The 144,179-nt window shown below is 35.9% G+C and overlaps 1 protein-coding gene and 1 long non-coding RNA gene across 11 annotated transcripts in view; both read right to left on the bottom strand.

Moving 5' to 3' along the window:
- The window catches only part of LOC145673401 (uncharacterized), a 288,550-nt gene extending 250,459 nt beyond the window's left edge, over positions 1-38,091 (bottom strand). For all 3 annotated transcript variants that reach the window (XM_081743064.1, XM_081743065.1, XM_081743066.1), the window contains exons 1-2: positions 37,934-38,091; positions 28,718-28,781 (exon numbers count right to left, since the gene is read on the bottom strand). In XM_081743064.1, the coding sequence (XP_081599190.1) occupies positions 28,718-28,775 (58 nt within the window). In that variant the 5' untranslated portion in view covers positions 28,776-28,781; positions 37,934-38,091. The remainder of the gene's footprint in view (positions 1-28,717; positions 28,782-37,933) is intronic.
- Positions 38,092-62,637: 24,546 nt separating this feature from the next.
- LOC145673399 (uncharacterized) lies at positions 62,638-142,800 on the bottom strand. Of its 8 annotated transcripts, none has more exons than XR_014128761.1 (8): positions 142,705-142,800; positions 133,181-133,487; positions 122,370-126,042; positions 112,602-112,910; positions 105,186-106,377; positions 101,145-101,360; positions 99,134-99,293; positions 62,638-62,943 (listed from the first exon to the last, which is right to left on the bottom strand). It is a non-coding gene; the product is annotated as an uncharacterized LOC145673399 (long non-coding RNA). The 8 variants fall into 8 exon arrangements; XR_014128754.1 differs by lacking the exon at positions 62,638-62,943 and adding an exon at positions 84,681-85,147; XR_014128757.1 differs by lacking the exon at positions 62,638-62,943 and adding an exon at positions 84,681-85,147 and having other exon boundaries at positions 142,610-142,732.
- Between the last annotated feature and the right edge of the window lie 1,379 nt (positions 142,801-144,179).

The following is a 144,179-nucleotide window of genomic DNA, read 5'->3' as shown; positions in this document are numbered from 1 at the left end:
ACTTTCGAGGTTGGACCACACTAACTGAAATTATCGTCTTGCTTTAGAGATGAGAATCGAGACGAGACGAAAAGTATCGTAAACATTTCTCGTCTTATCTTGATTGTCGAAGTAGTGTATGTCCATTCTTTAAATAACAACTGCTCTCTAGACTGAATCATAAACGCTATTTTGTTACTTTATATTTCTGAGCTTATCAAATTATGGTCTGTACGTATTTTTGTAGCAAATATTTTATATTTGAATCAATTATTGCAGAAACCACACATGCAACCTTTTTGTGCTTTTAAGAAAACGCAAAAAACTACTTTATTTCGATAATTGCTGTGACATATTCTGAGGAAAATGCATATTGTAGATTTATTGTTACTTCTTGTGACTGTTATGTCAGCGTTAGACGAAAACGCATTGTTGATTTTTTTTAATGTTAACAAATATGCACATGTGTTGTTTCTGCATGAAATGACTTGTCCTAACACTAATTTCCCTCTTTATACCTTTATTTGTACATCATAGATGCCTGAAGCGCGAACGTCAAAAACAGTAATATTGCTCTTGAAATCGGAGATAACTTGTAAAGTGTTCCACAACTGTTATGTCTGAAATAAACATTGCTTTTGCATATTGAAGAATATAATCTATTATCTTTGTACATGCATGAATACAAGAAAAAACCTACATGGCAACGCAAATAGTTGACAATCAGTACCTACAGAAAGATGAAACAAAATCCAACGTCTGTTGGTTAGTCTTCATCATCTTCAACATCGGAGGGGATGTGACCATCAAGCTGTTCACTGTCAGTTGGCCACCTTAATAATGGCTTGTAGAACCAACCGTAGTTATGGGTGTATAGTTCCAGTTTTCGCAAATCCTTAATCTTCTTCTTGTGAAGGGGATTTTACCTGCAGGGTAGGCTTTTCTGGTAGGAAGAGAAGGGGCTCTGGTGGTCTTAGCAAAACTCAAGGTATTCGCACCCAAACCATCGATGAATGTTTTTGCCAATTCCCTTACTCACGGATCATGTATGTAAACTCCTTTTATGAAAAGGTCCTGAAATGTTCTCTAGGGATTTCTCTTCCATAAGATTCATCTGAGAGTCAGTCTTTTTGTAAAATGCTTGCCACCAGTCTTTGAAACACAAAATATCGCTTATCACAACCTCTTGAACACTGAACCTGCCCGTAGCACTTGCTCGTTCGATGAGCTCACAATATTGCTCAGCAGTGTAAATCCTATCGACTCTTCGTAGAAGTCGTTTGATGTTACCAAAGTCACGGTCACACGGTAGGAAGGAATGTCCCCTACTAGGGAAATAGTGCGTAATTGATTCAAATCTACCGCTGTCAGATAAGGAAAGAAAAATCGTATCACTGTGTTATTTTTCTTTTGGCCTGCTGCACTGTCACTAAAAGGCAAAAACTTCTTCACAGTACGAGGTACGTCATTTTCAAAGTAGTTCAATAAAAACGTACAAACTTCATCTGCATATTTACGAGCCTGTCCTTCATGGCACACAAAAAATTCCCCGTTGGTAGTTTTCAAATTTTGAATACAGAAGATGTTTACCCATAGTTGCCGGAGGTAAAATACGTCCTGTACAGGAATCAGAGGCAAAGGTTGGTTCTGCATATAGTCAAATGCTACTGCCATAGTATCGTTATCTTCGTTGATAGTTGCTGCCTGCAAGGCACTATAGAACTTCTTGGCGCGCCTTAAATGTATCATTATTTCTGCAGTAGTATTCCGTTTTGCATTTTCACTTAGAGCAGGATCTAACAACTTTACTTTAAAATTTTCACATTTTCTACATACATCTACTTGAGGCCTGCCGAAATTATAATCAAAATTTTCTAGGAAGTATCGACGATAAAAACTGTATTTAACCTTATTGGCGAATTCCGAGTACTCTTTTAAAAATAGCTCATGCATAATCTTCATATTGAGCCTTGCATCTAGATAGAATTCCTGTCTCCCACCGTAGTGCGTCTCTTTAACTTCAAACTTGGCAAAATGATTATGTATCGCCATACAAATTGCACCGTTAAAAGCGTTACCACTTCGCTTTTTTCTTCTTTGATCTTTAGGAGCTTTCCCAGCCACAAGCAGATTACAAATCCTATGTATCCTATTAGCAGTTATTCCATGCAATTTCATGAACGTATTTTTGCAAACAGTTTGTAGCTTTCCATTTCTCTTTCTGTGGTACGTAAAGGAGTGATTCTTCACCACATGTTTAACGTCGGAGTTAGTTTCGCTAGGACCGGGTTCCGTTCCTGCCTTTGCTGTTTCTTCAGACTGTTGCAGCTTCAGTAACTTATGTCTTCGTTTGCAGTCTCTCGTTTCTATCAGACTTTGTATATGTGTATCTTGCACATTTTTACTTTCTATTGAATAAAAGTAAGCCCACAGTTCCCTTTTTCGTCTCCTTGGTCACATTCGAATAACATTTGTCACCACGTCTCTTGCACTTTTTCAGCGACATCTTTACCTTTGTACGACTTGTATGCACTGCCCTTTACTCGTGTATTGCGAATGATATTTCGCTTGTATTTGTCTTGATTCACTACTCCATTTCTTTTCTTTACTGAAACCTCGGAATCGGAGTCACTACTGTTAGACATTCTACTTTTACTCACAGACTTCCACACAACTACATTTCTCTCTGTATTTACAACAACACGAACAACGTCTGCTGCGATAGCCTTAATGCACTGTCAAATCAGACTACCAACTGTAACATGTGTTTGTCAGACTAAATGCAAAACCTATTGCACAAAATTAAGTACGAACAGTTCCAATGGTCTGTATGCGCTGACCTTAAGGTTATTGCCATCCTCACCGGTTTACAAGGAGGTTACAAAAAGCACTGCTGCTTCTCGTGTCATTGGGATAGTCGAGCCAAAGATCAGTACACCATCACAGAATGGCCGAGAAGGAAGCAACTGCTCCCAGGGGAGATGAACGTGGCTAATGAACGTCTTGTGGATCCGGAGAAAATATTCTTACCACCCCTTCATATCAAATTAGGGCTCATGAAGGTCTTCGTCAAGGCCCTGAACCGGGATGGTGAAGCATTCAATCATCTCAGAAAATAATTCCCAAAACTCAGCGAGGCCAAGGTGAAAGAAGGTGTTTTTACGGGACCTCAAATAAGAGACGTTTTTAAGGATACTACATTTTCTTCTAAGCTTAATGAAGTGGAAAGTGAGGCTTCGAGAAGTGTTCAGTAACTTTCTAGGGAATCATAAGTCACCTGATTACGAAGACATTGTAGGCAGGTTAATTATTTCATTTCGTAACATGGGATGTAATATGTCCATAAAGTTACACTTCCTGCATTGCCACCTGGACTTCTTCCCTGAAATGTACAGCTTGGGGGAGGTCTCTGCCGAACACGGGGAAAGGTTTCACCAGCAAATAGCTACCATGGAGAGGCGCTACAGTGGTAAATGGAGTGTGAATATGTTGGCAGACTTCTGTTGAAATGTGACACACAAGGCACCCTGTAGTAATTACAAGAGGAGTAGGAAAACCAAGTGACACGTAAGTGTTTAACTTTTTATGCAATTTTATCTACATAGTTTGTACTGATATTTAAATTATAACATGCAACTTATTATGGGTGGAGAATAGCATCTTTGGGAGGATATTGAAACACCACGTCCTCCTCCCTGAAAAGTGGTATGTCCTTGAGAAAAACGGGTTACGGATTCGAACTCAGGAGCTCGAAACCTATAGGATTCACCTATTTTATTCGTTGGAGCGAAGAAAAAGTTTCATTTTGCCGACCAGTGTCATTTTGTCCCAACGGATCGACCATTTCTTACACGTGTCTGAAGTGTTTAGTTGCACTGTCAATTGATGCTGACTGATTGCGGCTACATTAACATTTGTTCCTTATTTAGTTGGATTACTAAACTTCACTTTAATCCCAATAACTTCTCCTCATGTGTATTTCCACCTTTTTTATTTAGGCATAATTAACCATTCTCTAAATAGTGTCCAAGTTCGCCAGCGGACTCCAAGTGAGCATTTCTTACAAGAAGAAAGCAGAGTTTGGTAAATGAACTTCGGGTCCATCCTTGCGAGGTAGTAGTGCAAATTCAAAATGCTAATATTAACAGCACAATAGCCAGAAACAGTGGGGGGAAAGTCTTAAAATTTCCTACACGCGCATCATGATACGACGCGTAAAATTATCAAGTGACGGCCTCGCAGAGCATCTACGACCCCCGTAGAAAGGGTCCTGGCTTGAATTTCCGTACGAGTGAACTTTTTTGTTTTTTGCTTTAACCAACAAAGTAGCGATAAAATATTAATTCACCATATGCTTATAATGCATAAAACAATTTTAAAAAAGTTCAAATCAGTTGTCAAATCTTTTAATGCTCGATGTTAACTAGCAATAAAATGTAACCTATTCATCGTTGTATATTGATATCACTAGTTATATTATGGTTAGCACAGTCGTTGTATAAAAAATGTTCTAGACGGTTCGTGTCTATATCTGTAGACAGTGTGCAAATTACAATGGGGATGAGGAAGAAATTCCGTTTGGTGATACTGGAAGTATGCTATAGCCAGCTGCGTGATTTCAGACTTAGCTTAAGGGGGCAAGAGCCAAACCGACATAAGACTTTCACGTTTCGTACTAGTATATTAGTAGACATTCGTTTAAAGTATATTTATTCCTCAAACTCTTGAGGGGCAAATACCCCTCCTGCTCTCCCTAACTGGGGCTCCTAGCTACAAGTGTCATAATTTGCCATGCTATTGTCGTCTCAAGCACAATTCATCCCCCTTTGCAAAAGTCCGGTCAATTCGCACATTGTTCACAGATATACAGTAGACATGAAGCGTCAAGAATATTTTTACACAACGACTGTGTTAACCGAAATATAACGCGTGGCATCACTATACAACGCGGAATAGGTTGCATTTTATTTCTCGCTAACATGAAATATTCAAAGCTTTTACAACTGATTTGAACATTTTTATTGTTTTATGTATTATAAACATACGGTGTATGATGAATTAATATTTTACTTGTAGTTACAAATGGTTTACTTTGTTGGTTAAAGCAAAAAAATACTCGGGCAGGAATCGAACCCAGTACGCTTTGCACGGAAACTGAGGATCCTCCTAACTGCCACGCCGTCACTTCACAAATTTTGAGTCGTGTCATACATACTGCAAATTGGAACCTTTAAGACTCTCTTCCCCACTATTTCTGGCTATTGCGCTCCTAAAGTTTGTAATATTAACACTTTAAATGTACACTACTACTTCGCGGAGGAGGCCCTGAAGTTCATTTACCAAAGTTTGATTTCCTTTTGTTAGTTAACCCTGGCCTGGTTTCTCTAATGTTACTTCCATACAATACATGTTCTAAGCGAGGAAAGAAGTATTAAAAGTATACTCCAAAAAAGAGTTTCTGACGAAACTCTCATGATAGGAAGATGAAATTCGGCATTTACACTTCTCCTTACAAATCTGTAACGACATGGTCCTTGCTTTTCGGAAATTCCAGCTCTACCAAAGAAAACAAGGCAACCGCTACAATATTTTAATTTTCCATTTTCTGTTCATAAAGTGGCCAAAGCGAGTAAGTATTTTAGCTGTTTACAATAAATCTAGAATATAGTTAGCAGTTGGATTCACTTGGATCTTTTTCATTTCACTTGATTTGATATGCTATTCTCTTGGGGAAGAGGTTTGAAAATTTAGCAAATAATATTTCCATAAACTTATTCTTCTCGTTCGAAGAATGAGCATTTCAACTAGTTCGTGTCTGACCTTTAAAGAGTGATCCAGCCTACGTTTTTAAACGAACTGTGTATTCTATTTTTGATTTTCTGAATATATTTAGGGGTCTTCTGAACCCGCATTAGGAACCCAGAAGTACAATTTTAGGAAGCTAAAAATCAAGTATAATTATTCTATTGGTCAGAAGAGTTCAGCGAGCGATCAACTTTTAAACGCAGATTTGTGATTTTAATCTATTTTGAGTTACGTGGAACTTGCTCCATGCATGGCTTGTAGATTAATAGAAAGTTTTCAGAGTTCACAAACCAATAATCTTTCTCAAACTGATAGTTCTAACACTGATCAGTTGGTTCATTGGGAGTGTAACATCCCTTTCAGCACCGAGACTATATGAGACATGGTTCTACAACTTAACTTGGAACCCTGTCTTTCCACTCGCTATAAACACTAGTTTATTAATCATATTCTCATTAAATCGTAAACATGATTTCTTTTCTCGGCATACTGAAACATCTAATAATAAAAACAAAATATGCTAATATTGTTTTGTTCCTCTTCTCTTTATGTTTTCACACACACCAGTATTTCATTGATAACCTTGTGTTTTGAAGAAAAGGTGTATTCAGTTCACAGTTAAGGCAGAGACACGGCAGACACTTGAAAGCGCCTTAGGTTATATTTGCTTTCCTCTTCTGCACGCTGGTGACTCACCAACTTGCTACTTTCATTTCAATTACTTGTATATTTAGTTTCGGATGTAAGCTTATTTTTATAGTTTATTAATGGAAAGAAATCTAGAACAACCTTATTTTTGATCTACCTAGGTAGAATCATACTCGCAGCTTTATATTATTACCTTAGACAAGAATAAGAAAAAATATAACCAAATGAATTCATATATAAAACTCTAAGGCCGCGCCTCCATGCATCCGAATGCGACTGCGAATGCGAACTGCGAATTCATGTGCCTCTACTACATCCGAAGTTTTGTGAATGCGAATCAAGTTCCAATGTCTCTTTCAAACCTTCAATGTGAAATATTTTTGCTTGAAAATTCATATCTTAAAGTTTTCAGAGCAATAATAATAATATAATTTCCTTTGTGTGCAAAATAGCATAAATGTTTCTCCTATTATTATTATTATGCATCTGTGGCAACCGCTATTTTCACTTTAAAATAAATTAACTAAATAAAATTAGAGATTGCAAAATCAACCAAGTTTCTAAGAAAATTTTCTCCATGAGTAAAAAACCCATTTTTGCTATTTCAAACATATTAGTCAATAATTACAAGTATTCGTAAAATCATTATTTGAGGAACAAAGAGGAAATATAAATTGAATAAAAAGCTGCGGTTCGCGTATTAATTAAATCTCCATATTTTAAAGAAAAACAAAGAAAATTATACATATCTTCCACTCCAAGTTCTTTACTTACATCTGCCCATAATTTGTTCACGACGTGTCGTTTCTGGTAATCTGGATGAGCTTGGATCCACAATGGAACGTTATCAAATACACAATTTATTAAAGCATCAACATCTATTTCCGTTTTTATTTGTATTTTTATCTCCGCACCTCGCAATGTCGTCTGCTTTCAAGTAAAACAAACTTTCTTCTCTCACGTAGCGCTCAATTTCTTGCATACGACTCTCCATTCGCACGAATTCAGACGAACAATCCCAGCATGTTGGAATCGTTCGCATTCGCATCTTTTCGTCTGTTTTCGCGATTCGCAGGTCGGATCTAGTCGAGGCACTCCAATTTATTTACACGTGCTGGGAAATTCGCATTCGCAATCACAATCGCATTCGGAAGCCATGGAGGCGCGGCCTAATATTACAAGTAATAGCTGTTCCTTCGACGAAAAGAAAAAAACAGTGCACTTGATAAAGTTTCGAACATAGATCAGCTAATGGATAGGTTGGTACGTTAACCACTACGCCATATACTCAAGTGCTTGGTTTCTTGTCAACACTTGAAACATTCAGCTTGTGATTTTTGCTTCTCTCGTCTTACCATATAACAGTTTCTCTCCTTTAACTGCTTGTCACATTATTCGTGTTATTTTCATTTGTTAATATCTTTTGTTGTTTTACCAGGATCCACAGCTTTAAGTAATGTAATGAACATGTTTGATGCTTCATTTATAACTTCATGTTCATATCGTATATGGAGTAAAAAAGTTTGTCTTAAAATGGGCCCACAATAAACGGCGGGTAGCTTCTCTGGGATGAGCAGATGCCTGATGCCCAACACAAGTTATGGCCCTGGGTGTAACAACAAATTGGGAGGAAATAAAATGTGTCACCAAATTTAGTACCTTCAAATCTTTTTTCTATTCCCTCCTTCATAATAATAATAATACAGAAGTATATTTGATTTTGAGTTTAGCGCCCCTTTCAGCATAAGCTCCAACTGCTGCGCTGTAGAAATCTGGTCCCTTTATGGTTGCTGCAATGCAATATAAATTAGAGACTCTGTGACGAATTGTTTTTCGCTTTTTAAAATGGATTAACGGTGCGGACAGTTACGGAAGTGAAAAATATGTTATTTAAAGTATATATGGGAGTATTAGAAAGTAATCTTTTCTGTTCTTTACTACTACTACTACTACTACTACTATTACTACTACTAATTTTTCTTGAAATACTTTGGCTGTTGTGCAATGCTGCAACACTAACATTAGCCGCCACTGATCAAACAAAAATGCGAGTACAAGTAGACGTAAAAACTTAAAACATCCATGTCTAGAGCGAGATTTCAACGTACGACACTCACAGTGAGCGATCTACACACCAGAATACAGGGATTTAGTTGCCGGCTGAAGGAAAATTATGAACAAACGTTTGTTCGACGTAGTATTGAAGCATAAGGATCACGTGGTCAGCTCAAAATAGAGATAATTGAAGTGCTCAATTTATTTATAATTGCTTTCGAGATTCGAACCCAAGACACTTAATGACTATCTCACTGTTCAAGTACGTAATCCAATCATCCAATAATACACGGCAGAAATATCAGTAAAAAACGTAGTATCTCGGACTAGTTATAATACTTTTCTCTGTATTAACATTAACTTCTAATTTTGAAAATTTATTGTTTTTTTTTTTATTTTTTACAGCTTTTTGTCTGAACTAGAACATTAAAATAAATGTAAATAACTATTTTATTCATATTTACTACATGAATAGCTTTGTTAAACAATTAACTTACGAAGTGCCAGCGTATTGTATAGACTGATTGTTAATAACAGATTCCAGGAAGGGTTAAACAATGCAGACCCGCAACAAAAATCTTTTTGACAGATAGTAATGTATTATTTCACCACACATGACGCTTCTTTTAGATTTCACCGTAATTAATTAAATACTTACCAGGATACAAAGGTTTCTATGGTACAAAAGAAATATTTTGTCACACTTAATATTTCTTTAAAAGGCTTGTCCTAACCGAGACTTGACTACTTAATTCTTCATTTGGCAAACCGAAAGTTTCTGTTTATTTCTGTTATTTTTTGTAAATCAAAGTTTTGTTTCCGTTCTTTCTCCCTCCGACCATCATTTCATGACAGAACTCTCAATTTAGGAGACTTCGACAGTAGTGAAAGAAAAGTCGAAGTGTTATAGGTACTAGGTTAGAAATCCGGGGTTCATGGTTTCAAGTCTACTCAAAGTCACCTTAATACTTTTAAATTTAATTTGATCTTGCAGGGTGTATGATGACTTCTCTTTACTTAAAATTCTCCATCTAGAGATGATATGCAAGAATCATGCACATGTTAAGCGAGAGAAAGAGAGAGTGGAGATATCTTCAATTGAAATATTATCTTAAACATTCGTCGATATGCATATTTGATAATGTTTTAGTTCATTTTTATTCATTCTTTACGAAATTACAGTTCTCGATTACTTAGAATATAGCAAGAGATAGTGAATGATATATTACGGCGTATTACAAGAGAGAACTCGCATCCTTTGATATCGTATATGCTTCTAATAAAAATGCCTGTATTATTAATTGGGATTAAATTACACAAACTCATGTTATGTGTACATATAATATGACTATTTGTGATATTTTAGAAATATGACATGCTTTCTACTGGTGCAATGGTTTTCGCACATTGAACTGATACGTACTGCACATCTTGTTTTTACTTTCTTAAATTGTCTTTCTCTTTCTTTTTCTTTTTCCGTTGTATTTCGTTTTTGTTTTTTTCTATTTTTTTTTTCATTTTCCGAACACACTGAAAACCAGTAATATAACTCCAGAAAATATTCTTGTTAGGATTAATGTGTAAATGAATAATAATAATAATAATAATAATAATAATAATAATAATAATAATAATAATAATACATTTAAAAAATAAAAACTACGATAGTTTTGCTGATAAAAAAAATATTCTCGCGAAACAGAGTTGGAAGTGAAATCATCTCGATCTGATATTTTTTCATAAAGTTTTAGTAGAGATGTTAAAACTGATAACTAACAAAAATGAAGGTAACGTTGAAACGAATAATGTAAAATATTCAGATATTTTACAAAATACTGTAACCTGTGAAATTAAATTAATATTTGACCAATATTGATTTTTCCATGGTATATCTAATTTTAAATAAAATTTCTCTTTAATTCTCTCATGGTATCAATCGCTCTGTAGATAGTAAACGGTGCCTTCTGATTTTTTTTTGTTGCAAAGGCATGGAAATTTTTCTACTTTTTTGAAGTTTGCTACACTGACATTTTTCAAACAAACTAGTGCAGTTGTAGAAGGCCTTGTGTAGTTCTCAACCAACAAATCTTAGCAGTATTGTTCGTTGTCTAAGGTTGCAGGATATGACAAATGGAAGTGTGAATGCACTTTTGCTCGTGTACATACATAGTAACTTCTTCATTCGGACGTTATGTTGTACCAACGAAGCAATCAAATCAAGTTCGTGTCCATGCTAATGAATCAGTTCCGATCACAGCGATACATTTAATTGTTTCAATTTGCGTCCACAAGGCAGGTTACCAAACAAATTATATACCTTTTGAATCAATGTCGAATTTGCTTTTCGCTTTGGTAAGAACTGTTTTCTTGACATATGCAACGCAATTGCATATATAAAATGTTCATGGTGCAAGGAAGTCTCTTGCCAGCGTCATTTCTTCATAGAAGAGAAGAACTAGAGTAACCAGTTTTCATCTCTAACTTATCATTAATGTGAACAGTATAATGACTTTTTAACTAACAAATCCTTAGTTATTGCAAAACAGTTTTTTCTGTTACCTCCGATAGATCTCAAGTGGTATGTCAATATTCCTTGCTAATAAAGTACTTAACGCGTTTAAATGCGCCTATATTCAATATTTTAATATAAATTTCCAAGTTGAATCTCTCGAACAATTCTCAACCTTAAGGGAATTTTACTAGCTTGTTGTAGTTAGCATGAATTGGTCTTTGAAGTGGCATACTTAATTTTTTCTGCAGGCGAGTGCTTTCTCCCGAACTTCCCTTATAAACCCTCAACCTGTAAGCTGAACTGTAGATTTCTATTAAAAGTTCATATTTACTTTGCAGTTCATTTATGTATTTATTTATTTATACTATGAACTTTGAAATGTAGATTTGCTTAGACTACTATTGCACCCAGATTCACAATTAGTAGCTATTTGACACTATATTTAATGTTGGTTTATTTTATCCGTAATCGGATATTACTCTTTGCCTTTATATGCAACAATTAAGTATAGGTTTGAGTTATTTTTATATCTGCCACGATGCAATGAATTAACGCATTTTCCTACTACAACAGTCAAGTTTTATCAAACCTTTCCAGTGTCACTTTTTTATGCAAGATTGTGGATACAATGGTAGAGCGCTCTTTGTAATGTGATAGGTACTTCGTTTAATTTCAGCTCATATGAGTTTCCTGTGGTCAACATTGTACTTATGAATTTTCTCGGAGTTCTCCCAAATTCTTATTACACTAATTGTTCGTTGATCCCTCCGAAAGTTGATTAAGGAAGAAATACTTTAGATATAATTTCCTGAAATATTGTGCTTTGGTTTCCTAAAACAATCAGCATATTGATTTCCTAAAACAATCAGCATATTACTGTAACATCCCCAGAACTAAACGAGAAATGTTTTGAAATTGCCCCCAATTCAATCAAGATTAATGAGATCTTCATATTACAAACAGTTGTTATTGATATTTACCTACGTCTGAAAACTTATTGGTTGTAATATACTGTAGTTATTTTTATTTCCTGTAAACATTTCTTTTGTCATAGTTTTACGAAAAACTTCAACTTTATCTATGACCTCCTTGAAATCAGATGTGAAAGTTCGCAACCAGTGGTTTAAACTCTTCCCAAACAGCATATTTAATATAGTATGTCCTCTGTACAGTCTTGTTCAAGAAAACTTGGCACCCACTTCTCTTTTTAAAAGTATAGAAGACGATATGATATTGATGGGTAAGAAATCGAACCCAAAGAGATCGAGAGGATTATAGAACTATTAGTCTTATATCTCATGCAGCAAAAAAAAATGCTTCGAATTCTGAAGAGAAGGATGTATGGAAGAACAAATGAAAACGTTTCGGAGGATCAGTTCGGATTCAGGAGACATAAGGGCACAAGAGATCAAATTTTATTACTAAGGATGGTCGGTGGAAGGCTTATAGAAAAATAGAAAGATATATATGTGGTATTTATTGATCTAGAAAAGGCTTTGACCCCGTAAATTGGGAATTGTTGTTTTAAGTTCTAAAGAAAGTTGGGTTGGAATAGAAAGATCAAAGACTCATAAGAAACTTATATATGAGCCAACAAGCAAGTGTTAGAATAGGGGAGGAAATAAGACAAGAGAGTGCAAATTGGAAGGGGTATTCGACAGGGGTCTTGTCTCTTGTCAACAATATTTAATATATATCTACGTAGGAGAGATAGTGAAAACGAGCCTGCATAATGAAGATGGCATTTCAGTAGGAAGTAGAATGATTAGGTGTATACAATTTGGAGATAAATAGCAGTTGTTGCAGAATCTAAAGAAAATGATCAATAATATGTTACAAAACTTGAGGAAGAGATGTGAAGATTATTGGATGAAAATAAATCTTACCAAGCCAAAAGTCATTGTGACTGGAACGAAGTGGCCGGTCTCAAATATAGAAATACGAGGGGAAAAATAGAACAGATGACTACTATCCAATATCTGGGTAGTATAATTAGTGATGATATGAAGTAACAACGTGAAATAAAAAGAAGGATAGGAATGGTAAAAAACTTTAGGAAGAAGAAAATACTATTTTGTGGGAGTTGAGAAAAAGACTCATAAATTACTTCGTGTGTAGTATTGTACTCTATGTGTCAGAAATATAGGCAACTCGGAGAAATGAAGAAAAATGAATGGAAGATTACGAAATGTGAGTGTGGAGAAGAATAGTGTGCTGAATCAAGCGGAAAACAAATGAAAGATTGTTAGAAATGGTGAAGAAGAAAAGAATAACTTAAGATATCATCGAGAAGAGAAACTGGTCGAGATTTTGGCTAAGAGGGAAGTGCATCATGAGGGAGGAGCTAGAGTGTATGGTGGCAGGAAAGAGAGGCAGGGAGCGAATGAGTCTATAACTAATGGATGACATCAAAACAGAAAAATCGTGGGTCAAGACGAAAAGGTTAGCGGGAGACCATGGAGAAAGGAAGCTTCTCACTTGTGACAAGTGACCTGAGACTAATACCAGGATACCTATGATGATGATGATGATGATGATGATGATGTACTCTGACTCATGTTTGGAATTAAATCAAATAATTCTAGATCTTCTTCAGCTAATCGTTATTTAGAGTCAAATTACTAGTATTTCCTACGTACGGTTACCAGAACATAACACTCCAAAGCAAGATTAATGTCGAAGATTTCTTGAACAAAACTGTACATACTGTGACAGAAATACCATCATACTGTCATTTTCAGTTTTGTGTACTAGAACAATCCATTATTTACAAACCTGAAAAGACGCTTTGCTTTATAAAGGCGTCTTGACTCTAAACTATAAAGATAACTAAGAAAGTTCCGTCTCTTTTTGTGGAGCTCTGTGTTCAATTGACCCTCACACCATGAGTTGAATGCAAATGGAGAAAAGACGAAGGTCAGTTGTTGGTGTAGGTATATCCAACATACTACCTGGTTATGGCAATTCAGTTACACCGTGAACGTGCGTAAGAATAGAGTGAACATGGTACCTCCATAGAGCGTAATAAAGGCGTGTATGCTATACGAGTTCAAACCAGGGTCAAACGCCGCTGCAGCGGTGGTTTAACAAGTTTAAGGACGGAGATGAAACACTCGAAGATGCGCCACATGCCAGAAGACCAACACATGTACAAAATTAAGATCTTCAGGCAGCAATTGAGGGTAACAGTGGCCACACATCTGAGGAACTGGGTGAGGAACTACAATTAAGTGTGAGTGGAAAAACCATTCAGCAGCATTTCCGTCAACTTGAGAAACACTACAGGTTGGGTCATTGGGTCCCATATGATTTGATTCCAGACCTGAAGGCAAAGCGAGCACACACCTGTCTTTCTTTACTGTATCTGAGAAAGGAGACAAATCTCGACAGGATATTGACATGTGATGAGTTGTGGCTCATGTACAAAACTACGGCGCCGTCATCATTGGTTAGCATTTCAGGAACCGGTTCCAAAACATCCGAAACCAGTACTGCACCAGAAGCAGGTCCTCAGGTGTGTTTGGTGAACTGCTAGCGGCGTCGTGCATCGGGAACAGCTACCAGCTGGTCAGAGCATCAATACAATTGTATCCTGTAAGCAGTTGAGCCATATTCAAGAAAAAAGCAAAACTCTGGAGCCAGCACTTCTGAATCACAAGGAGGTTCTCTTGTTATAGGACAAGGCTAAGCTCCACGTGGCTAGGATGACCCGCGACACCATTCTACGTCTTGGATGGGAAAACTTTGCATCCATCATACTTCCCGGACATTGCACCGTCCGATTTTCTCCTGTTCCATTCTTTGGACAATCACTTTAGAGGATGCCAGTTCAAATCTCTAGTAGATGTGCTAAATGCACTTAATAATTTCTTCGTTTCACGGCCCACCATGTTCTACCGCGATGGAATCCATCGCCTTCGAGAACGTTGCCAGAAGGTCATCGATACTGATGGAGACTATTTTTGATCCTCCAGGCACGTCTTAGGTGACATACCAATGTTCGAAGATGTTGGGTGAAAAGTGGCAGAACTTTCTTGGTTACTTTTTTAAGAGAGTTGACTCTCCTTTTGAGAATAGAAACAGTCTCGTTGTACAAAAAGCAAAGAGAGAGAAAACTCAGTCTATTTAATGTCTTTTGTCAATGCTGTTACGCGTACATTACTTAAAATTTTATTTCTCTCCAGGCATTACCCAAAACCTTTTCTTTACAGAAGCTTCTAGCGCTCTCTATTCTTCCATTCCTAAATTATCTTACACTGAGAAAAAAAATCGTATGTGGCGTACGTAAAATCGTATGTTACATTGTAAATCCTGTAAGTTTTTGGAATTAACGTACAACAAACGTATAACTGAAAACACACGTTTTATAATACTTTCTGTATAAGTGTTTCGTTAATTTTTGAGTTTAATGGCCCGTTCAGCCGCGAGGCTATATGAGACGTGGACCTACTGATTAACGTGTCCGTATGAAACAATATACGTGGTCAGGATTTCACATACAAATGGACGTATATAACATATAGCTGACGAAGGTAATAAATATAAATATAAATATAATATATATATATATATATATATATATATATATATATATATATATATATATATATATATATATATATATATATATATATATATATATATATGTAATACAAGGTAGACTGTTAGATATAAGACATCCTGTAATAGCACGATGTAACATCTAAGGGCAGTGCCTATGTACCATACGGATAACGTATCCTCCGTACTGATTTCTGTACTAAGCAAGAGGATTTCGTATACTTGTACACTCTGCATCTAAAAATGCGACAGCTAACGCCGTGCAGATAGACCACCCAATATACACGTCCTTCTCCCATAATCGTGTCTAGTAAAGAGACCCCTCTCTCTCCTCCTTTCATGTCTCCCATGCTAAAATTAGCTAACAAACAGAACGCAAATCTAATTTCAAACTACACATGTATTTGTGTCGATAAAATGAAATAACAAAACCGAGACGAAACGAGATTCATAAGTTGATGTAGGTAGAAACTGAAACACACACAACGAAAAACTGAAAACAATGAATGTCTATTACACAGAGATTCAGAAATGAGGCAGAGAGAGAAAGAAGAGGAGAGAAGAAGGAAACGAAAAGCGAGAAGAGATAAAAATGAGGAATTCAAACGTAGTAAGAAAGGAACCTAACATTATAAAGTTCCGTTTCCAGAAATCCAACAGTAATATAGAAATAACGTTTGTTTTCACATACATTTTCAGAGCTATTCGAATATATATATATATATATATATATATATGTATAATGCTTTAAACCTTCATTAAGTCACTTTCATAAAGGATAGCATACTTAATTTCCAGTATAACTGTAGATCTCCGAGACAAATCTAGGAAAAAATGAAACGTTTAGCACATGCTTTGTTTCCGCGTGGTTCGGTTGCAAATTCGGTAGTGTTCATTGGACGTACTGATCCAAAATACATTCTAATAAACCCAGTAGGTAGCGTAGGTCATATCCTCCATTTCGGACTACTAATGCAAACTAAACAAAAAAAAACGAAAAGAAAAGAAAAAGAAAGAAAGAAAGAGAAAATGATGAGTGCTATTTTACTGCTAATTTTCTATCAGAAATACCCTCTATTAAAAGTCCAAACTGTATCGTAATCAAAACTTACAAATGTTCAAAAGGAAAATTGGATATTCCTTATAGATGTAGCATGTTTTAATTCTCAACGTGAAAAAAAAACACGTTGAATTATAGAATGGAAACAAACTTTGTGTCGAACTAATATAAATAAAATTTTGTTTTCAAATAACCAAAGAAGATACCATTTTCTAGTCTTTTCCAAAGATGTATATGTACCGAACATCCAGCCTCGATTTCATCTCTTGCGGATAAAACGTAATTCGCACAGATAGAATCAACACGCTAGAGCTCCAACGGGTCATCGTGTCAGTTGGATGGTGTTGGTCAGGTTATAGACCACCACTGGGTCGGGGACTCAAACCCGTAGTGACCCGGTAATTCGACTGATACTTGGTAACCCAGAGGATAAAAGGAAGATTTCACTTATTCCCTTGAGTTTAAATAGTATTTCTGTCAGAGATGATCAGGACTGGAGATGTTATCCCCAGAGCACGAAAACCAAGACGCCGAAGTTCTTAATTAATTAGATTTTCCAGAGCAGATATATCGGGCTCTTGCTCCGTTTTAACTTTGAAACATGCACACGAACATGAAGTACGTGTGTGTGAGAGAGAGAGAGGATGGGAGAAGTGAAAGATGCAGACAGGATAGGGAAACGTCAAGAAAAATAGAGGGGTGGACGAATATAAATATGAAACATACTTATCATTACAGTGTATGATGTAGAAAGCGCACACTGTTTACTCGAATTATCGACACTAATAACTTGTAAGTTCTCCAATAGAAGATGAATCTCTGTTTGCAGCCATTATTTTATGCGAAAAATCATACTACATGATGGGGAATCGAACCAAGTTTTTTCATTTGTAAGCCTAGCACTTTATCACTACACCACCGATTGCTTTACCCAAACTTTATTTAACACATGGTGTAGTGTTTCTTTCTGAGAACGATATCACGAAAAGTGTATACTGTAGATCAATGATGTGTTTGGAATGTCCTGCCAATTTCTTTAACCTTTCCCAACCACCATTCGTAAATCGTCTCTATCTGATACAGGTGTTTGCTTTCACATTCTTAACTATAGCTTGCCCAGTATGATAATCGATTCTTCACAATCACTTTCTAAAAATATCCACTTTGGAGTGAACAGGATTTGAACCTATGCTAGATAACTGTATTATTCATAAGGCCATTTCGTTACTCCTACGCTATCATGCCACCTGAAATTACAAGCTAAATATTACTTACTTTAGCCCTGATGTTTGGAACGAACCAGCTTCTTCCTGTAAGGTTATTTGCACCAAAGTGCACAACGAAATTTATTTGTTCGACGACCTACAGAGAAATTAGTGCCCATAATGAAGAAGAAACATGCAATCCAGGAAAAATTACAGAAAAAAACATATTTTGCAGTAATTTCACCGTTCAAGTTCTAAAGTACGTGAATAATAATAATAATAATAATAATAATAATAATAATAAATGTTTACATTCACAGTATAATTGTTTATTATTATTATTATTAATTCAATTACCCGCTTCGCTGGGTTAAATTCAGAAAAAGTAGTAATATGTTACATTACTCAGTCAGTTTTACTATTACTAAAGCAGTCTTTGATATCGGTCATTTTCAATTAGTTTTATATATCCCCTCCCCACCCTATGATGTGAGGCACGGCATCTGCAGTGTCATTGTTCATCTTAGCGAGCCGGAAAACTATGAATTCGACACTGATATTGGTGATGTATATCATTTTTATATCTCTCCCCCTCTTCGAAGTTGCGGGGTGAATTTGGATTTAAACAGCATCAAATGTGTCACTGTTAATCTCAACGACTCAAAAAATTAAAGATTCGCCACTAATACCAATTATTTTTCGTTCTCTTTTAAATGTCGCTCTCCTCCCCCTCCCTTAAGTTACACCGTCAAAGTGATATGACAGAAACTATCCCAGGTTCGAACTTCATCTAGGTTGAAAATTTAATCGAGATTGGTTTGGTGGTTCAAGAGTCATTAAGTTCTATTTATTTTTATATATTTCCCTCTCCCATTCCCCTTCCCAATTTCTCCCGTGAAACTGAAATAATAAAAATCATCTCAGGCCCGAACCCCATCTATGTTGAAAATTTGATCAAGATTGATAGTTTGGTTCAAAAGTTATCTAGTTTTATTTATTCTTACTCCCCCCGCCGTCTCCCTTAAGCTATATCGTCGAAGTAAATAGATAAATACCATCTTACGCCCAAACCGCATCTATGTTGTAAATTTGATCGCGATCGGGCGGGTGGTTCAAGAGATTAGGAGCCACAAACATACTTTCAATTTTATAATATAGGTTATTATTTTTATTATTATTATTTGCGAACTTTTGAACTTGCATACTGAAATTACTGCATAATATGTATTTATTTCTGTAATTTTTCCTGGATTGTATGTTACTTCCTTTATAAGTGAGCAATAATTTCTCTCTAGGTCGTCGAATAAATTAATTTCATTATACACTTTGCTGTAAATAATCTTACAAGAAGAAGTGGATTCGTTCCAAAGATCAGGGCTGGCTTGGAATATCTGCCTTGTAAGTGGGTTAGGTAATATCTGGGTTGGATTTACAGTAGGTATGGTAGTGTAGGTGTAACGTAATGAACTTATGAATAGTACAGCTATCTAACATAGGTTCAAATCCTGTTCACGCCAAAGTGGATATTTTTAGAAAGTGATTGTGAAGAATCGAATTATCATACTGGACAAGCTATAGTTAAGAATGTGAAAGCAAACACCTGTATCACATAGAGACGATTTACGAATGGTGATTGGGAAAGGTTAAAGGAATTGCCAGGACATTCCAAACACATCATTGATCTACAGTATACACTTTTCGTGATATCGTTCTCAGAAAGAAACACTACACCATGTGTTAAATAAAGTTTGGGTAAAGCAATCGGTGGTGTAGTGATAAAGTGCTAGACTTACAAATGAAAAACCTTGGTTCGATTCCCCATCAGGTAGTATGATTTTTCGCATAAAATAATGGCTACAAACAGAGATTCATCTTCTGTTGGAGAACTTACAAGGTATTAGTGTCGATAATTCGAGTAAACAGTGTGCGCTTTCTACATCATACACTGTAATGATAAGTATGTTTCATATTTATATTCGTCCACCCCTCTATTTTTCTTGACCTTTCCCTATCCTGTCTTTGCATCTTTCACTTCTCCATCTTCTCTCCCTCTCACACACACGCACTTCATGTGCGTGAGCGTGTTTCAAAGTTAAAACGGAGGAAGAGCCCGATATATCTGCTCTGGAAAATCTAATTAACTAGGAACTTCAGCGTCTTGTTTTTCGTGCTCTGGGGATAACATCTCCAGTCCTGATCATCTCTGACAGAAATACTATTTAAACTCAAGGGAATAAGTGAAATCTATCTTTTATCCTCTGGGTTACCAAGTATCAGTTGAATTACCGGGTCACTACGGGTTTGAATCCCCGACCCAGTGGTGGTCTATAACCTAACCAATATCATCTGAGTGACACGATGACCCGTTGGACCTCTAGCGTGTTCATTCTACCGGGTGTTCAGAAAGTAACCCTGCAGTGCCATGTTGTGTGCTAGGTGATGACTGATATGTTTGTCAATTAGTAATACAACATTTACCATTGTTTAACATATTTGAACCTTATTTGAACCACATTTGACCAGTTATTTGGATTTGTTGAAGACCAACGACTTGTGTGACATCATTGTGATCCAGGTCATCATGCTGACGATTGAACAAAGAGTATTTCTTGTGGAGCATGTGTTCCGCAATGGAGACAAGTTTACCTCAGCAGTAGCAGCTTCATTTGCAGCAAAGTTCCCAGGAGTTGAGATGCCTAACCACAATGCTGTACGGAACCTCATCACCAAGTTTCTAAAGACCGGAAGCGTTCATAATGGTCCAAAATCAGGTAAAACATCCACAACCGCATCCGCAGAGAAGGTGGCGGGGGTGCAAGACGTGATGCTGCACAGTCCAAAGAAACCGGTTAGACGACTAATCAGCGCTCCCACATGTCCGTGGGATCCGTTCACAAGATTCTCTGGAAGTCACTGTCCCTTAACTGTACAGAATGTTTCAGTAGTGCTTGAACTGAGAGACACCGATCACCCGGCGCGTGTGAACTTTTGCAACTTCACACGTGGTTCTTTTCCTTCTTGCAGGAAAATGGTGTGGGGATTCTTGACAAAACGTTTTTCATGGATGAGGCATGGATTCACCTCTCCGGTTACGTGAATAGCAGAATAGTCGTGTGTGGAGTACGGAGAATCCACATGAATTTCATGATCATAAGGTTTGTGTTCGGTGTGCCGTGACTCGTAAACGTATCGTTGGGCCCATCTTCTTTCAGGACACCACAAATGCATAACGGTACTGCACCAGCATTCTGGAGCCCTTTCTAGGTGAACTGAATGAGGATGAAATTGAGAATGCATGGTTCTAACAGGATAGGGCGACTGCACATACCGCCAACAAGGCGATGAGCTTTTTACAGCAGATCTACAGTTACCGCATAATATCTCGAGGACTCTGGCCTCTGCGTTCACCTGACTTAAATTCACTGGATTACTTTCTATGAGGTACGTTTCCGCACACCATACAAGAACTCCAAGCTTCACTGACACGTCACATTCGGAACATCACTCCCGATGTTCTGTACAACGTCTTCAAGAACATGCAGAAACGTTAGCAACTGTGTCTTCAATTATCTCTCATAACTTCCATGACATTAAAGTTTAGCTTCCAGTTAATTTCAGTTGTATAAAGTGGTTTATGGAAAATAAAATACGGCAAGTTATGAACTGCATAGTTACTTTCTGAACACGTTATATCCGCAAAAGATGAAATCGATGTTGCATATTCGGAACATATAAATCTGCGGAAAAGACTAGAAAATGGTAATCTCTTTGGTTATTTGAAAACAAAATTTTATTTATATTAGTTCGTCACAAAAGGTTTTCATCCTATTATTCAATGTGTTTTGTTCACGTTGAAATTTGAAACATACTACATCTATAAGAAATATTCAATTTTCCTTTTGAATATTTGTAAGTAGAAAATTAGGAGTAGAATAGCAATCATTCCATTTTCTCTTTTTTATTTTGTTTTTCTTTACGTTTTTTCTTTCAGTTTGAATTAGTAGTCTGAAATGGAGGATATGACCTACGCTACCTACTGGGATTATTAGAATGTACTTTGGATCAGTACGTCCAATGAACACTACCGAATTTGCAACCGAACCACGCGGAAACAAAGCATGTGCTAAACGTTTCATTTTTTCCTAGATTTGTCTCCGAGATCTACAGTTATACTGGAAATTGAGTATGCTATCCTTTATGAAAGTGACTTAATGAAGGTTTAAAGCATTATACATACATATATATATATATATATATATATATATATATATATATATATATATATATATATATATATATATATATATATATTCGAATAGCTCTGAAAATGTATGTAAAAACAAACGTTATTTCTATATTACTGTTGGATTTCTGAAAACGGAACTTTATATGTTAGGTTCTTTTCTTACTACGTTTGAATTCCTCATTTTTATCTGTTCTCCGTTTTTGTTTGCTTCTTCTCTTCTCTTCTCTCTCTCTCTCTCTCTCTCTCTCTCTGCCTCATTTCTGAATCTCTGTGTAATAGACATCCATTGGTTTCAATTTTTCATTGTGTGTATTTCAGTTTCTGCCTACATCAACTTATGAATTTCGTTTCGTCACGGTTTTGTTATTTCATTTTATCGATACAAATACATGTGTAGTTTGAAATTAGAGTTGCACTCTTGTTGTTAGTTAATTTTAGCATGGGAGAGATGAAAGGAGGAGAGAGAGAGAGGGTCGCTCTACCTGACAAGATTATGGGATAAGCAGGTGTATATTGGGTGGCCTAACAGCACGGCGTTAAGAGTCGCATTTCTTTGTTGCAGAGTGTACAATATACCGCTATCCGGAGAACTGATTTTTCTCAGTGTACGTATTATTTGTCTTTAAATTTCATGAAAAGGTAGAAGCTGAAACTACATACTTTGGTAAAGATTACATTGAGAAAAAAACATGTGTGGCATACGTAATATTGTAGGCTATATGCGTAAATCCTGTAGTTTTTGGACTTAACGTACGACTATAGATAATATCCTGCTGGAAATGTATAATTGAAAATGTATGTTTTATAAGACTTTCTGTAGAAGTGTTCCATCTATACATACTTTCCGTATGAAACAAAGAATTATATATATATAGGCGGTAAGGACCACGTATACAGACGGACGTATGTAACATGCGTATACGTATGTAATATACAGAAGAGTGTTAGATGCCAGAAATCCCGCAGTGACATGATGTAACAGCTAAGTGTGAAAAAGCAGTAAATATGTAGCATATGGATAACGTATGCTCTGTACATATTTCCGTAGTAAACATAGGGAATCCATATATTTGAACAATATACCACTATCTGGATAACGGATTGCCTGCCAATAAAGCTTAGTTAGCATTTTATTCACTCTTGTCTTTAATTTCCACACCCAATTCCCAATCTGATAGACTATACCTGTGTTCTTTGACTGGCAAATTGAACTTATTTAGGATTGGTTTGCAGATTCGTAGTTTAGCGTTAAATTTAGCACTAGGAAAATGAAATATTTAAGTTTAACGTCCCACGGTTATGCCGGTTAGGCTAAATGAGACAGTGATAATGAGAAATGAGTGAAATGGTGGAATGAAGAAAGGGGGAGGAAACGGGAGAACCCCGAGAATAGGGATGGTATCGAGACGAGACGAGACGAGACTTCATACAGTCTCGGTCTCGTCTCGGTTGATAAGTAGCGGTCTCGGTCTCGATCTCGTCTCGAGTCAAAAATCGCCGTCTCGGTCTCGGTCTCGTCTCGGTCAACAGATGCCTGTCTCGAAGGCCAAGTCTCGGTCTCGTCTCGGGTCTCGTCTCGAAAGTCTCGAAGGTACAGTCTGTCGTTTCCGCTTCTTATTTTTTGCCTTCATTCTTGACATAGAATTATGCTATGATGTACCTCTTCGTAGCTAATTTGTTAGCGCTAATGCTTTCCATGTGTGTATTCCAGGTTCAATCATCAGTGGGTATAACATACCCGGGATAAAACACTAATAGCAACTCATGTTTCAATTTCAGCAATAGACTTTGTCTCAAATAGCCTCAGTACTGGCTATACAAGTAAAATCCATTAAATTAACCCCAGTACTAAACAGTAGTATATTTCCTTCCTTTGAATCAAAATTGTTCAATACCTCTTAACGAATAACGCAACATATAGCAGCACGAATTAATCGTACCGAAATTGAAATTTTACAATTTCTCAGTTATTATCCAATACATTCTGCTTTGACTGTCATATTCATTACCTTAACAAATAAAGTAAATTATTACTACAATATATTTTGTTTCAAAATAATCAAATGATTTATTACCGTTTCACATCTCAGTGTTTAATTGACACTCTAAAACAGGAACTTCCTTAATCTTGTGGTGCGAGCTACGGCACTCATCTTTGCTATCTGAGGTCTCGGGTTGGATCATCAAACAAGTTAGATTCAAAGTCCGATGTTTCGTATAGTTCGCGTCTCACTTTAAGTACATTCTGTTTCTTAAACAAGTTCATACATAATGTATTACATAAGCATATATCCAGTGCCATAACATAGATTAAGCTTATTCCTGAGCTCTCAGCGGTGCATGTGATCTTTATTCGAGAAAACTAATTGTGTGTTCATTATGTTGAAATTTTATATTGGATGATAATTACTTGCAAAACATGGACATACATATTATATAAGTATATGGGTAATATCTATTTTCTCTGTCCCGGCAATATGAGTGATTTTTAACTTTCTAGTTTTCTTTTCTATTAATTTTCGTAGTTTTGCTGCAATATGAAGAGTCAAAAATATTTTTTGGTACGAATCTCGTTACATTTTGGGTCCGTTTTTACCCTACCTTACCCAGTAAAAGTTTTATATATATGAACTTTAGTAGTAGACTATGGTAAGTCACTTTTTGGTCGAAATTTATTTAACAATACAATATATAACTACTTAGTATAGTTTGAAAAACAGTACTATAGGTCTTACTTAAGGAACCGGTTTTTCGTTTCTCCTGTAAAATTACGAAATTCTAACTTGGTTTAGTTTATCTCTGAGGTCCAGATATAATACAATCATAACCATAATCATAATCAACCATTATCAACCCACTGCTGAATGAAGGTCTTTCCAAGTCTTCTCTACAACTAAGCTTGAGCAATTCTTTCTCAGGTTACTCCCCAGTTGTTCTTGATTTCGTCAAACCTTCTTGTACAAGAACGTTTTCTTGGCTGTTTTTATCTCGTAGTATCCTGTCTAGAATTGTTTTTGTTCATCGATCATAATTTCTTGCAATATGTCCAGCACATTTTCCAGTCCATATTAAAAATCATTTCATTAGTACCAGTCATTAGTTGCCAAATAATTCATTTCTACTGTATATATTTGTCCTACAAATTGTTCAAATCCGCTACTTTTGGAGCACAGATACGCTAGTTTTTGATCTTCGAATCTGACAACACTGACTCAATGATTTAAATCAACGCAATGTGAGGACTCCATTTGATCTAGTGGCTAGCACGCTTGACTTCGGTTCGAGTGGTCCCGAATTCGATTTCCGGTGGGAGTACAGTTGAACGACCGAAGTGGTTCGGATCCCATTATAATGATTAGCTCCACGTCTCCTTTAGACGCCCTAGTATAATCGTGGGACAACTAAAACAAACTAAACCAAAAATGAACACAATGTGAATTACTAACTGTAAGTCCTTGAATAACTGCATACAGCTATGGTATGGATCGAGTTTGAGGTGGTCGGTGGTCAAACTAAAACAAGTGAAATGTAACTAGGGTGTAATTAGAACTTTTAATTAACCATGGGTTTGTGTACATCACGATTAAGGCTTAAGGAAACAACTAGGGTTACTGAAAAGTTATCAGCTACATTTAATTTCAGTTACAATTTGCATTTACATGTATTGCTGGAACCAAAACTTTGACATTAACATTATAAAGACTACGAAAAACATCGTCTTTTAAAAACATTCTTGCACCATAAAACAAATTACAAATAATTTTAAAATATTTTGAGTTTAGGTACGTTATTTTCACTATATTTAGAATAAAATTTACCAATTTATTTAAGTTGGCAACACTACTTAAAATAATGGAACTGCGACTTGTAATTAAAACCACTAAAAACTATTGTTGTAATGTTATAGAAGCAAACTAAAGCAACAATCATTATAAAAAAATTAACACAAATACGTTAATTTAAGCAGTACAACAATCACTATCCATGTGTTTGGTATCACTGAAACGGTTTGAAATAAATTGTTTTAAGTGACATTATGATCACTTAAGTCTTTTGGAAGCATCTACATGATGAGACGTGATATGTCAGCACGTTTTTGAAGTGAATACTTTTAGAAAAAGTTAAATTTTTCATTTCTTGTAACTTTGATCCTTCATTCATTCGAAATACATTATACCATGATCATAGTATTTGACGCTAAGATACAAATGATGCGCATTGCACCGTATATGCCATTTGAGTTATTAGAGATCTCCAAAATGTTGATGTTGGTGATACTGTATTGTTCTTTGTTAGACAATAATGTATGTGGTATTGTGGTTTTATTTAATATCTAATATCTTATTTTGCGTTGGCAACACTGCTTGTTTATCTAGTGGTATTGCAGAGTATCTAGAAGAATTTTCCTTTCAATATTTCACACAATATGGTACAAATTTTCAGCATTATATATAGGCTATACAGAGAGAGAAAGAGAGGATTATATACAACAGCAGTGGATTTTGTTTCGGGAGAAGCTTGAGGAACGGGTAAGAAACATTTGTGTTGTACGTGCAGTGCGAAAAAATGATCATAAATTTATTTCGGGAGGGGCTTGAACCCGACACCTACCCCCTAAATACGCCACTGTACATCAGTCAACCGTTCCCATATTATCTCACACAGCAGTGAAACAAATTTTGAGTAAAGACAAAATAGCTGTCAATATTCGAGACGAGACCGAGACTTTCGAGACTGGCCAAGGTCTCGTCTCGGTCTCGTCTCGATTTATAGAGGTCTGTCTCGGTCTCGGTCTTGTCTCGGTATGTAAAAGTCCGTCTCGGTCTCGGTCTTGTCTCGGTATATAAAAGTCCGTCTCGGTCTCGGCACCATCCCTACCCGAGAAAACCCACGAGCACGGTGTTTGTCCACCACAAAGTCCACACGGCGCGAGCTGGGATCGAACCAGGGACCCCAAGCGCCGGAGGTGAACGCTCTACCACTGAGCCACCGCGCCCCCCCTTAGTTCAGCACTAGGGCTATGTGAGATGTACAGTCACGTCCAAAATTGTTGTCGCATATCTATAACTGTCTTCCTGTAAGAATATAATTTGATAATGATTTTGCAGGGTACTTTTAATACTGATACGATGTGTACAATTGGAAAATATATTTTTGTGGTAAATTTCATAGGAAAAGAATTATAAATACGAAAATTAGAATGAGTAAAACAAAATGTTGCTAAATGGACAAGAAAGCTTTATTTTCGTTTTATTGTTCTTACTTACTGCTCTTTTGACAGGAAATTTGTCACATACATATCTTTGTCGATTATACACATACCAACGTTATAAGAAATACCGGGCGAATTCGTTATCAAATTTTATTCCTACAACAACACATTTATAGACATGCGACAATAATTTTGGGCATGAGTGTACATCTACAGTTTAACGTGGAATCGTAATCATATGAGCACCCACCGGAAATCGAGCCCATGTCTTCCGCACTAAGACATGTTTACTAACCATATAGTCACGAGGGAGGAGAGTCTATTTAGGAGAATTGATACTTAGATCCATCGATCTTCCTCCATATTCACCATTTGTGTTACATCTGATATACCCTCCCGATCACTGTGATGATATGTGGATCTCCCGATTATAATATTCGTGCCGTATAACTCTAACGAATAACATGTGCAGTTGTAGTATGTCCATGATTTGGAAACGTAATTCACTTGATCCTATTTAATTCAAAGATCTTTGTTGGTTTCCTAAAGTTTATCGTTTCTTATTAGCATCGAGATAATATGAGGCATGGACCCACATTTTGAGGTGAAATTCGAACCACTGAAATGCGTTGAAATCTTAATGATTTTCCAAATAAATCGAACTTGAAACCTTGTGCAACAAATATACACACACTAATAATTAAACCAGCGTGAGGGTACTAAGATAGCAAGAAATAGTATTTACTTGGTATTTAAGTTTTTAAGCCGTAGTAAAAATATTAATGCTATGCACTGAGAAATAAAGCAGTAAGAATGCCAAAAAATAATACTTCATTCGACAAAGTCAAAATCTGTAACTAGAAGCAACTTGCTTCAAGGTTCGTCTCATTGATTTAGAGTTAATCGTCTGTTCTTTCTCTCTGTTTATGTCAACCGAGTTATGTAACAACATTTTCTACACTGAGAAAAATCAATTATTCGGACATCTGTATATTGTCCAAATTTACGGTATCCTTATATTTACTACAGGAATCTTTACGGGGCATACGTTATCCTAATCAGTACGGAGCATATCCTACATATGTACTGTACTTGGATGTTATATCATGCCATTGAGGATGTCCTTCGGATATTACATATGTATACGTATGTTACATACGTAAGCTATATGTTACGTATGTCAATCTGTGTGTGAGATCCTGACCGCCTACATACAGCTTTATCGTTCGTACAGAAAGTATGCTTATTCGGAACACTTATATGGAAAGTGCATATAAAATATGCTTTTTCAGTTATACGTTTGCTGTACATTAAGTCCAAAAACTACAGGATTTACACATATAATCTACGTTTTTCCCTACATCACATACAAGTTTTCTAGTGTATAACTTGATTGATTTTAAAGAGAAATATTAGTATAAGACTTTATACTTACCGCCATAAATTGCAGGCAATCCAGTGGTGACAAGAAACATCAGAATTATCTTCGTCATAGTGGGCTGCAAAAAAGTATTAAGTAATCAAAATCAAAACCCAAATATACAAAAAAATTCTCATTAGACCTGTAACTTATTCTTATACAGTAGTAGCAATAAGAATGAAATACGAAAAACAGAAAGATGTTGGGTACACAAGATATTAGTTCTATGGTGAAAAACACTGGCGAAAATCCCGGGGGATGAGATGGACATGTCCCCCTCAATCTTGAAATTGGGAGGACTGTTCCCTTCCCAATAATCCGATTTGATTTTTTGGGGAGGAAGAAATGTGATGATTTGTGGCCGACTGCCACTCCATCTACACCGCCTGATATACGAGAACAACAGGTTCACCTCAGAAATCAGATTCATCTACCGAATATGAGTCTAAAGTATCCCCCCCCAAAAAAATAAGCCTCAAATCTGCTGATCTTCAACAGCTTTGTTTTTAACTTCATAAATATTTTGAACGTCACTTAAATATATATATATCGGACGCAGGCAAGGTTGGACGACGACAAGCCTGGACACTTAATTTTGGTCGCTCGCGACAAGGTTGGACGAAGACAAGCTTGGACAACGACAAGCTTGGATACTTCTCAGTTTATCCTCTTGCGCCAGACTCGAACGAATTCCTGAGGTGTCCAAGCTTTGTCATGATCGATCCCGACAAGCCTGGACACACCTCATTTTGGGTCGCTGACGACAAGGTTGGTCGACGACAAGCCTGGACACATCTAATTTTGGGTCGCTGACGACAAGGTTGGCCAACGACAAGCCTGGAAACATTCGTGAGGTGTCCAGGCTTGTCGGGATCGATTTTGGATCGCTGACGACAAGGTTGGCCAACGACAAGCCTGGACACTTAATAAATAAATGGATATATAGTTGTTTTCCTCATATCCTTCAATATTGGACAACTAACCATCACTTGTGGTCAGTTGGTAGGTGAATACGAAAGGTCTCGAAGAACCTTGGAATTAATCCAGTAAGCAACCAGATGTTTGTTTTCTAAATTGAATGATCTGACAAATACAACTGTTTATTCACTTGTACGGGTGTACAAGGGCAGTTAGTGTTATCAATGTACAAGGGCAACTGTTCTCTCTGATTATCCTGCAGTGTTATTTTTATACCACCGTGATATTCATAAAAATCCTAAGAAGTACCACAGACATGATTATTCAATTACAATATCATATATCAATACTGAAAAATAAAAACCCGGTTTAAAATTTTAAAAAACGAGGTTTAAAACCCAAAAATGCCTAGGGTTCAAACCTATTCAAGCCATAGGGCATGTATGTATGAACTGGAAACGCCTTAACTGGTAGAGTTTGTTGGAACAGACCTTTCAAATTGGGTCGTTGACGACAAGCCTGGACACATTCCTCGGGTGTCCAAGCTTGTCGCGGTCGATCCCGTCAAGCCTGGACACATCTCATTTTGGGTCGTTGACGACAAGATTGGACGCGACAAGCCTGGACACATTCCTGGGGTGTCCAAGCTTGTCGTGGTCGATCCCGACAAGCCTAGACACATCTCATTTTGGGTCGCTGACGACAAGGTTGGCCAACGACAAGCCTGGACACATTCCTGAAGGTGTCCAGGCTTGTCGGGATCGACCCCGAGATGCTTTGACATATCTCATTTTGGGTCGCTGACGACAAGGTTGGCCAACGACAAGCTTGGACACAAAATGTGTCCAGGCTTGTCGTCGTCTAACCTTGGCGCGGTCCCATATATATATATATATAGCGATAAGCCATTACTCGTTATATCTTCCTGTTTTTATTCTACGGCGATAAAGGTTAAAACTAAACATAGTTTATTTCAACTACTTCCGGATTGAATAGAGGGTTAAAGGAGGAGATAGAATCTGTTCTTGGGACGCTGAATCGATTAGAAAAAAAAACACTACTCGGTATCTCTTGCAGGTTTTGCTCTGAAAATCTGAAACCTAAAGCGCTAGTAAATAAGCACTTCTTTTTTTTTCTGAAGAAATAAAAGAACACTATTATTTCGGCAGTGCAAAGAACACTTTCCTTTTGTCGTGCAAAGAAGAGTACGTTATTACAAATACCACCTGAGCGATCTTTCGTGTACACACACATATATAGATTCTTTTTTTATCTGGATAAAGAAGCCGAAAGCTAGATATCCCCTCGTCTGATCAAAAAAAAAGAAAATGAAATTATAAATTGACATAACTTTACTTGACGGAAAAAGAAATTTTATACCACAAACGTGTGCAGGTGGAAACAAAAAATATTTTGCAGATTCCACACCGTCATATAAATGTAAGTAACAGTACCTTTATCATCATTATGATTATACTCTAATTAAAATCCAATACAAAATTAGAGAAGACAGGACGTATGAAAATGGCTTTATAAAGAATGAAATTTTTGAGTTTTACGTCCCACGGTTTTGCCGGTTAGGCTAAAGGAGGCAGTGATGATGAGTAATGAATGAAATGAACAAAGTGGGAGGAAACGGGAGAACCCCGAGAAAATCCACGCACACGGTGTTTGTCCACCACAAAGTTCACTTGGCGGGGACTGGGATCGAACCCGGGACCCCAAGCACCAGAGGTGAACGCTCTACCACTGAGCCACCGCGGCCCGACAGGCTTTATAATGAGGAGAAGGTGGAATGGGTATGACTGGCGCCACCACATGACTAAAATGACTTATTAGTTTCATTCTCAACATTATAACAATTAGTGTTTGTCTGCATGTATTCAAGAAGAAACATAATTCTACTTTTATGAATCGATTGTTTTATATTCATTCGCGTTTTTGCCCTAAAATTATTACAAATGACTAGACAACTAAGAAATAAGGGTACTTGTTGTCCACCACAAACTTACTTCGCCGGGAATCGAACCAGGGACCACGCACCAGAGGTAACCACTCTACCACTAGGCCACTGTGTCTTTTTTACGTTCGAAAGACGATGGGAGAGAAGAAAATGTGGTGATCGTCAAAAAAAATGTCGAATTCGATATTTCAACGGATTTACACAATCATGGTTCCTACAAACCGAATAATTGATTTTTGGATATTCGTCCCCTCTATTCGACCGTCCGTACCCATGTAAATGTGTTCACTCGTCTAGACGTCATACTGTTCAACGTATCCTAACCAACTTTTAAACTTAATCGTATAACATTCTCCAACAGGGAATTTCGAATTTTCTTCCCACCCCCAAAATTAAGGGTAGTTTACTGAAGGATGAAACTTAAAAAATGTTATTTTCTCAAATACAACTATAACGACTTTGTTATATTTCATACATCAATATTTCGTTAGCAACCCAGTAGTGTGGTATAAGTGCTCTTTATGAGAAGTCTTCCGAACAGGTAGCTTACTTTTGAGAGAGAGCTTTCCTCGAATGATTTTCTCCAAAATGACAAGCAATTTTGTTCATATTCCAAAAATAAATGTTCTATCACTAAATTTACACTGTGAGATAAATCAATTGCTATTAACAAAATTACAAAAAGCATACTCTTGGGGTGAGTTTTTCCCTGGACAATTTCTCAGAAAAGACCGAAGCAATTTTCTTTGTATTTTATAGATAAATGCTCCATTAAAAAATATGCAATATGATATAAATAATTTTTCATTTAAAAAATCGCAATGAGTAGTTTACTTTTGGGAGGGTAAGTATTCTCCGGAAGATTTTCTCTAAAACCCCTAGTCAATTTTGTTCAAGTCCCATTATAAAACCTACAGTATGGTAAAAGTTTTTTATTCGGCTAGCCTAAAAAAAAATCATAATGTGCTTCCAATAACATGTTAAATAATAAAGAATATAATAATAAATAATAGCCCATAGCCCAACCACCCATACCTTTTCCCATAATGGTCCTCTCAACTCCCTTTCCTAAAAGAGGGTGTAGCCCTCTCAAAGGATGCTAGCCTTCGGCTAGCCTAAAAAAAAGTTTTTTATTTATTTATTTATTTATTTAAAAATATTCGCAAGGGGTCATGTCGCCACGTTTGGCCTAATCCTCGTTTCGCCTAACCAATTATCTGACACTTTTATGACAGATAAATGATAAGACTTGTGTCCGCCATTTTAGGCTAAAAAAGGATCCTCGTTTGGCCTAATCATCGTTACGCCTAAAATGGCGGACAATAAGAAAAAATTGTGGAAATTCAACTAGAGGGAAATTATATAAGAGAAAATTTCCTAGTATATAAAGAATTAAGAAATGCAAAATATATAGATTAATATTATATTAACTATTTTCGAGGAGTTAGGATTACCAAAACTCCTTTATGTATTTACTAGGACCATGGATATATACGAATATATATGAGTAGGTGAATAGCAAAACCCGTTAAATTCACATTTTAAAATTTGTGACAAATCGAGAAAAACTGTTTAAACACGTCATAATTGTAAAATAACATTAGAAACTAGAGATCATTAAAAAATTAAGAATAATGTGAGTGTTGATCTGTCGAAAGCTGTATAATCACACTAGTCTGTGAATTGCGTTATTCAAGAAAATAGTCTGGATTTAACAGGTTTTGCGTATGTAAATGGAAATAACAGCTTTTGCATCTGGACGAGCGGCCATTTTTGTTGAGGTTCAACATACAAACCCTATCAAAAAGAAAGGGAGTCAGAGTCAGAAATCAGTATTATACCTACTAAAATATTGGGGGGGGGGGATGTGTTAACTATACATTGCACAAGATTGGCACAAATGAATATGGATACATAAATGCTACATTAATTTTGTTCTAAATTGAAAACAATGGATCCAAATGTGCAAAAATTGAATTATGTAACCTCCTCTCCATCATCATCTACTAAATGGAAATCCATATCGTCGTCGTCCTCTGGTGCATCACCATTTTCTCGGTTTTCTATTCCACAAAAATCTCTTTGTAAAACGTGAGCTTTGAGCTGCTTTCAATCGTCAAACCCTTCGTAACTACAAGTGGAGTTAGTTATACCTATCCGTATACATTTCTAAACTGAATGACTATATTTTGGAAGAGTTTGTAACCTTTTATGGACTAACATAGGGTGAATATTAATTTGCCAATTATCCCAATATATGAATTTGAAATATAGCAAAACAAAATGTGCAAATGTTGAGTTTGAGCAAAACGGTGGCAGAAAGAGAATCAGAAATGGTAAATAAGTGGCAACATTTTTTAAAATGTTGTACCAGAAGCATGTTATAATTTTGAATGATAATTGACACGAGACATTTTAAGAAAGAGGTTCTGCTGAAGCTAAAGAGACCGTTTAGAGAAGAACCTAATCCAACAGTGTTCTGTTCAAAGTAAAGAGTTACCCTGAAATACAAAACAAACGACTTTTAAGCATAGGATAGTCCACTCACCTTGTCTTTTAGGCTACATTTCGTTTCCAGTTTTTCATGTGTCTTGTACGTTTTCTAGACAATGTTGGTGTTGTCTGATAAAATTATGATCATCGCTGCTTAGAGTATCGTTTTCTTTCGATTTTGTGTGCATTTGTCTAGTAATTATTAAAGATAAGCAAATAAGCACAGAAAAGTTTCACGAACAGTTAAGACGTATAGTGTCTCCATTTTCAGTCCAGGGTGCGCGGTGGCTCAGTAGTAGAGCGTTCATTTCCGGTGCTTGGGGTCCCTGGTTCGATCCCAGCTCGCGCCATGTGTACTTTGTGGTGGACAAACACCGTGCTCGTGGGTTTTCTCGGGGTTCTCCCGTTTCCTCCCACTTTCTTCATTCCACCATTTCATTCATTTTTCATCATCACCGTCTCCTTTAGCCTAACCGGCATAATCGTGGGACGTAAAACTAAAGATTTCATTTTCTTTTTTTTTCAATATTCAGTCCAAAAATTTAAAAAAATAATGAAAGCACACACTTCAAATTCTACCAAATAAAATTTCGAATGATTTACGAAGAGTTACAATAAATATTCAGATTACTAAACTAATCCTATACAGTACGAAACCTCAAATTGTTTGAAATATGGAATTAACCGGGTTTGATTCTGCTTTTCTCATTAGGTTATTTGCAGGTTTGGGATTTAACAGTTTATGAAACTGAATATGGAAGAGGGATTTAACTGGTTTTGCATCTGTATTCTCAGTTCTTCACATAGTAGGGAATATTTTTTTTCGAAAAATTTCCCTCCAGTTTCATCACCACGATTTTTTTATAGTCCACCATTTTAGGCAAAACGAGGATTAGGCCAAACGAGGATTAGGCCAAACGAGTATCCTTATTTCGCCTAAAATGGTGGACATAAAGCTTATCTTTTATCTGTCATAAAAGTGTCAGATAATTGGTTAGGCGAAACGAGGATTAGGCCAAACGATGCAAGATCACAAGGGGTAGTTTACTCTTGACTGGGTGTTTACACCTGGATGATTTTCTCAAGGCGACTCACAGAGTTTTGTTCATATTTAATAAATAATTGCTCTATTAAGAAGCCTACATTATGATATACATTATGATATGTAAATAATTTTCCATTAAGAAATTCACAAGGGGTAGTTCATTCTTGGAGATTAAGTTTCTCCGGACGATTTTCCTACGTTCTAGTGACCTCACCTTTTTCACATTACCGACCGAGTTGCTTACGTTGTAATGACCTCACCTTCTTTATATGCTTCCGACTGACTTATCTACGTTGTAGTGACCTCTCCTTCTTCTCATGCTTCCGACTGACTTATCTACGTTGTAGTGACCTCCCCTTCTTTACATGCTTCCGACTGACTTACCTACGTTGTAATGACCTTCCCTTCTTCACATGCTTCCGGGAAAAGATTAAATATTTCAGTTTAAGATTCCACGATTATGCCTTTTAGGCTAAGGGAGGCAATGATTAAAGCAAGTGAATGATGATGAGAGAATTGATGGAATCAGAAAATGGAAGGAACGGGAGTGCCCCGAGAAAACCCACGAGCACGATGTCATTCACCATAAACTTACTTGGTCGGGAATAGAACCAGGGATCCAACGCACCAGAGGTAAGCGCTTTACCACTGTGTCATAGTGACCCCAAATGCTCCCGAGCCCGATCCAACCATATTATAGTCCATTTGCAAGCCTAACGTGAAAATTTTGGGGAGGCTAGTAAAAATTTAGGAGGGGCCCGGCCCCCCGTGGATACGGGCCTGCTGGAAACCCTGACTTATTCTGAAGACAATTACATATGAATGATGAATCTAAGGTAATTTAAGTACAGCTTTGAGATTCATTTTTAGTTTCAAAAATTTCGCAATATGGTTTGAAGATATTTTTTTATGTCAATATCTTACTTATTAATCATACAATATAATATTTCAATAAAACTTACAAGGTTAGTAAATATATAGCCTAGAATACGTATTATTTTCTGAGATACATTATGTGCAGTACCTTGGCCATGGAGTTTTAATCGGGGTGCTCAAATATAACAAGAGTCCTTTTCGACAATATTCTCCGAGACATTTATACAAACTGATTCCACTTTATAGATCAGTGACACATACTTTCGAACTCACTGCAAGGAGTGTTTCATCTAAATGTAACGACATACAAACAGTGAAACTTGGGTACATAAGATGCGAGCGAAAGCTTCTTAATGTATTATTTTTTCTTTTTTCTTTTTTTCTTAGTGTCTGATTTGATCTGGTTTTCAGTTTAGCGTCCGTTTCAGTAGCGAGGCTGTATAAGACGTAGACATACAGCTTAATGTGGAATCAGAACCACAGAATCAGATCCCAGCCCCCGCCAAGTGAACTTTGTGATGGACAAACGACCGTGTGCGTGGGTTTTGTCAGGGTTCTCCCGTTTCCTCCCATTTTCTTCATTCCACCATTTCATTCATTACTCATCATCACCGTCTCCTTTAGCCTAACCGGCATAACCGTGGAACGTAAAATTCAAAGATTTCATTTCATTTCATTTAAGGTAATTGTACCGTGTGTGTGGGTTTTCTCAGTGTTTTCCTGTTTCCTCGCACTTTCTTCATTCTACCATTTCATTCATTTATCATCACCGTCTCCTTTAGCCTAGCCGACATAATCGTGGGACGTAAGACGCAAAGATTTCATTTTCATTTTTCAGTTTGATTATTCATGCTTCTCCTTTAGCCCAAAGGGACGTTAAATGCATGGGACGTTAAATTAAAAATTCAAATTTAATTACATTAGTACTATAGAAATGGCAGAATTTCATCTTAAGATCAACAGAATTCGGAAGGTGGATCAGGCCCGTAGGCAGCCTTTATTAGGGAAGGGGGGGGGGGGAAGAAATGAAGACTGAGGGGGCAATGACAAAGACATCAAAGAACACCATTGAATTATCGAAACTGTAAATTTTTGTTTCATTTTTGTGTGCTGAAGCTCTTTACGAGGTACTTTGTTTCATATTAATATTAAAATCTAAGTATATATATTTTTAAACATTAGAACAAAATTATATTACAGCAATTTTAGATTATATCAATACAAAATAGAAGTATATGTTTTATTCAACTTTTGCACTCAATTTTCTACCTTCCAAAATAAGCGAAACACTACAGTTTATTAATATTCACAACTAACGTTGTGGAATATGATACTGTTTTTTGGAAGTGCACTTTGTATCCTTGGACTTGCTATGGTTGCAGTAATAGAATACGGTTTGAAATTCCTGAAGTGAGAAAAGACAATGGAAGATGTTTGGTGCATCTAGTAAGAAACATATATTTTTACACAGAAATGAGTAGAATTCGTAAAGTTGAATTTAATTTGGTAAATATAATTGCAAGAATTTCATTGATTTTGGGTCAGTTTGAAAATTCTCTTCAGCGTTATTTTTTTTTTAGAACGGGCAAAAAATAATTTAGGGGGGCAGTGCACCCTCTAGTTTCTCCCTGGCTGCGGGTCTGAGGTGGATATTTCTAAAACGGAAAGAAGAAAAGAAGAAAAATTCTTAATATATAATCTAAGAAAATACAATACAACATAAAATGCCCTAACTTGAGAATTTCCACGGAGATTTCTAAGCCGAATGTCCTTTCGTCATGCATATTGTTAGTTAAGGTGCCTGGTTCTGGTTTGACTTGTTTTTCAATCATTGTTGATATCTGATGTAAGTCAATGCATAAATTAAAATCTTAAAAATTCACCTTACTTGTGAACATAAAATTTTAAAAATGTAATGAAATAATTAAATAAATACCTTTGGTTAATTTTCGGCACACTGCAATTATAGCTGTAATGTAAGTGGCTTCTTTTTTGATGAGACTCTTTCTGCAGTAACCTCTTAAACTATATTTAACCATTGAGACTAAACATCCCTTATCTTCACAACATTTAACTTCAATCCTTATCTGTGTTCTTCTGATCTTTCAACCTCTGGCGTATCATTGGTTGAAGGTCAGACGTGAAAGAGTGCACTGCATGCACAATTTCATTTAATCACAGAGCTCAGAAATCGGTACTTTCCCGTTAACTGGCAAGGACAGCACAAAGAACATACAGATATTGCAATGGTTCATATGAGGCTGTACTTCATCTTAACACGTGATGCCTTTTTTTAAAGACAAAGAAAGGAGAATCTGTTTTTCCTTACTTACTGTCTTAATTAAAACGCACAATGAAAATACTCATGTTATAACAATTACAGTAGCAGAACTGCACCATTTTTTTTTCATATGAGGGTTTTCATTAATTGTTAGACTACTGTTGTAAAAAAAAAAAAAAAAAAAAAAAAAAAAAAAAAAAGAGAGAGAGATGACTTACCGCTTGTCTCCTGTCGAATTACATATCAATAGTGAACATAATTAATAATGATTATTTTTATTTACGTGTATATAATTGTTATAGTTGCCTGAGAATTTAAACGTTTCCACTGACCCGTCTTCTGTTTAAGTAGCCATCTTGAAAAAATCGAGGATGAAGAGGCATCTTTCATCAGTTTTTGGCTATTTTTTTCACAAATAGTTAACTTTAGCAAGAAAATGAACCAGACCAATTTGAAAGAGTCGAAAATTTCATATGAAATAGAGTTTCTAGAATATTATTTTCAAATATCGACATTCTTCAGAAAGGATTGTCACTTTCCGGAAAGTTTTATTTTAAAAACGTACGCGAAAATTGTATTTTTATCGGAATGTTGAAATGGGTAAAGAATTAATTATGTTTCCAAATGATGTTTTTTATTATGAAAGGTGAATGTTAGGATATTTATTATTTCTTGACGATCGGGCAAAGTTCTCTCCTCGAACTACATCTAATGAAGCTACTTATATTTTCTGTTTTGCCATTTTCTAACCCAGGGCTGAGCATTCCCTGTTTTTTCACAGTCACAGTCACAAATAAAAAACAGTCACAAAGCTCGCAAATGTCACCAAGCTGATGTAGCATTTATGATCATTCTTGAACTACTATCCCAGCTATACATTTAGTATTTTCTATTTAAGTTAGTACATAAAATTTAGGAACCTATTCCCTTGAAGATATCAGACTCCGTCCTCAAAAATTTCTTCAGTAAGGCTATAGTTCATATGAAACAATTTCACTTCATGTTCCTTTGATGTATTAATCGTCGACCGCGAGAAAATTTGAGATTGGTTTGAGACAGTCTTGGGAAGTAAAGCAACGGAAGTAACGCGTTACTTGTAACGTGTTACTTTTTAAGTAACTTTTCAGTAACGCGTTACATTTTTCCAAAGTAACTGTAACAGTAACGCGTTACAAACTTTTAAGTAACGTACCTAATTTGCGTTGCTTTCTCTCTTTCTTTCTTTCTTTCTTTTTTTTTTTTTTTGCGTTACATTTCGGATGAGTAACTACTACAATATATACTAATTTTTTCACAAAACAAATGTTTCTTTTCTGTAGCTGTCAAGTAATAATTTGAGGCGCCTAGTATCAAAAACCGCCAAATCCATTTTTTTTTTTTTTTTTTTTTTTTTTTTTACCGAAATTGAGTTATATATCGCTTGTTATATTTGTTTGATCTAAAGGAATTCCATGGAAACAGAATTTTGTTTAAAAGCTTAATATTTCATACTTAAAAAAAAAAAAAAAAAAAAAAACTAGTTGTAATATGGGACTTTGTACGCGTATATATAGAGCTTTCCTGCACGTTTTGCGAGATTACTCGAAACTAAGCAAAATGAATGTGGTGGATTTTGATACTAGGCACCTCATTTGTTCTTGTATCTACATAAAACATTAGAACGTGCAGTATTGCGGCGTATTATAAAGTCAGCGAAGCACATGAAATTTCCAATAATGCAGCTGTCTGGATGAAAAGATACAGCAGCGCTACTGTTATCAACCTACAGTTCTAAATATTTACGATGATTGGAGAAAATCAGGAAGTGCAATAATAGTAATAATAATAATAATAATAATAATAATAATAATAATAATAATAATAATAATAATAATAATAATAATAATAATAATAATACGGAAAATTGGATTTTTTTTTTTTTTACATATTCAAAGTTTCGGACCTGAAAGTAACGTCGTACTCTCGAAGTAGGGTAACAGTTACCTTTCTGGGGCAAGTAACGTGTTACGTTTTAGGAAAGTAAAGTAACTTAACGCGTCACTATTTTTATAAGTAACTTACCCAAGATTAGTTTCAGGCAAGTTTGCAATGATATTAAGAAAGCGTTGTTGGGTCATTGACGTTTAAAAGGCACGTAATCACGCTCAATTACGCAGTATAGGGTTGATAAGCGCTTGGTATATGTCATTGCTTTTCTTATTGGCTGATAAGGATGAAACATTTTGGGATGCGGCCATTGGAACGTGGCAGCTTATGATTTAACCAGCTGTTATAACTAAAAGGGATAAGCGAATTAAAGATATATTCGGTATCTTTAAAATTCACGCTCATTATAACTACGTGACCATTTACTCTCCAATCTTTGCAGTATTTTGTAAATAATTTTATTATCTACGAAGCCCAGGAGTACGTTTGTTGTGAATCGAAAAGTCATCCTTTCTTCAAGCTGGATACTTTATCGAGTGGAAACGATGCATTGTTGTATTCATGTCATTCAGATGATGGTGTCTTCAGTTTTAGACATATTCTTGTCAAGCATGTTTTGTGTTATCATTCTTCTTTCAGTACTAAGCTCAAAATACCCGAAATACGATTTTTGATCTTCTTCAGTCTTCTTTCTTAGCAGCTCTCTATGGGACACATTCTTTGTACTTACTTTCAGGGGTGTACCCACGGGGGTGAACAGATTAACGGCGCCCAAAACAATTTCCTGGCCCTCCCAGAATTCAGTTTGACTGTTAGGTATTTATTTAAACATGCGTACTAAACCAAAATGATGAATGTTTATAATAGAACAAGCAAAAATACCCATTCTGCACACGGGAAATCATAAGGTTTAATGAATATAAAACCAGAAATTTGATTTTAAAAGCGGATTTGTCGCAAAAGCTGCAACACATGTTTACTCATTTTTCATTATGAGTTTATACATGGAATTTTCCGCCTCGAACTTAAGCGAATACTTATATTTAAAATTTTCTAAATAAAGAATCGAGAATTTTCTTACTGCAAATTGTCCCCTTTAGGAGCCGAAGTTTTAAAAAGGTTGAAACACGTTTTCAATTGATTTCAGATGGCTCGCGTTCAACCAGTGCCGGACTGGCCACGTTGGCTACTTTGCGATTGCCAAGGGCCCAAGGCTCGAGGGGCCCCGCACGGATCACAAGGCGTCGGACCTGTAGGCCTTGGTCGAATTTTCGCAATCGCAAATACTTTTTTGAGTCTCCCTACCAAAAAGGTTGTGGAAGCCTAAGTTCGTTTTTTCCGAAAGAAGTCTTCTCGGTCCCCCTTCTTTCGAAAAAGAAAAAGTAATTGATTTGATTGCTTCATCAAATGAAGAATTGCGTAAAAAAAAATGTCAAAGAACTAAAATAACTTCACGAGTACGTTTGATTGTCTCAGTATTATTGTGACATTTTTTGCGATCAGTTTTGTACTACATATTTATTCATTACAGAAAATATGATTTTGTCACTTATGTTTTGCAACTGACGTGTTAAGTTTATATATATGGATGGGGGGCCTTTAAGGGCCCTCAACTTGGCCAGTCCGGCACTGCGTTCAACTGAACGATGAGTGACCAGCACATCGGTTTCCAGGTGTCAGTTCTGGATTTGTGGTCGGAGTTTGGTGTCTTTTAATCGAAGTAGCTCCCCAATTACTTCATAATCCTGGGTCAATATCAAAACATTTTAGTGTTTCTACCGAGAATAGAACCACGGACCATGTACACCGAGGCCGCGTACCCTAACAATGAGGCTAAATCGGAGCTGTCTAAATAATGAAATTTAAACATCAATTTTCTTTTTTAATGCTGGGTGCACAGTGACTCAGTGGTAGAACACTTAACTCTGGTGTTTGGGGTCCTTAGTTCTATCCCCGCCCAAGTAAGTTTGTGGCAGACAACCTCGTGTCACTCCCGTTTCCTCCCACATTCTCATTCCACCAATTCTTCCATCATCATTCGTTTGCTTTAATCATCGTCTCCCATATTCTAAAGGGCATAACGTGGGACGTTAAACTAAAAGATTTCAATTTATTCTGTTTTAATGCTTTCTATTTGCATCCACAAATGGTAAATTTTGATGCCTATGGTAACAAAGAAGTTTGAAAGATTGCGAATACAGTATAGGCTATGAGTAATCTGCTGAAGTCTTGTGTAGGGTTAAGAATAGAGCTTATGGGAAATAAGTTTTTCTTTAAACGTCTGTATAAAGCTTCTTTTTCGTGACAAATTATCTATCTATTAAAATGTTACAATAGCAATAAAAACTATTTTAGTGCTAGCACATAGGCTAGCCCCCAGAGGGTTACGCCCTTTATATGGGAAGTGGTGTAACAGGAATAGGTGACAATGTGTATAGGCGGTTGGTCTATGAGTATCTATCTTTATTATTATCATTCATATTAAACAAATAAACAAAATATACATATATAATGGATAAAGAACACCATGGTTATATGTATATGGAGAACAGACATTATAGCATTGTGCTATATCATAAGGTTGGGTAGGTATAGTAAACGATATAAGGGGATACAAATTTATTTAAAGTAATTGATTATCGTGATTAACGAAGGACGTTATAGCATTTACCCTATAATTATAAATGAGGAGAAAAGGAAATGAAGGTGAGGTGCACTGGACATCACAACACTTAGGATATGTTAGAAGGACAAATGAGCTTATCTTCCCCTCCTGGGGGTAGCTCAGGACCATGATGTAGACAGTGGGTACCCTGTTAGAACACATGGACTACCGTGCAACATAAGATGGAAATATGAACGATGAAGAGAAGTCTGATTTGTAAGCAGCAACAGCATGAATGTCGGGATGATCCGGGGGTAAAGAGTAATGATATAAGGAAAATAGAAGAGAGAGTGGACTGTGATGAAGGGGAGAAGAAAGGGTATAGTTTCTGTCGAAGTTCATGGTATCTAAAAGAAGGGAGTGGCGTTCCTCGAACCGTTTACTGATATACTTGCTTCTGAGTGCTTCGAGGTGGTATAGGGTATCTGGAAAAGGCAGAAGGTCATAAAGTTCGTGCGTAGGACTGGGAAGTTTGATGCGAAATGCGATTCGTAATGCGTAGCGTTCAAGGATTTTTAGCTTTTCATAATAAAAGAGAGATGCATTAATTCAAGCCACAAACCTGTAAGTTAATACTGGCCGCAGAAAAACTTTATAGGTATTTAGGACGATCGATGATTTGAGTCCCCAAGTTCTGCCAGTTAGTCGCCGTAAAAGATTCAGGCTATTATAGGCTTTGGTAGCAACTGTTTTTAAATGAGGGCGCCAGGTGAGGTGTTTGTCTATGGTAAGGCCAAGATATTTTACAGAATTGGAAGGCTTTAGGCGTGTGTCATGAACTGTTAAGTTGAGGTGATCTGGATTTTTCTGAACTTTACTGCGTTTCTTGGGCGGAAGAATGAATAATGTTTGTGCTTTGTCGGGATTGATATTTAACCGCCATTTATTGCACCAGCTATCGAAGGAATTTATGGCAGATTGCAGAGGGCGATTAATTTGTTGGACTATTGTTGCCAATGCAAGGAAAGCCGTATCGTCGGCGTATTGAAAAAGGTGTACGCTATCTGGTAGTGGCGGTAAGTCTACGACATATAGTGGATAAAGCAGAGAGAGAGAGAGAGAGCTGAACCTTGGGGCACAGAATGTAGAAAGATAGGGTGGGAAAGCGAGTTATTGATAGAGATATAGGCCAATCTGCAGGAGAGGAAGTTAAAAATAAAGCGTACATAGGCAAGAGGAAGTTTGAAGTTTAACAGTTTTGCAATAAATCCTTGATGCTTACTTTATCGAACAGTACTAAACAGAATGGTTTGAAAGTAATGTAATGATCTGTTATGATAGTGAGCAATCTTAAGAGATGGTCATTAATACAATAGTTAGGGCGAAAACCTGCTTGATGATGCGGAAGAAGATCTTTAGCAGAGAGGTGGAGATGAAGTCTCTGGACAAGAACTCTTTCAAGAATTTTACTATAAATAGATGTAAATTGAATTGGTCGATAAGAAGTAGAACTATTGGCAGGTTTGTCTGGTTTAAGAAACATTAAGACTTTAGATGTTTTCGAGGATGATGGAATAAATCCTGTTCTGAGCACAGAGGTATATATGAGAGATAATAGGTAGAGAAGAATGTAGGTCCTTCTTTAATGTGACGATATGTAATTGCATCTATGCCTGGTGCAGTATTTCTTTTCCGGACTATGATTTTCATGATTTCTTCGGTGGTGATAGAAGATGAAAGTGGGTGATTGTCTGGAAGGGAATGAGAGGTATTTGGTTGAAGCTGACGGTATTGAAAATTAACTTTCTCTACTGGATGATCTTTGTGCGGTCTCAGTGCCGTTATAGGAGTAAAAATAGTTTGTAAATAGTCGGCAAAAGCGTCAGTCTTTTCTTTATCAGTGTGAAGAGCTTTGTCCTCATGGATTAATGGATATAGTGTATGCGACTATTTACCTATGAGGATATTAAAAAGTTTCCAAAATTTCGTGGAGAGAGTTGTGTCAGAAAGCGTATTGGAAGTGTCTACCCAGCGGCGTTGCTTATATGCTCGTATGTAGTTATGTACAGCCCGTTGAAATTGCCTGTGAAGCCACAGAGATTCAACATCCCCAGTGCGTTGGTAATCTCGATAAAATTCTCTGGAACGTTTAATAAGTGGAAGGTAATGTGGGGGAAGCTGAGGGTGTGATGGGTGAATAGTTGTCTTAGGGATATGGCGTTCAGCGGGTTCATGGATGAATGTGGTGATAACATCGAATGCATGATATAGATCGTCTTCGGAAGTGGGTGGTTCCAGGTTTTGAAGTTTCTGTGCGAGAGAAAAGCGATACGATTCCCAGTCTGCTTTGTCAAAACGTGACTTGATGTAATGCTATAGGATGAGGAGGGTTTAAGGTTCGGCTTGTGATAATGAACTTAATTGGGAAGTGAGCACTGCCCATAGGATCAAGAACGTGTACTCTGCATCGATTAAGGAGATTATGAGAGACTATGATGGTATCGGGAGTAGTATTTGAGAGATGGCGAGTTGGTTTGGGTAGTTGCAGAATAGTACCTGTAGTATGTGTGATAATGAAATCTTGGAAGTGGCGTTTTTGACGATCAAAGCGGATGTGAAAGTTGATGTCAGCCATGATAACAAACATACGAAAATTGTTGAAAATATATTGCATAAATCCATAAGGAAACTCATGACCTGGTCGTAAGTAGATTGTTGCAACAGTTAATAAAGATTAGCAAAACAGAGCGTAGTAATCAGGTTTTCAGACAGGTGTTGGAAAGGTGCGATAAGGTATGGTTCTTGGGAAACCAATAGCTACCCCACCGTTAGCTCTGTGAGCTGGTATGGAACTATCATGGCGAAGTGCATGATAGAAACTTTACTAGAGCGTTTAGCGGTAATTTGAGTTTCATTGAGTAAGAAAGCATGGATGATTTCCTAAAACAAAAACAAAAAGTTGTTCGAACAAAGTACGATGTTCTTGTAAGGAACTGATATTTAGAAACAATAGATTAATATAATCCAGTGTCTGAAAACTCAAGGTCTATTAGCGGTAAGATTAGTGTTAATGTTAGAAGAGTGATAGTACACATTTTGACCAGAATAAGTTGCTTGGAAGTTTATATTAAGAATTCGTTTGGTTGTCAGTTGAATCTGTTGGAATACGTGTGGCCTTTGAAAAGGAAGAATATTTTGGAGTGCTGTGGTGAGAAAAGAGAAACCGGTTAATTTGAATAGGCTGAAAAACGGAGGTTGGCGTATCCGTAGTATTCTCGGTATTTTCTGTAACCCGTAAGGGCACAACTAGCTCTGCTTTGTTGGGTTCAGGACGTGAAAGTGTTTTGCACTTGTAACTGAATGTGGGATGAGCATCCTCACAGGTGCTACACGCCGGTGGATTGTTGAGGTTTGGACAGGTTTTTGTAGTATGAAGTTGAGAACAGTATCCGCATTTCGCACGGCTACGACAATCTGCTGTTGTTATAGATCTGATACTTGTCACAACGCAATGGAAGTGGAGGTGAAGTATGTGATGGCTCCACTCGATGGCGTTTTTTGTCCTGTATGAAGTGTTTAGCTCCATTGCAGAGTAAATCATCGATGGTTTCCTGAGAGTTAGTCGAAACGCGGACCATGTAAATTGCCCTATGCGCGTTTTTGATGTGTAAGCACTTCAGAATAGAGTGTCCTCCAGCTTTAAGTTCCTCGGTGACTTCTTCATCAGTGATGCTTGGTTCGACTCGACGTATAACTACGAATGAAGCTGGTTGTTTTCCTGAAGGAGGTGGCTGTTTAATATGTTTGTTAGTTAGTTTTTACAGATTAGCGTTTTCGCCAAAGATTTCAAAAGAGTATTTATTGCGAACATTAGGGGCAGTGGGGCTTCAAAGTTGTGAGATGGCCAAAAATATTTCCTGGAGTCTCCTCTAATCAGAGTAATATTTTATATTCAAATTCAAAATCTAGCTAAACAAAATATTCAATTATCAAAAGTAACAAAACAATAACAGAAAATGTAGTAAAGATAGAGTAATAAAAAAAGTACGTACATACAACTAACTAAAGTTGTCTTTTTAAAAAAAAAAAAAAGAAAGAAAGAAAAACAGTACTTACGTGTTAGTTGAAAAGGTGAGATGCATGTGAACATTCTTTGACAGTTCTTGCTTTCCCGGTAGGATTGTCTGTAGCCAGTGGCGTATTTACGATTTTGTTTCGGGAGGGGCTTTGCTAACTTTCGGGGAGGGCTTTGCCTGGAAATGTCAAAATTCTGCAAGATATTTCATTTACTTTACTATAGTAAGGAAGATTTCGGGGGAGCTTAAGCCCGGAAGCCATCCTCCTAAATACGCCACTGTCTGTAGCACTGTGACGCTTCAATTTTATCCACATTGTTGCATAATTTTTGGCTTTAAAGAAACGCAAAGGTGGACCATTTATAGATACAAAAAGGAGCTTGCTAAGTGGTACAATCTGCATACGATTCCTCAGATCATTCGATGTTTGATTCATAGCACTAAACCCACGTTCACATTCTGCCGTTGATATCGGTATTACTTCCACAGCTTTCTTAAGTTCCTGAACAGCTGCAGGCACATAAGAAGGATTGTTCTTGTACAGTACAAACGAAATTCTTTCACTACGAAGGAAACATCATTCATTGACTCTTTCAACAATTTGGATAATCGAGGGATGGCATCGTCTCCGAAGAACACTAGTTCATTTTGATCAACAGGCCAAGAAGCAGGGTTTAATACTGAAGCATCAACGAAAAAGTTTTTATTTGGAAAACGGGAGTTTATGTTGTCTAAAAGAGATTGAAGAAATTTCAACCGGAAAGTGTCAAATTTTGTTTTATCACTAGCAGTAGGCTTAGTGATGAACACTCCTTTGAATGTGTTTCTTTGCTCTAATTCATTAAGAGCATTTCTTGATCTCGGGGGATCAACAGTCTTTAACGCGCAAATTGATTGATCTCTCGCGCACCGGATACTACATTTAGTCAAAAGACTTCACAATGCAACTTTCCCACAGTGACCGCACAGAATTGAATGAAGATGCAATCCAACGTACTCCAAACACACGACCCAATTTCAGAATATTTGGTGACAGTTCGTCTGATAATTGTTAAAGTAGCCTCTGGTTTCTTGGGCTGAGAAAACACTGAATATAAAGCATCCATAAATGCTTGCATATGATACACACCAGAGACAGATTTAATCATATCTTGAACTGTAACGACCTTTCAGATCGTTTGCGTATCCAGAGTTTGAAACAAATAGCTTTAAAAAGCATGTATAGATTTTAGAGTTGCCGGCAAGTTTTGATTCACCCCCCCCCCCCAGTTCATGTGTCCTCATTTTATTAGTTGCAATGTAATGCTTTTCTACAATCTGTACTAGCTGAAATACCCATCTTCGCATGGGTCAGATAAAATATCTATGTAAACAAACTGAACAATTAAAAACAAACGCGTCCCCCCAGCCGATGGGGATTGTATTTGAAAAAAAAACGCCTGTGGGAGTATCATCATTCATCTCAGCGACCGAGAAAACTATGGATTTGATACTAATACCGATCATTTTGAATTATTTTTATGTCTCGGTAACCTCCCCCCGCAGGAACCTCGGCCTACATACAATGGTAGCTGAATTTGAACGTCATCGCTAATAGAAGTGTCAACATTGATCCCAGCGACCGCGAAAACTAAGGATTTGACAATAATACCGATTATTTTGGAAATGAAATTAAATGAAAGCTTAAGTTTTACGCTTATGCCGGTTAGGCTAAAGGAGACGATGATGATGAGAGATGAATGAAATGGTGGCATGAAGAAAGTGGTAGGAAACGGGAGAACTCCGAGAAAACCCACGAGCACGGTATTTGTCGACCACAAAGTTCACACGGCGCGAGCTGGGATCGAACCAGGAACCGGAGATAAACGCTCTACCACTGAGCCACCGCACCCCCACCGATTATTTTGGATTATTTTTTGATGCTCGGTATTCCCCTCCCAGTGACCCCCGGCCCGCATCAGAATGGGGTGAATTTCGGAGTTAATGCAATTGGTGTTTCACTATTGAACTCAGCGACCGCGAAAACTATGTGTTTGACACTAATATCGGTCATTTTCTACTACTTTTACATGTCCCGGTAAACGCCCTCCCTGGTTCGAATTTTTTTTTTTAAAAAAAGCGCTTCGTCTTGGTCTGTGGCCTGGACCAAGGTACCCGTGACCAAAATTTGTTAACTCTCGGTTCACTCCTCTGGTTCCCAGCCCGCACACAGACACACAGATAGATAGACACACAAACAATTTTATTTAGATATATTAGATTTTTAATTTTACATAACAATATTGTTATTATTTTATAATTAGTTTAGCAGAATAATAATAAGTAACCATTTTTTCTAACGCATAGGTATGGCCACGAGTCAAGCTAAAACTTGATTCGATTCTAATTCAAGTCGAGTTTTGAGTAGAGTCGAGTTTGATAAATGGCTCGCTCGTTCAGCTCGTTTTGAAATCATGATCTGATTACACTGGAAAACGAAAGCCATGAGAAATGTAAGCAGTAATATAATACTTTTAATGTACTACTTTTAGTATTATACTAATACTTTTAGTATAATGTAATACTACACTACTCGTATCTCGTCTCGTCTCGATAACGAGACCAGAAGAGATTTTTACAATGAGCTTAGTTCGGCTCGGCTCAACTAAGCCGATGACTCGAGCCGACTCTTCCTTGGGATGAAACATGGGCTCGAGCCGATTGTGTTGAGATGGCCCATCTGCTCGATTCGGCTCAACTGAGCCGAGAGCTCTAGCCGGCCCGGTTGGGTGAGCTGTTGGCTCCGCTCACTTCTTGATTCGTCTCGATAGTGAATGAGATGTGAGCCGAGCTGCTCGAAATCTATCTTTCAAGTTTATACACAGTGTTGTTATAATTAATAGTAATAAGATGTACTAGTAGTAGTGTCATTGATAATAATTATATTGTCTATGTAGGATACTTGAAAAGTACTCGAAACTATACACAGGATTTGAGTCGATATGGATTGACTCGACTCCAAACTCTATCCGAATTCAGTCGAGTTGGAGAAAATTTTTCGAGCCGAGTTCTCGAATCGATCTCAAAGGTGTCTGTTTCTAGTCGAGTCGAGTTTCAAAGAAAACCCGCTCGAACTCGCTCGTGCCCATCCCTACGAGTAACGCAGTTTGGCATTTTAGTCAATGTTACATTATATGAAAATGTTCATGCTGTCATATAAGAAATTGTTCTTGCATCTACATAATGAGATTCAGAACATGCAATAATAATAATAATAATAATAATAATAATAATAATAATAATAATAATAATAATAATAATAATAATAATAATAATAATAATGTGGTAGTAGCAGTAGTATGGAAAATTGAAGTAATACGAATTTTTTCACATATTCAAAGTTTCGGACCTAAGAGTAACGCGTTAGTAATCTCGAAGTAGGGTAACAGTTACTTTTTGGGGGTAAGTAACGCGTTAATAACGCATTACATTTTAAGGGAAAGTAAAGTAACTTGTAACGCGTTACATTTTTACATGTAACTTACCCAACGCTGCCTAATATAGCTTCTGCCGTAGTATTGTCAAGTTCGACAATTTTTTAAAAAAATAGTTACACGCAACACTTTCAAAAAGTACACGAAAATAATCATACAAGATTTATTAGATGTTGTCGTGCTCTCATCAATTAAAATACTAAAATTTTCTCCTGACTCCACAATAAACTTAGAAAGACTTTTTTTCATCTCCTCGGCAATAAACGTTATCATGTTTTTGCACGCGTGATCGGAGTATAACATATTTCCCACGGAAACCCCATTTAATCTCTAAAGTTCAACCAAAAAAGAATGTGTCAAGAAAGATAGATTTTCTTTAGCAATCATATATGCAGTACGCATGAGTGCTGCTGTTGTTCTATTTTTTCTTCATGTTGGAGTTGCCATAGACTCGTAATTTTTTGTATGGATTCCTCAATGTGCTGTTTCTTCCGATTATTCCTTATTTTCATGCACTTGAGGTGGGACTTGCATCTTCCATGATCACCAATTTTGTCATTAAGTTTCTTGGTATTAGTTGCAGAAACGCCATCTATAAACACATTGTCGATACATACGCGTTCCATACTATCTACGTTAAGAGATCGAATTTCACTGCACACGGAACAAATAACTAATTTCATTTTGTTTATTGCCAACCACGGTCTGCTCTTCTTCCAGCTATTAACACGAGATAATTCAACACAACCACCGACATTTGCACTACTCTCGTTTCCCGACTCTGTGAAAATGATACTATTAGCATCACATTTAGCACGCTTTTCTGCTGGTGGGACTTCTATATCGGTATTCACTTCATCAGAAAGTTTTACCTTATCCGATGAAGTGTCTTCATTTGCTGTTGTGTTTGGCGGTCTCTGTTCCTGTTGTTTCTTACTGGGAGCATAAAATGACAATATAGCTCGTTGTTTCTCCATTATGACGGCTGTACGTAAATGGTACCACAGACACGCACTTTAATGTTTAAGATGAGTTACACAACACAAATGTTCAAAAATAATATACACGCATAGGTTTATGATTTCATTATATAAGTATATATATATATATATATATATATATATATATATATATATATATATATATATATATATATATATATATATATATATATATATAGGGGAGAGTTGCCTAGTTTGAACCAGTTACCACTAATTACCATATAATCTAGACAATACACAATTAAATAAGAGAATGATGTTTTAATTTCAAAATACATTGTATCTGCTTTAAAATGGTGTGTAACAAAAAAAACTCATTATTAACATATTTATTACCAAAAAATTAAATTATGGACATCGGTTCATTTAAGGAAACTAGTTTCCTACGTTGAACCATGCGTTTCTTAGAATAGACCTTGCAGAGACTTTAACGAATAAAATAAATTTACTCTCAAACAAGAAACAAAATACTTGACAATTGAAACGCAGAAGTACTTGTGCAATTAATATAAATGTTAGGATAAATTTATTACCTTTACAGAACCTTTAGGTAATGAAGAACTAAAAAAAATAATGAAATTAACATTCACTGCTCAATTACGAAACTGAAATAAGTCTTACCACAATTTGCTATTGTGTACAGAATGAAATGTTACATCTGCTTTGCATGTTTAAGAAGTGGGAGGAACGTTACATGTTGAACAATAGTATACTAGTATATAGCACCTTTTCACAACGAGTGTGGACCCAACGGCGGCATTTCAAGCACTGAATCGTACCTTCTTGCCTGTTTTTCTTACATAGGGAGCAAAACCAACTGGTTTGCTTCTCATTGATTCGAAGCAACTGCTTCTTCCTCTGGGTCATCTTATTTCTTCTCGCGGCTGAACGTACAAGCTCTAGTTTGTAAGCACTACTTGTGATTACAACAGCCTTCTGTGCTTTACTTTGACCTTGTAATGGTTGACCTACTGCTTTTGGTAAAGGGGATATCTGTAATAATGTGTTTTTGAAGTTCTTTAGTTTCTTGGCAGGTGGCACGTAATCCTTGTCCTGATCACTGTTGTCTTCTAATTCGAGCTCTGACTCTAGACTTCGCATGGCTGATAACTTGCTTTGTTGTTTTGTACTATCTTCTTTGGGAGACCCACACCCTGGTTGAGAACTTCAATCAGAATAAAAAGCATTAGATGGAGCAAAGAGATGGTCTGAAAAAACGTGACGATTAACCGGCCAAATCCCCACTGCACGAAATGCACTGTGGACATTACCGACTGTAGCTGTTCTGCCGTATGCTTCATTCAAAAGAGCTGGAATATTTGAATGTTTGATTTGATGTCTTTTGTAGGTGTTTAAGAACTTTTGTTTAGCTTGGACGAAATACGTCTGCAAAGGTCCAAAGAATGCAACATCAAGCGGTTGCAAACGGTGCGTAGTGTGACCAGGTAGATGCAGTAAAATAATGCCGTTTTCTCTTGCAAATTCCCAAGTCGCTAGGTTCTTGCTGTGTGTGGTATGTTCATCAAGCAAAAGAAGGACTTTATGGTATTGCAGTTTGTATTATTTCTAATATGTTCAAGCCATACCACAAACAAATCAGAGTTGATGTATCATGTATCCGAAATCTTGACAATGCTTCCTGCAGGTGCACCAATCTCAAAATCACTATTTCACTTTTGGGCTTTAATATTATCATGGGGGGTATGTAGACACCTGCACAAACCATTGTAGTATTCACTCCGCGCTCTCCACTTGTAACAGCACCTACTTAACGTTTTCCTTTTTGAGCAACTATTTTCGGTAGATGTTTCTGGACAGCAGTGAATCCTGATTCATCCACGTTGTAAATTCTCTCTGCTGTGATTTGGAATTGGTCCATATTGCGTTCGAAAAGATCAGAAAAATGTCCTACATTTTCTCTGTTAAATCCCTTTGCTCTTTGTAATGAGGTAGCTTCTGGTCGACTCACAGAAAGTTCAGGATTTCTTTTCATAAATGCGTAGAAATACTTTTTCCCAGCCAAAACTTTCTCCCGATTGAAAGTATGAGAAACACCACATTTTCCTGCTAAGTCAAACGCTAACTGCCGAACTTCTGTAATCGTCAGTCAAAAAAAAAAAAAAAAAAAAACTCTACTAATGCTACCATGTGCTCCTCAAGAATCCTCTCCGTGTCTGAATTGAAGGTAACCTGCCTTCCTAGTCCCTTGGTTCGATTAACGATACTATTTTTCTGAAGAGCATGCCGCCTAATCGTTACTTTAGGAACTCCATATACTCTGCTGCATTCATTTAAACCATAATCTTCATTTCGATAAGCAGCAATGGCCATTTGTGATTCCTCTTCCGTCCATTGGCCATATTGTCTTCTTTGGGCTATTCTTGAGCTGAAATAAGGAGAAACACGTAAATAATATATTTGCAGTTACCCAAGGTAATACAATTTATTTTAAATTATTCATAGACTTTACACGAAATTATTTTAAAATGGTAGCCTGCAATGGACCGGTCCAATCCAGGCAAAAAAGTGCTGGTTCAAACTGGGCAACTGCTACGTTGAAACAAAAAGACGCGTTCTCAAATTTTCTATTACATTGAAATATTAAAGCATATGCATCACGTTGTAGTTAAAACAACACATTTGACGCGTGTATAGTTTTAAATCTTGATAGTTACCTGTTAATGATGTAAGTTCACTTGCGGTTCCAGTACTAACAGATCTGCATAACATGCACGATCGCCGTTCTCAACTTCACTGCGTGCACGTGGTGCGAAACTGTAAACAAACAGTTCCTTCCCTTATCTGCAAACAGTGTAGCTAACTCTTATATTTCAAATATATCCACTTTTCAAAATATAAGGCGGTCCAATCTAGGAACCGGTCCAACTTCGGAAACTCTCCCCTATATATATATATAAGAAACTATCAGAATATTGATCGATATAAGTAAGTATTCGGTTTACACCGGTGTAAAATGCACTCCGTGCAAGAAAGAACGCTCAGCTAGCATCAACTCAACACCAGAAAACACTAGAGGGCTCATCCACATCTAACTTGCTGCGAACAACTCTAAAGTCCTGGCCCTGCCTATTTCTTTTCTTTTCCTTTAAAGCCAAATGGAACCTATATAACTCTTCGATTGTTTGAAAATCCAAATTAACTGAAGTGGTGTATTGTTGTCAATTTAACGCCGGCCCCTATGTGGCTACGGCCGATAGTCATAGATGTTTTCCTACGCCCAACGAGCAATAAAACTTAATGTCCCAAACGGATCTGTCACGGCAACAGCCGCAGACGAAAAACAAATATGGCATTGACCCCGCAAGCGCGAAGTAACTTGAATTTCCTCTATACTTGTAATTTTCCCAATTCCTTCATTCCTTCTCAACAACCATTCTATTCTAATGATAGTGTAGGTTTCCAGTGTTCTCCTGAGATCAAATTTTCCAATTCTATTCCTTTATTAGCTATTAAAAAAAGGCTACTGTAGATGACAACAGAGACTTGTATTCATTCTTGCCTTTGGTTGGAGAGGCTGTAGGATCCAAAACTTCAAATATATGTTGATCGCAAGAGCAACAAACATTTCTTCCTTCTCTAATGGGATGCACAGGGAAAGAGGGAAAACTCTGGTCCACTTGTGCTTTTGCTAATACCTCAATTGTTTCTTTTGTTGTCGGCGAAAGAAGAAACGCATTATTGGTATATTGATGTCGGGTGCTCCGAGTTTCAATGGTAAGCTTAAACATCAAATCTTCCTATTTATCTTTGCTGACAAAGAGGAAGGGGACCTTGCAAATATACTACAGACCTTGAAACAACACGCATTTTTGGTTTTGTTTTCTTGCAAGATTCGTTTAAAACTCCCCAAAACGGTATTTTTATGCGAGTAGCTAGCATAAACAAATACAGCCTCATGTACGGGAAAGAAGAAAAGGGAAGTGAGACAGAAGCGTCATCCAAACTTAGAAAACAGAATACTCTAAGTGTGATATTAAATACTTTCCATGATAAAGGAACTATGTACAGAGGGGAAAACCACTATCCCTGGTTGGGACGACATTAGGTAAATCAGAAGCCGGAATGATTTTTCCAGAGGGGGAAATCCCAGGAATCCCCCCCTACAAATCGAAGACTGGTCGTATTCATAGGTTTTGGGGTAGGGAAAGCGTTTCTAATAACTTTGGAAGGTAGTTTGTACCCACTTCAAGATGGGCGTTTAAATCATATCAATTTCTCACCGTGAGAAGAAATGACCATCTCAACTAGTATATATATATCAAGCCAACCTTCGCAATCGAGAAAAAATTGTGTAGGTGTATGTTTCGTCTTTTAAATGAAATAAGGCATGTTAAAATCAGAGATGGAGTGGGTCAGTGGATCGTGGGTCAACAGGACGTGACCCACTGCGACCCATCACCATGGCTGGAGTTATGGGGGCATTGCCCCCCTAACTTTTTGGCAAAAAATAAAAATGCTACCTATAAGATGGCCACCTACCAAGACCACCTTAATATTCATCCTAATTTGAACCATGACAAACACTTTACCATTGTATATCGTAAAGGTCAGATTCACTGATATGGTAACATAGCGGTGCTTGAGCGATTGACCGTAGAAATTCATCAAGCTCCGATGAGTGATAATTTCACAGCCATGTTTTATTACAAGTGTTGTAACCTCTTTACTCAGTAGAGAGGAGGGCGTGGATGCAGGGTCAGAGTTGATGATGGGTTTTGGTGGGTGGATAATTTTACCATACTTAACGATACTTACCAACTACGATACTTCTAACCACAAACTCATTATTGAAAGAATTCTTCACATGTTTTTTTTTTTTTTTTTTGTTTTTTTTTTTTTTTGTTTTGAAGGACACAATGTTAGAGCGCTTATTTCTTTTACGTGTAGTAGTACACGAATTTTGAAGATCGCGTCAAGTTAGTGACAGTCATTATCAATGAATTATTCCTTCGTTTTAATCTGCTAGAAATTGTGCTAGAGTACATATTATCCATGAATTTCCTCTGCAGTGCTTCCGTTTCCCTTGCAATTTCATCATTCTTTTTATTTCAAGCAAAGTTGTGGAACGATAAATCATCTAGAACAGACAAGTTCAGGATGGAACAGTGAATGGGTCCCAACCACAGGAGACTTACTGACGTCGAGATCTGTACGAGACAATTTACAACATTTTCACTAAAGTTGGATAACCATATTGAATTCATAAAATATTCATTTGTCGTACACTACTTATCACAAAAAGCAAACTCTGTTATAACGAAAACCAGAATATTTACTTACTAAAAAAATCTCAATTTTCTATTTTAATGGAACATTTGTCCAGTCTGTAAATGTTTTGTGGAACACCCTACACTGGATGTTCCAATGCAGAGGTCAGTTTTAAGGCGAACATCAGTCACCAAAGCTAAACTTTCAGCTTAGCTTTAAGAGATTACGTTAAGAAATTCACTTTCAATATCGAGTCAGGTGGGCCGCGGGTGACTCTAGGGCCGGCTGTTGCACATGGCTGATCTAAAACATAGTGTTATGTTCACAAGCACCTATCTTTATTCGATATTTCAACTAAAATGTGCATTTTCAGTACTAGTTCAGTGTAAAAAATACAATGAAACATTCAAGACACGATTTCTCATACAGGATTACGGAGGTTCGCATCAAATAGGCTTTCAGGTAGACAACGTTACACTCGTAATTTTTTTCTTGGACTTTCCCGATATTCTCATTCCATCAAATTTCTAAGGCGTTAAACTGAAAGATTTCATTTCATTGAATTATTAACTGTAAGACTATGTCTGTTACTATAACTTCACTTTAAGTATAAAACACAAATAAAAAAAATTACTTTGAGTGTTGAAAAACACACACACACAATAAAGTAACTTCAGGTATTGTATTTCAAACTTTTAGGTTTACCTATCATATAGCTTAGGTGATGGAAAGTTCAATTCTATTGTTTTTTTTAAAAAATGCAAGTTATGTCTTACATATCCTTGGTGCTGAAAGTCCTAATCCTCTTTCAGCCTTTAAAAATGTAAGTCTTATATAGTTCAATGTTAATATACCAGCACAAAAGCTGTAATTGGAAATTTCATAGTTTTACTATTCAAAATACAATGATAAATGTAAGAGATTTTCATTCATCGAAGGAATAATCAACAGTGAAAAAAAAAAGGTGAATATACACTGTTTGTTGAAAAACTCAGCAAGACACTGTTCACCTGAAAAAATTGTTTTAACTGCGGATTTTTTTTCAAGTCGTCAAAAGTATTCACTTTTCCTTTTTTAAACAACGCAATTCACATACTCTATATACATCTTCAGAAAAACAAGGAAACATTATAGAATAAAATACTGAATTTCTAAAACTGTCTCAATAAATAATCTAAATTATTTTTTCTTTTTCTATTATTATCTACATATTTTTTTTATTTACCAGGTAACCAAGAAAGTTCGTGCGGTTTCAGTACAAAAAAGAAAAGTTTCAAAAAATTCGTTTACCTTATGTTTATTCTGCAAAATAAACACCATCCGCTTCTACTATCTTCTCCCATCGTTTTAGGAGCCTGTAGATGCCATTTTTGAAGAAATCTTTGTGTTGGGACTCAAAAAACTGCGCCACCGCGTTTCAACCTCTTCTCGAGTTTTGAATTGTCGATTGCCCACATGCTTCTCCAGAGACAAAAAAAAGATGGTAGTCTGATGGAGCAATGTCTGGTGAATACGCTGGATGTGGCAGAAGTTCCCAGCCGAGAGAAGAAATCACCTCCAGGGTCATCTTTGCTGTATGAGATCTACGTTGTCTTGGTGGACAAGAACACCCTTCCCATTCACTAGTTTTTTTTTTTTTTTTTTTTTTTGCAAGCTGTTCATTCATTTTTGCCGGGGACAGTTTTCAACATTGCTGGAACTGACTCCGCAATTTCCGCCATTGGAAACAGAGGTTACCCACTCTAAATTGGATTTATTGACATCTTTACCTGGATAAGAGTTTTTATCCCAACCGTTGGTGAGCCCGCAACCTCCGCCACTGGAAACAGAAGTTTTCCCGTCACTTGATATATTGTGAGTGAATCATCAAATAGAAGGGCCAACAGTGAGTAATTCCCCGGTGCAGAATTGGGAGTTGGAAGAATTTTTGAATTTACCATCTGAATGTACAGTAGAACGGACATCATTGGATTGCATAAAAGACTGTATAATATACTGGAAACCAGACGATATATGTATTTGCTTCGTTTATGGTTTTGGAGACGACAGTCAATGGACACATGATTGCTTGGTGTTGGATACGTAATCTCTTGAACGGAAAGCTATAAATGCTGTAATAAACTATGAAATTCGCGAAGAATTATTATTAATTTACAGGAAAAATCATGGACATCTGTTTGTTACTATATGGAACTTCATTGAACGTTTTCGAGATCTTGTGTGTGACTTTGAATATAGACCGACACTAGTGAAAATATTGTTCGATAGACTTTGGAAAATATACTGATATGGGATGAAAGTATACAAGAATGTAGGAAAGTACGTTAAAAGTTAACCTTATTGTGAGTAAAAGATTTTTCATTTTGAAATAGAGTTTGTACATTGTGTGTAGAATATATTACCAATAACAATAATAGGACAAATATATATATATATATATATATATATATATATATATATATATATATATATATATATATACTATCATACATCTATGTATTTTATTGAAAGGTAATATAAGTTCATGGGTTATATTTGAAAATAATAGAACATATAGGGTGATATCATATTGGCGAATTGTTGCTTGGGAAAGATTTATTTTGTATCGCCTTGAAACAGTATTAAAAAGAAAATTCGAATAAAATATTATTTGATTGTACTATAAAACGGATAGCGCATAGAACACTTTATTTAATGTAAGGAAAAATGTTTCGACACATGGCAGATGCTTCTATTGTAGATATATAAATAGGTGTATCACACTTGAAAAATTATTATTTGATTTGTTTTTGTTGAAGAGCAGAAAAAAGACTAGCAGGGAGATTGCTTATGTTTCACCGAGTGAAAAAGAAATTCAATGTGAAAACGAAAAACCTATATTGTTAATTTACCCGCCTGACCCCGATTTGCCAGATGAATTACGTGATAGAGTGAGGGTAATATATCCTCCACAAGAAATAGAAGTGTATTATTTCAGACGCTATAATAGATATAATGATGAAATACTCTCGGAAGTGATGATGACAGTGTTTCAAATACTGTTTTGAAATGGAATCTAATGAGTGTGAGTGTACTACTGAAACTATTACTGATATATGTATTATGCAGTTACACACCAAATTCAGTATCATTATATAAAACGTGTTCTGAACATAATGAAAATGAAAAAGAACACAAGTTTTTGCTGCAGTATGATTATGATTTTTTACAAAAGTAGTGGAGGATTCTAATTAAACGTAAAATGAGAGAGAAAATTTATAAACTATTTAAAGAAGCATTTTAAAGGTAGTAACACTTATGCTCTGGAGAAAAAAAATAATCTGATACATGAGTGTTACAGTGTGGTTTTTACATCAAAGAATTAATAGAAATGTTTTTTGGAGAAAGATAAACAATTATTTAATCCTGTAAGTGAACACTGAGATACTGTAGCATATGCATTCGATTGTGTATGGATAGAACATATTTTGTCTTCGTGTATTATGGCTAAATAGTTCGATGTAAGTTGTGAAATTAGAAAGGGTTGCAGGCAATTGAACTGTCAACTGTAAAATTACTTTGTAAATGGATTAACGCGTAGTGTTAACATTAAGAATTCAATAGGTTACAAAAATTTGAACTAACACATGTAAGTAATATCGTACTTTATAACTACACGGAATTACTGTAGTTTACTGGCAACTGAATTGTCAGTGAGAGTAATGTATTCTTCTTTTATAAAAGAAATAAATTGATATTAGAAATATAATCTTAGTTGTTTTTCGTATGCTATATCAAGGAGAAATTTATTTTAAGAAGCAATGCATTAGAAGACAAAATACTTGTTTTAGAAGAATATGGTAGGAATCTGTGAAAATATTTAATACAATATTTTAGATTTTCTACAGACATTACCAACGTAAGTGAATGATGGACTGTTTGTCCATTGAACGGGAGCCATTGAGGTTGATACAATGTGTTTAGTTAATGATATGAAGACTTTAAAACTCTTGTTTACTCAATTACTTTAAATAAAAACCAACATATCATCTTCATATTATCTTATCTTCAAGGGCGCACCCAAGCGAGGGATCCATTGAACCCGGACCACATATAAAACTTTATAACCCAACAAACATTTCAACATTTTCTTAAGAAAATTATGGTTGCAGTAGGAGAGAAATGCGTGATATACTGTAGAAAAGTTGATGTTACACTGCCCTTGTACTCTTTCTTTTCTTATAAAAAGAAGTTAGTGTACTATTTTGCTGAGAATATAGCTGACAATACTTTGAAATTACGTATCGTTTTATTGAAAGTAGAATAATGCCACTTCAGTAATGCTTAAACACAGTGAATGTTAGTGCTGGATTCTCCTTTTAAAAAATTTCAGGGTGTGCAGGCCCTTACTTGGTATATACTTTAAAAAAGGGATAAATCTTAGAGCTCAATACTGTGAAGTAAAGGATAAAATGTTTATGAAATGCATAGAAGAAACACTTATTCGTATTAAGATGATAACGTGAAATACTTATTCCATTTTATATAGTAGAAGAACAAGTTTCTACAGTTGTGAACAATTACCCTGGTCTTGAAAATTAAACGCACCCCTTTGTTAGGCAACCAGTAGAAAAACCTACGTATAACGGAGTGACACACACAGACGTATAGTATGCTAGCAACTTGAAAACTTGTAATAATGTATAGTTACTTATAACAAATGGATGTAGAAAAGCGGTGGGGTTAGTGGGTTACTTCTGCTGCGTGTGATCCATGGTTCAATCCCCGGCCAAGTAAGTTTGTGGTGGTCGTGGGTTTACTCGGAATCTTCCGGATTCCTTCCCTATTCTCATTTTACTGATTCATGCATCATCATTCACCTGCCTTAATCGTGAGCTGAACGATTCTTATTTTATTCTGTAGTAAACACAGGTTAAGTTATGCACAAAAGAAAAGGAACTAGGGAACGCATCTTTACGGCAGGTTTCCCCTTACTGAACCACTTTCATTCTTTGTCTGTCTCTCCCTCTCTCACACACACAGACACACGTTAAGCTTCGTTCTGTGGTGTAAAACGAAAGTAAAAGGATTTTAAATTTCATTGATGTTTTTCACCAAGGGTTTAAAAGGCAGTTACAACAGGATGAATGGAAAACTGAAAAAAAATCCTCCACCTCCTAACGTTTCACAATGAATACTGTTACCTGCATTAAAAAACCTTGTTTTCGCCTAAAAACATTCTTGAAGCTCCCCTTGAGTTGTTAAATAACAAAACGGTCTTTCCTATTGATGTGAAGAAAGTAACTTTTCTTTTACATCATTGACCTCGAAAAAAAAGAAGAATGGAACTCGTCTTGTTTTTGTATTATGACGATTTCTTGAAGATGAAAAAAAAACAGTAGTAAAATAGTTGTACAATAATCATCTTCGTTTTCTGTGTTTAACCTTTAAAGTAAAAAAAATGATTATATTTTAAATGTGCTAGAAAAAATTGAATTTAGTGGTAAAGTGCTCACCTTTGCTGCGTGAAGTCCAGGCTTTAAATGCCATTGAGAAAGCGTTGAACGCTTTGTACAAAGATTTGGGATTTCATATTAAGCTATAATTACCAGCTCATATAACTTTGGTGCTGAGAAGGATGTTAAACTTGAATTTAACACTTTATTCCTTCCTTCATACGTCCCTAGGTCTTTAATATTAACATATCTTCGATACTGACTCGCTGAACAAAAAGCAGAATAAATAAATCACAATCACATACGTATCAAGTCTTATATTACACACAAAAGTAATAAACGTAATTTTAAATAGGTGCACTGTAGGTCAGTGATAGAGTGCTCACCTCATGCGAGAGGCCCTGGTTTGATCTCAGACCATGGGTGACATCAAGTTTTGCCTTTGTTTTCACAGAGAGAAAACGTGTTTTCATAATTAGTTGAAAAAATTAAACTGTTAAGAATTAAATAAGGGAATATGAACGAGTATTGAAAAAAAAATAGAAATGCCTAGAATATATGCAAGTATTTATTAAAAAGAAACTCAAAATTACATAATATTAAAAATAAAAAATATTTACAATACGAAAAGCGTTTATATCCCAAAAATACCTTCCTCAACATCATTTTCCTCACCTTGAGGATCCTCCTATTGTTCACGATCAGCTTCGTGTTCTTGTTCTTGTTCTTGATTTCTGAATTCGTCCTCCTGAAATTCTAGCCCAAGAATTATTTCTACCTCCTCTTTGATGTGTTCAGTATATGCTTGGTAAACACGTATAATTACATTTCGATTCATGTATCTGTATATTCTTCCTCTCGTTATTGTCCTTCCAATGATGTTTATTACTTGTGTACGTTTCAATGATACACCTTTCATCCTAAAAAAGGATATATAATTAGCATTCAAGCACATGACTAATAAAAATAAAAATTCACAGTATATATATATATATATATATATATATATATATATATATATATATATATATAAACTTCATTTTCATATTTCGTCATATTTAACTTCGGGTGAATTCGGGTATTTCCGTCAATATTATGAAGAAGAAATAAATAGTTTTAATAACAGTATAAAACATTGTATTTTAAATGCGAATACAATTACATTGTAAGACTAAAAAATTTTCAGGTGTGACCTTGTTACAGCTATGGTGTGTGTGGTGAGCAAAGATATGCAATCTTATGCAATAAGAGTTTCAAGAATAGGTATTAGAGCAAGCTAACACTGATTAATATGCGGTATGTATTATCAATTTGAGGTACAAATTAACTATTGTTTTTGTTTACCAATAGGATTTGCAAGTATTGCTACGTTTGTGTCGATACATACAATATCTTCATTAATAATAAAGACAAATTTTCCTTTACATCTAAAACACTGATATTAATAAGTTACAAATTTCGCACAACGATAGCGATCAAATATTTACCATTCGACAAATACTCGAAAAGAAGTGAGAATACAATACCCCGTTACATTAACTATTTATCGATTTTGAGAAGACTTACGAGTCGATAGGAGAAAAAAATGTAGAACATTCTTACAGAACTTAGAATACTGAAAAGCTAATTAGATTAAGATATGTTTAAATGAATTCCAAAGTAAAGTCCGGGTAGGAAAATTCTTGTTCACGAGCTTTCACGTCGAAAATGGTTTGAAATAATGAGATGCGTTGACATCAGTATTATTCACCTTTAACCTGGAGTACACTATAGGGAAAATTAAGGATAGCAATCAGGGTCTACAACTGAATGATATCACCTGGTTATGGCGTATGCTGATGGTGTAATTTAATAGATGATAGGAGAAAAAAAGAAAGAAATGCAGAGGTCTTATTAAAAGCTTGCAGGGACATGAGTTTACTAATACGTATATGAAAGTTCGTCAAATCGTAATGCTACAATTATAAATGCTTAAAAATGCCAAATAATACTTTCGAAATAGTGAATATTCTTAAATATCTAGGATTAGTATTAACAGACTAAAGCCATATTCACGAAAAAAAATTACATGTCGACTAGAAGCAGAGAATTCGTGTTAATCAGTTCAAAATCTTTTATAGTCGCGAATTGTCTAGGAATTTCAAGTTTAAAATATGTAAAACGATAATCATGCTTGTTGTGATGTATCATTTCGAAATATGGTCGCTTACTCTGAGGGAAGAACGCAAATTGAATACTTGAAAATAAAAATTCTGAGACAAATATTCTAACCTATGAGGAAAACAAATGCGTAATGTCGAAACTGCATAATATCGTTTACCAAAAATTGTCAGGGTCATCACATCTAGGAGGTTTAGATGATGCAGATCATATACACACAATAAAGAAGGTAGAAACGCTTTCAAATTTTAAACTAGAAATCCAATCAGAAAACGACCATTAGGAAGACCTAGGCGCAGATGGGCATACAATATTAGGATCGATCTCGCAGAAATAGGAATAAAAAATAGAAACTGGATCCAGTTGGCTAAGGATAGAAATCAATGGAGAGCTTTTGTGAACGCGGCATTGGACTTCCGGGTTCCATAGGCCATAGTTACTTAGTTGAAAATTACATTCATTTTTTTTTCTTTCTCAATATAACAGATACATTTACTTTTCCCGGTATGACACTTTTTCTTTTTTCTGGTGGGTCTTTGAACTTGAAAAAGTGAATTTTATGTAACTTGTAATTGCAATAAGATTAGTAAAACGATTTATATGTTGAACTTGAACAGGTATACTTTAATAGCAGGCGTAATCATTAATGTTTATACTTGCTGCTGCCTAAAGAAACGTTTATTTTTTAATCTTTGTGAACATGGCTTAGCTATCATGCTGAGGGTAACATGCAAGAGTTCCACCACAGGAAATGGGTTGCTCAGATTTCTCTTATTAAAAGATAATTTTCTAATCCAACATTTACAAAAATAAACAGTAAGTTTTCTTTACTTCAAAAAATGTGTAAAGCTCTAAGAATTCATTATGTTCCTGAAAAAATAACTCTTAGGGTTGTTCAACTTATAATTGTAAAGTCAGGTGTGATTCACTGTAATACCCATTGAACAAAGTCAACAGTACATGATTTTTTCATTGTACGGGTCTTCTAATTACAGATTCGAATCATAGATTAATTAAACTTTGGTATAACTACCAACTCGTAACGCTATTTAATACACAATCGCAAGTACTCTTAGAAAATGTTAATGGAAATCGATACAATGCTAATTAAACTCGTGAAATGCACAACGCATTTGTTCGCAAACAAAAACAATGTTCAACACTGATTTAACGTATTTGAGATTCAGCTATAGCGGCTTGGTTGGGAAAAAATTGTTGTAGAGTTAAGAACAGCGTAGTTAGCGACACATATTAGTTAAGCGGGTAATCGATACCAAATTAACGACACCTATACATTGATAAGGATTTGGTATTACCTTACATGTAAACTTAAAATCAAATAAATAATGTAATAGAAAATCTGTAAATCACATTAGGTTTTAATAATAGGAAACATGGAAGACATGTTTAATGTAATCATATCGCGAAGTAAGATGTGATGAAATAAAAACTAGAACGCTAAAAATAATAGACACTCATACTAAATCGGTATTTACAAATGAAATTTGATTTAAAAACTGTCGTTGTTAAGATATTTTAGTTTGTTGATAATATTTTAATATTAATGATATTTTCGTTATTGTGATGACAAGAATAATGTTTTATTCATTAGACATTTGAAAACATTAGGCACAGTATCTTCATTGTGCAAAGAAAATAACTTCCTCATTTATAGTGCAGCTCCATATGCATCCTGAATATACGTCTTATGGGTTGCATAACACGAAAGGGAAATACACACTTTTTTATGCATTAAAACTGAATCATTGAAAAACTCTTTTATTTCAATGTTGAACACAAAATAGTAAAACAGTATTGGAAATAAATAGTATATAACGAAACTTAAAATTTTACAATGCACAGGCTAGTGACGTAAGGTACATTAAAGATTTTTATAATTTAATAAAGGAAAAGTGAAAATACGTCTAGCAATAATAATAATAATAATAATAATAATAATAATAATTATTATTATTATTATTATTATTATTATTATTATTATAGTAAAACGATTCGTATATGATTCTGCAAAAACTAGATGCATCATATTTGATATGTAAAGTTTCACATTTGATTCAGAATGTAGTAATATTTCCTTTAAAGGGACCCTAAGAATAGAAATGTGTTAGAGTTACGGCACTTGCTGTATAATCTCTTTTTATTCAAAATAATGATACACATCATTTCATAGTTTCGCTTTAACGGTAGAAAAGATGGTGCTAATTTCCTATTTTTCTCAGTATATAAAATTGGCTTTGAGGTAATCAGTCTTATCAAGGCAAATCGGGGAAATAAAATTTAGAATACAGTTAGTATTTATACCGACATGAGTTCATTTAATCATTACAATGTGTGTTCTAAGGGAGAATGGAGTACTTACCATGCGAAGAACGGATGAAACAATCTTAAATATGGAATTCGAGGAAATACGGTAAATAAACGTGTTGATGTGATGCGCTGGCCAAACGTTAGTTATTTACAAATATCGCGTTCCATTTAAATTTTCTTACTCTGTAACAATCATAGTTAAGTATGTACGGATTATATACCATCATCTTACAATAATTTGAAAATAAAAAATTAAATAATCTTACCGATGTATAATTTATTTGCATTGCTTTTGAATGTGTAAAAATTCTTTTGATTTCGAGACATACAATTCTAAAGTATCACTCAAGACATGAAACAAGCCTACACTTAATACTTGTGAAGCCTCGTCGTAGTGTTCATTCTAACCTTTAATTTTTTCGGTTATCCCACAGGTTCATCAGATTATTGACGATCTGATCAATTTTTTGACGTTCCTTGTGTAACTAATTTACATGAGTAGACCTGTCGCTTAAAGTCGTAGACAATAGCGGTATTGTTTGGTTGATTTATTACTTGTTTACTTTCTTGTCTGTGGGGCCGCCCTGGCCCTGGGTAGGTCCCTGGGGGAGGTAGATTTATTACCCTGACCGTTAGGTGGTTAGACTGGTTCCTGGAAAAGGTTGTGTTAGGAGGGATGGAGTAGTTTCTAGAAAAAGCTTGAATGACCTGTATCACGTGATTTTTGATAGGGGTTGTTTCTATAGGAAACTCGGGATATGTGTTGAATCACATCTTTATTCTTTGGTTTCTGTAGGAAACTTAGAGGAATTATATTCCGAAAATTAAGAATGCATAGAACAGCGATGCTGTGATCATATTATTTTAATTGGTTCGTATTATTTAATTCGATCATTTGCATAACAATTTGTATTTTGATGGATTGTATGCTAAAGCATACTCTGTAGAACAGTTATGCTGTGATCATATTAAAGATTGTGAAGGGAATAAACTTTACTCATGCGGGACACATTGTTGATTCTCCGTCTGAAAGACGTCGTATACGGAGTACGTATACAGAGCGGTTCTCGTATGTCTTTCGTTGGTAAACTCAAGACATGAACTGAATTTTTCGCGCGCTTTTTGGAAACTGGTTGGGCGAGAGTGAAAGATGGCGTTGTCGGAAAATGACCTTGCAGGTGCATGTTAAAACATTGACAAATACAGAGGAAAACCGACGCCGTGTCGGGTAGACTTCACAGAGTACCGACAGAGTAATAAAAACAAGTTTGGCGCCGCGGTAGCTGAACACAAGACATTGTCGGTGGAGAATACAAAGAAGATTGAGGTCGTGGCAGGTCAACATGTTGAATGAAACATGCCCCTATGCTAATTGGTAATAGAAAAGAAGTTTGGCGCGGCAGTAGGTGAACATAAGACATTGTCGGCGGGTAATACAAAGAAGATTGAAGTCGTGGTAGGTGAACATGTTGAATGATGTCCCTATGCTAATTGGTAATAGAAAATAAGTTTGGCGCCACTATTGTTTAACACAAGACATTGTCGACGAAGAATACAAAGAAGATATAGGTCGCGGTAGATAAACATCACAGAACACCGACAGAGTAATAAAAATAAGTTTAATGGCATGGTAGATGAAAATAAAACATTGTCGGCGAAGAATACAAAAGAAGTTTGGCACCACGAATGGTGGAACATGACGCGACACTGAACGGGAATACAAAAGAACTGTAGGTCCTGTTGAAACATGAAGCTGTGCTAAATGCGAATACAATAGAAGATTGTCACATTGATGTGATACAGAATGCAAATACAAATGAGGTTTTGCAGTATGAACTGTGTTGACCCTTTTCTTTGTACGTAGATGACAACTGATTGATTAGTACAGGATATGAATAACATTATTGAGGGAATACCGTTGTAAGATGTGAATGATCGTGGCACAATGTAAATAACATTGATGGTGCTGTGTCAAAAGAATGATCAAATGAATATGAGAACATAAATGAAATGTAAGTACATGTCTTCTCCGTCCCTTATACCTATGAAACTTGTATAGCGAATTGGGAAAGTACATGTGGAAATATTTTAAATGATGTAGGGGGAGTTTTAAAGTACCACGTGATATGACGTCGACATAAGTTTTCCTTATATATGGGGTATGATGAGAAGACTGGCATAGTATCATGAAGTCGTTTGGCAGTTAGTATATTGAGAAATCGAGCTTTGCAACGAAGTAGATTGCGATTCTTCATTTGAGTATGTTGAATCTCCCAAGAAAAAGTTGAAATCGAATAAAGAATCTCCGTACTTGTTTATTGATGAAGAAACTACCTATTTTCCTCCGGCTTCCCCAGATGTATTATAGAGGAAGAAATTATTGATTTCAGAGAAGTCCCAATACTAATTCCAACTTCGCCTGTTGGATCAAGAACGCCTTCACCAGTACCAGTAGCAAGAACATCGGAACAAAAGTTTCAAGTTCCAACGATAAAGTGGACACTTGCTGAAGAAGAAAGACAAACCTCCTGATTTATTTAATGAGGAAGAGGAGGAAGAAATTTGTAAATTATTCAGTGAGATAGATGAGTGTAAACCCAGCACACTATCACCAAGTGTTTCACCGCTGGATTTTCCAACTTCACCGTCAAAGGCACCACTGGATTTGCGTGTGCAAACGAAACAGTGCCAATGACTTTGTGAGTGAAACATGTGTTAAAGACAGTATTTTAAAGTGGGAACCGAAGACAGTTTTACTTTGTGAGCGATGTACCCTAAATTATTTCAATCAGTTTGGCTATAGTTGTCTTCTTGTGAACATATTAACACTTGAAGCAGAAGCGTGGAAAATTATGGCCAGCAAAAATGTGAGAAACAAAGTGAATGAAAATTGTGAAATCACATATTAGTAGCAAAAGAAATGAACATTTGTTTAATGAAAGTATTTGGTCTAGGAATTAATTCGTGCGGGTGGACAAGAGATGGCGCAACGAACGGAGCGTCCCACAGTTCCGTGTATCCACACATGTGTTGCAAACCCCTGTCATCGCGTATCGTTCGTAGTATAGGGCAGTGGATTAAAGCGTCAACTACACCAGTTTGTAGTTCAGTGAACATGGCGCAATTTGTGCCTGATAGTGTTTTTGCGGGGTGTCCTGCTGCATTACTTTAACATGCAGAAAAGTGCGACTAAAAGTCATCGTATTTTGGTGGAAGTGTATGGTGACCATGCTCTAGCTGAGCGAACGTGTCAGAAGTGGTTTTGCACGGTTTAGAAGTGGTGATTTCGGCTTGGCAGACCAAGAGCGAGCTGGACAGCCCAAAAAATTTCAAGACGAAGAATTGACAGCATTGCTCGAGCAGGATTTGTGTCAAACGCAGGAACAACTTGCAGCAGCATTAGGCGTTGATCAAACAACAGTCTCCAAACGCTTGAAAGCCATGGGAATGATTCAAAAGATGTCACATTGGGTTCCACATGAATTGAAAGACAGAGACGTTGAAAGACGAAAAACCATTTGCGAATTGCTGCTTCAACGACAGAGCAGAAAGTTGTTTCTGCATCGAATTATTACGGGTGATGAGAAGTGGATCCATTACGAGAACCCTAAACGAAAAAAGGCCTGGGTGAAACCAGGTCCATCACAACCAAAACGAGATATTCACTGTGCAAAGGTTATGCTGTGCATATGGTGGGATATGAAAGGTGTGGTGTACTATGAGCTGCTGCAACCGGGTGAAACTATGAATGGAGAACGTTATCGACGACAATTAATGCGTTTGAAGCAAGCTCTGGCCAGAACACGACCAGAATGGGAGAACAGACATGATAAACTTATTGTTCAACATGATAACGCTCGCCCACATGTCGCAAAACCGGTCAAAACCTATTTAGAAAATGTCGGATGGGAAGTTTTACCCCACCCGCCGTATTCACCAGACGTTGCTCCTTCGAACTACTACTTGTTCGATTGCATGAACAACGATTTGATTGGACAGCGGTTTACTTCTTCAGAAGATATCGAAACATGGGTCTCTGACTGGATCGCTTCCAAGGATGAGGACTTCTTTCGCCACGGAATCCGTACATTGCCTGACAGATGGGCGAAAGTGGTGGCTAGCGATGGACAATATTTTTCTTAAGGTATTTATGTATTTTGTGTTTGTACTACAGCTTCAATGTGTGCGTACCAACCGCACGAATTAATTCCTAGACCAAATATAACTTATTAAAAAATCCAAATTATATTGAAGTACTAGTGGACATTTAACTAGAAAAAGACAGAAACGCTGCAAAGTGATTTCTTTTTGTATATATATATATTATCTGTATATATTATTTTCTATAGTTGTGCGTGTGTTATTGTTTGTACATATATCTATATATTATTTTCTATACTTATGTTTGTATGCTTGTATATATCTTTCTATTCAAATAAATATATATAAATATCATTTGTTGATTATTATTTAATAAAAAAACTGTCCTAAATAAAAAGTTTTAATTGGTATTTTACAAGGTGAAACTTATTTATGTATTCTACCGTTTAAAAATTGGTATTTGATGAGTGTTTTATATTTTTTCTTGAATTTTTTTACTATTTGAAGTATTTAAAAGTTCCATGGGTATTTTACATTGAATTATTTACAAGTTTGCAATTTTCGAAACAAAGTTCGTGTAACAAACGTACCATTGAATAAGAAGAGTTCATGTAACGAACGATTCATATAAATAAGAACGAATTTGTGCAACAACTATTTAATGGATCACACTCTATGAGTATTGTGTTAAGAAAAATAAGCAGAGTTTTTGCAAGAATGCTTAATATATTCACAATCGTAGATTGTTCTGAGCTTCTATAGGAACTTTTTTAATATATTCACAATCGAAGATTGTTCAGATCTTCCACAGGAACATTTTCATACGATCACACAATTTAATATTTTCGGAACTTTATACATGTAGTATGCCCTGTCATACGAACTACTACATAACCCGAGCTTCCTATGGAAGAGATTTATTTACAAGTTCGCAATTTTTAGTTTTTTCGGAACTTTTTACAAGGAGTATGCTCTGGCATATGAACTACTACATAAGCTGAGCTTCCTATGGAAGCGATCCATTAAAATTAGGAGTTTGTACGGCAAACGAAGGAATAAAATATTCACAATCAAAAATTTTAACACCGACTTAGCAATAGGAAACAATTTTCTAAGTTCACACTTAAGTGTTCTTAGCATTTTACATAGCAATTATTTAACACTACATAACTATGTTGCTGTAAGAGTATTACTGTAAGTAATACGAAATAATAAAATAAGAAGCAAACCAACAAAACTGAAACTGATCCAATAAATTTTTAAAAAACTAATATTATAGTGTGATTTTATATACTTACCCTACAAAATGCAACCAGTTTTCACATGCATGCAATATAAAATGCAGAAGTGTTTTTTTTTTCAGACGCGAATCATAACATCCAGAAAGTTTTTCACATGTATGCAATATAAATGCTGAAAGTTTTTTCATATAAAATGCAGAAACTCTTTTTACATACACGCATCATAACATGCAGAATGTTTTTCACATACATGTAAAATGAAATGCAAAAACTGTTTTACATACACGTATGATAACTTGCAGAAAGGTTTTTCACATACATGTAATATAAAATGCCGAAAAGTGTTTTAAAAACAAAATGTAGAAACGTATTCTTAAAAAATACGACTTGATGAAACGAGAATGCAGAAACGTAAACTAAAAATGCGAGTTGATAAAATGAAAATGTAATTTTCAAAATTAAAAATGCAACTTACGAAAACGAAGATGCAATTTTCAAAATTAAAAATGCAACTTGCGAAAATGGAGATGCAGAAACGTACCCTAAAAATGCGACTTGATAAAATGAGAATGTAATTTTCAAAATTAAAAATGCAACTTGTCAAGATGAAAATGTAATTTTCAAAATTAAAAATGCGTCTTATAACAAAATGCAGAAACGTAAACTAAAAATGCGAGTTGATAAAATGAAAATGTAATTTTCAAAATTAAAAAAATGTAACTTACGAAAATGAAAAAGCAATTTTCAAAACTAAAAATGCAACTTGTGAATGAAAATGCAGAAACGTAAACTAATAATGCGACTTGATATCATGAAAATGTAATTTTCAAAATTAAAAAATGCAACTTACGAAAATGAAAATGCAATTTTCAAAATTACAAAATACAAGTTTAAAAACAAAATGCAGACACAAACTAAAAATGCGAGTTGATAAAATGAAAATGTAATTTTCAAAATTAAAAATTCAACTTGCGAAAACAAAAATGCAATTTTCAAAAAACAAAATGCAGAAAATGTTTCTACATACAGGAATCATAACCTGCATATTTTTCACGTTATAAAAATGCGAAAAGTTTTTCACATGCATGCATTATAAAATGCAGATTTTATGTACGTTGATCATAACGCAGATTTTTCTGTTATAAAAATGCGAAAACTTTTTCATATGCACATGTTAAAGTTTTTAGTTGCAAGAAATAATTTTCACAGAATATTTTAAGTACGATAATGTAAAACGCATTTACACAAGTTTTTTTTAAAAAAACACACATCTAAGGAAATAATAAAAATGAAAAGCAAGTAATATACAGTGATAAAATCTTATTTACAAATTACAATAAGATATATATTTTACATAGATACATTTGTGATTTTAATAATGTTAACATTCTTTGAAATCTTGTTTAATACAATCAATATTTATATTGGTATATGTACAATTACATGTTGGCCAATTTATTGCGGAGTCTTTTATCAGTTGTTTTCGTTAATTTATACTTTGTTTTTATTATTTTGTAATTGATTAACACAAGTTTTTATTTTCCATTATTATTATTGTACAAGTTTAAAATTGCATACTGCAAATCTTTTTGTAATAACTCTGTAATTAACAGAATATTGAATTTGTTTAACAATGTTATATAATGCGTATGTAAATGTCCAATCATCAATTTCAATATCATAATGCACTCTTGCAAATTCTTCATATAAGTAATCAAAAACTTGCACATTAACCATAGCACGCCATGCATTATAGCATAACATATCATAGTCCTTAGTAATACACTCATGTTCATCTAAATTAGTGCGATTTATAAAACCGTAACACAAAAGTTTATGCTGTGGTTTCCATCGTGCAATACATAACACACAACGTTTAGGGAAAGACACTGGTAAAGTATGGATTGTTGATACACATTTTTATCCTGTTCAAGATATGCTTCTCTTAAATCAGAAATATAATATTAAATGTAATCTCCTGATATGTATAGTTAAATGTTTATAAGATGTGGAATAATGTTTGCGTCTACATATTTCACATGAATTTTTAGATATTGTTTTAATATTTCTTCACGTGTTGATTTCTTAGATAGGAAACTTCTCACAATAGTATTTAATTCTTCATCACTTTCACTTACACATTTATGCCCACTTTTTCTCAGTACGAATTGCACAACTTTCACAAAGTAATGGTTCAGAAACTTTATATTTTTCTAGTAATTGTTTTACACAATCTTCACTTACTTCATTAGGAGTACAAGCACACTTCACATCATTGAATATCAGAATGTCATTAGAAATTGTACCTTGACCTACTACTACTTCCTCTTCAAAGGGTATTTCATTTGGGTGTCTGAAATCTCATCTATACACAGCATCGCGTATGATAATTTCTTGTGTGGGAAAATAATCTTATATTCTTCAGCGTCTTCTTCAGGAATGTCAGGATCATTTGATGTACAAGAATAATTTTCTTTTGTTATTCAAGTTCAAAACGTTTTCCACGTGGTGAAATATATTTAGACTTTACATGTTTACTTTGCGATAAGGAAAGATTGGTTTTAATTTCACCTTTCCGTTTCTTATTATGAAAAGAATTTGTTTTTACTTGTTTAACATTATGCAAGTCTTTATTTTTCGCTTTGCAACCGCTGAAAGTGCTACCTTTTGACTGTACATCTTAAAACCGTATCACTCACTTTATTTGTGCTAGTACAAGTACACGCATGCGCCGGATTTATAGTGTAAGGGAAAGAGATGCGCGAAAAAAATGCGCAGAAAATAAGTATGAATATTTTAAAAGTTTTTCCGCATTGCAATACTTGTTTACGTATTGAATTAGATTCTATGTATTTTAAATATCAAAAAATATTTAATTCGATACGTCAGAATAACTTCACTTTTATTTTGATTGAATATAATAATTTAAGAATCTCATTAATTATATACATGATCTTATGAAAATATACTGTGAGAAAGCATGATTTTTTTATTCATACAGATTTAGTTGGGTGTAGAGATGTAAGGGCTCGGAAAAAACCGGCTTTTTTAAAAAAAACTCGGTTTTTTCTGCTTCGCTTTTTTGCTTGGGAAATTTTGGGCTTTTTTCAAAATGTTGCTTTAAATTGAAAAAGCAGGCTTTGTTTCCCTTCTCTACAGCACAAGAACTCATTTGATTAGTGGTTGATGTAGATAATAATATAGAACCTCTAAAATAAACCATGAATTTCGAAAAGATTTTTTTAATATTCTTAACGTATTTACATTATGAATTCCAAAGGATCAACCAATATATATATTTTTTAACTTCTTATACACAGAAATAAGTACCCTTTTAAAAAAAGATACACAAATAACCAGCAAAATTGTATGTAGTATTTTTACTTCAAAACATCACACACCCTATTTTTGAAACAGAAAATAAAACATTAGAGAAATATGAATTATATGATAATCTTATATGACAATCTTAAAAGCTGCACATCAAGAGCTTGGTTTCGGGTGGTTCTGTACATTCTTGAAGTTTTTAAGTTTTAACTTGCATATGCATTGTATGAATATCTCGAACAAATTTTTCATTCATTGATCACATACGTAATAATGTTACCACCTATCAGGTGCTTGGAATCTGCAAAATCGGTAAAATTCCGAATTCTATAATGCACTGACTGTTCCTTAACCATGTTCAGAATCGGGAAAGTACCAAATTTTCTGTTAATGGATCATATGCGTAATAGACTGTTCATCTGATCGTGCGGTTTCCTAGACTTATAACCACCATCACGGTTTACCCAGTCCTGAAGGTTTCTGAATTTTTAATGACAGGAATTCAACATATCATTACGAATCTGTTTTTAAAAAGAGAAAAACTATGGAATACATTTAAGAGGAGTGAAAAAAATTAATCACTGTTCCAATTCACAAGAAAGGCGATAAAACTGAATGTAATAATTATCGAATCATTTCTCTTAACATTCTATCAACAAGATTGATTCCATACGCAGATGAAATTATTGGAGATTATCAGTGCGGATTTAGGGAAATCGATCAACTATCGATCAGGTATTTACTATTCGATAAATACTCGAAAACAGATGGGAATATATTTCCCAGTACATCAGCTGTTTATTGGTTTTAAAAAGGCTTACGACTCGAATAGGAGGGAAACATTGTACAACATTCTTACAGAATTCGGAATACCGAAAAAGCTAGTTAGATTAATTAAAATGCGTTTAAATGAATCCCAAAGTAAAGTCCGAGTAGAAAAATTCTTGTCCATGAGCTTCCACGTCGAGAATGGCCTGAAACAAGGAGATGCGTTATCACCATTATTGTTCACTTTTGTTCCGGAGTACGCTATAAGGAAAATTAAAGTTACGAACCAGGCCCTAGAGCTGAATTGTATTCACCAGGTTACGGCGTATGCTGATGATAGGACAAATTTATTAGGGGATGATAGGACAACAAAAAAAGAACTGCAGAGTTCTTATTAAACGCATGCAGCGACATTGATTTAAAGTAAATGCAGAGAAAACTAAATACATGAAAGTTCACCGGGATCGTAATATGGTAAATTATGAATGCGTTAAAATATCAAAAATACTTTCGACAAAGTTGATACTTTCATATATCTGGGATCAATATCGCCAGACCAAAATCATATCCACAAAGAAATTAAATGTCGACTGAAACCGGGAAATTCGTGTTATTATTCAGTTCAAAGTATTTTGTCGTCGCGAATTCTGTCGAGGAATTTAAATTAAAGCTTAAAATATATAAAACGATAATCATGCCTGTTGTGTTTTATGGTTGTGAAACATGGTCGCTTGAGGGAAGAACGCAAACAAAGTATTTGAAAATAAAATCCTGAGACGAATATTCGGACCCAAGAGGAACGGGAATGGGGGAAACTTCATAACGAAGAACTGCATAATTTATACGGTTTACCAAACATCGTTACGGTCACCAAGTCTAGGAGGCTCCGGTGGGCAGGTCATGCAGCCAGAATGGAAGAAGGTAGGAACCCTTTCAAAGTTTTAACTGGAAATCCAATTGGAAAACGTCCATTAGGAAAACTTGGGCGCAGATGGGAGGACAATATTAAAATGGATCTCGCAGAAATAGGAATACAAAGTAAATGCTGTATCTAGTTGGCTAAGGATTGAAGTCAGTGGAGAGATTTTGTGAACGCGGCATTGAACCTTCAGATTCCATAGACCATAGAGAGAGAGAGAGAGAGAGAGAGAGAATATATTTAAGTTAAGCACAACTGCAAAACAACCATGAGTGAGTGGTTAGCTTTTGAGCTTCTATCGGGAAGTCCGGGATTCAACCCCGCATTCGACCATTTTGACAAAAGTTTTTCTTAATTGTATATGGGAATGTAGAGATATGCGTGTACTGTGAGTTCTGGCCGACTTCCTTTCTTGTCGTTTTTAAATCGTTGTTATTACTAATTACCAACAGTGACGGATTTGCGAAGGGGGTTTTGGTGGGGATGTTTTACGCGTGAAGCTTGTACCCCAAAATAACAGAATTTCTAAAACAAACGAAATATTTGTTATGCCTTTACTCATAAACTTCAAGCTCTTCTCAAATAAAAATTAGGAATTTTTAGAAAAACTAAACATTAATAAGAAAAACCCCTCCCAAAATACTTTTCTAAATCCGCCACTGATTATCAGTATAAAATGGCCTTCAAGGTTGTATCCGGAAGGTTATTGCTGAATATACAAAACAAAACGAAATATTAGTTATGCTTGTACTCAAACTCCCAAATGAAAATTAGGAAATTTTAGAAAAACCAAACATTAAGCACAGAAACACCTCCCAAAATACTTTTCTGAATCCGCTACTGATTTTATTTGTATAAAATGGTATTCAAGTTTGTATCCGAAAGATTATTGCTGAATCATTGCACAGCTATAGTATTACAAGAATGTGGAAGTACGCTTTGACAGATATACTGACAAACGTACGTTTTGATGGATATATTGAAAAACAAAAGTTTAACTTATGTGCTAGAAGCTAGAGTAGGCCTACTAATCTCTAGGAAATGAAACACGCATGAGTAAAAAGAAATTATGTAGAAAAGAAAAAATGTCGATAACTCAGAAGTTAAAATAAAGTTAAATATCTTCTACAGTTGCCCTCAAATACTACGTACTTTATGTTTACTTTAATTCATAAAACATGTGTTCCATCCATCATGATGGTGAATTCCAGAGCGAAATATAGCATTTAGGCCATGAAATCTTATTTAACTTTAGAGTATACTATAAGAAAGCTATTTAAATAGAAAAATCATGAAAATGAAAAAAGCCAAAATTTCCAAAATTCGCGTTTTTTTTAAAAAAAAAGCCGGCTTTTTATGTGCAAAAAACCATCGATTCAAAAAAGCCGGCTTTTTTGCATCTCTAGTTGGGTGACAATTCAGTATTTGGATGTTATAGTACTATATCCATGAGAAATGTTTCATGATACAACACATATACACAAAGTAAATATACATGTAACAGTAGACATACGTGTTATGTTGTGGGTGAAAGTAATATTAACAAATGCAGATATTGTGATACCACTTACTGTATGCTAAAGCTTTATCGCATTCCGACAACAAACGATATATTAATAAATAATTTGAGATATCACAGAAAACGAAAAATGTCAAAGATGGGAATTCTAACTCGCAGGTTCTGAGGTTAGTCATTTATATAGTTTGTTCCGTGAGTACATGAGTTCTTTCCTTCAAATGAAACAGGAATCTTTAAAATTTTCTACCTCATGTCAAAGCAAAGCAAAGAAAAAATACATGAAAGAGTATCATACACATGAAGACATAGAATTAATGGTGGATAACATTAGGACGAGCCCAGGGATGAAACATATTGCAAAAACATTTTACAATTTAATGTACGGAAAATGGACACAACAATCAGACTTACTGCAAACCAAAATTTTGTCTTACTTGCTGTTAATGCAATTCCATGCTACGGGTGCGAGGGTAAACACTGTATCATATGTAAAGTTACTGCTGGCGGTATTCTTCCATTTTGGCTGTGTATCGGCTATTGTATTGAAGAGTTGCAAGTCCGCTAAAGATATTGTTGATCAGTATTGTGTGGGCTTCTTTTGTCAAGACAATATGGTGGAAGCAGCGAGTGAAAAATTTAGGGAATTTGTGTCTGCAGGAAAGACTACGGGCTTAACTGCTGATGATTCCGACGAGTTATTGGGTGTTTTACCGGGGGGGGGCTAGTACGGGTTCTGCACCAGAACATAGTACATGTTCTACATTGGAACCTACATTGCATAGTGCAGGCAAACGGGATTACTTTCGCATTGTCAATAGTAAAACTAAGCACTATCCTTATTTTTGTTTGCGTGAAAAGGAAGTTACCATTGAGCGTATGCGCACTACTGGAATTGAAGACCCGCAAACATATATTCGCTCATTATTTGAATTTGTACAAGAGCATACGCTAAATGACGTCGATGATATGTATATCGGTATTACTATTGAAAGTTCTGCGTCGAAATTAAACAAACCGGTGTACATGACATGGCGTCCTAAAAAGGAATTGAACCCCGATATATTGTTCCATACCGTAGAAAATGTCTTAAATACTAGTGCAGATTTTGGGAAGAAGGTGGATTTTAAGATTTACATTGCTAATCCACGCAAGGGAAGGGGTCGAACCCATGGATCGGTCAAGTATGAGGATTATACCACTGTTTTGGAAAAAGTGTACCACCCCAATGGAAAGAAATATCTATTGTCTTCCTAAGGCTATCATTTTCGGTAAGGCTAGGGCTAATTATCGTCGTAACTACGTGTATGAACTAAAAAAGAATCCTGACCGACTATTAAAACAGGCTAAGGATTTGTGTGATGCTAGCATTGAACATCAAAATGGTTGTACTATTGCAGATGCGTAAAAATTTCAAAACAAACTAACCTCTGAATACCAGATGGTCATTTATAAGAACAAAATGAGTTGAGAGTATAATATAATATATCCAGGAATTAAAGCTGGCAAACAAAATTTACATCTTGTATGAGGACAAGTATTACCAATTGATAACTAACATAGGTAAACTTTTGGGAACCGATGGTTCCTTTTTTGATTATTGTTTGTAGGATCTCAAATTTATTATTAGTGAACATCTTACTATCACGTATTTAGTAAAATTGTCTATTCATGAAACTTTTAACAGACGCTAACACCTCCTCAAGACTTATATACACTTATTTGCCATAATAATTCTAGCAGAGGAGTATCTTTCAATATTTTAAACTGGGTTGTACATAGTTTTCATTTTGTATTGGTTATTCAGTTTTTTCTTTTGCAATATTTACCAGTTCGCACCATTGTCAAAAGATGTTTAAAATTATTGCACTGTACTGCATTAATTACAGTAACTATTTTTCAACTTTCTTAGACAATTACAACAGTTAGATTCATTTATCAGTTTTTACGCTCATAGAAAAATCAAGTCATACCAATTCTTTTTACACTTTGTATGTGTAATACACCTACAGAATACTGACAAGATCATTCAACGAAACACAGTTCTATTAATTGTTGGATTCTTTCAATCGTGAACACATTTCAAAGTTTTTTTTTTCTATTCACAACAATGTTCTTAACTTTAAATCTTTTTGCAAGAATATTTTTATCAATTGTTTAAGAAATGTATCATTATGAACTGTTGCATAAAGTACTGTCATGCATCTTCTGAAACTGAAGCACAATTTCATCTTGTATTCGTTTATATCCGTAATAAAACTTATCACATTTGTCTTCAATATATTTTTTTATCTAACAGAATACAGTCATGGTTTATTTTGCTCTTGTACATCCACTGCAAAGTAGCAAATTTCTTTTAGATTCTCACCTTTGAAACGTGTTTATTAAACATTGAATGCTTATGCGAATGTTATTGCAGTAACAGAGGCACACATCTTCACTACTAATTTCATTAGACATTTTTGACTTCTAATCTTCAGCACAGACAAAAGGAAGATGTCTCGATTCAAACACTTTTTGAAAATATTGTCTATGTAAAACAGTACGAAGTTTTACCATACTGCATGAAATACAGTCACACACAGATTTATCCTTTCTTAACTGCGATATTTATTTAGTTTACTGAGTTCGTTGTAGAACTTACACCCGATCTTTTATTGTTTTTATTTGGAAGACTTAGTTAAAACAGGATTGAACAAGTATGACCCTGAATCTTCCAGTTTATTTTGTATTACCAATAGGGTACACTCTTTCATGATTATGTTCACTTTAAAAATACTTTTGTAAGTTCAATGAAATATTTTTGCGACAGAATATTAACATTTTCGCTTTCACAGGTTTTCGAAAACGGTTCACTGTATTCACTTAATTATTTTTTCATCGTATTTGTGCTCACAGGATGAATTCACATTATAATGTGAACCAGTAATATTGTATTTTAATTTGTTTTCGTTTTAATAAAGACTATCCCCCATATAGTATAATATAAAGCATTTACAAGTTAAAGGAGAGGTTTTAATATTGTCTGTCTACTAGATTCTCCTATACTAACTAGTTTTTACACTTGTCATTTTCCTACATTGATTATCTTAAGCTGTACCTATTCATCATTTTCTTACTTTTGACTATACTTAAGTCTTTCTGATGTTGAGTTTCCTACTTTGTCCACACTCATCCCATCAGCCATTTAAGCCTTAGCGGATTACTCCCTTTTCTGTTTGCTTTTGGCATTGCCTGCAATACAATACGCTATTTCTTGCGTAAAATTCAGCAGAGTTGTCAGCCGGAGGGGGCAGTTGTTCTACTATTGCAGAAAAGTATGTACACAGATAACTACAACAAACAATACCTGAAAATAATACTGGTCAAAGGCAAGATCAAATGGTAATAATAAATTGTTTAAGGACCCACCAAGTGAACTTTGTGGTGGGCAATATTGTGTTCGTAACTTTCCTTGGGAATTTTCCCGCTTTCCCTCAGTTTTCTTCATTTCATAATTTCCTTTAGCCTAACCGACATAAATGTGGGACGTAAAACTCAAAGATTTCATTTATTTCATTGTTTAAGGAGAATGGGAATGTTTGTTGGCATTGCTTAGTGTAGATTGCGAATATATGTTGCAGTTGCACTTGCTGCCCAAATCAGCTATTGTGCTACAAATATTTGTTTCATGAAATTGGAATTTATTTTTTACGGATAAAGTGTAGTATATCTCCTATTTATCTGTTTTCTCAAACATATATGTTGTACATTCAAAGAACAAGTACTTATTCAAATAACTTTATATGTAATAGGATACACATCTCTGATGTGATGGTTTCTGATTCGATCCCCAACAGTCAAGTTTTCCTTCATTTTATTCACCCACTTGTCTTAAGAGGAGTTCTTCATACCCACTAGAAACAGATTTCAGTTCAAGCATACTTTCTGACTTCAAGTTCTTGAGACCATTCATCTTGTTGGTATTTAATAGCTTTAGCTATATATAATGTACAATTTGTATCAGGTCTAACTTTTGAAGTACTTACTTATCACTTATTTAGTGTTCAAAACAATTTTAACAAGGAGTTTGCTACGCATACGCACCCTAAAAAATTACAGAGAGAACTATGAAATTGTTGACAAATCTATCATTAGGTTAGCCATAGCTCCGTATTGCTTATGAGGAATTCAAATTGAATCTGAAGACCAACATCTTCGGAAGAAATAAATGATGTGAACTATCAAATTGTTGTAGAAAAAGATAGGAACATATTTCGCAAAAACCATGGAGTTTGTTGAATACAAACTTTCTGTAGACTGCAATGGCTCAGTGGTAAAGTGTACATCTCTTCTCTCTCTCTCTCTCTCTCTGTACACCTCTCTTCTTCTAAAGTGTACAATTTGTTTTGTTTTGACTGTCGGCATTACCCATTTCTCTTAGCTTACAGAACATAAGGAATAGAACGCTAAACTGAATGACCAATGTAACTTAAATGATAAGGCAGTCAGAAGTATTCCAAACACTATAGCTAACCGCTTAGCGAACGTGCTTTTAGCATGATAAACTTAGCTTAGTTCCTGGCAAAAGGTTAGATTTCACGTCTCATATAACCTCATTGCTAAAAGTAATAACATTAGTTTCTCTCTGTTCTTTAATATCAAGCTTGCCTATGAGATGAGACGAGATGAAACAAGTTTGTATGGTTAAGCGGTTAGAGTACAAGTCTTTGACATCTAATTTTTATTCGTACACTTTCTAATTTCACTTTCCAATGTTCGCAGTTATTGAGGATTCGATTCCCAAGTGGAAGGTTTAAAAGAACTTCAAAGTCTATCAGTTTACTGTCTAAGGACTACAAAGAAAATAGCCTTGATGATGAACAGGATGCTAAACTCCAAACAAATTCATACATATCAATGACTATCAATGACTAGTTTACGTTTTCTTAATCCTACCACGCAAATGTAATGTCAAATAAAATAAGATCGTTTTCACCTTCCGTGCAAGTGGTCACAAATTCAAAACCAAGGGAGGTTTACACCAATTAAATGTTAGAAGAAGACTTGACATACAACTTACAGCATACTTTTCTGTCTTCCGTTTCCACGAATACATATTTTCAAACTAATTGTTTAACTAGACTTCACCTTAGATGGTTGGGATCCCGGGTTCAATCCTTGACCAAATAAGATTATGATTGACAATATCGTGTCTAACTTTTTTTCTTGGGCATTTCCCCGCGTTCCCCTCAGTTTCTTCATTTCACCATTTGCTTTAGCCTAACTAACATAATTGTGGAATGTCGGATTTCATTTCATTTTAATACATAACAAGGGAAATCATTTCAACACATAGCCAAGAGAGATCACAAATTATTTATTAACCTAATAAAGAATCTGATTTCAAATTTCAGTATAGGGCAGCAGTGGCTCAGTGGTAGTTTTTCCCATCGCTGGGAGGTCCACCAGTTAGACTTTGTAGTGAACAACATCGTGTCCGTGAACTTTCTTGGAATTTTCCACTCACTTTGTTTTCAAGATTTTCTTTTATAAATCGAAACAACATAAAATCATTCATTTCCCATAATTACTGTCTCCTTTAGCCTAACCAAGTTTAAACTTTGATTAGTTTACTACAAGACAAAAAGAAATATTACTGCTGAAAAAAATCAAATAAGCATTTAGCAATAAGAAAATGCTACTTCAATTCTCCCTTTTTTTTTTCAATTGTTTTGAAATCTTCAAGGTTTGTACAGTATAGTTTAGTGTACAGTTTGTTTTCTACTGAAAAATTATGTAAGTACCAATTAAAATTGTTTCATGGCTAAGTGGTTAGTGCGACCGTCTTGGCTAAGTGGATAGTACACCAGCCTTTGACATTTAATTTTTTATTTGTACGAAAACATTTTCTAATATCCATTCTAATTTCCATTTATTTAACAAGGAGTATTATTGTAAATAATACGCAAAAGAAGAAATAAGTTAATAAGTAATAAGAGGATTCTATTCCCGGAGATAGGTCATGTGGCAACGGATTAATTCTTACGAGGAATGTTATTCTAAGAATTTAGAAAAAAGAAAATAGAGCCTTCTTGCTGAAAAGAAGAATAAACTCAAAATTCAACCAATCATCAAAATAGAACTTGCAATAATTTCAAGTATATATATATATATATAAAAGAAACCTTATATGTTTTGCACAGAATGAATTTTCATTACACAATAGTTATTGAGACTATTATCAAAATACCTCAGCACTGTCAAAAAAGTTAGGAAGGCTTTAAAAATTCAGAGGAAAGAAAACACAAATTTCCCCACTGGCCCACAGAACATTCATTTATTTACAATATATACACAGATATATACACAAATATTTAAACTTCCACAATTTCTTCACCCCCTCTTCCTCTACTTCGTCTTCCTTTACTTCTTTTTGTTTTCCTTCCCGCACTTTACACTCCCTCCCTTCTAAGTCCCACTTGATCCCCAAAATTGTCTCTGCCTTACATTCTTTTGTTTTCTAGTCTATACACTGCTAATAATATTTCATTAATACAGTCTTCACATGAATGCCACCTTTGTTTTTCCTTATTTAGAGGGCATATTTGATGATAAATAATAAGATTTTCTATGCCCTCTGTTTTGTATTTTTTGTGCACAATATTCATTAGTACTCATCGGTCTACTATATGGTGACGGCATGATTCTTTTTAAAAGAAATATTCTTAGCGTTCGGTATTCTTCGGAAATAGTGAGGTTCTTAAGTTCACTCATCTTCTTTTCTGCAAAATAAAAAAAAAAATAAAAAATGATATTAGTACAACATATTTTCACCAAAATAGTGCAATTTATAATTATTGTTTTTAATGTGGACAATAAAAGTTCTGTTATTCTAACCATGTACGAGAATCAGTTTCTTTTAGCGTACAAAACCTATAAAAATATCTTTAGTTTGCAAGAGCTATGTAGGATTCTGAACAGTATTTCATACATTTTCGGATTCTCAATAAATCTGTACAAGCAAACTATCTGTGCTGTGGGTGATCCAAGCCTAATTCCCAATAAAATGTTCATATAATTCGATTTGACCGTTACAATTCTGAAAATCTTTAAGAAATTCCACTGCTAAACGTGCCGTTAAACTTAAGATCAACTCTAGTGTTCCCCACAGCGTAGTCGCTAACGCTCTCGCATTCAGTGCGAGTGGCCCCGCTTCGATTCCCGGTAAGAGAAATAGTGTTCCCCTCACAGCATAGTCGCTAACGCTTTCGCGTTCAGTGCGGGTGGTCCCGCGTAGCGTAGTCGCTAACGCTTTCGCGTTCAGTGTAAACGGTCCCGGGCCCGATTCCCGGTAGATGTCGCAACGCGCACGGACCCGACAGGAGTTGTGGGTCCAATTACCGGCGGGGGACCGGGGCGGGGATAAAAAAAAAGTATAATCTTTTAGGATATCCTGAATGATATTTTTTTCTCATTCACACCGAACAAATGCCTTGCGTGGTACTTAACTTCCCTCTTTTCCCCGAATAGTTAGTTCCCCGCGGGTCGTCACCCCTCAGAACGTGACGGGTTAAAATGTTTAGAGGCCAGAAGTATGAAATCAAGTCAATCTTTTACCGAAGTATAAAAAATAAATCTAATTCGCTCACAAAAAGAAAAAAAAACTCTTGCACTTGTAAAATCCTATATCTCAATCTTGGTGGAAACTTATATGATTCCCCCAACAACAAACAAACAAAATGTTGATGCTATAAAACGGAATTCATACAAATTATTTATTTATTTAAAAAAAGTGGTAAGGCGTTCACTTCATATGTTTGGGTAGCAATAGAATATTTGGCATTCCAAACTTTGAAATGATCATTGAATGTTTGTCTATGTAGTTGAAACAGGCTTTAGGATTTAGGAAAGTAAATGGATATAATGTTATTTCGACAACCTTCCCTTAACTTGAATCTAGAATAAAAATTGCATACATTAAACTGATGAAATAAGAGAACAGAGGGCATCTATTCTGGCGTACTTGTAAGGAATAATAACGTGTATTTTGTATATTTAAGTGTAGCAAACTGATGCTAATTTATCAATTTTTATTTATATATTTACTGTTTTGGAAATAACATGAGAGTATCGTTCTTTTCCAATCATTTTTTAAGCAGCATAGCATCCAGTTTTACGAGCTGTTGTTCACTTTATAGAATTATTTTCTTTCATTTTCCTTGCTTAAAATGATACCCTGATAGGGCGAAACTGTGACAGGTCCGTGCGGATATGTGACCGCAAGGAGCAGGCGTGAAGAAATGATAGATATACGCGTAAACAAAGATATCTTAAATTTCACAGTCGCTACTCATTTTAGAACTTAAAACAGCACTAACCTCTCTACTAAAGCTGAAAGTGGTAGAAAGCGAGTATTACTTCCGGTTTCAATATTAACTGAGAAAATATTACGCCATATAAACTAAATTCCTTTACATAATGTACAAGTAACACTGCTGCTTGCTTTTCGCACATTACATTATGCTCTTTTGTAGTTTGTCTTAGATAAGTGAAATTCTGGTTTTGCTTCCCAGTATGAGGCGGAAAATTCTTGCCGTTAACCCAGCATCCTGTGGCAGCTGGAGATCTCTACGACTTGGTGAGTTGTTAGTCTAGAGAATTACATTCGTATGCTGATTATATATATATATATATATATATATATATATATATATATATATATACAGTACAACCCCGGAAATCCGAAAACCCGGCAAATCCGAACACGTTCTCAGGAGAAAAAAACTACAGTTGGAAAATGAAAAAAAAAAATAGATTTAATCACACAAATTTAGATTTTTTAAGGTTTTAACATTTTTAGACTTAATGCTTATTCTAAATCATTATCTAATTATATTCTTACAAGACAGTTATAGATATACGACAATAATTTTGGACATGAGTGTACACCCGCCAGTCAAGGTCACTGCCCTTTCGACCACTGGGCCACCCTGTCTATCCTCAGTCGTTGTTTTACCGCCAATTCGGTGACCGCCAGTACGTAATATTATTTCCCGGGTAATCCGAACCCCCCGAAATCCGAACAGGCTTCAGCCCCAATTAGTTCGGATTTGAGGGGTTGTACTGTATTCCAAACTATATTCTGTTGAGCAACTTGCTATAATATAATATATACGAGCTTGGTAGGGAGGGAAATTTCATCAATTGAAGTTATTCGATTAACTGTATTTAAATATCCCGACAATTACAGAAATTACTTCACAGATGAAAAGAAATCGACTTTTGCTGCATAAACAAGACACAAATTCTTCGAACGTATCAGTTTCAGTTTCGATTACGAGGTGTATCAGTAGTTTCTCGTCTTTCTTTAATGTTTATTATTATAATATTCCGTCTGCATCTAGTACCTACTTCTTTTACATGAATAATACTTTATTAACTGGTGTGTGCAAATGAATGTATAATGAAGCTATGTTCATTCAATTCTTTTATAAAAGCTACATTTATTCCTAACTCTCGTTTTTTATCACCTCACTCTTACGCCCTAAGTTCCATTTTTTATATATTTGATGTGTGGGATTCTTGCTTCGATCCCAGCTCGCGCCAAGTGAACTTGTCCAAGACAGCAGTGGGCAAACACTGTGCACATAGATTATCCCGTTTTCTACTACTTTCTTAATTCCACATTCCATATCATCACTAAAGCCCGGAATTAATGGCAAAATGCCATAAGTGCCATTATTGCAATTTTCATGACATTTTCAGGAAAAGTGCAATTTCACAATTTAGAAGCAAATTGTTGCCATTGTCACAGGTTTTCTCTTCCACTCCTCTTTATTTACTCACGAATACAGCGATCTTAGTCGCTCTTATCTGGCCAAGCGATCTCGGTGTCTGATAATAACTGGTCTATTCCCGTTGGAATGTGACAAGTGGAGGGACGGGGATGCTAGTGTGTATTCAGTTCTTGGAATTTTGAAGCAGTGTTCGCTTCTTGGAATGACAAACGAAGATGCTTACTTTCAAGAAGTAGCCAGGTGGGCAGTTATTGTGAATCTTAGGCTTGCGTGATACAGAACTGGTATTTATGTGCGTTTCAGTATTTCAAGATGCCGAAAGTTGGTCTTTCTAGGCAATAGAAGTTGGAAAAATTTGTGAGTGAGTTCGGGCGTCCTGTGTTTTCAATAGACGGTTCTGTACTGTTTTGTAAGTTATGTGAAACGATAGTTTCCGCTGAAAAGCGTTATCTTGTAACACACCATATAAGCACTGCAAAACACACTTCTGCAAGAACACGCAAATCAGCTGATGAAAAGGTTCAAAATCTTCTTGGAACAGTCACAAATCCCGGTTCGCGTACTAACAGTTTTGCAAATGATCTGTGTGAAGCTCTAATTAACGCGGACATACCTTTATGGAAGTTAGAAAATGTTTCCTTTAGAAACTTTCTTGAGAAATACACAAAACAAAATCTTGTGAATCATCTTTGAGAAAGACTTACGTTGATAGCGCGTACAGCAGAACTATTAACGATATCCGTAAAAGTGTTGCTGACAAAAATATATAGATTTCAATTTATTAAACTTGCGATATTCTAGGACGTTCCATTGCCAACGTTGTAATTGGAACTTTGGCAGGGGAAGAAGGTACACAAATATTTTTGATAGCATCAGAAGTTCTGGAAAAAGTAAATGGCACGGCAACTGCACAGGTTTTTACAAAATCGCTGAGTATTCTGTGGCCAGAATGTGTAAAATACGATAAGGTCCTTCTTTTTGTCACAGACGGAGCTGCATACATGAAAAGTGCAGCAAAAGCCCTTAAGGTTCTATTCTCACGAATGCTGCATGTCACCTGTCTGGCACACGCGCTACATAGAATTGCAGAGGAAGTTCGTTCTCATTTTCCTGACGTTGACCTTGTTGTGTCAAATGTGATAAAGGTATTTCTCAAAGCTCCCTCGCGAACAAGTGCGTTTAGCGAATTAGCCCCTGAACTTCCGCTTCCACCATAGCCTGTCTTAACGAGATGGGGTGCATGGATTACAGCTGTTCTCTATTATGCTAACAACTTTGAACCCATCAAAAGAGTCATTGATACTTTTGATGAGGATAATGCGTCTTCAATTAAGGTTGCTCAAAGTTTGCTTAAGAAGAATTCCTTGAAAAAGGACTTAGTCTTCATTGCAACACATTTTGCAAAGTTACCAGATGCTATTGCCAAGTTTGAAAAAAAAAAAGAAAAAGAAAAAAAAGAAAGAAAAGAAAAGAAAAGACTCTCGCTAGTTCTCTGAAAATTTTCAATGATACTCTCAACGATCTGAGTGTTGTACCTGGTGACAAGGGCGAGTACATTCGGCGTAAATGTGGTCGTGTTGTAAGTGCTAATCCAGATTTGGGAAAATTGAAGGACATCGCTAGTGTTATGGAAGGTGATGCTGATACAACTGTTGACAGTGACATGGATCCTTCCCAAATTGCATGTTTCAAGTATGCTCCAGTGACATCTGTAGATGTGGAAAAATCATTTTCACATCTAAAGCGATTCCTTTCTGACAGGAGACAAAGTCTGTAACAACTTCGTTGTGTAAGTTGTGTAATACACACACACTCATACACATGAATTACTCTAGCTATGACGTTTCGTGGAACATGATAAAATTCTACCGATTCTAACAAATGGCGTTAGTATCAACGTCTATTGGACTAAGTGAAAGCTGTACGGGTAATAACAAGCTTTTCTCCCCATCGAGAAAAGAATAGTCAATGAACACTGAAACAGACGATTAGCCAACCAACATGTTCGAAATAATCCCAGATATCCTCAATATGACTTAACCTAATAACACAACTTCCGTTTCCGTTTACTCTTCGTCTACCGGCTATTACTGCTTACTAGTGGACGCTGCCAAATAGTGCAATTTTCAGTTCTTTTTAGCGGTAGAAAGGGACCCCGCACGGTGTACCATTAGATAGCATTTTCGCTTTATTTTGACTTGTAGAATAGTGTTGCTCGAACTCTACACACGTCGTAGCGCATGTACCTTGTACAGGTATTTTTTCATTATTATTTATTATTATTATTATTATTATTATTATTATTATTGTGAGACAAGTGCTCAAAATTAATATTCTCTTTCATGTCAACATATAATACATGTATCGATGAATCGTTATTAACCAATTGTATGTCTACCGAATGAATGACACACTACAACTAAACCAAGTCATAACCACACCACTCCGAAAAGTGCTTTAAATATCACAAACTTTCGGTTCCTCTCAGAAGTCATCAGAAGGTAAAGAAAGGACAATTAAAACCAGGTGGTAAAAAAGAACAAGTGAGTTTCGTTTCGTTTCACAGTGTGAAACTACGAGTAGACTTCCAAACTATGCGAATTCAAAACTCAAACTTGAAGTAATACATCTATAACTATTGTCTCCAGTAAAGTAAGATCAAAGATGGAACCTGTTTCTGGGACGCAGAATTCTTATCTAAAAGCCATTAGTCGTTCACTCTTACTGTTTTGCTTTATGAAAATAAGTATTGAAACCGGAAGTACTAGATAATTTCAGCCACTTCCAGTTTTGGTAGATTTTGTGGCTGGTAGCAGTATGTTCCCTTGACACGCTAAATCGATTCCAGAAGAAAAGAAAAAAACGCTTATCTCTATTACCACTTTTGTTCTATGATGACCCATGCTGAAACCAGAATGGTGAATTCCTGCAACTTGCGATCTGAATGATTTGGTAAATTGATTAAAAAAAAAAAAAAAACCGCTCGATATCCACTACAATTTTTGGTCTATAATAATGAGTATTGAAACTGCGGAAGTAAGACTAAATTTGAACCAATTCCGGTATCGGTCTAGTGTTGTCGGTAGTCATGACATGTTATTCTGAGACACTAAATTATTTGCACAAAACCACTTCTCTCTATGTGTTACCGTTTTCGTTGTACTTTCGGTCAGAACAGAAGGTTTAAAACTGAAATGGAGCTTACTCTTGGGATACTGAATCGACTGCATAAAACCGCTTCATGATATATTCTATCGCTTTTGCTCTATGGAAATCAGTACTGAAGGGCCGCGGTGGCTCACTGATACAGCGTTCACCTCTGGTGCATGGAGTCCTTGGTTCGATTTATGCTCGCGCCAAGTGAACTTTGTGGTGGGCAAACACCGTGTGCGTGGGTTTTCTCGGGGTTCTCCCGCTTTCTTCATTCCACCATTTCATTCATTTCTCATCACCGCCTCCTTTAGCCTACCCGGCATAATCGTGGGATACGGATTTCATTTAATTTTCATCAGTACTCAAGCCGGAAGTAACAGTAAATTTGAACACTTGCGGTTTTAATAATGTTGCAAGTAGTTATAATCTGTTGTCTTGAAACGTTGAATTGTTTGCAAAACCGTTTTTCTCTATCTGTTTCAGATTTTGTATGGTGAAAAATTATGAAACCGGAAATGGCAAATTTCAACCACTTCTGGTTTGAACTAAAACAATAACACACTGAGCAAGGCCATGTGATGTGATAATATGTAAAAAAACACAATCTGAAAATGAAGATAAAGACATAAAAAACTGATGAAGACAGTTATTGTGTTGAAACTGTTACGTGATTGTGTTTTTTTACATATTATCACATAGCCTTGTTCAGTGTGTTATTGTGTTTTGGTATAATATCGAAAAAAGGCCTGATAGAATAGTTATTCTGGTTTTAATAGAGGGAAGGATATGTAACTTGTTCTTGGGACACTGAATTGATTACAAGAAACAGTTTCTCGATATATTTTACCGTTTTTGCTTTGATATCTGTCCACAGACAGATGGACATAGCAGTTCTATAAGACTTCCGACACTTATTCATAGCATAGTTTGAAAGTTAATAAGAATAAGTGTTTTTAGGCGCTATGTCAAGCGGTGGAATATACTCAGTAGTCTTTTGTTCAGCACTTATGACTAAAATATTAACTCTGAAGAAAGTCAATTTAATAAGATGGGCCAGTAGGTATGACGCAGCTTTTGCCTTGAAAGGAGTGAGAGCCTTAGAATATTATACATAGATTTATCAAAAGGACAACTACTTATAAAAAGATACCTTGAAGAGCTGCTAAAAAAATAAATAAAATAAAAATAAATAAATAAATAAGAACTAAAGAAAAAGGTAAACATAATAGGAAATATCTGGTTCATTCAGCCTGAATTTCTTCATAATCGGCATAAGAGTGTGACGTCACTAGGACGAAATTCTAAAGACGAATGATCCGGAAAGCTTTCATGTAATTGTGTTTTTCGGATGCTAGATGTAAATCAAATCTTTCAGTTTTACGTCCCACAGTTATGCCGGCTAGGCTAAAGGAAACGGTGATGATGAGAAATGAATGAAATGGTGGAATGAAGAAAGTGAGAGGAAACAGGAGAACCCCGAGAAATCCCATGCACACGGTGTTTGTACACCACAAAGTTTACTTGATGCAAGCTGGGATCGAACCAAGGACCCCATTCACCAGAGGTGAACGCTCTACCACCACTGAGCCACCGCAGTCCCATGGATGCTAGATGTGATATCAAGTTAAATGAAATGTTGTTTCAATAGTTGAGTGAAATAATATCGAATTTTAGCATTCTGGTACCTAAATCACTGCAAAATTCAAAAGAAGCTGATCTTTTACAATAAGCTGATGAGTTCGCAGAAACATATTCTTCAGCTTTTTCGCAAGATATTTTAACTATGCGATCGGCACTTAGTAATGACATCTCTCGAGTGACACCAATAGATGAACTAGATTAGCTTCCCTTCTTATAGTGAAAATTACTCCGTTTTATTCCATTTTCGGGAAAATCTGTGCAGCTTTGATATTGTTTCTGAATATTCCAGTCACAATTTAACATGCGGTTGGGTTCATTTGTCGAACTTAAAAAAATTATTAGAAGAAAAAAATATGAGGAGCAGCTTGATTCAAGATAGATTGAAAGTATTAGCATTGTATGCATCAAGCAGTTCTTCGCTAGGAAACTGGACGAAGTAACAGAAAATTTTGCCGAAGTCAAAGCAAGACAGCAGGAATTTTAAGATATTAAAAAGAAATGTTAATAAATACTGCTTTTGTAAGAATATGTCACGATTGCGACCTGCGACATCTGCGAATATGTGGAAAACCGAGACAATTGCGATCACTCTATTTTGAATACCATTCAAAAATATAAACTGTGATAATTACGACCAAGTTGTTTATAGTATTATATGTTTGTATCAAATTTAGGATTAATATTTTACATTGAAGCTATCAAATAGCCAAAGACTATTAAGTCAGAATATTGCTCTCATATATGACAAGCTGATACATATGGTTTGAGTGTCGAGCAGAAAAGCTTGTTCCGCGTATGGATAAAATGTTTTCATGGTTTCTGACACAGTAAACAGCGTCAATTTCAGAACCGATTGATGCCACTTTGCACAACCTGAGCAATTTGAAAACTCCAAGATGGTGTAATTGATGGCCACTCTAAAAACATTCACTTTAGAATGTGGTAATAGACGCATGCGAGACATAGCTTTTAATGTTTTTATAAGTCAAGGAATCTGAATACATTATTTTAGACTAAAATGACTGTGGAAACAGACACTTTTTTTTCATGGTTGAATTGGACGAGAAATGCTCCTTCAGCCGCAAAACTGATTTATGGACCGATTGTTTCATTAAACCTATCCTCCTAATAATGAACTTGTGAGAAATCAAAGGGAATTCATCTTTTGACTGTAGCAGAACTGATGCCATATTCTGTTGCTGAAGGTCATTGGAAATTATTTAAAGTGTGATGCCACAAAAATGCCCTGTTGCTGACAGGCAAGTCAGGGACATGCTATATTAGTATTGGAAGATGTCAATAGACAACGCTGGACGTGCTACGCGAAGGAAAAAGCACTGCCGTGTTGACAATGTTCACATGCCTCGTTAAAGTTTTCTTTACTTTAGTCTTTTTCTGTGACGAACATGGTACGTCTTTTGGCCACCAGATGGTGTATTTTTAAATTACTCACTACTACCGCCTCTGGTGGGAACAAGAAAAAACTTTGTTGTGCTCACTTTGAAACTCAATAAAAGAAAACGAAGGGCTTAGACAGAAATACGTATACCTGCTTAGAAGGATGGATGAGGAAAGGGAAAGTTTCGAATTTTCTTCCTGGCCTCCCAGAGTTAGGGTCTTCTTGTGGAATGTTGACCACATATGTGGGAAATATCGTCGCAGGGCGGGTTTCTGTGGAGTTTTTTTTTTTTTCTTTATTTTATTTTATTTAACAATATTCCTATGACATGTCGAAAACCTGTCAACTTGATGGGAGCTAAATTACAGCTGAATTGTCCATGCCTATGAATCAGCAACTGAATTTGTTCGTTGCTGCATGCTGTGGTTCAAATCCAACTCAGGGAATTAGCATTATGTATTGTCTAGTTACAGTTTATTTCATTATCATCATTCATTTCTTATCCTCCCTTTTAGCCTAGAGCAGGGCTTCTCAACCTGGGGTCGCGAAGATAAGCGGAAGAGATGAATATAATTAAAATTTAATACCGGAATATATTTTTAAATATTATTTTGATAGGCATACTTTTATTTTTATACATATCTTAAGAACAACAAAAAATAGTCTACTAAACATTTAAAACAGGTGCAAAGTTGTTTAAAAATGAACTTAAATGAAAGAGGTACGATATGAAACTAATGAGAACTGAATATTGAAATTCCAGAAAAATACAAATGCAACAAAACCTACACAGGAATTGAAATACAATTAAAATTGAAAGTTAATAAAATACCTGAGCATGGTGTGATTTCACTACTGTGGTAACGTCCGGATTATTCTTCGTGATGCACATTATTAAGTAATTTAAAAAAATAACTCTTAACAACTGTCAGAAGTTTTTTACCCGAAATTAGAAATCACTTTATTTTTTTTTATCATATGACCCAAAATTAAGGGAGTTATGAAGTTCTAAATTTTTCAAACGACCTCTATTTTGAAACAGTATGACGGATCGGATTCGATATTTGTAATATGAATGAACTGATCAAATTTGGTTTTAATCCATTCGCTTTTAGGGAAGTTACTGTATCCACTATATACAAGAAATGGATTCTACTACTATAAAAATAGATGGATATCGTGAGATCTCCGTAATAGGTATATTAAAAATCCCACACAACCTTATTATAAACCAGGGGGAGAGGGTCGCTGGCAAGAGGATGTGATGAAATGGGGGTCGTGATAGGAATTAGGTTGAAAACCACTGGCCTAGAGGACAGATACGTAGGTCGTAAAACTCAAAGATACAATACAATACTCATTTTTTTTCATTCTTGGTAACAAATGTTAACTAAATGGAACCGCCCTGCCCTTCTCTCTCCCTCTCTCAGTGTGTGTGCAAGAAACAAATCGCAGCTGCAATGACGAGACATCAGGTCAGGACAACTCAGCTCTGTGAATAGACTAACAAACAATAGTTGCAAGGAGCCAGGTCTGTTTTCTACGATTGACGACTCACCAGCCTAGATAAAAACTGACATATTATGTCTTTCAAGAAAAATATATATACCTCTGTAGCCCTATTTACAAGACTTAGGAAAGAAAAAATGTACATTTATTTTGCTTTGTGGGAAATAGTTCCTTCTTTTTCAGTGCGTTCTCTTATTCCCTGTAATCTCGCTCAAAGAATTTCTATTTAATATTGAAAAAGACGAGGTTCGTTTCACAGTGAAACTACAGAAGACTTCTAAGCTATACGAATTCAATACTCAATCTTGAAGTAGTACATCTATAACTACTGTTAAGTAGCTGTGTATTAGATATGAAGTGACCATGTGATAATTGTGTAAACTCCTAACTTAATTCGCTAAATTCAATTATTTTATTAAATTGCATTTATAACGACAGAACTACAAACTCTTTAAAATTCATCGGAAGAAAACTTATTAAGATTGTACATTCCCAGACAGCCTCTGTAATCACATATTTGTTAATTTTCACTTTCGAAATTGTCAATAAACTCGACTAGTTTCCTTCTTGCCTTTCCGCATACCTTTAAGCATAGCCTCATACTTCCCCGTTCATTGAACGCCAAAGTCATCACTTTACAGTCAGACAAAACCATGAAGGACAGATCGACAAGGGGTATTTGCCACGAAGCTTAGGAAGGTGCAGGATCATCAACGAGGCAAGCAGATCCCACCATTAGAGGACGACCGACTTCATGTCCCGAGAATACCATTCTGCCGGTTCATCGCCGCAGACACATTTTGAGTTTGACATCAGAGTAGTGGCATGAAGGTGTAGAAGAATATCATCATAAAAGGCGCATCATCGCAGAGAGAATTCGACGCACCTAGCAGTCCAGCAGGATTGAGTTCCAGTTGTTGGCTGACTCCAGTACATCCAGATTCCTCCACGGAAAACCTTTCATCATTCAGATGACCAGGACGACCTACCAGGCATAACGGAATGTCAGGCTAGTGCTTTTCCTTTATTTCTTAATTATATCCTTCCTCTCTCTCACCTATTCCCAAACTAGTCACTCTCAAAATTAAGACATTTGAATTTTATTTAAATTCAATCAGAATTTCTCAGTTAAGTACCGTGTTGTGCATCAGTTTCATCCCCAATTTGTTGCATTCATTTAATGAGTATTCTGAGCTACAACTGATGGCAAAGCATCGGCACACTACTGGTTGCAATATATTAGTAAGAACAAAGATAGAACCTGTTCCTCGGACGCTAAATTCATATCAAAAGCTATTACTCATTATGCCTTAGTGTTTTTGTTTTATGGCGATATATGTTGAAACTAGAAATGGTACATTTCTTTCTACTTAACTACTTCCGGATTCAATAGGAGGTTACGGGAGGATAGAACCTACTCTTGTAATGCTGAATCGATTGCTAAAAACTGCATCTCGATACCTCTTACTGTTTTTACTCTCAGAAATCATTACTGAAACCGGATGTACTAGTAAATTTCAACCACTTCCGGTTCTGGTAGAGTGTTGCAGGATTGTGACAGTATGTTTTCTTGATATCATTAAATCGATTGCAGAAAACCGTTATCACTATAAATTATCATCTCTGTTCTATGGCGATAAGTGTTGAAACTAGAAATGGCTAATTTGAAACACTTCCGATTTGAATAGAGGGTTAACGAGGAAGATAAGACCTATTCTTGAGACAGTGAATAGATTGCAGAAAACCGCATCTCGATATGTTTTATAGTTTTAAAACAGGAAATAGTATTAAAGGGCATATCAAGTTGCGATAATGTGAACAGACTTTAAGGGACTTGGCTCAAATACAGAGATTAGGATTAGGAATTAGATTTCTGGGCTGTCGGCATCTAAGGATATTTAGCCAGTCACGTATATGAGGGATGACGTCCCTTGGCGAGCACACTATCCGATGAAAGGGAAGGAAGCGGCCTGGGACCATTATGCTAGGTACAATCCTGGCATTTGCCTGGAAAAAATGAAATGAAATCTTTAAGTTTAACGTCCCATGGTTATGCCGGTTAGGCTAAAGGAGACGGCGATAATGAGAGATGAGTGAAATGGTGGAATGAAGAAAGTGGGAGGAAACGGGAGAACCCCGAGAAAACCCACGAGCACGGTGTTTGTCCACCACAAAGTCCATGGCATTTGCCTGGTGTGAATAAGGGAAACCCAGGAAAAATCTCACTCAAAATGGCTGTCCTGAGAAAGCTGTTACACCCCGCTGGGAATCGAACCCGGGATTGCTCGCTGAAATTCAGCTCAAATGTAGACGAGACTATGCGGATTCTATATTCCAAAAGCAAATTGTCCTAAAATGGATGGAACATAGTCAAAAATCACGAAAAATGCGCATTAAAATCAATGGAAAATCAATGAAAAACATGAAGTCGTCCACATATCTCAAAAACTGAAATAAGATGATAGCTAATTGAAAGCTTATTGCAAAGGCATAGTGGAGAAATTGAAAATGATTTATAGTACGTAAGGTAAATATGGATAGAACACTGTCAAAAGTAAAGTTTTTTTGAGTAAAAGTTGTAATAATGATAAAGTATATGTATCTTCTGCGAATCACCCAGGGCGCTCCATGCGGAATTTACGTGCTTGGAATACATCTAGATTTGGAGTCTCCAGACTTGGTTTAGCACGCAACGTGACTTTTGACCTGATCACGTGACACAGTCTGGTCCTTATTGCAAACCAGATAGGTCCTTTAAACCACTTCCGGTTTTGGTAGAGTGTTCGGGACGATGGCTTGCGATGCTGAATCGTTCGCAAAACCGCTTCTCACTCCCTGTTACCGTTTTCGTTCTATGGCGATAAACGTTAAAACCGGAAAAGATTGATTTGAACCACATCTAGTTTGAATAGAAAGTTAATGGAGGAGACGGAACCTATTCTTGGAACGCTGAATCAACTGCAAAAAAAATCGCATCTCGATATATCTTACTGTTATTGCTCTTATACCTGTCGACAGACAAAGCCTTTCTATAAGACTTCCGACACGTGTGCACAGCATAGTTTGGAAATCCTTATAATGGTAACGGCTTAGAATTATGGAAATCCACACCGAATTCCGATTATTTTTTAAAAATATTTTAACAATTTTTCCTGTTGCCCTTTTCTTTTTTTTTTTTTTTTTTTTTTTTTCATCTGCTAATGTCCCCCTAGAGATGCCACTAGGTCGCGATGTTCGAAAAAAAAATCGCTGTTGAATTATATACTTACGTAAAACCACTTTGATTAGCATTAATGACGAAAATACATATTCCTTCTTTGCTTCTATCCTCCTGTACTGGTTAGCCACTTCATTTGTTAGTACTTTCAGTAAAGTACTCTTTGTACTTTCGTTGAGCATCTTCCCACCTAGTCTAATGACTTAACACACCTAAAGAGGAACAAAAATAACATCATGAAGAGCATTCTAACTTTTATTTAACATTAGGAATGGAATAAGAAGACTAAATAAAAAAATCTACACTTCAATTGTTAAAAAGCTCTAATTCAAATTACAACGTCACGTAAGAATGACCATGTAATTAAAATAATCTTACTCCTGACATCCAGATGTAGCTGAGTAATTCACACTGTAATAAAAATTAACCATGAGAAGGGGACTGGAAACAAGTTAGCCAGCGATCTTTACCTAAAGGAATCATCTGCATTCGGCTGATAGAGCTCAGAAAGAAAAGAAAGAAAAAAAAAACTGGAAGGTGGTTGGGCACTGACTTTGAACCAGGGATCTACGAATTCCGAAACAAGAGACCTAATTACAGTGAAACCTCTACTAACGGACACCTCTATAAAGCGGATACCTCGCGTAACGGACATATTTTGTAATTCCCAAACGCTGTAATAGGAAAAGACATATTGTTAAACCTCTCTAAACCGGACACTCTCTAGTACGGACACGGACAGTCTGTTTTGTCTTTTATAGGTATTATTTACCTCCATATTACGGACGCTTTCTCTAGAAGCAAGTTGGAAAGTGTAGAAAAAATGCATTTTTAGTAATTCATACATATATCACCAAGGAGGCATTGCGACAACATTTTGCCCCCTCAACTATCTGCTCAGCAACCCAGACCAAGCGTCTCTGTTTAACAACACTCTTATGTCCTTTTCTTGCATCCCACTCCCACCCAAGCTGTTTTAGACACAAAAATGATTCACAGTTGCCCGCCGTTTGGGATGAGACGTTATGCTATTGTCCCGTTTGAATCTCTAACCAACCAGAAGACAAGTTTAATATTTTTTGCCCTCAGGTATGCATATTGTCTCAAAAAGGACACTTCTGGACTGCAATTAACCCACAAATTAAAGCGACATACTGAAGACGTACAAAGTAGTGATAAATGTAAAGTAGAGAGAGCTATAACATCTTATTTCCATGTTGTGCCTCGAACATAGAGTACTGGATGGCGGAGAATAATGCAGGTACAGTAACATTTCTGTAATATTTGTAAATACATGATTCATGCAAAAATATTTTTTCTAATTGAATATTACTTTGTTTACTAACTGACGTATGAAAATATTGAAACCTCTTTAAGGCGGACACCTCTCTATAGCGGACAATTTTTGGATTCCCCACGGCTGTCCGCTTTAGAGAGGTTTCACTGTACTAGTCGTGTATTTCTTGTGCACTAAGGAACTTCTAGATTCGTTCTCTCCAATAGTCACTCTTAAGAATTTTGGTGACTGCTCACTCGCCTTCCATCAACTTAATATTTTATTGTAGTGGTAGCGGACAGAAAGAAAGGAAGAGCTAAAGAATGTTTGTTTTTTTGTATTTTCTAAATATACCGAAAACATGCAGTGGGCAAATGGACCCAATGAAACGTTAGTTGGAGCAAACAGCTCAGCCGGTCAAACAATAATTATCATTATATTCATAGCGCAACATATTAACATTTATTAGCATTAATAATTCTTGAAACAAATTCAATATAAACATTTATATTGTATATAGTGCGAATTACAAATAATTAATTAGTGTCGTCAAATACACATATAGAACCTACGTTCCGTCGCGATTCTTTGGAATGAACTAAATAAACCTATGGACACAGTCCAATACAGTTATTAACTTCCATATTTTAGCACGTATTATTCTTGTTCTAATGTTCGAAATGGAAGTTAATGACGGTAGTTACTTCGGTTAAAGCGTGTTAGTTTTTGTTTTCACTTCTGGCATGTAGGGTATCAATAGTTTTCACCCACTATTTATACTACTTACCAGAGACTCATGTAAGTTCGAGTCTTGCAAACGTTCCTCCGGCGTCACTAACGTTTCAATACTCGCAACAGGAAGATCATCAAGTACTTCCTCAGTAGTAAGTCACCTGCCTTTCAACGGCAACTGGTATGTCCGAAAGTATTTGTAATGTTTCACCATGTTCTTGTAACATGGCTTTTATGATCGGAAGAATATGCACAGTTGAATTTCTGAACTCTGGGAAAGAAAAAAAAAATGCTAAAAATAGTTTACGTCAACAAAGAAGAGAGTTCGGAGTTAGAATTATTAGTTCAGTTACATATATCACGCAGCCGCAAGAAATGTACACAACCCAAAGTGGATGAGTTAATATAGGAAAAGAAAACATTAACATTTTATTTTGCAGCAAAGGCCAAAAAATCATAAATCATGCTGATTTAATGAATGTCATGACATTGTTTAATGTACCAATAACAGCCAAGGATCTTATTGCATTACATCAATATAAGATATCCCATCCCCCGCCCTCCTTTCTGTAGAATGGAAAGGTTTTGAGTGTTCATTTTACAAGAGTCTTGCAAGTTAGGAAAATAGTTAAAAGAAATGAATGAGCATATGGAAATCATTTGTGAGCATTTAAAGATAATAATAATAATAATAATAATAATAATAATAATAATAATAATAATAATAATAATAATAATAATAATAATAATAATAATAATAATAATAAGATAATAAATAAATAAATAAATAAAAGGTACATACATGAAATGATGAAATCTTTAGTGTATATTAAACTAGTGGGGAAAAACATTGGCAAGTAGCTAAATAGCTAAATACTCTCCAAACGTATCGGAACATCAAGACAGCTCTGTCTTTACTGGTAATGTAACAAGAATAAGAATGGATGAGAGAAAAACAGTGTGGAAAAAGGAATACATACCACCAGTTATATGTATCGTAAGAGATAGGTGTGCTTAAAAAAAGAAAGAAAAAAAAAAACGAGCAGAGCACAGTGCGAAAGAATGAACTGAGCTGAAGGAAGCGCGATGTCTATGGTACGTCACTATTGCCAGATCTAAAAAATACATCGAAGGTAGGTAACCAGTCTATCAATGTTGCCAAAACCCATATCTAAAGCCGGTTTATGAATAAATAATTGTTCAAAGTTCTTACGTATACGTTCTTAATGGTAAGTAATCAACTTTCTGTTAATTTGGATCATCCTCTCATGCCCCTACATAATTTTAATTGGCAAGACTATTCTGTACTAAGGTTATAAGTGTTTTTCAATACCAAAATTAATGCCTTCAGAGAGCGGAAAAAAAAAGATTCTACTTTCACCGTAAACAGATAACAGCGAATTAATTCTAATATGCAAGCGTAATAATTTGAAGTGTTTTACATTATTTGTTTCCATTTATTTACATATGAAGGGTACGGGGAAAAAACAAGGAATGTCCATGTATGTGCTTTTTCGGGTGCTTTGTCCTATCTGTTGGTGACTCTTGGTACTATTTGACTGTCTATGGCATGCATGCGTAGATGTAGAAATGTTCATGTAAAAAGTGGTAAAAGATTTCATAACCCTATTCTGTGTACGCAGTTTTCAATATTAAAACGCCGTTTTCTCGAAAATACAGTTTTGTGACATTCCTTGTTTTTTCCCCTTACCCTTCATGCCCAACGGATTGTGAGCAGTTCGAAGTGATTATTGCAAACACAACAGCATTACTGGATTCATTAATTAGGATCTACCGTAAATTTTCAGGGCCGAGGTTATATAAGACGTGATTTTCTTTGAAGTGGGATCAAAACTATTACTAAGGTTTCTTTCCAAGACAAGGATTTCAACTGGAAATGAAATCCTGGTGCAGGCGTATTAGCTATTTGACCATCTTGTCTACTGTAAAATTCAGTCGTAGTATATTCGACTGAAACAATGAGTGATAACCAAAATTAAAAATACATTAAAAAGAAAAAGAAAGAAAGAATTGAGTTGAGTTGATTTTGAGTTTAACGTCCCGTTCAGCAGCGAGGCTATATGAAACGTGGACCTACTGATTAACGTGAAATCCGAACCACATGAGCTCCCGCCGGGAATCGAACCCGGGCCTCCCACGCCAAAAGCGCGCACGCTAACCGCTTAGCCACGGAGGAGCTCTAAAAAGAAAGAAAGAAAACTATAGCAAAGGAAAATGAGTAACTAATACAGTGCACTCAGAAAGTCACTCCGCAGTGAATGTAGATATTTATTAATATCAGAAAAGGATTGAAACATTCCCTTTTCTGTTTGTGTATGTGAACGTTATATTATGCAAATGTCTGACATAGACAGAAACGAAGCTAGATTTTAACCTTTAATTTGAAAGAGATGTATACTGCACAAAGAAAGGCGATTGGCATTACATTGTAACTAGTTATTGTGCTCAAAGGTTGGTCAGAGTTCTATCTAGTGTCGAGTAACAGAGGTGTGTTAACAATATTAACAATGAAATAGCAAGTGTTTTCTGGCTGAACATGTGTTTTGTGTGGGTAACAAATATAGAGAACATATGAAACATTATTACTTGGAAAGTAGTTCAACATTATTCATTGAACAGTATCAGAATAGACCTAAAACTATTAAAGTATTGAAGAGCACTATCGCATATAAGCACCTACAAGTTATCAATCATCAATCATCACTTCCGGTGTTCGCAAAAATGTGTAGGAAGATTGATCTGTGCTTTTAAGCTAAATTATTTTCAACGCTTACTCGAGTGGAGCGTCCTTATGTATCTCTTTGCCATAATCCACTGCAGAGCGACTTTTTGAACACACTACATAATAAATTTAAGGAGTTCTTCTGTGCATTTTGCAGAACACTGGCAGTTCGAAACCTTGCAGTTAAAAGGTGCCACCGGCATATTAATATCATTTACAGACTGGCACATAATTCGTGTGTAAACTTTAGTTTCATAGTACTCAGCACTCGTAAAAGCTAGAATTGTGAAATTTGCAGGCAATTTAGAGGAAGATCAGAAGTTTTGTCTGATAGCAAAACGAAATCACGGGTATTAGTCTGTGGAGTTACAGGGTCAGAGGTCAAAATGCATTAAGGGATTTCCTTATGGGATTTCAATGTTAATAATAGTCTCACATGGCATTAGCAAGAATTGGTATATTGGTATAAATTCTGATCCGAAACAATATGATTACGAGAATGTGGGCAATCATGACTCGGTGACCTCTAGCAGATCACCTTTATAGACAAAGCTCTCATTTCAACAGCTTATTGTACACAATTAATTCAGTTGAAGATAATGTTAAAGAGCATATGCATAAAGGATCTATCGAATACCCCTTTTAGTAAAGCGAAGAGATCAGTAATATCATCAGAGTTCAAAAGTCACAAAGGTTAAATTTTATATTTGATGTTAGCAAGTATGAAACTATGATGTATGAAAGAATGATTTAAGCTGCCATAGAAAACATGCATAAAGGTCCTTCCAAGAGGTGTGTATAAGCATAGGAAAAAAGACAATAATGTCATAGCAGGTCAAAGGTCACGCAGTTAAAATTTCATGTCTGATGTGTTAGCAAGTATGAAACTGCGACGTTGGAAAGAATGATTTGCGCTGCCATAGTACAGACACAGAAAGGTGCTTCCAAGGGCTATGTATGAGCATGGAGAAAGAGTCAACAATGTCATAAAATGACAAAAGTCACACAGTTTAAAATTTCATATATGTTATCAAGTATGAAACTGGGACATTCAAATGAGTGATTGGAGCTGTCATAGAAAACATGCAGAAAGGTCCTTCCACGGGGTATGTATGACCATAATGAAAAGGTCAAAATTGCCATAAGGTGAAGCAGTCCAATGTTGTGCTTCAGACACTGCAGGCAATGGTAAGTATCTGTTTCTGTGATGTTTAAAACAATGAATAGAACATAATATGAGTTCCATCGCTTGTTATTTACTTAGCTTTGCAAAACTGCATTCGAGACGTTTTTCGTTATTGAAACATATTAATAGCTAGTTACTACACAGAAATATTTGAAATATTGTCTTACCTGTACAGCAAGCACTGACGTCCTTATAGACTGTAAATCTTCAAGTAGTTAGAAATTTATTCCAAGTAACCTCCGTGATGTGTTAAACATTAGTTCACTCTGTGTATAAGAGTCTTTGTGAAGATTTTTTTCAAGTGTGTCCGGAGTTATCTGTTCAACGGCACGCTGTATCGACTGTCGAAGTCCTTCAAGTGTTGCTGAAGGGGTTTTATACACTTCTTGTTTAAGAAATCCCACAGAAAGAAGTCACATGGGGTTAGATTTGAATTTCTAGCTGGCCACTCTAGATCCAATCCATATTTATTATTAAACGCTTTTCAAACCTTCCTCTCAAAATTTGTAATATTGCCCTAGTACGATGTGCTGGATCCCCATCCTGTTGAAACTACATGTCATTGTGTGGATCAAGATTTAAGCTATCAAGATCAGGGAAAACAAATTCTCGCAACATATTTTGGTATGTAAGTTGATTAACGTTTCCTTCGAAGAAAATCGGCCCTGTTACACCAGTTGCTGTTACTCCCATCCATACCATAATACCCCTCTAATCTGCATAGCGTCCAATTCTTTCAGACGGTGGACTAGGTCCCTTAAACCGTGCATGTAACGAAGACACCGTTCCGTTTAAGAAAAACTTAGCTTCATCTGACATTATAATTTGAAATAAAAATATGGGATTTTCATTTAAATTGTCTATCAACCAGCCACACACACACAAAAAAAAAAAAAAAAAAATCTGGCACCGAAATCATCAATTTTTAAATATGTACAATATTCATCTTGTACGTCTTAACCTCAAGCACACGTAATATCCTACCCAGCGAACTTCTTTAAACGGTAAGTACAAGACTTCGGCGACGGATTGATTTTCTTGGTGAACTAAGCACACATTTAGCAGATGTACTAATCATTTCACGCTTAACTTCCACAGTGTCTATTACACGCTGCAAGCAATTTTCCATATTCATGAACAGTCTCATTTCCAAAGGAACTGGGAACAGAGAAATCACGAACTTTTTTTTTTTTTAACTGACGTTCTTTTACTGTATAACATATTCATTATCTGAAGAGAAGTCATCATGAAATTTCTGAGGATCTGTTCGACACCATTTAAGCGGCTCACTTTCACCATCAGTTAGATCAGACGTGTGCTCTACTTTGTAAAGCTTCTTTCTTGTATCTTCAAACGTATCTACAATGAAATTAAAAAAAAAAAAAAAAAAAAAAAGTATTTCTTGGAGTGAATTTATTATATTTCAGTGATAGTAAATAAAGTTTATGTGAAAAGTCAAGAAGACTTGTTTGAAATCCTGTTAAGGAGACTTTCTACACTTTACTATTAGAATAAGTTATATTTTTGCCGTATAATCTCTTTCATTTCCTCCCTATTAATACATTTCAACTAATTATCCTCTTACACATTGTAATGACAGACTTTCAGTCTAACAACAATTTATTTAAACACCAGGTTTACTTTTGGCTTATAGTACGAAATGACACTAATTCAGCGTCGTCACGTTACTACCATCTTGCCACCAATTCCTACCATGTCCCGAATTGGACAGCTTCAAACGCACAGCTGTTATTTTGGCTGTTTCGCAGCTATAATTACCCAATAATTATTTATAATTACCAATTATATATTATTATAATTATAAAATAAGCATGATTATGACAGTTTTTAGAAAATTTTATTTAAGGAAATATTTCAAGTTTATTGAAATATTATATATTAAAGTAGATATTTATATTTATTCGTTACTATACGCGCCCGCCATCATTGAGCTAGTGTAGAAAGCAGACGGCTTTCTGCACAACATCCCAACAACAACAACTTCAAAGCACAGGAAGTCGTCGATCGTAAACAGATGAGTTGAAAAACAGATTATGTCAACTCGAAGCACAGAGAGTAGGAATAATTACGATTCTGCCCCCATCATTCGCGATATGCGCTACGAGTGAGAAGAGGAAAGAAATGAAGACTTTTGTGACTCGAAATATCATCTCACATCCTACTGTGCGAGTAAGCAAGAATAAAATATCTTAACTGAGATTTAATTTCTGTCCTTACTTTGGGGGGCACTCTGTATGATATTTTAAACCAAGAAACCATTATTACACGTGAACCAAGAGTAATCATCTAACTTAGATGATTCAGTAACTTTGAACAATAAAGAATAAATAAGTATGTGTGTATGCAAGGGCATGTGTAAATGATGATACACATACAAGGTGTACAGAAAGTAACTATGCAGTTCATAACTTGCCGTATTTTATTTTCCATGAACCACTTTAAAAAGCTTAAATTAACTCGAAGCTAAACTTTAATGTCATGGAAGTTATAGGAGATGCTGGAAGTGATCCCCTTGCACTTCAAGACACGGTTGCACACGTTTCTGCATGTTCTTGAAGACGTTCTGCAGAACATCGGGAGTGATGTTCCAAATGTGACGTGTAAGTGCAACTTGGAGTTCTTGTATAGTGTGCGGATTGCCTTCATAAGCCTTTCCCTTTAACGTGCTCCATAGAAAGTACTCCGGTGGAGTTAAGTCGGGTGAACGCGGAGGCAGTCCTCGAGAGATGATGTGGTCACCGAAGATGTCCTGTAAAAAGCTCATCGCCTTGTAGGTGGTATGTGCAGTAACTCCATCCTGTTGGAACCAGGCATTCTCAATTTCGTCCTCATTCAGTTAACCTAGAAAGGGCTCCAAATGCAGGTGCAATATCGTTCTGCATTTATGGTGCCCTGAAAGAAAATGAACCCAATGATGCATTTACCGAACACCAACCTTTTGATCATGCAGTGGGGACACATGAAATTCATACGGATTCTCCGTACTCCACACACGACTATTATGGCTATTCACGTAACCGGAGAGGTGAAACCATCCCTCATCCGTGAAAAACGTTTTGTCAAGAATCCCCTCACCATTGTCCTGCAGGAAGGACAGGAACCAGTTGCGAAAGTTCACACGCGCCGGGCGATCGGTGTCTCTCAGTTGATGCACGACCGAAATTTTATACGGATACATGGACAGTGACTTCCGGAGAATCTTGTGAGCAGAACCCACGGACACGTAGGCCTGCTGAGCTAGTCGTCTAACCGATTTCTTTAGACTGTGCAGCATCACGTCTTGCACCTCCGACACCTTCTCTGCGGATGTGGCTGTGGACGGCCCACCTGATTTTGGACCATTATGAACGCTTCCGGTCTTTAGAAACTTGGTGATGAGGTTCCGTACAGCATTGTGGTTAGGCATCTTCATTCCTGGGAACTTTGCTGCAAATGCAGCTTCTACTACTGAGGTAAACGTGTCTCCCTTGCGGAACACAAGCTACACAAGAAAGACTCTTTGTTCAATCCTTAGCATGGTGACCGGGATCCCAATGATGTCACACAAAACGTTGGTCTTCAATCAAACTGGACATGTGAACAAATACAAATACCTGGTCAAATATGGTTCAAATATGTTAAACAATTGAAAATGTTGTATTACTAATTGACAATCCTATCAGTCATTTCTTAGCACACCACAACATGGCACTGCGTAGTTACTTTCTGAACACATATTATAAAACTTGTTTAAACAATTTATAAAGATTACCATTAATATTTGATAATATACAAGAATAAATAAATGAAATACAAAATGTTTAGTTTACATGGAAATTATCAGAAGGTAAAATTAAAATATTAAGATGCTTATAGATGGGGCAAATAAAAGGCCAGAACTGAGAGCAAGTTACAGGCCGTCAATAATTTAGCACCTACTATCTTCGTTTATAGATGTACTTTCCACTGGACCAGCAAGTAGGTACTGGCGGGCAGACAACTCGAACATGTTTGATTTACTGGCGCGCGATCGGCAAGTAGCGCGTCATGTCGTCCGTCACGTGAGTACTGGCGGCCAGAACTATCTGGTCAAAACATTGCACTTCCGGCCAGTAGGCGGTTCTCGGAAGTAAAAAAAATGATTATTTGTCCTGAAATCTTGTAATTAAACATGTCTGTAGATGTTCCTGAGAAGAAGACAGTTATCAAGTGGGGGAGTGATGACATAATTACCTTTTTAAATATATTTCAAAATTACAAACTGTTATGGAACGTGGGACATGCGTGTTAAACATGAAAGTGTGCTGAAAAAGTTACAAGAAGACCTTTTACAAGATAATATTGTGGTAACTGATATTAATTTCTTGCGATCAAAAATCAAATCCATAAGAACCTTTTACAGGCTTTTTTTTTTTTTTTTTTTTTTTTTTTTTTTTTTTTTTTTTTTTGAAGTTACTGAATCTAAATCAAGCGGAAAAGGTTCAGATAAAGTGTACGAGCCGAAGTTGGCATAGTATACGGCAGCTGACTCGTTTTTAAGAGATGTAGTAGTGACAAGGCATCAACGTCACACATGGTGTCAAAACTTCACCAACTGACGATACACTAACTGGCCGCCAGTAAAACTCCTTTACTTGAGGCAAGTCCTTACCCAATGTATACGCATACTTGCGGAAAAGTGAGGAAGTGGCCAATACTTGCCCCGTCTATAAGCAACTTTAAACAATGTTAAGATAATCTTTGAGAAGTTGACTTCTTTATTTTTAGGACAATTGAAAGGTGAGATTTTGGAAATTTTCCGTGCCTACATTCTCACTCTTGAGAGTATGTAAGATGACACTGTTTCTGAGGTTTTTACTTTTACGAGGAATGGACCTGATTATCACTATTTGCTGGTTTCTTAATAAACAGCAGATGACAAGGAATGATAACGAAACATGAAAAGATTACTTAAAAAAAAAAAAAAAAAAACTTTACTATTCTACCCATTTGCTTGAATGCTTGCTGCTCTACTTTACGAGAAACATCAGAATGACTAACTATGTGCTTATCTCTCTCGACATTTCCCATACTTGGAGGCAATGGAAAAAGACTGTTGGAACATCATTGTGGCAGACGCCACTCATCAATCATCAAAGTATCAGCCCGAAAGTACCGTTATTTTGGAAAATTATAATTTGGCTATCCCGTCTTCTCTGGCCTCTTTCTATAGTTCAAGACAACTGATTGGAACCCTCCTTCAGAGAGAAGATGAAGTCACTAACCCGGATGTGCAGGATTGCATAGCAAGATGGTCAAATTTAGTTGGGTCAGACCCCACGGCTCCCGAAAGTCGAAATAATTAGTCGGTCTGGGACGAGCCTATCGTGAATTACCGTTTGGATTCATTATTGCAAACTCCTAATAACATCGAAGATAAGGCCAGATTACTTGCTGTCATGTCCCCTGAAAACGGAGCATGGCTTCAAACTCTACCTTCACCTTCTTTCGGCCTACACCTAGACAACGAAAGCTTACGAGTGTCCGTCGCCCTTCGACTAGGAGCAAATATATGCGAACAACACCACTGCCCAAGCTGCAACGCTCTCGTAGATAAAAGAGGTTTACACGGTCTGTCATGCAAAAGCAGTGCCGGCAGACATTCACGCCATTCGAATGTGAATGACATCATTTTGAGGGCCTTAACATCCGCAGGGGTGCTAGCAGTGAGAGAACCAATTGGGTGCAGCCGTTCAGACGGAAAAAGGCCGGATGGTATGACTTTAGTGCCCTAGAAGCAAGGAAAGTCGTTGATTTAGGATTTCACTTGCTCAGACACTTATGCACTTTCCAATCTATAATTTTCATCGACCAAAGCAGGACTTATCGCTGCACGAAGAGCAAAAGAAAAGAGAAATAAATACGTTAATTTTCTAGATAAGTATTGGTTTATTGCAATAGCAATTGAATCTAGTGGATCCTAGGATCCATTAAATCAGGAGACACTCGAGCTAAATCTTTTCTAATTCAACGCATTAGCATGGCTATTCAACGAGGGAACGTAGCCGCTATTATGGGCACGTTACCCACTGGTAAAGAACTAGAAGAGTTTTTTCTTTTATAATTTCTGACGGCATCTAGTACACTAAGAGCATTGAAATTTGGAAATAAAGTTAGAGAGATCTAGAATACATTTGAACCCCAAATCTTCTGGGAGTTAATTGTTACATTACTAATATTATTGAACAATTCTAACCTACATATATTATTTAAAAATTGTAACGTGTATTAACCATGTTAACAAATTAGAAAAATATAAGTTTTATATATATTTTTTTAAAAAACACATAACTTGTAGCAAAGTTATGAAAAACTTAAAAACTACGATAAAAAGTAGTAAATGTAGTAATAAAGAAATAAAGCTTTGTATGTAATTTAAATTTGTAATATGTAACAATATCATATAATGAAACAAATATGGCTAAATAAGCAAATATGTATTAGTTTTAAAACATTTATTTGAAAAAAATAAATTTCAAAATTTCTTAATAAATAAAGTTGTATATCATAAACAATTAGAAAATTATTATATTTATGTATTGTAGAATCTATGAGAGAAAGCGTAGAAGAGAAAATTAGTAGAAAATAAAGTAAAGAAAATATACTGAAAAGCTGTCCGATGAGTTTCTTTTTAGAAATTAAGTCTATTTGGAAACGTGATTAATTAAGGTCTCATAATAATCCAATTTGAACATTTAATGTGCCAAGAGTTTCTTTTTAGAAATTAAGTCTATTTGGAAACATGATTAATTAAGGTCTCATAATCCAATTTGAACATTTAATGTGCCAGATTTAACAATTACGGTTGAAACTATTTCTTAATTAAATTTAGTATATTTCGTGGATTTGAATTTGTTTTTACGATGTTTGTGATTGATTACAAAATGATGTTTTAATGTAATCTCGTCCATAGAATCATTTTCTTCCTTCGTTATTACCACTGATAATTATTCATAACATCTTTAAGTAGCTTAAAAGTAGTAAAATACACTATGGAATGCCTTATACAGATTATATATATATATATATATATATATATATATATGCTCATCGCATTTCTAGATATTTTTTACGTTCTATCTTTGCACTTTGCTCTCACTTGTTTCCCACCCTGTATACGGTCTGCCATTAAACACTCTCTTTTTCTATGTTTCTTTTGGTGCTGAATCCAGTGCTAGCAATCATTTTCAGCACTTGAATTCACCAAATTGGAATCTTCCCTTGTTAGTCAGTCCAAAGTTTCGGAACACTTTGTATATCTCCATGCACTGCTTTCAACAATCCTCAAATTTACTATATCAAATTGCTCAATAGAAGACTCCCTACTTCCAGTGACACATCAGCAGATAATGTCTGATGAACTCAAGTAGATAGTTGGCGAAACTGTTATGCGTTAATAATTTTTACAATAAACGTACTGTTTTGCTCAGTGAGTAGCTTAAATCAGATTTAAGTCCATTAAAAATAAAGCTTGTACAATCGAAAATATTACAGTTGGGGTATCTTTACATAAATCATTTTTTACTAGAGAAACCACCACTAACCTGAAGGTTTTATTCAACTGCTAACTTTCTAACAGAGTCCAAAAGGGTCTTTTTAGAAATTAGAAATCCTCTTTTCCCCATTACTATTATCCAATCTTCAAGCACACTTTCTTGTTCTCTTGTGAATGCTGTAGCACCTCCTATTTCATGTTTAATGATTTCTGTCCATTATGTTTATTCAACAAAGTACCTCTTGGAATTCCAAATGTCTATTTGAAGCAGCACAGTAGCTCATTCCCTCATTTAATGTTTTTACAGCTTCCCTCAAAGTGTTCTGAACACTGTTGATATTTCTTTGGTTCCATGTTTCTAAAAAATAGAATTAAAATAATTAAGAAACCTTAAGATAAAAGAAAAAAATCATATGTAAAGTATTAAACTTGTAAGTGTATGAAGAACTAAGATTATCCACACAGTAACTCTTGTAGCTAGTGAAATTATTTTCTAATTGCATCGGTGGTTTGAGTGCTACGTTCGGGCGCTACTGTTTGGGCGCAAGGTACATAGTTAAAATCACAATTTACGACATATAAAGTAAGCTAGGCACTGAAAACTAAGCGCGAATCAAATATATATATATATATATATGTATATATATATATATATATATATATATATATATATATACATTTCCTACACTTCTCTCTTTATCTCACCTCATTTATCTATTTATTTTCTATCTTATTTATTAATCTAAATTAAATAAAAATCATGTAGTTTTATCTTTAAAAATTTGCATTTGATGCACCATCCTCTCTAACTAAAAGTTGTGAAAGACGAGAAAGCAAAGAAAGCTTTGATTGGCTCTCTAGGACCAATCAGAACACGTTGTTCATGATAAACAGCCAATCAAAACACTTCAATTGTTTTGTTTAATTTTCGATAGCCTACTTTTAATGAGGCCCCCTATATATTTGAGTCGGCTTGTGCACGATTTTAGTGTTTGTTTAGTCAGTGTGGTTATGAAATGTGGTTTCCTCAATCTGATTTCAGTGTGAAGTATGGAAGTGTTATCAAAAAGGATAAGGTTTAAATTAGTAGACAACAGGTTTCACTATGTTTTCGAAAAAGGGTAGTGTGGATGGAACAAAAAATTTTTGGCGATGTGAAAGAAAAGCGGAAAGGTGTAAAGCTCGTGTTTACACAGACGCCACAACTGGGCAGGTAAGTAAAAGCTATTGATACATAGTTCAAGGACATAACTCGATATTTGAACTGCAATATTAACTAGTTTATCAATAAACAAATAATTATATTCGTTCGTAATATTTATTGAAATGTTTGCGATATCGCTTGAATGTAAAAAAGTGCAATGAATGTTCATCTTATACATATTTTGAAAAGTAATATTAATTTTTAAAAAATAGCTAAGTACTTCCGTTTTTCTGGCTTTGGTTTAGGCCTAGTTTGGCCGCCTTTTGACCAATGGCCAGGCCAAGTATGAACGGGGGCACTCTGGGCATCCGTCTTCTACATTTTTAAAATTTTGGAATTTCAAATTACGTTTCCATGTTTCAGTTTTAAAAATTTGCTTACACAATTTGTTTGATTAAGCCTAATCTGGCCATTAAAAGTAATAAGTGGGTTGTACCCGTCGCACGTTCCGAAACCCATTCATTATTACTGAGAAAGTAAACCTGCAGTTCTTCTTCTTTTAAGCGTTTACGGCATTTGTTTAGGACTGGTATGGGTATCTTTTGACAAACGAATGCCCAGACTCAGTATAACTATGGGAAGTCCTTAGATAAATTTTTAAAATTCTGAATTTTAAACACACCAAGTTTGTTTGTGTCTATATAGACCTAATTTTGACATATTCAAAAAAAAAAAATGCATTGTGTCAGGTTTACGCCACCAATCCAGGTTGCAGTTTTGAAAATTTGCCTGCACAGTTTGTATGATTACTATTGTGTGGTGATGAGCAAAAGCAAGACCAAGACTAGCACGGTCTTGGTCTTGCACACTCAGTCTTGGTCTTGTTCTTGCATAGGTACCCGTCTTGGTCTTGTTGCAAGTCTTGCGTTTAAGATATTATTATTATTATTGAAGATTCCGGTGTGCCTTAAATTTGAACACGTGTTACATTCGAATTAATTGGGTATATTATGCGTGTTACAGTGGCGGCCGGTGGATTGTGGTTTCGGGTGTTGCAGTACGAACGATAAGACACAGAAGATATAAAGTTGACTCATTGACTAATCAGCATAACTTTAGATGCAAATGCTATGTGACATGTTAAATTAAATTAAATTCTGTTTTTAAAAAATAAAAAATGAAGAACATTTAATCCGATTAATCACCTTAATTAATTAGTAAGTTCATTCTTCTCTCTTTGATTGGAGCAAATCTGTCTAATACATGCTGGTTGAACTCTAATATTCTTATTGTCAGGTGGGGGCCGCGGTGGCTCAATGGTAGAGCGTTCACCTCTGGTGCTTGGGGTCTCGGGTTCAATCCCAGCCCCCGCCAAGTGAACTTTGTGGTGGACAAACACCGTGTGCGTGGGTTTTCTCGGGGTTCTCCCGTTTTCTCCCACTTTCTTCATTCCATCATTTCATTCATTACTCATCATCACCGTCTCCTTTAGCCTAACCGGCATAACCGTGGGACGTAAAACTCAAAGATTTCATTTCATTTTCTTATTGTCAGGTCTTTTTCGATGGAAAGCATAACCAATGGTGATAACCTTTCTCGGGACATTCAATTCCTTGAAAGTGTGAATTCTTTCTCATGTGGAAAAAAACTTTTCGTCTTTTGCTAACGCCATAGGTACAGTTAATATTAATTTCAGAAGCTTTGTAGATTCACTTAATATTTTTTCTAGATTATTGCAAACGATTCATTCTAGCAAACTCAGTCCCTGACAGTGATCCGAATTCCTCTTCAGCGTTGACTGAAGAGAGTTCGTACCAGAGATTAGTGTTATAAAAAAATGTACATTGAACACACTTTATTCACAGTTTATCCAGGAAAATTTAAAATAAATTGAGAAAATGTATCTGGTGCAAACAACACTACTGCCATAAGATATCCTGTAAATTTAAACTGGATTTTTTTTTCGAACACTCTCCTGAATTACCCTTTGCTTGTTTTGTCTAAGCCTTAATTGCAAATTTTTCCTCAGTTGAAAGCTGGTCAATGTTTTTTGTAGGTTATTTACAGAAGTCATGGTATACAATTCATTCAGAATTTGTAGGTTATTTACAGAATTAAAGCTCACACGATAAAATTAAACCTAATAATTGAAAACCAAACCAGCTGATACAAAAGAGGTACTGGTATATGAATTCCGAATGTCACATATTCATACATCAACACACACACAAGTGCGTAAAAGAAAAAAAATTCCAATCCAAATCATCCGTCTTGGTTGTTACGCAATGCACTATGAACACAATATACTTCCACATGAGGCAAAGCAACGCTTACCAACGTGATATGTTCTGGAAAGGAAACTTCGAAACTCGCCAGATGAAGGATCAGCATGTAACAGAAGCCAAAAATCAAAGAACTTAAAAACAAACAGCACTGCCAGTTCTACACCCAGAAATGTTAACTGGGAGGGGTCCAAAGTATTTGAGGGAGGTCCAATACGTCTACATAATATGGAACCTGTCTTATACTGCACCCGAAAAGGGGATAAGTAATTCTTACTTACTGTCACTTATATTTTTTTGAAAAAATGATAGAACGATTATTTTTATAAGAAAAGAAGAGTATATGATGAGGCGTAAAATAAAATATTTAACCTACATCAATCGTTTCCCTGTTAAACAAGTATAGTTCGTTAAGAAAGTCTACAAATGTTAGTCAAGTTTCGAAATTTTTGAGAGGTCCGGACCCGGTGAACCCCCCCCCCTCATGGCTACGCCCCTGAGCATTCCTAACTAGTCCCAAATTCAATGTGGCGTTCCCCATCATACAGTTTTATGTTGAAATTATCAAGAGTATAAAATATACTTATTTTATAAAAAGAAATATGTTTATACTAAAATACTATCCACAGAGGGGGAGGGGAGCGATTCCACATACTGACTTATTAATATTTCATTCACAAATTACTGAAGAAGAAGCCCTTATTATCAATACAAGTTAAAAATTAACTTGTAAATGCGGGTCTACTTTCATTTGTTTTCTCCTCTACTAGATATTTTCTTTCCTATTTTGTAATTCTGCAATCACTTTTTTTTTAAATTGTCGTTATATTGATTTGCTTCAGTATGGTCCCGTAATTTAAAAATATGAATGCATAAAAACAAATTCCATTTGTAATTGCTAGTTAAAGAAAATTCAGAAATCTTATTTAGCGCGAAAAACCTTCTCGTTCACTGGAAACTGTGCTGTGTTGCAGAAGCACTGCAACGACCAGTCTCTTTAACTTCTGAGATAGGGGAAAGGAGACTTAACATTTGCTCCAATTGCCGCGCTGAAGGAATCTGGTCGTTGTATGCTCGCTGCAACACAATATAAATTAGAGACTCTGTGACGAATTATTTTTCGCTTTTAAAAAGGGATTAACGAAACGGATAGTTACATAAGTAAAAAATATGTTATTTAAAGTGTATATATGCGCGTATTAAAAAGTATTTTTTTCTGTTCTTCACTACTATTGATAATAATATTTTTTTCTGAAATATTTTGGTCGTTGCGCAACGCTGCAACACTAACATTAGCCGCCACTGGCGTGTTAGTGTACGTATCAAGCCAGTGATTTGTTACCGTACTTCAAAGGTATTGAATGCTCCTACCGTTGTGCACTGCTGCTGTTTTTTTTTCTTTTTCTTTCTTTCTTTCTTTCTTCACAAGTGCTACGAAGAATGAACGACCACACAGCCATGACAGTGATGCTATGGGGGTTTTCGTTGCAAGAGTTCGAAATGCAATTAAATGCAGGGTAGAGACAACAATAGAACTGCCATCTCAGATTATTACAAATGAAATCCAGGAGCTTTTTGTTTCTGTCCTAGGGAAGATGCCTAATGTAGATGTCCTTAGAAAATTAGTGCAAAGGAAAAGAAACGACGTTCACGCTGCCCCACTTCCGCCTCGACGCTTGTCTGAACTCACTGTTCCCCATGAATATACGCTATATCGACCTAGCCCCGGAACTTCCAAAAAGTTCTTACTCATTGATACAGGAGATGAAATGAAATGAATGAATGAAAATGTCTTTATTGAAGCGGGCGAGGTTCAGCCATGGCTGCTCTACCACCTAACCTTTGTCAAAAGAATACAATATTAATCATTACACATCAAAAGGAACAGAAAAAAAAACTTTAAAAAAATACAAGTAAAAGAATAAATCAGAAAATAAACAAGTGACATATGCAATAAAAAGTATCGATATTGTTGGATTTAGCTAAGCTCTTACATAAAACTGTACATGTCGTAAGTGCCAGAGGCCAGTCGCTGGGATTTCATCAAATGTGATTTTAATGAATTTCGAAATGAATTAAATGACTTTATTTCCGTGAGAGCTTTTGGTATCGCATTCCATACTCTCGGACCTGCTCTAGAAAATGATCCTTGCACTATCTTCAGTTTAAGTCTTTGTACATTGAATTTCTCACTGTTACGCGTAACGTGAGAGTGAATTTGTGACCGCTTTGTAAATTTACAATATAAATATTGTGGGGATTGAGTTTTAAGGATTTTATATATCAGACAACTATAGCGTAGGTATCTTCTTCTCGACATTGTTAAAATGTCGTTTCTATTTAGCACTGGTAGGATATGTTCCAATTTCTTTAAGTTAAAGGCAAACCTAATGCACGAGTTCTGTATTTTCTGTATAGTTTTAGAATTGTAAACAGAGAGAGATGGTCCATATACAGCGTCACAGTAGTCTAATAACGGTAAAACAAGAACTTGTATGAGATATAATTTCATAGACTGAGATAGAAAGTCTTTGGCTTTGTAAAGTCGACGTAATAAAGTAATAGCTTTATTACACTGAGTAGATATATGATTATTATAGTTTAGTTCCTTATCCAATATGAGTCCTAAGCTTTTCACATGGGTAGAGTAAGAAATATAAGTGTCCATAATTTTTATTTTTAGATCCGATGCCTTGATTTTACTCAACTGTTGTGAGGTTCCTATAATCGTAAATGTACACTTACTTGGGTTGATGGCAAGACCGTTTTCAGTACACCATTCAGATACAGAGGTCAAATCTCTATTAACAAGTTCTACAGTTTGTTCAATATTTTGTGGTGATGACATGATGCAAAGTTGTGTGTCATCCGCGTAGCAATGCACAGTAGAGTATTTAATGGAATCTATGAGGTCAGCAATGTAAATAGAAAATAAAAGGGGACCCAGGATTGATCCTTGAGGTACTCCTTTGTTTATAACGAGTGCCGAAGATAAGGGATTTTGAGCTGTCCTAAGATATACTTGTTGCTTCCTGCCTAGTAAGTAGCTTTCAATCCAGTTTATGACGGTATCAGAAAATTTATAATACCTTAGTTTAGCCAACAACAGGTTATGATTAACTAGATCGAAGGCCTTGTTTAGGTCTAAGAGGACTATGATTGCAACTTGAGAGTTATCAACTGCGTTTAATATCCCATCTGTTACCTCGAGCATCGCACTGACAGTACTATGATGCTTACGAAAACCGGATTGAATAATAGGGATAATATTATTATGATTTACATAGTCGTATAATTGCTGGTTTACTAATTTTTCTACGATCTTTGACATTATTGGTAAGATACTAATTGGACGTAGCTCGTTTAAGGAAGTTACGCGGGGTTTCTTTGGTAGCGGTACCACTTTTGCTGTTTTCCAGGCAGTAGGAAAGCAGCCGTTAACTAGTGAATAATTAATTATTTTCGTTAGAGGTGATAGTATGAATGGCAACGCTAATTTGATCATTTTAGTGCTTATTGCATCAAGGCCAGCTGAGTTAGATTTTATGCTGTGTACCGCCTTTCTCACATCGGCTTCATTTATTGGGTTAAATAGAAATGTTGTCTGTAGCTGTGGATGTTTTTTAGACAGAAATTTCTTAGTTTGATTGTCAACTCTCTCAGAATTAATAGGAGGCAAACCAGGAAGACTGACGAAATGATCATTAATAACATTTGGATCATTGATTTCACTGGAAAGTGCTACATCATTGTTTTTGTTACAAAGACCCAGCTCTTGTATTACTTTCCATTTGTCTTTAACTGCAGTGCAGTTTTTAATACGATAAGAGAAGTAAGCAATTTTTTCTTGTCGAACCACTGACGTTGTAAAGTTCCTAAGCCTTTTAAACTCTTCCCAATCTTGTTGGGTTTTGGTACGCTTGAACTTGAGATGTGCTCGATCACGCAATTTCATTAATAGCTTGGTATTACTTGAGAGATATGGGAGTTTAGTTTTAGAAAGCTTGATCTTTTTAATAGGAGCATGTACATCGAATATATGTGTTAATGCGTCCTGTACAAAGGAAACCTTACCGTCTATTGTTTCAAATGGCTCAATGTTTTCCCAGTGTATGTATTGAGCATCGCTAAAGAAAAGATTTTCATCAAAACTACCATAATCTCGACAGCTAAGAATTTCAGGTTTCGGGCTAGGCGGTTTATTAATATCAAGAACCATGTATATAACACAGTGATCAGAATTTCCAATAGGGGGGCTAACACCATGCAACGCAAGTCTGTCTCTGTTATCAGTAACAATAACATCTAACAAAGATTCACTTGTTTCAGTTATCCTAGTAGACTCATTAATTATTTGAATAAGATTTAACCTATTTAATATTGAGTTTAAATATACCGTTTCAGGTTTGTTTATGCAAGTTTGGTCACAGTTCAGGTCGCCAATTAAATACAGAGAATCGACCTGTGGATAGAGCTCGATGACAATATCTTCAATAATTGATAGTGAAGTATACGATATATTGGGTGATCTGTATAATGCAGCAAAACCTATTGAACAAGAGTTTATTTTTACAGTAAAGTTAAGAAATTCTATGTTTGGTCTCTCTAATCCGTCACCAGAGCTGGAATTCTTGTTTTCGGAAGAGAGACATTCTCAAACTGGCTTGGACAATGCAAAATATTTTACATGGACGGTACCTTTTGTCAAGCGCCTGCCTTGTATTCCCAAATTTTTGTAGTGATGGGAGAGCGACGTGGATTTGTGCTACCAATTTTTTACTGTCTACTGCCGAATAAATAACGTCGTGTCTATATGAAGTTGTTTTCAGCTTTAAAATCAAAACTGCCGAACTTTCAGCCACAGTCCACAACAATAGATTTTGAGATAACTCTATTTCAAGCAGTACAGGAAGTTTTTCCAGATGTGCAGTTATTTGGGTGTTTATTCCATCTCGCCAGAAATCTGAAAAAGTTAGGATCCGAATTTCTTCTCCCACAATACAACACCGAGTCTGACTTTGCTCACAAAGCCTGAATGATAATGCCTTTGGATTGTGTACCTATTCATGCACTAAACGAAGCTTTTGACTGTAACGCGACCTCCGCCCATTATCCCCCACAGGTGATTGAATGGAGCCGTCGTTAGGTAGAACAAATGTACCCTTCGGGCACATCCACACTTATAACGTATAGCAGGTTCCGAAATTAAATTATCTAAAGCACAAACAATGTTAAATGAATATATAGTAATCCTGAGTTCAAAAATATTATTCGAGTGAATACAGCTACTACTCGTAAATATACTTAATAGTATGGTTAATCGGGAAAATAATACCCTTTGTACTATTCATTAACTTTATAACAAATCCAATAAAATAATACATATAAAGACTGCTGATAAAGAATTCCATCCAAAGAGGCTACTTCAATAAACATATATTTTTTCAGCAATTAGGCTCATGACAGTAACTTACTAGAAAATTACATATCATCTGTAAGAATTTTTAAATATGAACATTCTTAATTACTTATATCAATCTTACTTCATTATAATTAATTAATACAGTAATTAACTCACCAATATTTTGAATACAATTTTCCTCCTTGCTATTTGTATACTATGGGCATGGAACTTCACATAGAACATGTACTAACAGGATCAAATGGAAACACACACTTTTCTAAATTTAAACGTAGCACCAAATAACCATAACTTCTTTCACACATATACCGATCCTCAATCGTATTCTTAGAATATAATAGTATCATGTATTAAGATTTCAATTTTCTGAACTTTGCCTTCAAGATACAAAATAACAACTGGTTAATTATTAATGGGTTTTATCCATTTCGAACAAAATTCAAAACTCAGGATCTCTCAGACTTCTACCTTTGGATTCAACAGCTAAAGTGCTGTTGCTTACAGACAGAAATTCAATGTAGGAAGATAGTTTTCACCAATTCCGCTGTTGGCGCTGTTATAATGTGAAGCTTTTTTTTAATATGCAGAATCTCGTTCGTCACACACTCAGTATTAATCACCAAACTTGTCTCACTATACCTACTAATTAGCAGAAACATACTTTTCAACTACACCAACTAAAGAAAAATAAAGTAAAAATAAAAAAATTAACCCCCAAAATACAATCAAACCACTACCATACTCTACACTCTCTCTACAGTTAGCAACTATAGTAATTCGTCCATGATTCGCATCTTTCATAAATTTACGAAACACTTCCAATAAAAATTTAAATAGCGCCTAAAAACAAATTCCCGATTTTTCTAAAGCAGCCTTTAATATAAAGCGAAAGCCATATATATGTATATTTTTCTACATATTATATTTTACATATTCAATAATAGAAAAAGAAATTACACTGTAACTTACAATTTCTGGCTTGATTACATATCCAAGGGCGCTGATGATATGGAAACCTCGCACACGCCTGGGGACGAAGTCATCTCCCTTTCTCTACCACCATCCGTCCTCATAAACAAATAGGCGTAAACAGAAGCACCATCGCTACAAAACAAATAGCTTTGCGCAGAATAAGAATTATCTTTTTGGGAGGGGGGTGACAGATTATAAGTAAGTGGTACCACGGCACGTTCTTGTTTCAATAAAAGTTTGTTATTATCAAAATATATCTGAGCTTATATATTTTAGTTCCTGGACTCCTATGATAAGTGTAGGTTCTAAACCTTCCACTAGAAAGAACTTCAATTTGTAAGTTTTCTTATGAAATCTAATAAATAGGAAAACACAGGATCTTTTGTCTATCCACACCTACTCCACTAAATGTTTGCTCATAAACACGCACAGGATTGTTTAAAGTTTTATTCCACTTCTCAAAGTACTGTTTGTTACTAATGAAACTGAGCTACAACTGTCAAGTCTTCCTTTTAATTGTTTCCCCATAATAAAGGCACTGACAAATGCTGCAATTAAGTTCTTGATCGGTCCTCTATTTTGACTCTCACTCTTAACGTTCCTAAAGTTTGAAGAAAGTTTATTAACTGGACCTTTATTCAACTTACTTGCTTGGGAACTGACCCGGGACCTCTAACTGTTTGTACCACTGCGTACCCGTTCACCGCTTCCAATGTTCAACTTAGCTATACATTGAGAAAGTTTATGTGGGCACTGGGAAACTATGATTTCCTTGACAAATAGCATTGAACTACTTTTCTTCCTACTGTTTCGTTTTGTTGATGTTTAACTAAACTATTGTAAACAAATAACTTCCGCTGATGTAACTCACACTTTTCCACTTCTGCTTTCACAAATTCTAGAGATACTGGACGATTATACTTAAAAAGTTCATAACGTATTTGAGGCTTCATCCCATTTAGAAGAATGTCAATTAATGTTTGTATATCTTCTCTCCCGTGTGTGATCACATAACTATCCACCACACTCTCGACATGAGATACTATATTAACCTCCGGTTTTTGCAAACAATAAATATATTTACGTTCTATTTGTTGTTTACCTATCGGGGTCACAAATTTTGAATACAATAGGTAACTAATATGTACCCACTGATTTGAACCCATTGTCAAATTAGATAACTCATGATTGATAAGGCCACTACTCCTTCCTAAAGCTATAATGAACAAAGCTTCTTTTGGGAACAAGTTGAGTTTCATAATCTTATAAATCTCTCATAAGAAAAGAAAAATAATTTCGTCTTTAGTTCCATCACAAAAAGGGATTCTTTTTATTTTTTCTGAAAAATTCTCATTGGCAGCTGATACTGTTAATTTATTCATATCCACAGAGAACGCCATAAAATTATGTAAATATGGCCTACTGCTTTCATTCTCCGTATTAATTTGTTTATCAATTTTCCAACAGCCTTTTTCATTTAAAGTAAAGCAGCTTTTATCTACCACAGGTGTGCTGAAACCAGTTTGCCTTAACTGACCTACCGCAACACTCTCACTCTCATTCCTCAATTCGTGAGTCGTTGCACCTGCCAAGGTCGAATTCTAAACACTGCTCGTATCTGAATCTAAAACGGTGATAAACTACCAGCTGTTTGTGGCTCAACTACCCTACAGTAACTGTTCCTATATATTTCGTTTTCTAAAAACGAAAAATCTTGCTCCCTCAAAAAAGGATTTAATGGATTAGGTATTATCAAACCCCCATTTCCATTAGCAAAATGATTTAAATTTAACTGGCCCTGATGGGTACGTTCACTACTCGTATCTGACATGATACTGGCTCGAACCCCGCAATTTATAAAACTCAACTCTCACAAAATTCTTTCTACATACAGCCAATATGTTACCAAACAAGAAATATCCTGGCAAGTAAGAACTAGATACGTGTATCGTAAAAAAGATATAATTTTCCAAAATTAACTTCACTGGTGCTAACAATACTATATTTCATATAGATGAAAAACAGAACTTGCTTTCCCAAAACTATCCTTCCTGATACTTATAATAATATTTCTAATAACGAAAAATAAGGAAACTTTAGCTGTTGAATTTGTGTAACGTCACCTCCACCAATTATCCCCCACAGGTGATTGAATGGAGCCGTCGTTAGGTAGAACAAATGTACCCTTCGGACACATCCACACTTATAACGTATAGCAGGTTCCGAAATTAAATTATTTAAAGCACAAACAATGTTAAATGTTAAATAAATATATAGTAATCCTGAGTTCAAAAATATTATTAGAGCGAATGCAGCTACTACTCATAAATATACTTAATAGTATGGTTAATCGGGAAAATAATATCCTTTGTTCTATTCATTAACTTTATAACAAATCCAATAAAATAATACATATAAAGACTGCCGATAAAGAATTCCATCCAAAGAGGCTACTTCAATAGACATATATTTTTTCAGCAGTTAGGCTCATGACAGTAACTTACTAGAAAATTACATATCATCTGTAAGAATTGTTAAATATGAACAATTCTTAGTTACTTATATCAAACTTATTTCTTTATAATTAATTAATACAGTAATTAACTCACCAATATTTTGAATACAATATTCCTCCTTGCTATTTGTATACTATGAGCATGGAACTTCACATAGAACATGTACTAACAGGATCAAATGGAAACACACACTTTTTTAAATTTAAACGTAGCACCAAATAACCATAACTTCTTTCACACATATACCGATCCTCAATCGTATTCTTAGAATATAATAGTGTCATGTATTAAGATTTCAGCTTTCAAGATACAAAATAACAACTGGTTAATTATTAATGGGTTTTACCCATTTCGAGCAAAATTCAAAACTCAGGATCTCTCAGACTTCAACCTTTGGATTCAACAGCTAAAGTGCTGTTGCCTACAGGCAGAAATTCAACATAGGAAGATAGTTTGCACAAATTCCGCTGTTGGCGCTGTTATAATGTGAAGCTTTTTTTTTTTTTCTTTTTCGTTTCATTTTTTTTTTTTTTTAACTCTAAATGAACACCTCGTTACATGATACAGTAGCAGCCTACGTGCCTGCTGAACTGCAACCTCTAATTGATTGGTTTGAGGACAATTATTTAGTTTTTTTTTTTTTTTCAATTATGTGATTGTTCGAACCAAAAGCTTTGGTTTACATATGATTCTCATTTAATTAATACATAATAATTAATTTATATACATAATTAATTTTGTAAATAATTTGTAATTACGTTATTCCCATACGAGAGAGTAACGAATATTTAAATAATCTGAAACATCCTCTCGTGCGCCCATACAATATACATAGTTAGGTACAGTAATCAATTTCTTACAGTTTCTAACTGCATTATTTTCACATAAATTTCCAACTGAAAACTGCTTTCTGAAGTAATTACTGCTAATTCTACTTGTTTGACTTCGTAGTAATTGATTTTTTTTTTCTTTTAGGCAGACTAAATAGAAATGGAACTAGAAGATCTCCAATATTTCCTGTTCACATGTGGAATGTATATGAAAGGGTCAAAAATGATCAAACAAGGACCAACAATGTGGTAGAAGATGCTCACCGCGCGTTGCAGTCTGAGTTGCAGATGAACCATCCTTCGATCTTGAGACTCATCGAAGCTCTGAGGAGAACGCAAAGAAAAAGAGATTTGGTGTTTGAAATAATGGTGCGGGGTGAAGAGCCACCCAAAAAGAGACAGAAATACATAAAGGCCGATGACAAAATCAGAAAAATTGTAAATAATTTTCGTGATGTTGAATTCATTGAGTATTTAAGAGGGTTAGCCCACAACGTCGTCATGAATTGATTTTTCGCTTGTTCACGATTCTTGTACAACATGTTGATCTAATTTTTGTATTATATAACAAAGCTAGGAGATGAAGGAATCAGATGAACTGCTAATAATTTTTTAAATGTTAATTAAAACATTTGATTTAATTTTTGTATTTTTTTTAAAAAGATAATAATTACATACTTATGAATATTAATATTAAAATTTGTTTTCTTTCGTATTACGTTTGCCAAACCCTTCTCTTCCTTAAGTCCAATACAGAACTACTAATAAAAGATTTCCGCGCACTCGAGTTGAGGGAAAGATGTTAGCACAGGGTGTCTAAGACATTGAGTTTAGGAACTGCAGCATGTCGTATTTCTGGTATCAATTTTTTTTTTTTTTTTTTAACCATTCGAATATAAAAATCGAAACTTAACCCACTTTTTTTCGTCCCATGGTAAGCATTTAATCTGCATTGAAGAAAGTGGCGAAAGGAAAAAAGGACGATTTCAAAGTGAAAAATAATAGTTAAGTGAACATATATTGAGCCTTTACCCACAAAAGCGTGTATGACATTCGCACTGATTGCATAACTACAGTAGTGTGTTTTAAAAAAGAGCCGTTAGACCAGTTGCTTTTGTGTGTGCGCGTCCCTATGATGTGAACGTGTGGTCGTCGTCGTGCCTACAGTGTTTTAGTGGACAATACCGCTTTCATAGTTTGAATTTAATGTGTTCCTACAGTTAATTAATTGTTTGATCCAGTTATTAATAAATAATATATATTCAGTTATAGAACCTTCTAATTTTAATATATGTGCGCATAGCAAAATACCTTTGCTTGGTTCGTACATATTTAATGGTCCTCCGGTCGTGGATCAGTGTAGGACACAGTAATAACATACAAAGTGTAAGTGATTTCAATTAAAACATTTTGTGTCGTGCGAACAAAAAACTATGGAAGCTCTAGCAATCAAAAAACGGACTCTCAAATCGAAAATCACGCGGGAGGAGAAAGCGATCGCTGCTTTATCGGCAACAGAAACCAGCTTCATTGCGGTTCACCAGGGAAGGGTCAGTGACCTTCAACAGGATTGTTCGAAACTTCTCGATGAGATTGCAACCATTTCAAATGATGAGCAGTTTCAAAAAGAAGAAGAAGAGCTAGCGGAGATGGACAATCGATTACTGAAGATGTGTGTGGTGCTAAGGGATTTACAAGTTGTGGAAAACAATTCGGTTTCTTCTTCAGAAACAAAGCAAAGTAGTGAGGTGAAATTGACAAAAATACAGTTACCCACATTTACAGGTAATTTGTTCGAGTGGCTTTCCTTCCACGATTTGTTCGTAGCCTCAGTACACAGCAACGATAAATAATCTGGTGCTCAAAAACTGCAAAATCTAAAAACATCCCTGAAGGGGGAGCCAGCCCAACTCCTTCAGGCGATGCAAATTACGAACAGTAATTACAAAGAAGCATGGGACATTCTGAACGCGCGGTATCACAATAAACGTGAAATTGTAAACTCACTTCTCAAACGCTTAATTACGCAACCACCCATCCAACAAGAATCGGCAACGGCGTTGCGCAAATCAATTGACACAACGATGGAGTGTACTCGATCGCTGAAAGTGCTTGAGCAACCAGTGGAGCACTGGGACGCGGTTTTAGTTTATCACACCGCGGATAAACTAGACAATGAGACGCGAAGACAGTGGGAACTTTCGTTAAATTCCAGTGAACAGCCATCTTTCGACAAGCTGGCGGCATTTCTGGACAACAGAGCCCGCGCTCTGGCTGTTTCGACCAATGGGAAGACTCGACACTCCGCAAGCAGTGATACAGTGAAAAACCGCGAAGAGGCTTGCATCTTCTCATGTGACAACTGCACAACGGACCCAAAGTTTGTGTGAACTGTTTAATTCAAACCATCCACTATGCAGGTGTTCCGAGTTCGTCAAACGTTCAGTGGCGGAGCGTATCGCTCTCGTGAAAGAAAAGAACTTGTGTTTCAATTGTATGCGCAAGTCTTGTCGGAAGGACAGTTGTTCATCCGGAAGTTGCCGCAAGTGTGACAAAAAGCACATACAGTGTTACAAGTGGGACAATACAATGTTACATTTCGGACGAGATGATGCGTTACCAGAGCATGATTCTAGTGTCACGTCACATTTTGCTTCCGAAGCAAATGTGCAGCATGTTCTGTTGTGCACAGCGATTGTAAAAATAAAGGGAAAAAACAGTGTGTCATATCCCTTCAGAACTCTGCTAGACTGTGCGTCAGAGACTAGTTTTGTAACCGAGAAGTGCGTGCAAAAGCTCGGACTACAAAAAATAAAATCCAGTGTGGTGATCTCGGGCATAACGGAAGCAGGGGTAGGATCTGCAAAAGCGATGGTGGACTTGCAGTTTCAGCCGTTAGGTCAGATGAACGAAACGTTCGAAACGAGAGCGATTGTAGTGACGAAGGTAACATCTGATCTCCCAAAGCAACCCTGTGCCAGTGCTTCACATTGGCCACATTTGAAAGGGTTAAAGCTAGCGGATCCCACTTACAATATAGTGGGCCCCATTGACGTGCTTCTTGGAGCGGATGTGTTTCCATTATTAATGCTCAGTGGAAAGCGTGTTGGACCACTGGGTACAACCGTAGCTCTAGAGACTGTTCTTGGTTGGGTGCTTTCTGGTAGCGTAGGTACCACAAGCGGAGCCGTAACAGTGGCGGCATATCGTACGTCATATGAAGTGGACACAACCCTTCGTAAGTTTTGGGAGCTAGAACTTACTCCCAAAAAATACCTGTCCGAAGAAGAGAAGAACTGTGAAAAGCATTTTGCAGATACTCACTACCGTGACGAATATGGCCGCTATGTAGTGAGATTACCATTCAAGAGGAATGCATCGCCCTTGGGAAAATCACGTGACATTGCAGTCAGAAGATTGTTACATTGTGAACGCAAGTTAGCAAAACAACCTCAACTTCAGGAACAATATCGCGCGTTCATGGAAGAATATCTGAGGTTGGGGCACATGGAGCTTGTTCCCCCAGAAGAGAAGAACGTGGCACCTGAAAAAAGCTGTTACCTCCCCCACCACGCAGTTCTAAAACCCACGAGTTCAACAACAAAATTACGAGTGGTCTTTGATGGCAGTGCGGAGACAACATCCGGGGTTTCTCTAAATGAACGGCTAATGGTGGGCCCGAAGCTACAAGACAACGTTTTCCCACTTTTGGTGCGATTTCGTGGACATCAATTGGCCTTATGCGCGGGCATTGCCAAAATGTATCGGGCAGTGATAGTAAACAGAAAAGATGTTGACTTTCAAAGAATTGTGTCGCGCAATTCCGCGAACTCTCCTGTAGAAGACTACCGATTATTAACGGTGACATATGGAACTGCCTCTGCTAGTTTTTTAGCTACTAGGTGCCTCCAACAGATAGTAGCAGACGAAGGTGAAAACTATCCCTTGGCAGCAAGTGTACTAGTGAGGGACTTTTTCATGGACGATTTTCTGGGTGGCTGTGAAACTGTGCGCGAAGCGATCGAGCTCCAACAACAGCTAATTCAGTTGCTGAAAAAAGCAGGCTTTTGAGTTGCGAAAATGGGCATCCAGTGAACCGGAAGTGCTAGAAGCCGTACCGTCTCATATACGCGAAGTGTCTGTGCCTTTCAAGTTCAACGATGACAACACCATCAAGACCCCCGGAGTGCAGTGGTTACCAGTCAGTGACAAGTTTGGATTCAGTGTTTCTCCCCCCTTGTAGCGCGACGTATGGACCAAGCGCATGATACTATCTGAGATCGCTAAAATCTTCGATCCACTTGGTTTCCTTTCACCGGTAACCATCAAGGCGAAAGTGCTTCTGCAGTCGTTGTGGAAGGAAAACTTGGGATGGGATGAAAACCTCCCTAGTTCAATGTGCGCGGAGTGGAAAGAATATTGCAAGGAACTGTCCCTATTAGAGGAAGCAAAAGTTGAGCGGTGCATCATACCTCCCAACGCTAAAAAATGTCAAGTAATTGGCTTTTCAGATGCCAGCGAGCGGGCTTATGCTGCAGTGGCGTATTTGCGGGCCGAGCTTTCAAACGGAACGGTCAGTGTGCAGCTAATTGCTGCAAAAACTAAAGTGGCTCCAATTAAAAATGTTTCTCTCCCTCGATTGGAGTTGTGCGCTGCATTATTGCTGGCGAAGTTACTCAACGCAATCTCAAACGCCCTTGTGTTTGAGGTGCAAAAGGTAAAAGCATTTACCGATTCACAGGTTGTGTTAGCATGGATTACTTCTTACCCTGACAAATGGAAAACATTTGTGGCGAATCGTGTCGCGGAAATCCAAGAAACAGCTCGTGCAGCGGAACGGTGTTTTGTAGACGGCTTGCTAAACCCTGCTGATTGTGCCTCCAGGGGTGTAAACCCTAGTGAATTATTGTGTCATTCTTTGTGGTGGAACGGTCCCAACTGGTTGCATGATGCAGTGTTGCCAACGGCAGCAGGACCACCCTACATATCTGACAAGGTGACGGAAGAAAGAAAAAGGTGTGTCAGTGCTATGTGTGCAGTTACAGTGGATGATAGTGTTTAGTGAAACAAGTTCAAAAGCAAGCATTTCCTGAGGAACTGGAATGTTTGAAAAATGGCCAACCCCTCCCACCCAAAAGTCGCGTTTTGTGTCTAACTCCTTTCATTGATAGTAAGGGGCTTTTGCGTGTTGGAGGAAGACTACAAAATGCAAAAATCACCATAGACAAAAGGCATCCGGTTTTATTACCAAAACAACACAAGCTTACAGAGCTTGTAATTCAGAGGGAGCACCTCAATACGCTCCACGGGGGTCCTCAACTAGTTTTGTCCATTCTTCGCGAAAGATTCTGGGTTGTTGGTGCGAGAAATTTAGTAAGAAACATTATCCGAAAATGTGTAGGGTGTCATCGGTTCGAGACCAGAACAGAAACTCAAATTATGGGACCGTTACCCCCGGCTCGTGTAAATCCGAGTAGATGCTTTTCTCACACAGGTGTAGACTATGCGGGACCGTTGCTATTGAAAAACAGTCATGGGCGAAGCCGAATGAAATACAAAGCATACATCGCTCTTTTCGTATGTTTTGCTACTAAAGCAATACACCTCGAGCTAGTGTCTGACGCAAGTGGTGCGTCAGTTTTAGCGGCGTTAAAACGCTTTGTATCTCGAAGAGGGCTCCCTAGTGATATGTATAGTGAATTGCGGCAAGAATTTCGTAGAAGCCAATAAGGAGCTCAGAGAACTGATCCAACACAGTGTGCATACGAAGGGAAACCAGCTGACTTCGTCCTACCTGAGCGAAAAGGGCATAAGATGGCATTTCAATCCCCACTCTTCCCTTCATTTTGGTGGTTTGTGGGAGGCTGGTGTGCGTAGTGTGAAACACCATCTTAAAAGAATTGTGGGTAATGCAACTCTGAGTTATGAGGAGATGAACACCATCTTGACCCAAATTGAAGCAATTTTGAATTCACGTCCGCTTATCCCCTTATCTGAAGAACCTAATGACCTATCTGCGCTAACACCTGCACATTTCCTTATAGGAGAACCGATGCTTGCTGTTCCGATACAAAATTTCACTTTGTCGAAAATGTCCCACCTGAAGAGATGGCAATTAGTGCAGCAAATGGTACAACACTTTGGCAGCGCTGGTCTCAAGAGTATTTATCCCGTCTACAGCAGAAGCCAAAGTGGTGGATCCGACGTGATAACCTCAAAGAAGGAGACTTGGTGCTATTAAAGGAACCTCACCTCCCCCCTCTACAGTGGAGGCTAGGTCGTGTCAAGGACATCCATAGTGGTAGTGATGGACTTGTGCGAACTGTCACCGTAAGAACAGCTGCTGGGGATTTAAGGCACCCCATTGTGAAGCTCTCTCGTTTACCGTTTGATTGAAATAGATAGATATACTCGTGCATTCAATTATCAACTTTTCATATTGTGTTTATGATACTCTTATTCATATTTCGTGTTTTGATTTTCATTTTTTCTTTTTTCATGTTGTGCTTATATTATTTCTCTCATATTTAGTGTCTCGATTTTCTTTACTTGTTTATCTTGTATATACATATTGGTGTTGTTTTCTATTTTGTTGCATCATATCTCATTATAATATTCATGTTCTTGAAACGCGAGCATTTCAAGGTGGGGGCTATGTTCGGGCCGATCGAACTTCCTTGAAGATCTGGTACTTAAATAGTATTTTTTCTCCTGCAGAGGGCTCCGGGGTTCACTTTTGTCAACCCTCGGAATTTCTTTCTTTTGGGTGGACAAGTGTGTTTTAAAAAAGAGCCGTTAGACCAGTTGCTTTTGTGTGTGCGCGTCCCTATGATGCGAACGTGTGGTCGTCGTCGTGCCTACAGTGTTTTAGTGGACAATACCGCTTCCATAGTTTGAATTTAATGTGTTCCTACAGTTAATTAATTGTTTGATCCAGTTATTAATAAATAATATATATTCAGTTATAGAACCTTCTAATTTTAATATATGTGCGCATAGGAAAATACCTTTGCTTGGTTCGTACACTACCTGTATAAAAAAAAAATAAAATCCTAAATGATGATTGATGTTGACTACACACTCATAAGACTTTATCCCGAGTGATCACCTCAAACTCATGCATAACCTTAGTGTACCAAAAATATTGAAATTTTTAGTCAGTCCAAAGTTTTGGAATACTTTGTACATCTCCATGCACTACTTTCGACAATGTTCAATTTACTACATTGAATTGCTCAACAGAGGGCTCCCCACCTATAAAAGATAGTGTGTGATGAAGTTAAGTAGATAGTTGGCGAAACTGTTATGCGTTAATAATTTTTACAATAAACGTATTGTCTTGCTCAGCGAGTAGTTTAAATCAGATTTAAATCTATTAAAAACAAAGCTTGTTCAATCAAAAATATTACAGTTGGGGTATCTTTACATAAATCTTTTTTTTACTAGGGAAACCACCACTGACCTGAAGGTTTTATTCAACTGCTAACTTTCTAACAGAGTCCAAAAGGGTCTTTTTAGAAATTAGAAATCCTCTTTTCCCCATTACTATTATCCAATCTTCAAGCACACTTTCTTGTTCTCTTGTGAATGCTGTAGCACCTCCTATTTCATGTTTAATGATTTCTGTCCATTATGTTTATTCAACAAAGTACCTCTTGGAAATCCAAATGTCTTTGAAGTGGCACAGTAGCTCATTCCCTCATTTAACGTTTTTACAGCTTCCCTCAAAGTGTTCTGAATACTGTTGATATTTCTTTGACCCCACGCTTCTGAAAAATAGAATAAACATGTGTTAATTAAGAATCCTTAAGAAAAAAAAAAAAACATATACAAAGTATTAAGCTTGGTAATTTCCTGGGGAGATCTAATGGTAGCGAGGTACCTCAGTTGGTGGAGCATTGTCTTCGCATTCGGAAGGTCATGGGTTCAAATTCCGTTGCCACACATCCTGACTGGGATTTTGCAGGGTATCTCTTAGTCCTATCAGGAAATAATAGGATGGTACCTGGCAAACAGATCGTAGCCGATATCTTCCCAAATTCTTAATCTTTGTTGTTACATATCCAGTGTAAAATTACTCTTGAGCCGTATCTTGCGTTTGTTAATAAATAAATAAATGTTTCACATTACTATTCGGAAAGTGAGACTAAGTGTTTTCAATACAAACTGAATTGTTTTGAACAGCAAGAGAAATACTAGCCATAGAGAAAAGAAGTGAGTTATTTTCATCATAAGCGATAATGGGAATGAATATTACATGTTACAATCCTATAGCCCTTCCCTTCACTGTTCCTACTTACTACGAGTGTCAAAAATGTTCGTTGCCATGTGCTAAATATTTGCAGCAATAAGTGAAGTATCTCAAAGGTAAATATCGGTTAAGTTATACAAAGAACTTTGTTAAATTCTGTCTGAAGACTGCTAATAGACGTTTACAGATTAGAAAACTGTTTCATATCCTAACAAGAAAATAACATTGAAAGAATGACAAATATTACACAAAAAGTTAAGAACATAACATTATATGTACAGTATTGAACTTACGATTCGAAATTTAAAAGTTATCATAAATCTGTTTGTCCCTAAATTCGACAGCCACGTGTTGAATTAAGATAGCGGTGCCGTACTGTCGTGAAACCGATATCGTTATGAAGAACATCAAACATCATAAATTCGACACCTTCGAGGCTGCGGTAGCTCAGAGGTAGTGCGTTCACCTCTGGTACTTGGGGTCCCTGGTTCGATCCCAGCTCGCGCCAAGGGAACTTTTTAGTGGACAAGCACCGTATGCGTGGATTTTCTCGGGATTCTCCCGTTTCCTCCCACTTTATTCATTACACCTTGCATTCATTACTCATCATTACTGTCTCCCCGGCCGGCATAACCGTGGGACGAAAAATTCGAAGCTTTTGTACTAACGGTCGGGTTTTGGACAACACCCTCTTGTGTTAAACCAACAACTTTTGCCATTACGCAACAACACAGAAAACAGCAATTACTCCTCGTTAACAATATTAAAATATTACAATCTGAATTGAATTAAATTCCGGTAGACTCTCATTAAAAAAAAAAAAAAAACTTATCTGCTCACAAGTTCGCTTGTTTTCTGAACGAACAAATTTTACAACAAACAAATGTTTATCCCTCGTCTTGCACGACTCTAGTGTAACCGTGCTTTTGATATCAGGAAAGTGCTTCTACAGCTTACAGATAACGAAAAGAACCCTAGCAGAAGTAGTGTGACGTAGGTATGGGCTCGCCCACTTTTCGCACGGGGGTTTCAATTGACACCACGGAATAGCACACACATAACTTTACCCGGAGTAGCAGTTGATATCTAAGTATAGACCACACCTCGAAAACCGAAAATGGACTTGACCGTCTCGTTGACCTTTCCCCGCTACCCCTGTTTTAGGGTTCTTCTCGTCATCTGTGAATTGTACAATGTTTCCAGTTGCATGTATGATCCTCCACATTGCCTCTTATACTTATTTTACGTTTTTAGCGAACTATATGTCGAATGCAGGTGGCAGTCAAAATCAGGCGCACTTACCTTATCTAAAAGAAACACCAAATCTTTGTGGACTGTAAAATCTGGGAGTTTACTATCGTCGAGTATTTCCATCCCGTAAAACTGTTGTTATAGACTTAAGAGAAATCTATATAATCTAAGCATTATAAGCAGGTCTAAGATAGCAGAAAAACACTGACTTAAAAATATGGGAAATTCAAGCTGAATTTTTAACATATCTTCGGTTGATCTATTTGATTTGTGATTGTAGTATTTGTAGTATTTCCCTTCCTTTATGCTAGAAGCATCGCCTAAGGAATAGACCTCTAAAAAAAACATCAAGATTCTATTCATATACTTGCCACACTGTCTTGTTTCTTATGGTTAAAGATACTTCCGATTTTAAACTTGACCTGCAAAAATTTTTCTTACAGTACTATTTACACACTAAATGAATTTTTTTACTTACAGGTCATTATATAAAAAACGTTAACTTAAGTCAAAAATAGCAACTGTGCGATTTACTCACTATAAATTAACGTAGTCAGTTCTTAAAGTGAAGATTAACGGATAACTGTTACAAAAAGTACTGAAGATAAAATAGCTTACTTTTATTGAGATTTTCTCGCGGATTTGAAGTACATTCTAAATTAATAATGTGGTTCCCGCTCCTATCTAAACAACCTTGTTCAAGACTCGATTCTAATAAAGTATAATCCATACGTAACGTTCTCCATTTGCAATGTTGTTTTATGGAGTACTTTTACCATTTTGATGGAGGGCCTCAACAATGCCAAACAATGCTTGTTTGGATGAACCCGAAACAGCACTTAGTCTTTTGAGTATTCCAACGCACGTAAAAATTATCATATTGATACAAATCAACTTTCTGAACTTCATCATAACTTTAACACACAGTTTCTGATTTAACGCGAAATCTATATTTTATTTTCCATTGTCGCGTTGGGTCCCGAGTTGGAAACCCTGTAACTCGAAAACGAAGCGGAATTCGACTCATGTTTATCGGAACTTTTCTACTGGATTTGATGTCAGGATTCATCTATCAAAATTATCACACTCCCTTTCAAATCGCCGTGAGTATAGGACCTAAATGCCCATAAGAAATATTTACATTTCAAGTACAAAAATCGAAATTTCAATAATTAATTGCGAATGTTAGGGGCTGCAGCCGCATGAACGGTTAACGGATATTAAATACTTAGGTACTTCACCATACATGTAAAAAATTCAGACTTTTAAAAGGTGGGGTTTTTGAGAAAATGGCGACCAAACATGGCGTCTTAATGAAATTTTCAACTTTTCACCATGCTATAACGTGGAATGTAATAATCAGAAACGTAAGTCCTTTACATTTTCAAGAGACCTTATGGAGTAGATTTCGATGCTAGAAGTAGATGGTTGATATTGCTCGTGAGGACAGAAAAAAGTGTTTGAAGTTAGCAAAAATTTCACCAAAGTTGGCAACATTGCGAGTGAATTGCGCGATTCCTATTGAACCAATAGACGAATTTTGGCCCTCCACCGAAACATACAACTTTATATTCTTCTTGCTATTGCGATTATGTTACTAAGTACACTCGTTTCTCTACAACAGAACTTTTAATTTGACATGTTTTTCAGTTTCTCGTGCAATCCGAGAGGAGAGCAGCCATTTTGGAAGGCTGTATATCGAAGAAAAAATCTTTTTCACGAAAAAGAAAAATTTGGGTCTAATATTATTGCTTGTAAATCCCATTTAAAAAAATAAATGAAATCTGAGACTATGATGGGGACCAATTATGGTTTGCCTGGACGATTTCAAATGGAATCGGTCAAAGATGTTTGATACCTGAGCCATCCAATAACGCGCAGGCCTATCACTATCTCCTTGCTTTGACTCGGTTAGAAAACATTTGTGCTTCTTAGTGGACAGCTACCACGAGTCGGTTCAAGTTTTTGGAAGTGTTGATTTCGTGGCAAACGTCCGCCTACATAGAAGTTAAGTCCTAAAGTGGGTTCTTCATGTTAGATGCCTTACGTCGGATGGACACATGGACAGCTCTATCGTTACGGATCGTAGAATACCGTAGGTCAGGCTAGATTAGATTATCAGAATATGTAAGAATACTAGGATACGTCAGGTTAGTACCTATATGCTCCATTTAGAAGTACCTTAGGTGCTGGACAAGTTTAAGCACACCACATTTTGCAACATATACCGTCATTTCCCATAACTATGGTCCAGATTTTGCATATATTTGGCCATATCTTTTCTAATATTTGCCGCAGAAGTGCATAATTTTGGCTTTAGGTAGTCTATACCTTCCGCTAATAAAATAATTTGCTGTCGTTAAACTAAGCACTCTGCGTTCACATTTATGAAAGAAAATATGGTGGTACATAGTTATGTTCTGAGTTGCCCAACAATGGTCCATGAATAGATTGTGGTGTAGAAGGCAATGTTGGGAGTCAGTTTACATGAAAATGAAAATCTACAGAATAGAAAATTTATTAAAAAGAAAATAAAAGAATTAAAGTACAAATTTTTAATAAAACGGCACTGTAAATTATCAAATAGTACCATTTATATTATCAGTGATATTTTAACACTAACACTACGGTACTACACTAAAGAAAGCACCAGTACCATTACAGGTTAAAACTAATTCAATTCAAAGTACTGTGCCATACCTCTGTCAAGTTCTTTCACTTTGAAAAGTCCTCGGGAAGAGGAAATTTGCTGAGGCGGAATAATGTTAATGATTATATCACTTAGTGGATAATATAACCTATCTTCTTGTTCTGGCCATATCCAGTACGAGCCAGCTTTTTCCATGCAAGAAACAACAGCCCCTGTCTCCCTTGTTTCCTTTACAATGCCATATCCTACTGTCATACGACACAATAACATACACACCCTCTTGCAAGTCAACGCCATTGCAACTGGAGTTTTCATGGCTAAAGATGTTGGTAGAGAAATCGTCTTCGTCTTCATGTAACATAGAGACATTTGTATCTGTATCTGAATCTGAAAGAGTTAAACGTGAGAGTTCCGGCTCGTCATATTCACTGTCTGAAGATTCAAATTCTTTTGAAACTCATCTGCGCTTCACTTTCATCTTACTTTTAGAAAGCTTCCGTTTTGGTGCTTGAGATCCACTTGTGGAAGGCTGTTCTGCTGCAACATTTCCCAAACCTTGAAACTGATCTATTGAAATGCTTCTACCAGGTTCAACATGTAGTTTTCTCTTCCGGGTAGTACCGGTACATTTTTTGAACCCTAACGCATTGGTATCATCATTATTAGCACTGGTACTGGTGTCGTTTCCATAACGCATTTTCTCTAAATGTTGTAAGAAAACGGTTGATACAAGAGAGGCAGTTTTGTTCCTTTCAGGATCAGATGATGACAATCTATCTAACACTTCGTTCCTGTTCAGTGGATATATTCCAGTTTTGCGAAACCCAGACTGTAGGTTAACTGCTCCTCGATCATGAAGCGTTTCCATCAGCTTACGCAAGAGGTTTGGAAAAATAGCTTTCGGAAGGGGTCCTTGTTTCCGTCCTTCACCAGTAAAATAAGCAATCAATTGCTTCTTGGCATATAATAATTTAGTAATTTTCAATAAAACTGATAGACCGGAACCCAAGGTCCCAGCCTGGATCCGCCACTGCCTATAGTCAATGAAATAGACCTAAGGTTGAACTAAGAAATAAACGTGCAAACCAAATGAGATACATCTATGGTCCACATTGTAATAACACGCTACCACATTTCACAGACTAGAATTCCCAACTATGGTCCACGAAAATTGTGGTACATTGTTGGGATTCAAGTTGAAGACTTTTGTTTACTAACCTACTACACAGAAACAATATAATTTCCTTCAGTAGTTTATATCTAGTTTTACTGTAGACATAAGACTGTTCTTAAAATAACAACTTTCATGCGTATCATACTTATCAATTTTATCCACCGAAGCTTACTTTCCACACTTTTGTGCACGAGGCAGTTATTGTTATTTTCATCACATCACGTCTCCTGCGCAAATAAAACCCGCGCATTCAAACCAACTATGTTGCCCTATTGCACCATCTATTGGATGTTCTTTCCGATGCCTAGCTTAACTCCCGGCAGGAAACCATACTAGCTATTGCTAATGATGTCATGAGAGTTGTCTTGGACCATAGTTGGATGCCTGGACTATATTTATGGGAAATGACGGTACATGTAAAATTCAATACTCTGCATCGAAAGACAACTTTATAGGAGACAAGTTTCTGCAGGTGGCAGTATTCAACAATAAAAAGTACAGTTTATTTTATATTTGCAAATATAAAGTTACTAGTGTAAACTCATTACAAATGCATTACGACGGTTAAAATACGTGAGTGCGCACGAAAGATGAGTATAATACATACTATGATTCGTCGGCAGAGTATTCTTGCAGTGTATAACAGCTGTATTTTATGTTTACAAGTGTAGTGATACCACTGTAAATCTATTACAAGTGCTATACGAACTCGTAACATTGCGAAAACCCACATTTTCACTATCCTTACTAACGTGCATACCCATCAGCTACATCTTGCCCTGTTAGATAGCATTCGTTTCCTTCAGTCGGCCACATTGCACAGTTCGGTTTGATTTTGCACTGTTTTTATCACACATGTCTGGATGCTATATTTATACGCAAATCATGGCAGAATTATAATTTGACAACAATTACTTCTGCTGACCTCGTTGAAATTCATCTATACCAAGTGAGGTATTAAGATGTCGTCCAACAGAATTTTTTTGGAGAAGAGTAAGGAAACTAGTAAATTATAATTTTTCAAGAATTATTTCTAGTGGTGTGCCTAACCTTGACCTGCACTGTACCTTTTCGCAGTGATACGAGCTCCTATAACATATGTGATAATATCATGCTTATAACCCTACATTTCTAAACATGAAATGGGTTGTTAAACTAAACTAACCTAATGTGAACAGAAATTACCGAAATTCTAACATTTTTTAAGAACAATTGCTGGACCGACCCCTTTTTAAGTTCTAAAGTTGGACGTCAGTTTCCAACAAAATTTTGAAAATTTACAGAGAAGATATGGATAATTTGATCGTTTGTGTGCTTGATAATATATAAGGATCTCGAAAAATCGTGTATTTGTTATATAAGCGGTTATAAACATGGGACTATTCGGCGAGCGGAGGGAACTACGTCGCGCAAGGTAACCGAATAGTTGCATTGTGGGAAAGTAACGAGAATTCATATTATCAACATGGCGGCTAATATACAGAAGCGTTGCACGGGTTGTGAACAGTTTTGGGGGAAAAGTCTGAACATTTTGAAGGTTATCTTGCTGAATACCTTTTTAAGGCAGTGATGCCAATTGAAGGGAAATTTCCCTCGGTGCAGGGAAATTTTAAGTAAATTTTGGAGAATAGGGAAAAAGAGAAATTGCTTGTAATCTCTCAATATTGCAGGGAAATTTGAACCTCTCTTCAATCATTTATAGATTGAATGTAGTTACGTATCTGATTAATCTCATTAAAATTCAGCATAAATTCAACATTCTATTTGTTCCAAACATAATCCGTTGCACATATTTCACATAAATTCTCACAAGTTATCTTGTTTTGCATTCTTTAATAATTACACATCGATCAACATATTCAGTAAAATTCGAAACATTACAACAATGCTTATTTAAAATCTTTTATCAAAATTAATCTTTCAATTGTTGAATTAAATGCAATGCAATAAGATGAAATATTTCTCAATTATCACTCCAACCATTATAACAGTTTGGTTTTCCCAATCAGATGTTTTTCCCAACCAGAAAATTGATTGTGAAGAGAATTAATCGATGTAAGAGAAGAAAATCTGCATATCCTGAATGTAAATATGTATATATGGGCGAATACTGGGTCATTAGTGTATGGAGTGGCGTATTTAGGGGGGGCTTCCGGGCTTAAGCCCCCCCCCCGAAATCTTACTTACTATAGTAAAGTATATGAAATATCTTGCAGAATTGTCACATTTTCAGGCAAATCCCCCCCCCCCCCGAAACAAAATCGTAAATACGCCACAGAGTGTATGTGTGTTTGTGTAAGTTTACAAATTTTCTAGTGACTGTGCGCACAGAATTATAAATTCTCAAGAATTCCGCATCTCTAAACTTTGATTTAGTTTGTATTGTACTTACGAACATTCCTCGTGTACAGCCAAAGACAGTAGCAGCTAGAGTTTTGTTTGTAACTGTTCGTATTCGTTTCAGTAAATAAGGAAGTGCTGTTCTTTAGTACATACCAAATATATAATTAATATTTTCTTTGTACCTTAGGTTACATTAATATTAAAATCTATCATGATATCTAGGATAAAAATTAAATTTACATAATATTTATTTTATATTTTTTATGATTTATTTAGGTTGTCCGTTTTGACCAAGGTATTTATAGGGTTTTTCCTCAGTCACACCAGGCAAATGCAGAGATTGCACCTTTAACATAGGTCCTGGCCTACACCTTCCCATATCCTTTCCCTTCCTCTATCGCGACGCCTTAGATACCTAAACAACAAATCAAGTTCAAATTCTGCGTAAGCTCAAAGGAAGGCTGTCAGGTATTTGCTTGTATGTTGTTATAAGATTGGGGTGAGGGGGTGGAAGCGAAAACGATTAAAAATACGTTTACTAAATACAACGGTTTGAATGAAGGGAAATTTTGTCCGGAAAAGGGAAATTCTGAAGCTTGTGAAGGGAAAACGGCTCTGAAGGAATTGGCATCACTGTTTTAAGGAAAGGAAACCGTTAACAAGAACCGTCCACGATTTAGTGCTGGTGATAGGGGAGCTGTACAAACCGAAGTACTAAGATATAATATATATTAGACTTTAATGAACACTGAAAACAACGTGCCTTTAACCTGCGTTCACTCGCTAAAGCTCACTCGGCAATGCTGTGTGAATTAAATAGAACTGTTTAAAAAAAAAAAAAAAAAACTAACCTGGCTAGAAACTGATATAGGATACCTCTGTTCTAGATCCTAACCTAACCTTTCCCGCACCTCGCGATGTAAGGAAAGCAAGCCTAAAGTCAGTTAAGAACGTACAAATGGAAAAATTATAAATTTTAACAGCTTTTATGAAGATTTTGGTAGAAAACTATCAGACGTCCAACTTCGGAATAAATGCCCCTTCTGCTAAACATTAGCCCATAAACTAAACTCTCTTATACACTGTGCAGAAATGCCATACGAACACCAGCGGAAAATACTTATTCTAATAGTTCTGTACCATTTGTAATTATTTTACATTGGAAACTCGACACTTCTAAATGTAACATACAAGTATTTCCAGAAATGAAATATGGATTTACAAGCAGTGTTCAATTTTCCCTGTAAATTTACAAAATGTTGTGTTCTTAATCTACATCCTTTTTTAAAAATAATATGCATGCTTTAAATAATATACCATAATATAACACGACTTCAATTACTGAATCACTAATAACATATTTTCAAAGAACACACGCGCCCTCGTCCAGTGATGCCAATTCCTTCAGAGCCGTTTTCCCTTCACAAGCTTCAGAATTTCCCTTTTCCGGACAAAATTTCCCTTCATCCAAACTCTTCAAGTACTGTATTTAGTAAACGTATTTTTAATCGTTTTCGCTTCCACCCCCTCACCCCAATCTTATAACCACATACAAGCAGATACCTGACAGCCTTCCTTTGAGCTTACGCAGAATTTGAACTTGATTTGTTGTTTAGGTATCTAAGGCGACGCGATAGAGGAGGGGGAAGAACATAGAAAGGTGTAGGGTAGGACCTATGTTAAAGGGGCAATATCTGCATTTGCCTGGTGTGACTGCGGAAAAACTTTATAAATACCTCGGTCAGGACGGACAGCCTAAATAAATCATAAAGAATATAAAATAAATATTATGTAAATTTAATTTTTATCCTAGATATCATGATAGATTTTAATATTAATAGTTCGAATACAAAGAAAATATTAAGTATATATTTGGTATGTACTTACTTAAGAAAAGCACTCCCATATTTACTGAAACAAATACGAACAGTTACAAAGAAAACTCTAGCTGCTACTGTCTTTGGCTGTACACGAGGAATGTTCGTAAGCACAATACAGAGTTTAGAGATGCGGAATTCTTAAGAATTTATAATTCTGTGCGCACAGTTACCAGAAAACTTGTAAACTTACACAAACACACACACACTAATGACCAAGTATTCGCCCATATATACATATTTACATTCACGACACGCAGATTTTCTTCTCTTACATCGATTAATCCTCTTCACAATCAATTTTCTGGTTGGGAAAAATATCTTCTGATTGGGAAAACCAAACTGTTATAATAGTTGGAGTGATAATTTAATTGAGAAATATTTCATCTTATTGCATTGCATTTAATTCAACAGGAGGAAGATTAATTTTGATAAAAGATTTTAAATAAGCATTGTTGTAATGTTTCGAATTTAACTGAATATGTTGATTGATGTGTAATGTTGATAAATATTAACGAATGCAAAGCAAGATAACTTGTGAGAATTTATATGAAATATGTGCAACGGATTAGGTTTGGAATAAATACGACGTTGAATATACACTGAATTTTAATGAGATTAATCAGATACGTAAATACATTCAATCTATAAATGATTGAAGAGAGGTTCAAATTTCCCTGCAATATTGAGAGATTACAAGCAATTTCCCTTTTGTCCCTTTTCTCCAAAATTTACTCAAAATTTCCCTGCGCCAAGGGAAATTTCCCTTCAATTGGCATCACTGCCCTCGTCTTAGAGGCACAAGCAGTATTGCCAGGGCGTAGAGATATCTTACAGAAATCACTGGTCAGATTTGGATATTTCATAGACCGGTGATGAAAAAAACTTTTTAAAAAGAAAACAAACAAAAAAAAC

The sequence above is a fragment of the Thermobia domestica genome, chromosome 16 (assembly GCF_964235325.1).
Source record: "Thermobia domestica chromosome 16, izTheDome1.hap1.1, whole genome shotgun sequence".
NCBI classification, from domain to species: domain Eukaryota; kingdom Metazoa; phylum Arthropoda; class Insecta; order Zygentoma; family Lepismatidae; genus Thermobia; species Thermobia domestica.
Note: the sequence above shows the minus strand (reverse complement) of the source record. Positions and strands in the feature narration are given on the sequence as shown.